At 34.8% G+C, this 144,179-nt stretch overlaps 1 protein-coding gene and 1 long non-coding RNA gene across 2 annotated transcripts; both read right to left on the bottom strand.

The window, feature by feature from the left end:
• Positions 1-17,944: 17,944 nt before the first annotated feature.
• Positions 17,945-31,784, bottom strand: LOC106661593. The gene is made up of 5 exons (XR_002910398.1): positions 31,740-31,784; positions 23,580-23,639; positions 23,011-23,132; positions 21,638-21,762; positions 17,945-18,290 (listed from the first exon to the last, which is right to left on the bottom strand). It is a non-coding gene; the product is annotated as an uncharacterized LOC106661593 (long non-coding RNA).
• Positions 31,785-65,905: 34,121 nt separating this feature from the next.
• LOC106661605 (homeotic protein Sex combs reduced-like) lies at positions 65,906-133,248 on the bottom strand. Its single transcript, XM_014385119.2, has 2 exons — positions 132,457-133,248; positions 65,906-67,583 (listed from the first exon to the last, which is right to left on the bottom strand). The coding sequence occupies exons 1-2, from the start codon at positions 133,133-133,135 to the stop codon at positions 67,291-67,293; spliced, it is 972 nt and encodes a 323-aa protein (XP_014240605.1). The 5' UTR covers positions 133,136-133,248; the 3' UTR covers positions 65,906-67,290.
• Between the last annotated feature and the right edge of the window lie 10,931 nt (positions 133,249-144,179).

Genomic DNA, 144,179 nt, shown 5'->3' with positions numbered 1-144,179 from the left:
ATACGCGTTTAATATGTTTTAGTCCAGTTTCAAATTTTTACCTCTTCAAAAAAATTTAAATGGTGTACAGTTCCTCAATTATTTTGAGGGAGGTATTCCCAACATTATTAGAAGATGTTCCTCTCCAACAACGTCACAGAATGATTCTGCAGCTTAATGGATGGCCCGCACACAACTCTTTGCAGGTGGAACGCTATTTGAATCGTCACTTACAGGATAGGTGTATAGGACCTCATGTCCCGATCTGGTATGCTCCTCGGTCACCCGATTTAACTTTATTGACTATTTTCTGTGAGCAGTATTTAAAACACGGTGTCTACGCTATTGTAATTATCGTAACGGTTGTACGAAGAGCGATGAACCACTGCCATATAAAATAACGACGTTGTTAACAGCTTTAGAGGACATGGCGACACCTCCCATGAACGACTCCTAATTCTGCCCTTATCGTAGATTTTCTAGAACGCAGGAGGCTATATTTCTGTTGAGGAGTGAAATGTGTGATGCGTTAACGAATTAAAGGATCGACAGAAAAATATATACACTATATACAGGGTGTGTACAATATATACAGGGTGTCCGTTTTATATGGCTCGGCTGAATTTATCTTTAACCAATGACGCTTTAAAAAATACACGTTTGATATGTTTTAGACTAGTTTCAAATTTTTACCTCTTTAAAAAAATTTAAATGGTCAGTCTCAATTTTTTGAGGGAGGTTTTACCAACACTATTAGATGATGTCCCTCTGCAACAACGACAAATATTGATTCTCCAGCTTGATGGATGGCCCGCACACAATTCTTTGCAGGTGGGACGTTATTCGAATCGTCACTTCCGGAATAGGTGGATAGGACCTTACGTCCCGATCTGGTGTCCTCCTCGGTCACCCGATTTAACTTTAGTTGACTATTTTCTGAGAGGGGTATTTAAAAAACGGTGCCTACGCCAATCATAACCAGCAATCTCAGTTGAAGAACTGCGGCAAAGGATAGAAAATGGTTGCTAATCCATCTCCCGTGACTCTACTGCTCTGTGCACCGGTGAAGACTGTTAAAAAGAGATCTTTACGCAACCAGTTCGTCTAAATGTCTTATTTTAACCTTTTGTCATAACTTTTTCATTTTTGACCAATTTAAAATCCATTGTTTCCGCCTTCAAAATCCTTTAAAATGATATGTCGTTTTTGAAATTTTGAAGTTGAACTGGGCCTGAGGTATATCTCTCTCTCTCTCTCTCTCTCTCTTTCTCTTTTTTCTCTTTCTCGCTCTCTCTCTTTCTCTCTCTCTCTCTTTCTCTTTTTTTCTCTCTCTCTCTCTCTCTCTTTCTCTCTCTCTCTCTCTCTCTCTCTCTTTCTCTCTCTTCAAAAAAGTAACGACTTGAAACTAGACTAAAAAATATTAAAGGCGTGTTTTTTGATAGCGCCATTGGTTCAAGAGAACTTCAGCCGGATCTAAAAATGAAACCCTGTACAAAATAAATAAAAACGTTACATCCCACTTTTTACTTGCGCTAAAGAGTTAATAGATGATGTTTTAATTGAGAAGGTAGTTTTGACTTCTTCGAAAACCAATTTCAAGTACACCAACGCATACTTCATTCATAACTTTCAAAAAATTATTTGGCGCCATCTAAAAAGCCACCCTGTATATTAACTGCTGGTTATGAGATAAGCCAATGTAAACGAATAGAAATTAAGTGGCCTGCAAGAGTTCCTAGACACTACCATCTTATTCCTAACCAACAATTTGACTTTTACCATTCCCTTCTTACTCTAACAAACCTCTTTTCTGACTTCCAGCGATTCTCTCTGCAAAATCTATTATTTCGATCGTACAAGATCTCCTTATGTACCATGGTTTCCTAATGGAAAATAAAAATAAACAAAAACGAATCTTAATATATGCTCATTTTCCTGAAACGCAAAATCTGTTTATCTGAACCAAATTCCTCTTCCTGCTACGCAAGACAATTATAAACTGGAAGAAATACGTTCAAGACTTATTATTCTAAAAAAAATTTTAAATAAATTTAAAAAATAAATAAAAATCCATATATGTTTTGTGGTCATAATTGACCATAATAATTATATCAATTAATTATTATTTTTATCTAAGGTCTTGGTCGACAAGGAAACGTTAGTGTCATGAGCGGGATTCGAACCGTACGAAGGTCACGGGTTCGAATCCAGCTCGTGACACTAACTTTTTCATCTCGACCAAGCCCTTAGATAAAAAGAACAATTAATTGAAATAAATAAGAAGTTAAAACTCACCTTTGTAGCTCTTATAGACTTACGGGCTGGAAATGTTTAATAAAATGATTAAAAAAATCAAACCTTACCAGGATCCAATTGCTATAATCAAAAATCCGTAGGATCACCGATGGATCTTCTTTTTTAGTATCCAAACTACTCCCACTCAGACCTACGAATTCCTTATGTTACTACCTAACCAAATCCAGATGCCTGAAACCCACTCAAAATTTCTTTCCATTCCTCCATTTCCATTCCAACTCCCTCATCCGTGACCTTTAAATCTCTCTGTTCCTACCATCCTCCTAGGAGGTTGAGGCCTCGCTTCCAACTGCGCAAAAAAAACCATCTAATGGGTGTCATGCAGTCGAATAGGTATCTAATTGCTACCTTTTGTCAATCGCGTCTTTTTTATAAGTTAATTAGTTGGTATTATGTCATAAATTACAGAAGACGGCGAAATAAAAACGCCTGTCGACGTGTGACAGGCAACTCAGCATGGATGGGCAGACAAAACTGATCGGTACCAACTTACAGGTTCATCACTCCGAATACAGCAGGAGGAAATCTCACAACATAATAAAGACAACTACATAACACAAATACCCCTGTTTTCTCCCAAAATCTGAACTGGATTCTCAAATCGGGTGTCAGTCCTACTCGCCCTCTATGTGGAGAAGGACATCTTTCAGTTACTCGGGACACAAGCAGCGTTTCCCTTCATGTTGAACACATACGACTTTGGCTGAAAAGGGTATGTCTGTGTGCCAACCTAGAATGACCTTTTCTTAGTCGGGTGAGTATCCCTTTTTCGATTCTGATCCTCCAAAAGCCACCTACCAACCGTGTCCTTGATACGTGAGAACGTTTCTGCCAATCCGGCCCACCACGTTAACCATTCCTTCTAGCCATGTTTTTTTATTACATTTGAAACATCATTTCAGGTGGTTGTAATAGGCGTTTGACAAACGGCAAGAATGGGCGGACTGAAATGATTCAAGACAATCATAAATGAGAAAATAGTATTCCTCGCAGTGAACCACACATGCTTCGTAATTAACTAAATTAATTTTTTTAAATTACTTTATTGTTCTAAAAAAACATTACAGTTATGTAAAAAGCTATATGTGCAGATAAAACAGCCAGATTTACATGAGTTTTCACATTAGCTCTCCTCTAAAATTAGACCAAAATACCTTCTAATGATTAGATATTTTTTATCTACCTACATCAAACTGTATATTAAGTGTTGTTAAAATTTTAGCCAAAACGTTTCAGGTAATTAATGATTCCGTAATCCTAAACACAGGCCGACGACGTCTTGAATGAGACAAAATGTCACTTAAAATGGAATTCAATTGCACCACCCAGGCACCCTTGAGGAATTTGTGATAAATTGGTTTCCCTTCGACGATTAAGGGCCAATTATTATCCTCCTTCCGAGCCCGAAATCCGGATAAACCTACGCCCGATTAACGAACGTTCTCTATAATTTAACTTAGTTTAACCATTGGTAAAATAGATTCAAGGTTTTTTATTCCCTAAAAATTATTTTTTATCCCGATGGCTGTATTATTGCACTAAGTGAAATTTATTGGACTGAGTGATCGGCGAGATGATTAATTATCATAACTTCGACGATAGTTGTAAGGAAGAGAGGCTAATGACATATCTAATGACTAACATCAAGGGCATCAATATAGCATATTAATAGCTTTAGTGCTACATAAATTTTTTACAAAGTAGGTAAAGTTTAAAGCTTTATTGTGAGGGGAAGAAATTGAATATACTTACTTTTTCTCTTCTTAGACGTGCTGACTAAAGTCTATTTATTACGGATTCCTTTTTTTTCATTAAATGAAAATGCTTTAATCACGATGTTGTTAAAAATTGTTCTATTTGGGTTTTATTGTTTTAATTGAAAAGCAAAAAAAAAATTGTACTCACTTCTTCAAAAAATCTGCGGAGAGTAAGGAAGATGAAATTCTGCAAAATTTTCCCAGAAAGATCCAGGATTTTCTGATTTTCCAGTCCAACCTGTAAATCCCATGTATTAAATTGTAACTTAAATATGCATGTTTTTTAGAACTGTTTATGAAGTTTTTGTTTGCAAGGATTAATTTTTGTGTGATAAATTGGGGAAAATGTAATTTTACTTTAAATGTTTGCGGCTAAAAATTGGTCTGTTGAAACAAAACGATTTTTTAAAGAATGGCAATTAACCTTGTAGTCTGAGGGGTTATTAATCTCGGCCAGGTTGACAGAGGTTGCAAATGATGTCGGTACGCTGTGAATGGGGGTTGATTACACCCTCTACGCAGTAATCGGCGCTCGGACAGGGACGTCCCCCGAGGGTGAGGCGGGCAAGGGAGGTGAAAATCAACAGGGGCTCTTCGCAGAAATACTTCCCAGGAATGCGTTTCAGCTCGGGAAAACAAAACAAAAGAACAAATGCAGATAAATGAAGTGGCTTACTTGCGGAGGTGGGCGCTGTAGTTTGGGTTCGGTGTCAAATCAGACCCGGCTGGGAGGGCCAGGGAGGAGCTCGTCTCCATGGAAACCCCCTCCTCCGAACGGGGGCAGTAAAAGGGAGAGAAAGAGATAGAGATAGAGATAGAGAGCCAGTGAGGGAATGAGACGAAAAGAGACGGGACAACCGGGAATGAAGAGGGGATGATGCCGCGGGGGCCGGGAGGTATATACGAATTAGGATTATTGATTACATTTCTGTGGAAACTGGCTGGGAACTCTTGTTGAACCCAGTTCTCCTTTGTTATTCCATTTTGTTCTGTATAAACCTGTGAAAAATCATTTTACGATGAGAAAAAAAACATTTAACGCGTCCACCCTCTTAGCTCCGCCCTACCCTGTTGATCACAGCGCCGACGTGATGTGTGGTATCAAGAGGCTATAAAAAATTATAACTCATCAGTTTCTGATCCACAGAAATCTATACAAAAAGATTTTACGTAGTTGTGTCGTTCACGACCAATTCGCTCTGCCGAATATAGTTATCCGTCAGACGCGTTTAGGCTTCTCACCATCAACACCAACAGACCCATCAAAAGTCTTTTTGCAAGGTCATTTACATTGTTCATCTTACGTTGGTTGTATAGCGTAAAAAATAAGTTACTTTTACTACTGTAATCTAGTTTGGTTTTTTCTGATCATTCTGTTCTTTCTGACCTCGCTGCTTTGATCTGTCAGAAGCTTCCCGGCTTGTCGCCATCCTTACAACACACCCATCACTGAAGATTAATGTTTTCATTTCTCCTTGGTTGCTCAGTTTAAATGATAAGTAGCTTTTTCTACCGTAAATTAAAATCTGTAGTTCGGTCGTTTGGGGTCATTTGGTTCAATAGAACCTTAATGTTTTGATCTGTTGCGTATCGTATTCTCATTATCCTCAACAACATACCCATCACTGATGTTTACAGTTTGATCGTTTACCGTAATTTATTCTGCCTATTTTAGTTTTTCCGGTGAATTCCGGCTTCTCGACACCTTCAGTAGTGTGTTTCAGTGAATTATAACAAACAACGATAACAGTAGGATAATACCTACTGCAAAAAATTCTCTTGAGATCTGTGGAAGACCTCTAGTTTGGCATCCCTATTCTCACAGTTTAAGTCTTTTTCGGCTTCTTCCCATTTTTACTGGTGGGTTTTTGTGCATTTATATTATCAAAAAGAGAAAATATTATATTACAAACAAAATCCTCGTTGGATCTGTGGAGTGATTAACTTGTTATTTTGGACGTTTCTAGTCATATCGGTCCGGTTATCCGACCTGTTTTGATCTGTAGGTATATTTTCGCTTCTTGCCATCTTAGGTGGTAAGTTTACTTGCATTTATACAATTAAAAAGAAGAAGAGTTTTATCACTCCAAAAAATCCTTTTTGGTTATGTGCAAGGAAGAGCCTGCAGATAGGTCGGTTTTGGTCAATTCGTCTCGTTATTCTGGCTGTTTTGGTCTGTCTGGTATGTTTTGGCTTTTCACCATCTTCAGAGCTGGACTTTTTTGTATTTACACTATATTGAAAAGAGGTACGAGTAAATTACAAAAAAATATCCTCTGTGTGTTTGTACAGTAATGAACGTGAAGTTTGGTGTTTCTGGTCGACTAAAAAGGTAATGGATTTTTTTAATTAATTTTTTTTTTTACGAGAGTTCACAACAGCAGAGACCATATAAACCCTCAGGGTGCTGGTGTTTTGGAAAAGCCCATTTGGAAGTATGTCAGGTTCGAATGCAGGGCATGCAGGGGGGATTCGAACCCGGGACCTTTACTTTACAGTGATGAGCGCCGTGTCAACGCCTAAACCGTTGCGGCCACCGACGCCCCTGAAAGGATGTTATTTCGGTCGTTTCCAGTCATTTTGGTCTGCCTATCCTCGTTGTTTTGGTCTGTATGGTTTGTTTCGCCTTCTCGCCGTATTCATTGTTGAATTTGTCTGGTTTTACACAATTAGAAAGGGGAATAAAGATATTATACGAAATAATTCTCTTTGGATCTGTGGAGTGATGAACCTGTTACTTTGGACGTTTCTAGTCATTTTAGTTCGGATATCCTCGCAGGTTTGATCTCTGGGGATATTTCGGTTTATCGCCATTTTTAATTCTCGTTTGCGTGAATTTACACATAATTGAAAAGATAGGATGATATTAGGAACAAATCCTTTTGGCGTTTGTAGAAAGATGAGCCTATAGTTAGGTCGGTTTTGACCAATTTGGTCCTATTATCTCGTTATCTTTGGTCTCGATATCTTGCAGTTTTTGTTCGGTCTGGTGTGTTTCGGCTTCTTTCCGTCAACAATGACAGGTCTGTTGATAGGAAAGCCCTCTCTGGAAACGGAAAAAAGCCAAAGGACGAAAATCCAAAACGTGTTGGGCAGACGAAAATGATGCCCCAAAACCATCGTCTTAATCAGTCATAATTACAAGTGTTTGTCTTAATTATCGAGCTGTTGCTTATCCTGAAGTCGTTAAACATTGCGTACAAAGTTACGCGCATATGCATGAACAACATACCAGCTCCCGAATACAAGTATGATTGAAATTTTGCTGTTTAAATTAAAGACTTTCCTGGTATAATTTGATTCAAAAGATATGAACAAAATACTAGTAACGACCGGCTAAAATATGTTATTAACCTCTTTCCCCCCCACGCGAGTTTAGGAGAAATTTCTGAAGTAAAAAAAACCTTATCTAAAATTTAAGTTGGTTTCTGTTGGGACATAATATATAGATACAATATATTTTTTATCATACGGCCTAATAATATAATTTAAACAATATCATTTCTTACAGTCTAAGACGTGGGGAAAATTTAGAATGCGAATGAGACTGCCAAAAGATCTTTCTGAACAATCGTTAAAGATTCTTTTCTTCTCTCACGATTATCAGTACAATAGACTCGTTTGTTCACACATAAAACAACTTTTATCGGACTGCCAACACGAAGGAAATATCATACGGCAACTTTACATCCTTAGAAAATTATGACTTTCATAAATTGTATGTAATGCCTGATGAGTAATCGCGCCTTTCCCAGGGATTTAAATTTAAACAATTTAAATTTATTATATTAATAATTAAGTCCTGTATAACGTGCAATCCTGCAGTGTTAAGCAAACAATGAAATCTGGATTAAGAGATTAGCACACGGGAGGTCTTAAGTTGTTATCATTCGCGCTTGGGGCTAATACGAGAATATTATTTATGGGGCTGGTGTAATGTAAGAGAAAATATCTGTAGCTCTGTCTTATATAAAAATGTATTAAAAAGTTGATATAGAACGATGCTTATCTTATAAAATATGAAGGTGAAAACAAAGATATGGTAAAATAAATTAATAATTAATAGTAGACATTTAACTTGTAAGAAAGGAGAAAAACTTTACCAAGCGAATTATGTCACTCGTTCTTGTAATTTTCTGGATGGACCATAAATAAGGTAGAAAAAAGATGCTTTGTTATCAGAAGATGGAGTTTTAAATTAACACGACTTTTTCATACAGTTCGTGCAATTTCTCACAGGAAGGTAGAAAAATCTCAAAAACCGAGTAACCACTCCGGTCGTACCATAGTTTTGAATATTTTATATTTTAATCCCTAGACGCCGCGGCGGGACAGCTCAACACAGGAAGCGGAGGTGCATAATTGAACTGGTAATTTTAAAAAAATGAAAAAGAAAACGAAAGGGGAAAAACTTAGAAAGTTGGCTCGTTTGCAGGACTTGGCCTGTCTCCGGCGGTACTTCATTACAGAGCCGGGCCGAGGATAAGACTTTCCCACTGGAAATTCATTTGGCCTCACCCTTTATAAGACGGGAACGAAAATTTAATGTTGGGAGGGGTTTCAATTTTATGGCTCAGCCCGTTAAACATTGATTTCTACTTCATGGGGGTCTCAAAGCTCAAAGTTTTCCCTCGGGTTAAATAACCAAGTACTTGATCTTCCGTGCTTTCCAACAATCTCTATTGTGTGTTAAAATTATACTACAATTCTTCTTGATTGCTTACGAACAAAATGAAATAATATAATTTTAAAACCATCCACAATAAATGTGAGAATATATTTTGTACTTAGTTCGGGACTTCGGGTGTAACCACGTTACAAAATTTTCATACTATTCTTAATTAAAATTTCATGAGCTATGTATAATAAATGTAATAAAAATCAAGGAATAAACCCCCGTATCGGTTATACACTACAAGAGTCATTCCTCTGGTCACATATGGAGCAATAGTATGATGATCAAAAACACTGATAAGGTGGCATAAAACAAATTTCAAAGATTACAAGCGTGTCTTCCAATAACAGGGACGTTGCATACCTTTCCACCAACATCGATGGAAACCACACTCGATCACTCACCGTTACACATTCATGTATAAAGGATGACTTCGACAGTGAGGCAAAAAGATATAAAAACAGATCTAAGGAGAAGCTATCACAAAATTCAGGAAAGAAATAAAATAAATGAGATGGCTACAACAGTACCTGTCAAAACGAAAGGAACACTATACTTTGACCTTCGATCCAAGTGACGATAGATATCAGTTAGGAAGTTTCAATGCGGGGCCCTGATGGATCAACGATGGGTCAGGGAGTAGGTGCAGGGGTAAAGAGGACGAATTACACATTAGCAAAACATCTCGGACTTGATCCAACTATATTCCACAATGAGGCGAAATCCAGCTGTGTATAAAGAACAAAATTAAAGATGTACATACATAGATTTGCATACTTTCGGACAGTCATGCAGCTATTAAAAGCACGAAATGTCTGTACCTTTTAGATCTAAACAAATCTAGAAATGCATAAATTGCCTAATGGCTCGAGAAGAACGCAAAAAAGTTATCTTAATGTGCGTTTGGGGATCTCGCTTCCTCTAGCTCATGGGACCACTAGTCACACCGGAAAGATGGAAGTGGAAAAACACCTTGTGAAAAAAATCTCAAGCACTGGACGACAGCACCATGAGACAAGCTAGAAGATGTACAAATCGATCAAAAAGTAAGGCGAAGGATCTCTCCTTCTCGGTAGGCAAGATTTGTAGGAAATTGTAGGTCTCTTAGGTGGCTTTCACCAAAGTGACAGGCGGCAGGGAGATTGGTGACATGAGACAAGAAAACCTATCACATTGAACAGAAACCAGTCGCGTTTACTGTAACCTTATTTTCTATACAATCTGTTCATTTTTTACAACCAATATATTTATTTCATATATAAGTTACGTTTTCTGCAACGACCAAATGAAATGCCTTCGACACAGCAAATGCAGAGTAAGATCATCTCCCGTACGGCCCCAGACCGATTGTGCTTCAGTTCCGTCTCTCCTGTCGAACACATTGTAGTTAAGTTTTATTAGGGATGGTTAGGGTTTTTGGTTGAATTTTCGTTTATAAATTAATTAATTTTTATGTAAGGTATTGGCTGAGATAAAAAAAAGTCAGCGTCACGAGCGGGATTCGAACCCACGACCTCCGGCTAAATACGCCGCTGCTCTACCACTTGAGGGAACGTGACTTCGATCCACTCGGACACCAACTTCCCATCTCAACCCACCTTTCGAATTTTCCCTTCTTTTTGCCATTTTTCAAATGTTGTGTAATCAGGATTCGATTCTCGGCGACAAATGAAATTGCCGCGGAGGTGGGTAGTTGGTGTCCGAGTGGATCGAAGTCACGATAGCTCAAGTGGTAGATCAGCGGCGTATTTAGCCGAAGGTCGTGGGGTTCGAATCCCGCTTCTGGCACTGATTTTTTTTAATTTCAACCAATACCGTACATAAAGGTTAATTAATTTTATTGAAAGAAGTTATTTAGTCAACCGGACCACGAAATCTAATGGATTGTTGTTAAGTCTACGTCCATAAGTTCTTATTGCAATTATTTAAACTTTTTGTCAAATTTGGACAATTTTTTCTTTACATGACAGAAATGTAAACAACTGGTACGGTGAAGTCCAGTCATATCGCTTGTCTACTGGATGTGAAAGCCACCTTAATAACCACCTAAGTAAATAAGATGGGCATAGCCGTCTGACAAGAGAAATCAGTGACTTCGGCACTTTCGTAGTTCTTTAATAAGACAATTCTTACACCAAGAGAGAGAAGTGCTTAGTTTTGATTGGAAAAACTGCACTTTCCACAATATGGTCCTAATCACGGGACATATACACACGTTGGACCAATATGAGTCGCAGAGGAGTAAAAGTTGGAGTTCTTGTTTGCCCCCATACAAAAAAAAAGCCATACCGAGATTGAAACCCATTACCATAATGGTGTCTTTTTCAACCACCTGTATTAATCTAAAAGACAATTCCAGCTCAATTTATTTAAGTAGTAAAAATGATTTATTTTGTTTGTAATGTATTTTAACTTTTTAAGCTATGAAAAGAAACCGATCATTTCTCGCAGGTTTGTTACAAAAAAACACTATTTACTTTTTGCACTACTCGCTTGAATTTATTGTTCGACATATCTCTTTTATATAAAAGACTTTACGGACAATCGTATAGAACCGATCGACATAAAATTAATCTACCATAGAAAATTTAAACACATATAACTCAAGAGGGGAAAACCAATTCGGAACATTCCTCTTTTGTGAATATGTTTTTCAGACCTTTAATTGGGGGAGAAGGATGTCCATAAATTCCGCTCGCCTCAGAATTGGGCCATTCTATCGATAACGGCTTTCTTTAATCACCCCCAACAGGAAATAATCCAAGGATTAAAATGGGTACACTAGTCTTTAAAATTAGCCGACGGGGTTCGTTTCAAAAACGCAAGTGGTTACGAGTAAATTTTCACCGGAGATTCGGGACGTTTTACCACCATCCAAACATTTGATTAAACGGCATGTGAAAAACAGTATAAACCTTATCGACTGCCTTCCTCCAAGGGGGTGGACATGGAAAAGCCGCCATGTTCAAATGGAATGTCCCGGTTGGTATTCGAATAAAAGGGGAAACGAAAACTGATTTGGGCTCAGTTCCAACGTTTAAGCGTTTAATTTAGGGACGGTGAATTCGTTCGAAAAATACAACAACAAAAAATAGCACTTTACGAAAGGAATTTAAATGGAGCGAAACGAAATTTAATATATATATAATCCATATATGTTTCGCGGTCAGGCTTGAGCATATTAATTATTCTTTTTATCTAAGGTCTTGGTTGAAATGAAAAATTTATGTCACGAGGGGGATTCGAACCCACGACCTTCGGCTCAATACCCCCCTGCTCCAATTACTTAGACACGATAGCTCAAGTGGTTAGAGCAGCGGCTATTGAGCCGAAGGGCGTTGGCTCGAATCCTACTCGTGATACTAACTCTATCACCCTTATTCCTACCTTCACACTCTCTATCCCGTCTCCCCTCACTTAACTCTATCTCTCTTTCTCTATCTATCTATCTATCTATCTCTAACTCTATCTATCTATCTATCTATCTATCTATCTATTTATCTCTCCATCTATTTATCTATCTGTCTATCTATCTATTTATCTATCTATCTGTCTATCTATCTATTTATCTGTCAGTTTATCTATCTATCTCTCGTTTTCTCTCTCCTCTCTTTTTCTTTTTTCACTCTTCCCTCTTTCCTCTCACTTAATCTGTGTCCTTTTTTTAAGCATCTCTTTCCTTCACACACACACTCTCTCTCTCTCTCTCTCTCTCTCTCTCTCTCTCTCTCTCTCTCTATCTATCTATCTATCTATATCTATCTATCTATCTATCTATCTATCTATCTATCTGTCTATCTATCTATTGGGTTGTCCGGAAAATAATGCAGGATTTTGGTATTAAACAAAAAAAAAGAAACTAGTTACTTTAAAGCAATGTTCTTTAATCAAAATAATTTCCCATACTCTCAATACATTTCTCCCAACGTGTTGGTAACTTATTAATTCCGTCTGAGTAGAATTCAGAATTTTTAGAATTGATAAAGTCAATAAATGCATTTTCCAGTTCCGTTTGATTTTTGAATATTATGTGTTGTAAGTAGTGGTCCAGGTGTCTAAAAAAATGGTAGTCAGTAGGCGAGAGGTCCGGAGAGTAGGGTGGGTGAGGCAAAGTTTCATAGCCAAGCTCCAATAATTTTTGTGACGTTACACGTGACACATGTGGTCGAGCGTTGTCATGCAACAAAATGGGCCCTTTCCGATTGACCAAAGAGGGCTTCATTACTGCCAATTTCTGATGCATGGTATTAATTTGGTTACAGTATGATTCAGCATTGATGGTTTCGCCAGGATTTAAGAAGCTGTAGTGTATTAAACCAAATGAAGCCCACCATACCGTAACCATTACCTTTTTTTGATGAGTTGGGGGCTTTGGAGCTTCTCCTTTGTCGAGCCACTGTCCAGAACGTCTAGTGTTATCGTAGAGAAACCACTTTTCGTCACATGTAACAATTCTGGCCAGAAATGGGTCATTTTTGTTTCGACAAAGAAGTGATGCACAAACATCAAAGCGCTGATTTTTTGGCGATCGTTTAATGAGTGTGGAACCCAATTTTCGAGTTTTCTCACTTTTCCAATCGCCTTGAGGTGGTCAGCGACGGTCGTTTTACTGACTTTGAGTTGCTCTGCAAGTTCTCGAACAGTTGTTTTGGGGTTTTCTTCCACCACTGATCGCAGAACATCATCATTAAGAGAGGAAGGCCTTCCACGACCTTCTTCATCTTCAAGGCTGAAATCTCCCTCCCGAAATTTTTTAAACCACCTTTGCACAGTGCACTCATTAACACAACCCTCGCCCCAGACTTGGTTAATGTTTCTAGCCGTTTGGGCTCCGCTTCGGCCGAGTTTAAACTCGTAAAAGAAAATCGTACGAAATTCTCGCTTTGACATTATAAGGATGACTGAATTATTTCCAAGTAGCGGAATGCTACAGAGGTAAACAAACAATATCATTTGGAAGAGGATTAATAAGTGTTGACATTCATACAAATGAGTAATCCTGTAAACGTAAACAGAATATTTTATATAGATTTTTTTTAATGAAAACTTAAAATCCTGCATTATTTTCCGGACAACCCGATATTTATCTGTCAGTTTATCTATCTATCTCTCGTTTTCTCTCTCCTCTCTTTTTCTTTTTTCACTCTCCCCTCTTTCCTCTCACTTATTCTGTGTCCTTTTTTTAAGCATCTCTTTCCTTCACTCTCTCTCTCTCTCTCTCTTTTTTCTTATCTTTTAAAATCTAGCATATGATCAATATTGTTATCTATTCAACTATCTAACTGTCCCTATCTCTTCGATCTATAATGATACAAAGTTTCCATTAGAATTGGGTTTGATTTAAAATTTTTATTTAATAGTAATTTAAATACAAACAAAACAATTTTGTCGTCTGGTCGATAAAGTATACGCAACATTCGTGTGGCAACATCATTTGCCAAAGAAAGAAAAGATTTTAATCAGTCAGTTATCCCCTAGCATATATGACATCAATGAAGAAGTTGTCAGAACTCTTTATTGAGAAACCTCGGTAAACCATTTGCAAAACTAAGAACAACTTCGAATTTGCAAGTTTTATTTAAGAGGATTTAGCTTACAGGAAATAGCGAAAATTGGGATTGACGAAGAAATGTTTAACTAGCAGGGAATCTATTTACTAGCTATTCTAAGAAATTTAACAAAATGTGTGATAATTCCTTTTTAGGTTGTTGTGATGATGATGCTAGAATTGGGTGGTTTCCAGTCATTTGACCTACCTACCCTCGCTTTTTGGCCTTTCAGTTACGAGATATCGCCATCTTCAGTGTATGTCTGCATGTTGTCTCTCGTAACCATCCCTATTCTGGAACTTGATGAAGTTTAGGGGTTTCGTCTTCTACAGATGCTTCGGACAAACCAAACTTGGTCTGTGTTGCCGAGACTTGGCTGACGAACAACGACCATCCAAGGAATGGAAATGCATTTCTGAAGTGTGAACAAAATCTTTGGGAAATCATAGTTACAATTTTACTTAAAAAAGCAATGCCTACAATGGAAATATAATCAAGGAAGAAGAAAATCGTATGGTTATGGTAAACCATTCAATTAAAAAAAAATGCATATTGCTATCAGGAGGAAAACAAGATAGATCATTTAAATTACTCGTTTTCAGATAAATTTAACAATGAACATATGCATTATACACAAAAAAATACATACAATCTAACATCGAGTTATAAACTTCTATCTTGACAATAACGAAATCGACTGGAAACATTCTAAGAGAATTGAGGACAATAAATCTCGTAACTATTTGTAATGAAATTAAGAGATCAGATAGAACTGCTGTTGATTAGATTGGAAATCCTGCTCCGTTTTCCCGGATAATTTATGGCATGCAAGCATTGTGCTAAGCGTAGTAGCAGAGGTTACTGATGTCGGAGACGAACAATAATTAATGACTCAGAATCTGTATTTACTCTTGTGTTTTAAAAGGCCACTTTGATATATAAGCGGCTTTTTTAGAGAGGTGAGAAAAGAAATATTGCCTTAAAACTGTGATGGAACAAAAGATAAAACAAAAATCACCAAACTGTTTTATTTAATCCATGATGTAGTATGTATTCTTGCTTAAAATTACATACTAAAAATAGGTCCTTAATCTAGTATGGATTAAGCAGAAAGAGGTTTATTTATTCATTTTATACACACTGATGGACAAAATAAATGCACCACCCTTAAATTTTAATGTATTTAGGTGTATTCATATTTTGTATACCAAAAATAGGTTTGGTAATAAAAAAAGACATTTTAAAAGAAAATGTTTATTATCTAATTCTAAAAATAATTATTATTTGGGTAATTATTGTTGGGTAAAGAACAATAAAATAGAAAATATAAAAACAAATTTGTAATGTAAAAACTTGTTTGTCCCCTTTAATATCGAGCATTTCCACCACTGGCGCGAATCATGTCCATTAAACGCCCTTGCACTCATTGGAAACGATTTCTGATAAAATCCTCAAGAATTCTTTCATATTCCTCAAGAACAGTCGTTTCCAACTCTTCTAGGGTGTTAGTACCTGGATATCGCCGTCGTACTTTTCTCTTAAGTTGGTCCCAAATGTGTTCGATTGTGTTCAAATCTAGATTTCAAGTTGGTCACACCAAGCATTCAATTCCAACCTCATTCAGATATTCATCCACAATACGTCCTCTATGGCGCCTGGCATTATCCTGGCATTAGCAATGGGGCAAATGGCACTACATGTTCTTCGATTATGTCTTGTAAGTATATATAGGTATAATTATATATATGTATACTAGGTCGACCCTTTCCTGACCTTCTAGTGTGGTGCCTTGTTTCTCTGAAGCGCCCAAATACCCTTCCTGTTGTAGAATGATATACTCAGTTTCCTGGCGACTTCGCGCTGGCTGTATCCTCTAACCATGTATATTCATAGTCCCCCATTACCCGAACACTGTCATACTCATTCAAATGCCTGACTAGAGCCATTAAATATAAATATAAAAAAAGGTATAAGAATAAAAATAATTTTCTTTTAGGTTTTTAGTTGAGATAAAAAGTCAGTGTCACTAGTGGGATTCGAACCCACGATCTTCGGCTAAATACGCCTCTGCTCTCCAACTTGACCTATCGTGACCTCGATCCACTCGGACGCTAACTTCCCAAGGTTGAGGTGGGAAGTTAGTGTTCAAGTGGATCGAGGTCACGATAGCTCAAGTGGTAGAGCAGCGGCGTATCTAGCCAAAGATCGTGGGTTCGAATCCCGATCGTGAAACTGACTTTTTTATCTCAACTAAAAACCTTAATTAATTGAAAGATTTTAATTGGTCAAGCGGACCACGAAATCTAGTGAATTTAATAAAAATAATTGTTCTATGCGATCGACCAACCTTTACTCTATAATAGTCTCTAGATTAAGGTTGTGGTCAAAGATGATATAAGAATATCAACTGAAATCAATGAAGGAAAAAGATTAACATGTAGAAGAATGGAAGGGCTAATGCTACTAATTTTTCTTAAAGTGTTACAAAGGTAAATAAAGGACGTAAACAAAGCATTATTTACAGTTTATTTTGACTCTTAATTACCTGTAACTAATGTAGAAAAATAATGAATTTAATTTTAAACTAAATAAATTGAGATTCGTTCAATTTGTCCATTAGTGTATTTTGTTATTAAAAAAGAAAGATTAATCGTTATTAGTCCAATAATTTATTTCCTCCAAGTATATGAGTAATTTTAAAGGAATGTTAAAGAAACATTGATACCTAAGCCGGCTTTTGTCCTTCAGATTCAGCAGCTTTCATAGCATTATAACAGCTTTTATAAAGTAAAAATGCCGCGTTTTTGTTTATATTAGTTTCTACAACGCTAAGATAACGATTTATTTCCTAAAAAAATTTATGACAGGAGGTAAAAAGCTGATTATTTTCAAAGGGTTTAGTTAAAACGAACAGCCTATGATTTAACGACACATTTAAAAAATTTATTACTGTTATTGTAACAAGAAAACAAGTCTAAACGTTAGCGTAGTTAATTTGCATTCCTGTTGGCAAGTAGTTGACGAAATTGTGCCATTTCAATAAAATTTAGAAAAGTGATTACGAATATCTGCCAGCAATTAGTAGTTCGTGATTAAACTGGGCAGTATATTTTTGCTGGTTTAGCCAGAAGTGAGTCATTAACAGTGGAAATAAAAATCACACTAATTAAGGGTTATAAAGGTTTGTAAGTTATGTATGGTTTTAATGAATAACAAATACTTATAGATGGTCTGTCCCTCCTCTATGTACATGTTTGCTAAAAATAGCATGGATAACCGAAACATCAAGTAAACAGCTGGATTATCAAGGTTATTGTATAAACACAAATCATAACCCTCACATTTTGGTGGAAATAGAGGGATCAGTATATATAAATTTTACAAGGCGGTATTTTTGTTGAATTACAACAAAGAACCCATCTATGTTGGTGGGATAACAAACTGGTTGTTTTTGTTAATTTAGTGGCAGCAGTGAGATCATAAAATGTAAGTAGTACGATTTATTGACAGAAATGGGCTAAAAGAATAACTTGTATAATTGGGTAGCTGCTATAATGTCAAATGATTGCTACAATCTATAACAAATCATAAGCAATATTAACAATTGTTATTGTTAATTTAATGATAGTAATGAAATCATAAAAGGTAACATTTACAATTTAGTGGCAACCATTATCTAAAAGAGCAATGCTAACAATTTAGTGACACCAGCTAGATAAAAGAATATATATATTTTTTTTTACACACTTTTAAATCCCACTTAATATCTCTACGTAACAATAGCCAACCGTACAACTACATTTGATGGCAACAGTGGGATCAGTAAATATAAATTTTACAATTTGGTTGATGCTGTGGGATCAAACGACAGAAACCTTGTCTTTGAAGGCAGCAGATTAGCACAAAAGACACAAAAGAATATCTACATTTTCGTCGTCCAACTCTTTGATAATGAGACAGAAACAGGCAGAAACAGTTTGGTGGCAGCAGTGCAATCACAAGGTAGCAATCTCTCTATGAACAAAAGGATCACCATAAAGAACCCATCCTTATTAGTAAGAATAGTGGAATGGCAAACAAATATTTTGTTAATTTAGTGGTACCAACAAGATTACAAAATGTAACCTTGATATTTAAGATCAGGAGGATAAGGAATTCTCTTACAATTCATGACAGTGATGCGATCATAAATCACAAGTACAACAACGATGAGATCACAAACTGCAACTGACAATTTTTTGCTTGCAAGGCAATAGTCATATGTAATCCCATACAGTTCATTTTCAGCAGAAAGATAAAAAAAAATTATTTTTCAATAATGTCAACTAAGGGAATAAAACGTAACCCATACAATTTGTGCACTCTGATCATTATATAAAGGGGGATCACTTTTTAGAGGAACAGAGGAACCACTAACAATTTTTTGATTATTTTAATAACAACACTGAAATCACAGAATGTTGTGTTTACAACTTAGAAGGAGTGTTGGAACAAATGATTAATTACAACTATTTGGTGGCCTCGGGAAGTCATAAAAAGTAAGATTGACAATAGATGACAGTGGATGGATAACAAACCATAACTCATGTATTTGGGTTAGAACCGTACAATTTTTTTCTAGCAGTGCAATCATCAAATGTAACCTCATATAACTAGTAGCATCAGTGAGATAAAAAAAATATCTCTACAGTGTGTCGCAGTGATGTGAATAGAAATGAATAATAAAACACAAACCATAATTCTTCAAAGTTTAATTCTTTAGTAGCAGTACGATCATAAAAATAATCTCTACAATTAGTGTCTGTGGTAGGATCTGAACCATAATCCCTGCAATTTTTTGCTAGCAGTCAGATCATCAAATGTAACCCCATAAATTGAGATAAGAACATTTTGTAAGAACAGAGGTATCACAAACTTTTTTTTTGTTAACTTATTGGCAGCTGCAATATAAAAAATGTAACCTTTCCTAAGTGGCAGCGATAGAATAAGAGTCAATTCTTAAAGATTGTTACACCTCTTCCTTTTTTGTTAGTGGATTGTTTTTCGTTCAGTTGATTGATTTAGAAAACAAACAAACTGCTTCTATTGATAAAATGGTTCAAGTAGTTTGTTAATTCTTTGTCCGAATCAATTAATTCTAACAATTTGATTACTGCGGTGAGGTCATAAAAAGTAATCTTTACAATTTGAGGCTACTCAAAATTAAAAGACTTACTTAAAAGACTTAAGCATAAGCCTTCAAGTTTAATGGGAGCAAAGAAATCACAAGACAGAACCCATACATTGTAGTAAGAATAGAGGGATGACAGATTTGTTGTTAATTTTTTGGCAACTGTGAGATCACAATATTCCTTTACAATTTAGTGGCACGATGGGATAAAAGAATAATTATTACAATTTGTTGGTTGCATTCAAAAAGTAATGTTTGCTGTTTGTACTACCCAGGAACTTACTGAACATAACCTATGAGGTTTGGTGCAAGTGGTGCAATCTAAAGGCAGGACTCCTGCAACTTGGTAGGAACAATGGGATCACAAACAAAATTTTAGTTAATTAGAGGCTACAATGAGGGATCACAAAATGCAACCATCACAATTTAGAGCCAGTGGTAGGAGAAATGATTAATTCTTACAATTTGGTGTCTGCAATGAAGTCATAAAATGTAACCTTTACCATTTACAATAGTCATGTGAATTTGGTGGAAATAGTGGGACCAGTAAACATGAATTTTACAATTCAATGGATGTTGCGGTTCAATGGAAACAATGGTATCACAATATATTTTTCATTTTTGGTTAAGCAGCAGCAGTTAGATGACAAAATGTAACTTTTATGATTGAATTATGCCAAATACATTTTTTCTCTCAATAAAACGAAAACATTTTGTACCTGATGTGAAAAATTGATCAGTTATAAAAAATATGAAACACTATTTGAGATAATGATGGGATAGCTCTTTCATCAGAACATTTGTTTGTTTTTGTTTTTCATATAGCATAAGTATTATTAATAAACAATTAAATTTTATAAAATTTCATTTTATAATAGTAATCAAACTGGCTTCTAGTGTTTATCATCCCTAAAATGAAAACTTCTCGAGTAGGCAAATCTTGATTAAATTGTCAAAATTGAACTAATTTCTTCATAAATTCCATTTAGTTAGATATGGATTTGATGCGCATGCATTATTTGAATAAAAAATAATATAGTTAGGAAAACATGTTTTGAGAACTCTAAATCTAGGCTAAACTAAAACTACAGTTGATTAATACTGGGGTGGCATAATGTGGTTCGCTACAGACAAGCTTCATAACAGTAGTTTCTCAAACATACCAGCCAGTATGAATTCATACTCTTTAGTTGGCTGATAAAACTGAATACCGATATTCAGAATGAAGATCTTTATCAACCATGAACTCAGTGTCACATGTTTTATTATTCATTTGTCACCACAAAATTGTAGAGGTTACATTTGATGAGCGAACTGCTGTGAATAAAGGTTTGCATCAGCTTTCGAATCATCATACAGGATAAAGGAACTAGTGCCTGAGGTTTAATTTTTTTTTTAGAAATATGAGAATATAAATTCTAAACCATTACCTCAACTGATGAAAAGTAATAGTTAATTAATAAAAATACAAATCTGTTCATTCAACAAATTTTTGATAAGATTGAAAAAATATAGTAAAGTTTGAATTCTTGATGAGTATTTTAACATTGTGGTGTATGCACTCAAACCATCAAATAGATACTACCTATGAGTGAGATCTTCATCAAATCTAACCTCATACAATTTAGTTAGTGAGTTATACCATACACAGCAATGAGATAAAACAAACTCTTTTGAAATTTGGAGGCAGCAGTGTTATCACCAAAAGTAATCTCTACAATTTGTGACAGTGATGTCAGTAATGGTAAACTCAACAACTTAGTGTCAATTACATGATCACAAAACACCCCTACAATTTTTTGGTAGCAGTGCGATCATTATACATAACCTCAAAAACCATAGTGGTAGTTGCCGTAAACACAAAAGGAATCTCTACAACTTTTGGCAGCGATGTGAACAGAAATCATAAACCCACCATACACCACAGCTTATATTTTCTTTATTCACAGCAGTTCGCTAATCAAATGTAACCTCTACAATTTTATGGAGACAATTGAATAATAAAGCATAATGCTTACAATTAAATGGCAGCATAAACGTCACAAAACATGTTCAAAGGATTTTTTAAGTTGGTTGCTTCAGTAGAAAAAAATGCATCATTTTGATGTTACCATAACTTCTTTTTTTAATTTAATTTTAATTAATTCTATCAATAAAAATTATTAATTTCATGATAAATGGATTTGCTTACCTGATTTTAGAAACTGTTGTTCCTTTATGTACTAACGTTGTCAAATTTTTTTATTAATCCAGTTTTCTTGCGAATAAACTCATTGTAAAATTACTTCATTACATTCATTGGGTTGTTGTTATTAACTGGAAAAGAATGTCAGTTTTAACCAATAAAATTATATCATAAAAGAATCTTATTCTTAATCAACAAATGTTAGAAAATATAGTAACATAATATTAGTTGTAAATAAATGTATTTTACAGAATTAATCCAATTTACACAAAAATGTTTAAATATAGAAATATAACGATATAAAAGCAAAAATAAGAAAACAAAGGAAAAATTACTTAAATATCAAACAATATGTAAGGTAAGAAAATAGCTTAAAAGAATGTTCCATATAAATATACTTTATCATTGTCATTTTCAATTTTTAAATTGTCATTGTAATATAATATAACATATTTTCAAATATTAAATAAATAATATTAGAAAAGAAACATAGCAATTCAATATTTAACATGTTTGCACACTTGACTGTAGAATGAAGAAAAAGAAGAATTAAAAATTGTAAGAATTAGAAAGTTACTGGCTGAACGCATCATCCTTTCAATAGGAGTATTTTTACTATAGTTAGTAGATTGGTAGGAAATATGAAAAAGTCTATTATGCCTGGTCAAGTAGCTCAGTACAGAAAATTTAATTATTGGGTTGTCCGGAAAATAATGCAGGATTTTAAGTTTTCATTAAAAAAAATCTATATAAAATATTCTGTTTACGTTTACAGGNTTGACATTCATACAAATGAGTAATCCTGTAAACGTAAACAGAATATTTTATATAGATTTTTTTTAATGAAAACTTAAAATCCTGCATTATTTTCCGGACAACCCGATAATTGAAATTCTTGCTAAAATTCAAAGGGAAGGATGTAATACAACATATACCAATGGTACCAACAGAAGTGCCTTTCCAATTCAAACTATTACAATTTCCAATTAAAATGGCTTTTGTAGTAATGATAAACAAATCACAAAGTGATTTAATGATTTAACCCTGAGTACAACAGTAATTACAATTTACTACAATGTAATTCAAAACAAAAATACTATTCATATGTAAATATCTAATATCATGACTATAAATACAATCGTTGATATCTACCATTCAATTGTGTTCATTTTGTAAAAATATGTATATTCAAAATAATGTGTTAAATAATATTTTTTATTATCCCATCGGGAAACGTTGAGTTATAAAGTTAGTTTCAATGTATTGTATAATTTAGAAAAACTCTATGGTTGATAAAGAACACTTGATTTTGATATTGATCAATGGTTGTTTAAGTAACATATTTATCAACATTACATTAGTTAATGGTAATAATTTACCTGAGCATAGTGTGCAATAATGATGATGGTCCAGAAAATACTCATTGTAAAAGTTGATATTTATTATTTACTCATCGCTTCTATTATAAAATTAACCTTTTCAATCCAAACCAAAATTTGACCTAAAAAAGCAATAAAATGTTAATATTGCCTTAAAGAAATAAATGTTCATTGTATGACATGACACAGGCTAGGTCTGAGCAGAATAAAGTAGATAATTTAATTACAATATTTTTACTTACAATTAATTAAGGTTTTTGGTTGAGATAAAAAAGTCAATGGCGCGAGCGGGATTCGAACCCACGATCTTCGGCTATCGTGACCTCGATCCACTCGGACATCAACTTCCTTTCTCAACCCCACCTTTTGAATTTTCCCTCCTTTTTGCCATTTTTCAATAGCTTTCGATAGCTCAAGTGGTATAGAAGCGGCGTATCTAGCCGAAGATCGTGGGTTCGAATCCCGCTCGTGCCATTGACTTTTTTATCTCAACTAAAAACCTTAATTAATTGTAAGATATTAATTGGTCAAGCGGACCACGAAACTAGTGAATTTAATATTTTACTTACCTACTTTCACGGAAGCATTACTACGGCTCTTGCTCTCTAATGTTGCGACAGTCAGCAATCCTGAAAAAATTAAAACAGATGTCATTATTCAAGTTTAAAGTGTAAATAATGATGTAATATTTGATCAAAGTTCTATCCTAGTAGGGGGCTGAGAGAATGCAATTTCAGAACAGCTGTAAAGCAAAAGACTCCCTCTTTCTCTCTCACCTTCACTATCACTCTCACACAAGTTTGAAAAAAAACAGTCATTTGGTTAGCTATTTATTAATCACATTTCATGTTCGAACTGCCTGCTTTGCGTAAAGATGGAAAGATTTCCTTTTTTAACCCCACTTCACCGGTGCTCAGAGCGATAGAGTCAGGAGAGATGGATTGACAAGCATTTTCTTTCTTTTGACGCAGTTCTTCGACTGAGGCTGCTGGGTTATGATTGGCGTAGGCTCTTTTTTTTTAAATGGCTCCAAGGAAAATATCAAGTGGAGTTAAATCGGGTGGCCAAGGAGGCCAATAGATCGGGCCATGAGGTTCTATCGGCCTATCCCGAGAGTGATGATTCAAATTATGTGCCGGGCATCCATCAAGCTGGAGAATCATTCTTTGTCGTTGTTGTAGAGGAACATCATCTAATGGTTAACGGTTATATGGCTTTAATTTTTTTTTTTATTTCGTTGAAATAAGGCCCAATTGATTAATTTCCACAATCAACGTCGTTACTATGAACCACGCGATGATGTCAACAGTACGAAATTCTCGGATTTTCCTCTGCCCACGTTCGAAAATTACGACGGTTTAGTATGCCATTAGAGGTGAACTTGGATTCATCAGCGCTTAGGATGCATGGAATAACGTTTTCTTCTCCCCCCCCCCCGAAGTCACTGGACAAGATGTGCTGTTCGGCTTAAAATTGTAAGTCCAGAGTACATCTCGAATTTTATTTTTTGAAAAACCTAAAACCCTCTCAACATTTCGGAGAGAGGAATTCGGATTTTCGCGAACCTACAGTAAAATATGCAGCTTAGCAAATTATAGATTTAACAACGTAACACACGAAACGTTTTTTTACACATTTTTTTAAAAACATTTTTTGGCCAATTTAAAATCCGATTGCACCATTGTTTTCATCGTTAAATCCTTTAAAATACATGAAGTTTCAGGATGTATAGGGTCGTATTTGAAATGTTGAAGTTGAACTGGCCCGAGGTACCCTGTTATTAATTAATTAAATAATTTTTTTTACAAAAAAGGTAAAAATTTGAAACTACATTAAAAACATTAAACAGCTATTTTTTATAGCGTCATTGGTATATACCCAGTATATAAAAACAAGGTTCAGTATATCAATTTTAAAGCTCGTAAAATGTTTTTCAATCTTTTTGAAAACCGACAAGGAGTTAACTAAAGGGTCCGCGACATCTCCGTAGTTAATATCCGTCCCAAGAAAATAATTAAATTTTAGGTATCCTTTTTGTCCATAAAATCATATTTGGTGGGAAGATTACGTTATTCTATTAAATTAATTAAATCTGCATAACTAACGCCTCAGAACAGAATTTATTGGCTATTTCAGGAAAACATCCTTTGTTCAACTTAATCATCTTGAAAATATGTCTATTGGACTAGATTTATTAATATCAAGGCTATTCTATAAATTTTTCATTTTTGAATTTTAACTTCTGTAAGAACTCCATATTTTCATCCTTGGAGCCCTTTTGGATGGTAAAATCCTCCCTGACAGTTTTATAGTTTTTTCCTGGCCAAAGAATACAATTTGTTTGTCAAACGGCTCAGAAAGAGAAAACATTCTTAACTCTAACAAAGACATGATTAAGCGGGGAATCTAGTTTTTCCTATCACCACTACTTCCCATCACTTCTTGCAGATAGTAAACCACTCACCAGTCCAATAGGTATGTGCATTTTTTAAGCGTGAGATAGATAGATAGATAGATAGATAGATAGATAGATAGAGAGAGAGAGAGAGAGAGAGAGAGAGAGAAAGAGAGAGTGAGTGAGTGAGAGTGAGAGAGAGAATTGAATTGAAATTCTTCATTTATAATACACGCAGATTTAAGTCATATTGACCTTCCTTACAATCAACGAGTTCGTACAGTAAATAAATACAAAATAAACAAACGAAATAATTAGAGAACATAAATATTTTTAGCTTTGTAATCCACAATCTTCCTAAAATAGTCCTCATGTTTTTAACCTACCTATTCAATTCAGTCCTTAGAACGACCCATTATCCTATGCTCTGGAAATATTCAATAATGATCCCAAAACCCAATAAACATTCCCGCCTAACGAATTTATACAGACCTATTCCTTACTCTCATTTATATGTAAAGTCTTAGAGAAAATTCATTAAACGTATCTACTCCTCCTAAACTCCCAGAATTTCATACCAGACCATCAATTTGGCTTCTGTTCACATATTATCACCATTCAACAGGGACATCGAGTCGTATACTTCCAGCCTTGAAGATGGGGAGTTTCGTCCTGGTGTATTTCTTGACGTGGCGTTACCTTATCCTGAAATCTAATAAATAAAATCCTACCAGTCCGATAGATATTACCAAGCCAGCAAGGTGCAGATTTTTTCCTCTTTCTTCCTTGTCGGGGATGGAGAACTGCAAGGAAACATCCTAGATCATCCCATATATACAATATACGCTGCCGATATCCCTTTAAACCCGAGACATTCCTTCCTACATTTGCAGACGACAAACTTATCCTTTGGTGGTATCAAACCCCAGACATAGCTGCCTCCAACATCCAATCACATCTATCCGATATCCATCAACGGAACAAAAGATGGAGAATAAAAATTAATTAAAATAAATGCATCCACACACCTTTACCTTCCGCCGTGCGACATTTTCAACACTCTACTTTAACAACATACCTATACCGAATGCTGACATAGTTAAAGAGCATGTTTCTCGACAAAAGATTGACATGGAAAACTAAACTAAACTGAAATGAAAAGAACTTACTATATACTGTACGTATACTAGATAAACGAACAACTATCGGCCCATCTGGACCTGTGGAATAGAACTGTGGGGCTCAACCAAACGCGCCAATTTCAAAATAATTCAGTCACGGCAGTCAAAAATTTTCCTTAAAACCACGTATGGTCCTTATTAAGTCTCAAACCGACACTGCACACCGACCTTCAAATTCTTTTTGTCAAAGAACTCATAATTTCCTGTTACACGAAACTATAACTCGATACGTATACCTGGTAACCCACATGTCAACGAACATGCTCTCTACACAATCCCACCGGATCAACCGCCGTCTAAATCGTAAAGTAAAGGAACCTAACCTACTTAATAACAACTAGGTTAGGTCGTCATTGGGCGACTTACCTTTTCCAGCCTTCACGCCATTTTATTTTTTTAATATTATACACGTGTAATGTATGATTATATGTATATGATTTTTGTACTAATGTTAATCAACATAATATATATCTTATTATGTAAGGTTTTGGTTGAAATGAAAACCTTACATAAAAAGATTAATTAATTGAAAGAAGTAATTTGGCCAATCAGACCACTAAATATAATGGATTTAATAATATATATAATTTGTTTGTGGCATGCAGGTACAAATTTCGTACAAAAAATATTTAAAAAAATTAAATAAATAAAAACCAACTATAAATGAAATAGATTACCCGACATTTGAAAAATGCCAAAAAGGAGGGAAAATTCGAAAGGTTGGGTTGAAGTGGGAAGTTGGTGTCCGAGTGGATCAATGTCACGATAGCTCAAGTGGTAGAGCAGCGGCGTATTAGCAGACGGTCGTGGGTTCGAATCCCGCTCGTGACGCTGACTTTTTTATCTCAACCAATACCTTACATAAAGATTAATTAATTTATAAATGAAAATTTGACACAACAAATGGATTCGAGTTTTTGCCAGAACAGCGACGGTTATCATAAGCAAATTTACAAATAAATAAATTCTATACATACTATGTAAATACAGTATGTATATGGGACAAAGAGTGGGAGTGAGTCTGAGACTGGAAGAGGGGAAGTTAAGCGTTTTTTTAAATCGTGATTTTAAGACGTTATTTTCTAAAGGGAAATTCTTTATCAAAGCACTTTTGTCAAGTGTAGAGTGGCACGTAGTGTTCTAAAACCAGAAGAGCCCCCGGGCATGATCAATAGTTCACACCCTTTACTCAAGCATTCGCCGAGACAAACCCCCCGTCAACAGTCTCACTAACCCAAATCTTAAAAACGGTTCATCCTTTTGTCGCCATACGAAGGCACAATTCGGTTTATTTTGCTCATGGTAATTTTTTTAAAATTTAATTGCATTTTTATTATCTCTTCTGGCAGACGTGAGTCAACATCCTCTGATTAAAGTATTAGACGTATCGACCTACTCACGAATAATCTAATTTTCGGTATGGACTTGATGAAAAAACAATTCAATTGTTACTGCCAAGCTTTCGACCGATTTTCATCATCAGGGCAAAACAATTTTTAATATGCCTACAAATTGGCATAATTAAGTTTTTAATAGATGGTTTCAAACGCCTTTGAAGACCGACTCAGTCCTAATAGTGTAGTACGATTGTTTTACGGCTGATGATCTTAAAATAAGTTGAAAGCTTGGCAGTAACAATTGAATCGTTTTGTCATTAAGACCATATCGAGATCCAGATTATTCGTGAACATTCCCTTGTGAGGTTTCCCTCTTGAATTACTTTAAGGATCAGGCTTTTATCCTTTATGAAAGAATAATTAATCCAAGTGTAAACAAGTCAGGATTTCTATTGGAAAAATAAACAATAATGGCCCCCAAAAAATAAATTCATGTTTATTTTAAACTTATTTGTCAATTAAAATTATACATTTTTAGTTAGGATATTTTAGTTGGCTTAACGATCCACTCATTTCACCGTATTATTTGGGAGGAATAGTGAAAAATTGATCCATTTTGTGGCGTGCTGTGGGGCAACGTAATTACCTGCATGTAATAATTCAATTAAAGAATAATCTAAGTTTACGCTAAAAAGTTTAAAACGAGTTTTCTTTTGGGAATATGCCAATACTTTTTTATAATTCTCGTTTCTAAGTGAAAGTTGATCTACATTTATGTGAGCTATAAGAAATTAAAGTTATTAAATATTATTAATTATTAAAGAAATGAAATAACAATATTAAAACACAATAATTGTCAATTAGTTCTTGCATTTTATTTGTTAAACATTAATAAATATTTTTCAATTAATTAATATTTATGAAAGGTATTGGTCGAGATAAAAAAGTCAATGTCACGAGCGGGATTATGTAGTGCAGCCGAAGGTCGTGGGTTCGAATCCCGCTCGTGACACTGGCTTTTTTATCTCAACCAATACCTATCATAAATATTGATTAATTGAAAAATGTTAATTGCTTAATCGGGCCACGGACTGTAATGGATTAATAAATATGTAACCGTTTCTCTCTTCTCTTTGTATTTGTATTTGTTTTTGTTTCTCTCTCTCTCTCTCTCTCTCTCTCTCTCTCTCTCTCTCTCTCTCTCTCTCTCTCTCTCTCACTCTCTCTCTCTCTCTCTCTCTCTTTAATTCAAGAGGTTTTACCGAAATATATGAGAACTTTTGTTTTTTTCGCTTATATCTCTGTTCTGTCAGATTGCTAGTTCTAGCTGATTAGTTTAAATCACTACGTCTTAAACACAATTACTATAACAAAACGAATTATTACAATTTTATTATTACACAAAAGTTTTTTACACTACTACACAATGATTTGTTTACTTTTTGGTATTTAACATCACAAAAATGAAACAGGTTAAAATTATACACAAATTTCTTCAAATCTTTAATTTAATGTAAGTAAGTATTATAAAAAATTAAACATGTTTTCTCTAACATTTGTTCAAGAATGTAACTTTTTAATTATTTATTAGCGTAGATAGTGATTATTAAATTATTTTTGAAACACGATATCGTTTAGAAATTATGGTTAGTTTACTTTTGCAAATAAATGCGTTGTACTAAGTCGATCTTCTACAGTTTGGCATTTGTTCAGGTAATCATTCCTTGTCTGATATGTTTTACTGTTAATATGCTTCAATGTTCTGTATTTTCCAAATAAATTCATTGGTCTTATATTTTGTATTATTTTAAGCAACGTTGCGACATTATTAATATTTTCTACCGCTTTTATTTTGAATATTTTTAATTTTATTAATTTTTTTCTAATGTAATAATCTTTTTTAAACACAGAATGTATCTTATCTTCTCTTTCTTATCTTGTATCAGATTCTTTGAAGTTTCATGGTAGAGAGAGAGAGAGAGAGAGAGAGAGAGAGAGAGAGAGAGAGAGAGAGAGAGAGATGAATGTGATAACCAAAGTTTTGCAATTTCAATATTCTGACCGAGATGAAAAAATCGTTTGTAGGAAAATGCCAAAATAAAATTTATTTGATTGTATATAAAATATGCTAACAGGAAATACACCAATCTCCTCAATTATTTTTCTGTATGAGTAAACTATAGTTGTATAGTTTACTACACTATAGTCAATAACTTTATATTTTAAAAATGAGGAAACATGATAGGCACTCACATTTGTCGAGGTTTAACAAAAATATAATCAAGATTTTTAAAAAATTATGTAGATAATTGAAATTGACTACGGTAATTCTATTGGTTCTGAAATACCTTTGTAACATGCAATGCAGAAGAGGATTTACCCATTATTGAAATAATAAAATAGTAACAGTAAAACACGGAAGACCCTAGAAATGGAAAAACCATGTAAATAGTGAGAAAATAGTCTATAACAGAGTGCCCTAAAATATATTTATTTTACAAATCATCCCCCTAATTTGGTGAGTTTCAATAAAAATTATATTAGTAATTTACTATCACCTTTACATTAATTTTTGTCTCTTGATTCTGCCACTAAGTTCTAGTTCATGAATTGGTCTCCATTTGTTATTTTTGTTAGTTACGTTTTAACGGAAATCCGATAATTTGTTGTAGATAAGTTTTTATTAAGTAAAACTTGTGAAATTGGACCGATCAAGATGGAGTTGTATAAATGAAAAAAATAAAAACACACTAGAACTATCATTTCTGGCATATGGTTTATTTCGGCTTATAATTTAATTAGACCAAGTTGAAATGCAAGTTTTAACGTTTCATTTATGAAATTTCAGTAGAAAGTTCAAAATAAGCAAATAATGTGATAATATTATGACAGTTTGCTTTTGCGAAGGGATACCATCTAGCGTGACGTGCGTGAATGGCGGGGTTGCATCTCAAGGCCTCGCGGGGCGCAACCTTCGCCGGCGATCAATCCACGAAACCTGAATTAAGGTTACAGAATTCAAATTTGCCACTCAGGTGCTCCGGTGGCAATTAACGGCGGTGGACGTGACTCCCCAGGTGTAAACAAACCAGAATAGCATCCCGTACCGCGCGGATTTTGAGATTTTCCCGGCAAGGGGCTCGTCCAGTAGGAAATTACTGGAGTGGAACCGCGTACTGGCTGCCTGGGAAAATCAAGTCATCCTTATGAAATCTGCTAATAAAAACAACAAGGTTCACCAACACACATTATTATTATAGATAACCATTTCTGCCGTTTCCCAATAACATATTTACGACTGAAATTCAAATTTATTTATTTATTATACAGAATCACTATTAAATCAATCTTTTCCAGAAGATATTTTGTAAATTATTCTGATTGACTGAGAAGTTTTAAAATAGAATGAACGATTTAAAAACGCATTTGGCGGGTTTTTTAAGTAGTGGGAGACAGAAGGCAAATCGTTACGGCTGGGATGCACCCCTCGTCTTCCAAATATGCAAATCAGTTTCACCAATGTTATGTCGGGAGATGACGCAATTTTATCCACGTCTGAAAAGCTTTTCAACACTTTTTCACCCCTTTACTCTACCTTCTACACGTGGAGTGAATTAAAAGCGTGTTTTGAACACAGAAATCCTGACAGTAAAATTTACAAAACTCCCGGGCCGAATTTTTCAAATTTTCGACAAGCTCGAGGTTCGGTTTTAGAACGACCCAGCTGTTCTTGTTAAAATGGAATTTCCACTTCACATCCCCTGGACTCAGGAACACCACAAATTAAAAACGTTGTGCAGAGTTGAATTTACATACCTTGATCGTCTGGTCGCCAGCAGCGAATCCCTGGAGTGTTTTGTGAGCAAGTATCGAACGAGTGGGCAAAGCGAGACGAGTGCGCTCTTCTCGCCCCCAGCGAAAGCTTGCCGCCCCCACGGAGACGGCGTAAGATTTAACCGCCAGTTTCGAATGACTAGTTTATACACAAATATTTTAATAGGTTTTATATTTTATTATATTCAATTAGAAGACCCCCTTTCCGATTTAAGCCATGTATTTTACTAATCTACAACTATCTACTACAAAATGGTTTTGATATTTTCTCTTGAGTTTTGCGTAGTTATCAAAACGTAGTGTTTCCAATTAAATTGGCCGGCCAAACCAAGCTGGTTTTGTCTGTCGGACGCTTTTCGCAGTTCTGTTGTGAATTTTTTCTTGTCTCACCCTGTTTACATCCCTGTGGATCACTGAAAATGTGGAGAGTCCTGCCACTGATAGTTCTTACTCAAATGAGCATCCTAAAATATGTCAACGGTTTTGATAGATTAAAAGTAATATAATTGTTATTCTGTGAGTTTTGAAATAAATAGGGCACAGATAGAATCTCCCGCTTGGGTTTAAATTGGATTTTGTACAAACGACTTTAAATAGCAAATCTATTCTTTGTTTATTTTGGTACTCAAATCCGTTCTTACACTCCAGGAATTGTCTTTGATGATGGTTTTGAGACACAAATGTTTTTATTGATGGTATTCTGCCGCAGATTCGGCTATAATTGCTGAAGTGAAATAAGATGGAAGGAGTCAAGCATATATGGCCAAACAACCGAAGGTTTATCCAGTATTATCAACAGATATCTCGGTTGTTATTGTCCTTAATACACTCCGTAATCGAATTATAAAGGCGTTGATTCAAGAAAAAACTTTGTCGGTATAAGGTGAAGGCTTATTGAAGCTGCCTAACGCACGAGAATTCCTGCCGATGGCCTAGAACTGTAGACAAGCAAAACAGTTCGGTTAAATTTCGCACAAAATCACATTAGTTGTCTGAGCAAGACTAGACTAATATCTCGTTTCCCTACGTGTCTCCGCTTTGTCTGAGACCATCTGATGAGAAATATAGTGTTTTCAGAAATACAGGGTGGTTATGGTGTAGTGGGTATTAGTCAGAAAACTCTATAGACAGTCACCCTGACGCACAGTGCGGCCAAAAACTGGAAAAATTAAAAAAATTCTCTAAAATACCTCAGCAATACCAGTTACTAATTTTAGTTCCAATTCTGATGTAAGTTTGTCTTCTGACGGGAATGAAACGATTTTTGAGCCACATGGACCAACTAGGTGCAGACAGTTTATTCTACTTTATTGCCATAAAACGTTAGGTTTATCACTAATTTTTAAATTAATGAGGTTTTTAATGTATTTTTGCTTCTTAATCGAACTATTTTTGTATCACTAACAATAAATATAGTTAGCAGTTGCTTTTTACTTTCATCTTGCTACCTCATTGTAAAACAGATTGAGTTAATGTGTTGACTTACGTTCAAAGGTGAATCCTGTTTAAAATAAATAAGTCGTCGGTTGCGAAATCTAGCTTAAAAAGTCTTCCCCTTACACTTAGATCAAGTTAATGCTATCAAATAGATAATAATACTAAGTTTTGCTGAAAAGCTGAAGTTAACTTCAAATCCTTTGCTGCCAAAAAGGAAATTCCAAATGATGTTTTTACAAATCCTTGACAACCTGAAGCTTTTATTAAATTTTATTTTTCACGTTATTTGAAAAAGGAATGAACTGATGTTATACTATAAACTAATCTAGAAGTCCTTAAAATAAATAATGATGTAATATTGCGCTGTTTTTGATTTTTATCATTTGTTATATTTTTTTAATTTCAAATATGGATGTTTAACATAAAACCCTAACGAGGAGTGCAATGACAAGTATTGATCGTCTGGTTTTAAAATTTAGAAACTTAAATCAAGAAACTAGATCAAAACATATTACATAAAAGATAAGTTAAAATATTTTAATAATTATTTAACTTACTTAGGGTCTGTAGGGTTTTAGGGTCGTGTGACTTTTTGAGACAAGTTCAGGTTGACCGTTCATATTATTGGCGGGAAACCAAAGGGGGCCGAAGCAATGCACGTCCGCACGGAGAGATCGCAGCACTCAATAACATTTCGTTTCTGTTGTTCTGTTTTATGTTAAATCAATCATAACAAAGCCTAATTGTTAACCAAAGTTGCACCATCACCACCACCACAAATGTTTAACTAATCCCATAGGTAGACTCTACACAGATTCAATTAAATTTCAGTCGTTTGACCCACCTGAAACGAATATATGCTGGAGCGAGGTCTTTTGTTTATTTGACGGGACAACTTCTTTAAAAATAACTATAAAAACAATACCTTATCATTTGATTGACGTTTATGAAAATGTAAAATCGACGTAATAAGTAATACTCGCAAAAATATTATATCCCACATCCACAAGAAAAGTGTCACAACACAACAAAAGAAAATTTCACAGGAGAAACAAGTGGATGTTTACTATTTTAGACTTAAGTATTAACTACACGCCATTACGGTTGTTGCCAATAAAAACTGTCGTGATCCATCAATACTGTCTTTCGTTTCTCTAAGTCTTAGCGAAAACCCAAAACTTTACAAATCCAGCTGTACTACCCCTAAAAAGCAACCCCTTTTTGAGTTTTTGAGCACTTTTCTTTCATATATTGTCTCTCAGTAATTTAAGTTAGTTTGTTTGCTTTATCGATAATGGTGGTCAATGAATGACTGTAAGTGTATGAATTTTTTATGACAGTAACAGACAAATAAAAGCCTAACAAACAAGCATAAATATCCATGTAGTATATTTTACTAAGATTAGTTGTGATTCAAATGGGCTTTCCTCCTGGAGTCAGACCTAATTACAATTCAAAAGTAATTATTGAAATAAAGGTTTTATTGATGATTAAAAATAATGCAATTAAAACATTTAAAAAATGTTGAAACTATAAAATAATGTAAAAGTTAAAAGACAACATTGTTAAAAATTATGAAAAACAATATTATGTTATGAATATTATAAAAGTAAAACAAATGAATCTAAAATAATACACGAACACTAGATCAAGGTATGTTCTTGAACAATAATAATTGTTACTGCCAAGCTTTCGGCCTATTTTAAGGTCATCATCAGAGCCTATATTAATTTCACATTACGAAAAGCATCTTTGTATTAGTGATTTAACACTTGTTTTTCATGGGAAAGTGAGACTCCGGTGCAGCATAAAATCCTTCATTAATCAAGAAAAAACTGACGTAACTCGAAGTTTTTCTGATTTCTAACTTTTTCTGATAAATACACCGATGCTTTAAAGAACTAAGAAAGGGGCGTCGGTGGCCGCAACGGTTTAGGCGTTGACACGGCGCTCATCATTGTAAGGTAAAGGTCCCGGATTCGAATCCAGCGGCCCTGCATTCGATCGAACCTGACATACACATGGGCATTTTTTCAAAAACACCGGCACCCTGAGGGTTTATATGACCTCTGCTGTTGTAACTCCTCGTAAAAAAATTTAATAAATAAAGAACTAAGATATGCCATGAATGGTGTAGTACGTTCCCGCTATTTCAGCCGTTCATAGCCAAAACCTAGCAGCTATGAGTCCACCTACAGCTGTCATTTTACCTGTAGCATCACACACCCGACTACTTGAACAAAATTAAATAATCCGGTTTTTGTAATTTTTAGACTTGTGTCACTTTTCTTGTGGGTGTGTGATATCTCCACATTTAAAACTTGCAAATCTATAATTATAAGTCACTGAAGATGCTAATAGCCGAATTTCTCTATTTAAATATTTGTTTGTTGGGGTAAAAATTAGTTAAATATTACAACAGATTGGAGAGTTGAGCTTTCTTTTTAACTGTTGTTAATCATTTTATCTCAGTCTTTGCAACAGCATATAATATTTGAACACAAAAAAGTATTTTTTAAATTATTTGTCACAACGTTTCGAATCGTGTAAGATTCCTTTTTAAGTTAAACTCTGTTTAAACGTTGAAAATGAAAATGCTGATATACATCAGACAGAAAACCAACCCAACACCTCCAGTGTGAACTGTGACAATGATCAACCAACAAATACAAAAAATATATAACTGATTTTCAAATATGAAGGTTGTTGGTGAAATAGGTTTTTAATAAAATAATTTATATTGGTAATTTTAAAGTAAAGGCAGTGATACTATTTACATGATGTATAAATGGACTGAGAAGTACAGATGGTGTTATAGATGTAATGTTAACAGACATATAAGGATGGTGATAAGCTCATAGATTGGGGTATATTAAAATAAACTCCATCACGTTTTACTGAAAAAGATTTAGAGGTACGCTTTATAACGTGCTTAGTATTCTTTTTTAAAATCTAAAATTATAAAGTAATAAAAGGACATATTACAGGTAGAATTAGTAGTTTATGTATATCCATTAATTATTTATTTTACATCTGTAATTTATTATTAATTAATTTAATATGCTTACCGTGTAAACAGTATAAATATATCTGAAAAACCAGGTATATTCTAGTTGTCTAGGAAGTCTTAGTGTTAATTTTAAGTTTTATAACTAGTACGTGTTCGGTTCTAATTCTTACTGTTAATAAAGTGTAATGTATCGTGTGTAATTTACAGGAAAGAGTGAGAGATATTGATAGATAGACAGAGATAAACAGTACGTCAGATTCGAATGCATGTGCGCTGGATTCGAACCCATGACCCTACCTTGCGATGAGCGCCGTGTCAACGCCTAAACGATTGTGGCCACCGATACCCCATAGAAAAAAATTAGACAGATGAAAAACAGAAAGTCAGACAGATGGATAGACGTACACACAGAAAGTCCGACAGATAGGTAAGTAGATAGAGAGAGAGAAAGAGAGAGAGAGAGAGAGAGAGAGAGGAGAGAGAGAGAGTAAGAGAAAGAGAGAGAGAGAGAGTGAGAGGGAGTGAGAGAGGGAGAGAGGGAGAGGGAGAGAGAGACTGGCAGTCAGACAAAGACGAACAGACAGGGAGAAATAGAAGGAGGGAGTATTCTTAAAATAATTGTGGAAAATAATTATATATATATATATATATATATACCGACATATATATGATTGGTTGTTTTTTTCCTATACATATATCTTACTAACCTTCTAAACACTAAACACTCGATATTTTAAGAAGTTCGATAAGTTTGGTAGTAAAATATTTATTTATTCATTATTCTACTTATAAATAGCTTAATAAACATTACCAGTGTGCAATATGCACGTAAATTGTTATTTTAGTCAGTTTGAAATATTGCATATACATATTTATTGAAATGTGTTACCCCTGGCAAGTTTAGCTCTTGTGTGTTGAGGGGATGAGGACTTTTCCATGACGCAATAAATGCTATTTAAATGGTTTTTATCCACATCCCACAAAAACGCCCGTAATCATAAGAGAAGACAAATCCTCAAAAATACTGACAGGCCCTTACTTTCCTCCTCTACGCTCAGCCATTCGACAGCAACTCCAACTTTTAACTGAATATCAAGAAATCGCTCCAAATGACCCACAGTGGTTGAAGGATGTAATAAAAAAAACATTACATTGTATTTCAGGGCACCAGGGGGGGGGGGGGTAATAAGCACAAACATGAAAAAGTAAAATGAAAATATAGAGGTTAAGTTAGAGAAAGGGAAAGAATGAGGATTGAGGAAGAGGGATAGTTTTAATGTTGTAGCTGGTATTCTTTTGTTCGCCTAACTTCGTTAAAAAAAAAATAAAATAAAGAGTGCTTAATATCTAAAATCAAGTAAATATCTAAAGGTATTTTCAATTTTCAATCAACCGTCCCTTGCATTTTTTTGTTATTGGTCATCAAATTTGCCTTTGATATCTTGGCGGTATGAAAGTTCGCAAGTTTGTTCAAAGGTTCCGCCACTACTTAGTTCGGCCGTGCACCGTGAGATAACGGCGTAACCCTGCTACTTGTCAATTGTGTAGGCAAGTTCATCAGGATTTGGATTTAACTGTCTTCCTATTTTTCTGTTTGTTTATCCAACCGGCTCCCCCGTTCACCAACACTCCAAACGCTGTTTAGGAAACATGACATAACAACATTCGGTAGTTTACTCAGCCGAACAACACTTGTCAGAGGCGCCTCTCATTTCGACCTCCCTCGGTCGAATAAACAATTTTAAAAAAGGTATAAATCAATTGTAAATGGGCCTTCACTTCGCATTTTCTGATCGAACTTCATTCTCGTATAAACTCAATGTATGTGAATTCTGATTTTAGTTATCTTTGTGTTAACTTTTTATTATGAAAACAATTGATCTTTCGGTTTTGAGGACTAAGAAACTTTTTCGTTTGTGTTTTATTTTTTAATCTTTTTCTTTAATGTATGTACGTATATATTTATAAAATTGCAAATCGTTTAGCATCTTATTTTCCAATAAATCATATACTTAATAAAATTATTTTTATTTATCCTTACTATATTTTTTTTAAATTCTACCCTTTGCCATTTATTATCCTTTATTTATAATTATACATTTCCTTTTAAATCCATCTATATATTTGCAATTAATATTTTTAAAAACACAGACTTTCTCAATTAGCCAAAAACGACTTATAACTATGAGACAAATTACATATTTGTTTAAAGCGCTCATCGCAGACGTACTGAGAACAGGGTTAAAACCGAACTCAAAAGAAAAGAAAAGGAAAAAAACAATAGAAAGAAGAAGTTAAAGACAAAAGAAGGAAAAATGGGTAATTGTGAAAGGGCAAACGAATTGAAAAATCCTTTTACCTCTTTCACAATCGAACGATCTATCTTCTCAATCCCCTTATTTATCTAGTTTTTGCAAATGCAAAATACAATTTTAAAAAAAGTTCTCTGTTAAAACGATCTATCAATTTATTTTTATCACACCAGATTACAACAGAAATCTTCTAGTTAATTTTGTTCTCTAATCTAATATTAATTACATCTTCCAATTAATTAACCTTTTTATATAAGGTTTTTGTTGAAATGAAAAAGATAGTGTCACGGCCGGGATTCGAACCCACGACCTTCGGCCAGAGGTATAATTTACCAGCCGATGGTCGTGGGCTCGAATCCCGCTCGTGACACTAGCTGTTTCATTTTAACAAACCTTACATATGTGGTAAAATTTGATCTTCGATGTCGAACATCGTGGTGTTGCAAACACACAATTTCAACCGTTTGCATTTAATAAAAGTTAAGGATCCTTATGATATATCTGGATATTAGATAAAATATGTACGCAATTGTAAAACGAAATTCTTTAGAAATTTTTAAAATATTACTAGGCTCTCATCTTTTTCATTTCAACAAAAACCTTATATAAAAAGATTAATTAATTGAAAAATGTAATTAATATTAGATTACAAAACAATTTGAAAGTGATTAATACGTGAAAGAAGTAATTAGTAGAAGTATTTGGATCAATCAGACCACTGGAATAATGGAATTAATTGAGATTGGTGAACTTTAGTGGAGATAGTGTGACAGATAGCGATAGATAGACATTTGGATTGATGGATAGATAAATATATAGAAAAGTTGAGAGATAGACAAATAAATATACATATGGATTACGGATAGATAGAATGAAAATTTGAGAGAAATAAAGATAAATTGGTAGATTTGTACAATGTATATATTTCAATTGTGATTTCAACGACACTGTTATGTCTTCTTTTTCTTAATCAATCTATCACTATTATAACATCAATCTTTATAACAATTTATCCAATTATCGAAATCAACACTTTCTTTTTTCCTCAATAGTCATTCCCAATATAAGGTATCAATCAATGAATAACGTATTTGTCAAACAATCGCTATTTTCTCATTTTTTTCTTAACCGACCAATGATGATATGATCTTTGTAATCATAGATCTATGCAAAATACACATATATTTTCAATCAATCAATGTGCAAATCAAAATCTATTTCCCTGTTAGTAAATCCTCAATCTATCTTTCTATACTCCATATAGTTCTATACACAATCAATCACTATGCATTAATTTTTTTCATCAAATAATCATTCGTAAATATTACTCCTACTCCTCTCTCACTCCCTCCCCCTCTTACTCTCTCACTATCTCTCTCTCTATCTATCTATCTATCTATCTTTTTTTCTCTCTCTCTCTTCTTCTTCTCTCCTCTTCAATTTATGTCTTCCTTCCTCTCTTTCTAACTCTCTTTCTTAAAGTGTAATTTAAAAATTCAGATTATATCAAATGTGTGGTGATTATTGACCGTTAGTTATTTATTATTCTCTCGGAGATCGTGAGATGAGGTCTGGTGTGATGTAGGTTTCAGAAAAACATTTTCTTTATCGTGCCAACGTTTCGATCTCTATTGAGATCATCTTCAGTGCCTGGGATTTACAAACATTTGTTTAAATTTAACAAATACATGTAGGATGTGGAAAAAGTCAATTTATACAATGCAAAAAAATATTTTTATATATTTATTTTATAGTGTTTCCGCAGAAAACAGTTTGAATGAGTAGAAATACTTTGATCTAATATAAAAAATATTTTTATTGACCGTTAATCGATAATTATTCAGAAATACTTTGACTGAATGTAAAAAATATATTTTGCCCTGTATAAATTCACTTTTATCCACATCCTACATGTATGTGTTAAATTTAACCAATGTTTGTAAATCTTAGGCCCTGAAGATGACCCCAATAAAGATCGAAACGTTGGCACGATAAAGAAAATGTTTTTATGAAACCTACATCACACCAGACCGCATCTCACGATTTCCGAATAATCATTATATTGTTCAAAAAATATAGTAGTGATAACTGGAATGGTATCTGTGGTGTACCTGGACGTCTTTGATATATTTGGCCGAATTTAGCTTCCACAAATTGGCTTAATAAGGGTGTTTTTCATTACTTTATCAAACTACATTCTCGACAGCTCAACTTTGGAACTGAGCATATGCCAGTGTTGTCAACCTATAAAAGCTCAAATAGTGTATTCTTCACACAACCACAATCTTGATAACTATAACTCTTTTCTTTTCCCCACCCTAATTCAGGTTTCTTTTATTTTCTTATTAACCCATCTGAGAACTTAAGGTTCTACCAGTTTGAACTTGCAAATAATGCTTGTTTTCTTTTACATATTTTAACGCACCTTATGTTTTTACAATATGATATAGTGTTTGTAATTTTAATATAATAAAAAAAATGTAATTAATGTTTGAAATATTTTCTGTCGCTGTGCACTATACAAAGTTGAGAAGGGTAGCAGTCATAATCGCCTGTTGTCTCTTCGTTGTAAAACAATTGTCGAGCCAGCGACCACCAGAGGTTACCTTTTGTCCAGTTCAACACTGATCGATGTCCTGTTCAGATGGAAAAAATGTCCCCAGGGTTTAATAGGCGTCGATAATTGTAGGCGGAGCGAAATGTCCACCGGAGCAGAATTGGGAAGCGGTCAACGAGCCTGGGTCAAAGCTGTATGACCGGGCCGGACCCAGTTGTGGGGCAATCTTCTTGAAAAAGCTTCCGTTCACAATGAGAAATTTAATTTCTGCACATTGGTCTTATTCCAGCTGGCGCGGCTTTAGTTGTCTCGAAAATACTCAAAATGATCAATACTACTTACCAATAATGTAACAAACGGGGGCCACTTATTCACCTCCGATTTCAGACAGGAATGATTTCATTTTTATTTTTATTAATTACTGCTATTGTTAATAAAGCACAGATTTCTACATTCAAAGATTACAACAGACAACATTAATAAAAAATGACGAATATTTTCAGTTGCTCTCATTGATATAAAAAAACAATATTTTAGTTTAAAACTCTCAAATTGCCCCACTGCTGCCATTTTTGGAAAGAATCTACTGATAAAATCAATAATTTATGCAAAAACACGCACGCAGAAAGTAATGGCTTGTGAATTTATAACTGACATATTTTGAACTGTTGTAGAGAAATAGAAAGCGTTATCACTTTAATGCCTTGGTAACAAACCGAACGATTGAAAGTTGTAGTTTCTAATAAGAATTTAAAAAGGTGAAATATGAGTCACGAAATTATGGCGAGTTTGAAAGTTTCCTTCTGACGGTAAGGTTATGAGCGCTGAAAGTACAATTAGATCCAGACTTAAACGCTCTCTTGATGGCGATGTTTTGAAGTGATTGTGGATGGTGAATTTCGAATTGTCCACACTTCTGTAACCATCTAAATCCAATCCAGTCAGGCTTCAGGAGACATTTTAACACTCAAAAATGCCTAAGCACAGTGATTACATCTAAAGGGGGTGTGATAGTATTGTCAGTCCTGAGTCTAGAGCAAGCTTCAAAGAAGAAAATGAAAACTACAGTCTCGAAGAAATTTCGATGAAGAAGTATGTTGCAGAGGATGAAAGAAGCTTCAACAAATATGTTACAGAGTCTGGAGGAACGTCCACGAAGAAACTTGGTGCAGAGGCAGAAGGAAGCTTCGAAGATGAACTGTATTCTACAGAGTCTGGAGGAAGCTTCAAAGAAGAAACCATGCTACAGAGCCTAGAGCAGGGCTTCCCAATTTTTTTAGACAGCGGACCCCTTTCTGAAAAAAAAATTCAGAATTGACCGTTTTCATTCAATTATTTAAAATTAGATGCTTATAGAATCTATTAAGTTACAGTTTTATCAATTAGGCAGCTCACTCCTAATTATATGATGGAGGGGTTATCTATGAAAACAAACATTTGATTGACATACTTAACTTTATATACAAAATCCGAAACACAAAAATCAAATTGGACAGAACGGAATCAATAGATATGTAAGACTCGAGCTAATTTCAAAAGTACTAATTTGAAAATGAATGATTAATGAATTAATTGAAAGAGTGAGGTTGTTTTAGCCTGCACAATTTTGATGTGTTGGGTTTCATTTTTTATAGCTGGAGACAGATGTTCGGTTCAGAATTTGGACAACTTCGGTATTTAGTTATGGTGGGTGTATACATAGAAAATCTGGATTCGCATACGTAAGTTGTGGAAAATGGAACAGGAACAAGTTTTGCTTTTTCAATGAGAGATTGAAATTTTTTGTTTTCCAGTCGGAGTCAAAAATGGGAAGTATCGGACTCGAAGGAAGATTTCCAGATAGAGTCTGAAGTAATGACTCTTAAAATTCGCGTTCACTTGAATAGAATGGTTAGCTTTGCCGAAACAGAAAACAGTTTGACCACTCATTCATGGTCTTGCAGCAATGTATGTCAAGCTGTTGGGAGGTTGTACACAAAGGACATCTCCCAACTTCGAACGTGTTCATATATTTAATCGATTAATCGTTCGAAAGGTCCAGTTTTTCTTTAAAAAAATATTTAACACAGGAAAACCCTCCATCTCGAGTTTCCCTTATATTAAAGGAAGGAATTCTCAACTGTATTTTTATTTTAAAAACTAGCATAGTAATTAGCATCGAAAGTTGTGATACTCTTCCCTTGAAAAGAATACGCATATCATTCATTTTAATGGAAATATCTGATAAATCCCACAGGATACATTGCCTTTTTTATCAATGAAAACGTTGGCCAATTTGACATTGAGATCCAGCAACAAGATAAGTCTTCAGATTCCTGTAATCGAGAGATGTCACTTCATTTCCGTAGGTTGAAGAAGGGAATGACAAAGGCTTCCCATATCGTCACAGTATTGTGAAAAGTCTTGACTTCAATGGCCGCGATAGATGTAATTAGTAATTTGAACCGACTCAACCAAAACTTTCTTAAAATAGGCTGGCTTGTTTAATAGCTAAAGCTTGTTTGTGGAAAACAACGACTAACTGCTGCGACAAAATATAAAAAAACTTTAGTTTCCAGTACTCATTGTTATTAGTGTTTTAATTTTATTCATTCACACGACGTTTATTTTTGTAAATATTAATTTTTGTCAAAGTTCACTTCGGACGTATTTGTATGCTACAAAGTCTGAAGGAAGCTTGAAAGAAGAAAATGTATGCGATATAATCTTCTTTTCGATTTAAGAAAGGCCGACGTGTGACCATGGTCTTCTTCAAAAGATAAAATTTCTTGGTTTCGCCTGCTTAGTGCTGATTTGGTTTGTGTCTAAAGTGATTTTGTGAAAGCAATATCTTCTAATGCATACCGGTAAAACGGAGTGTACCTCAGGGCGCTGTCTTTGGCGCTGTTTTTTTCTGGCTCTAACTTTACGATCTGCCACAAAAAATCAGTTCCTCCTTCTCGAAGACCTTCAACTCTACTTGAAAGTCTAAATTTCGAAAAATGTATTAAATTGAGTAATAAGGGTATTGAGAAGTTAGTTCATTAGGCTAGTTGTAATAAACTAAACCTTAATGCCAATAAGACCAAATTCATCATACTAAATAGAAAAATCATAAAACAAATAGAAACGAGCTCTACTATGTACATCGGCCATTTTCCAAATTGCATAGCTGATATTAACTTGTAGGTAATTGTTAACAACATTCGGCATACAAGTAAAATCATTAAAAAAATAATCAAATTAATAATCATTTAATTATTATTAAAATAGTAAATGATTTACTTTTTAAAATACTCCTATAGTTTCTTCTGTTGTTTCTAAGAAAAGAAAATATTGTTTGTTGACCAGATTTTGAAGTAAACAAGAAGCGCACCAAAGTTGGAGAAATTCACCTTTTCATATTAATCATCTGCACCAGAGCTACAGTGAAACTTCCTCAACAAGTCTCGAACATCAACAAGTCTTCTTATCACACGGGCTCAACCAATGTCAAACTCGCTAATTAAAGTTTCGTGCCAAAGAGTGGAAGGCGAAAATTAATTTCTCATACCCGAAGGTCGTAAATCAGTCGTGGACCCTTTCAGACCCGCCCTAGTTGCAAACAAATTCAACCCTTTGGCCCGAAGCTCGGCCCCAAGGACACTCTCCCTTTTTTTGGCATTTGTCGAACGGAATACTTGTTTATTGACAAAAGGGATAATTTACTGAGTGTGGACGTTACAATAGGGCGGATTCGCAACACTTTCGCCGGCCAAGGTGGAAAAGGCTGAAACTGATTTCTAACCCCTTCGCTCGATTTACATTGAACTTGAAAATGAACTTACCCTTTATTCATTCCACAATAAATCCACTATTTTGCTCACGCTTTTATATATATTTTTCATTAAGCGAATTGATTCATTGTACTTTGTGATAATTTTGCCAATTAAAGAAAAAATAATAAAAAGGCGTAAAAGAGTAAAAAAAAAAAACTGCATTGAATACTTAATGAATATAAAATCTAGTGTTCTACTAATTATCTAATCGTGAAACATCACATAAAGATATTCCTCTTAAAATGCATTAAACTGTAAGGCCTTAAACATATTGCTACCGAACTAAGGGAAGCCTTGTATTTTTGCGGGAAGTCGAAAAAATTTCGGAAAAAACTAAATTTTCATTTGCATTTTGCGTTAAAAACTTTTCTAAACAAATTGGTCCGATGTGTATCTGCGGCCAATTTCTTGAAGGGGCACAAGTCCGAAACGATGAGACCAATTTTTATTGGTCCAAACGTTCAATCCCGTACACATCTGTAACTCCAAAACCATTACACGAATTTGATAAAATTTGCAGGGATTTTTAGGGTAAGTTTCCCTATGACTAGTCCCCTATGAATTTCATCGCAATCGTGCCAACAGTATCGCGTTTGCATGCACAAAATGTAAGGACGTTATACTGCCCACTCACTTTGTTATTTGGATAATTAAGATAAAAAATTATCTTTTATTTTACTATTCAACAAAAATATTTTGTCAAGATTTTATAGATGAAAATTTAAAAAACAATACACATTTTTGGTTTATTTGTAAGTTAATTGCAATATGAAGTTCCTCAAAGTTAATCATTTTATTTATAAATTTTTCAGACAGGAACGATTTCATTTTTAACCTATTCAACCTACCTGTAAAAGCATCTTAAAAAAAGATATAGATTTATACAATTAAAGATAACAACACAACGTCAACCAAAAAGTCGAATATTTTCAGTTGCTCTTATAAGTATAATACCCATAATAATATTACGTTCACAGTTCAAGCTTAATCAACACTATCTCACATGGAAAATTAAATTGAACAGAACCAAATTTTATAAGTTAATAGGCTATATAACTTTATAAGATATAATCTTATAACCTCGAAAATCACTGTTTTTGATCTATTTATTCACAGTGTACTTATGTGCCATTAACTTTATTAATTTTCAGACAGTGCTATTTTATAGTTTAAGAGAGTCTGGAATTCGAATACAGACCCAATTATCAATTCATTTGGACAAGCTACTTTCATATTACGTTATTTACAGGCAAACCATTAAAATGTAGACAATTTGTATGATTAAAGATCGGAAATCTGTTGAATGAACAAATTATTCCTGGTTCTCGTGTCTAGTAATATTTTAAAAATTTCTAAAGAATTTCATTTTTCAATTGCGTACATACTTTCATCTAATATTCAGATATATCTTAAGGATTCTTAACTTTTATTAAATGCAAACTTTGTTTGTTTGCAACACCACGATGTTCGACATCGAAGCTCAAATTTTCCACATATGTAAGGTATTGGTTGAAATGAAAAAGCTAGTGTCACGAGCGGAATTCGAACCCACGACCTTCGGCTAAATACGCCGCTACTCTAACCACTTGAGCTATCGTGACTTCATCCCGCTTGTGACACTAGCTTTTTCATTTCAACCAATACCTTGCATAAAAAGATTAATTAATTAGAAGTTATTTGGTCAATCGGACCACGAAATATAATGGATTTCACCACATAGTTAAACGTCCGATCTTTAATGCATGCATCGTTATGATGAATTCTTTACGGGTGGTATCTATACAGCTCAAAATTTAAAAGTGCATGCCGTTTCGATATCGAGACGTGGAATCCTTGAATAATAAGAAATGAGCGGCCGCTAAATAAAAGAGATGACAGATCGATATTAATGCTTGTTTACTCGCATTTATTTACCTAATGTCCTACCTAAAAGGATAGTCAACACAACCTTGATGACATTTGTGGCAAAATAATAAATTTTGTAAAATTGTGTGTCAGTAATGTCGTATATTGTTTCCAAATAACAAAAATGAGAACTTTTCGTAAAAAATAAACAAGTCGAATGAAAATAGAGGAGAATAAATGGATCAAAAAAGGAAAATGAAGAAACGTCACAAAAGTAACATCTTTTAAGAAAAAGACCCAATTTTAAACCTAGCAAAACCTCTAGGCCCACACCAATTTTCTTTGTTAAATTCTAAGCAATAGAACTCGATGCACAGGAATTACCCAAAAAGGATTAAAAACTGCGCAGATATATATTTTTTGCCAGCCAATCCATCACTAAGGATTTATTCCTCCCCCTTCATTTAAAAGCTACTCTGGCAATTCCTAATATTCAGAAATTTGGAAAACGAAGAAACTCACACGAGGGGTTGAAGGCAACAGGCAGATTAACAAGTAAAAACAGAAGCCCTTTGGACAAGAACCGAAAATTGACAAGCAAAAACCAGAACTTACCAAATCGATGGAGAACAAAATGCCCACACACTGGATGAAATCACCAGGTGCAAAAGAACCAAAGAGGTTCGTCATCGTCTCAACCAGGTGTAATGGAGGTATGTGGTATCTTTTATTCGGACACTGCCGAATGGGACAATAATAAAAAATAATATTCAGCAGAACCTTCCTGCATAGTGGAAATAATACAAATAAAACAATACCCGAATTACAAAAAAAATTCAACAAACAAATTCAATTTTGCGAAATAAAATATAAAAAATTTCAATCTAAATAATCATACAAAAAAGAATTAAAATATTTCTTTTGCCAACCTGTTAACGTTTGATTATACGAAGTAGACGCTACGACTACCTTCAAGCTCCTACCCGTTATGGCGAAAGCAGCGCTAGTTTTTGTAACTATTTGTTTGGCAAGTGAACTATTTACATTTTTATATATTACAAATCGAAATAACACAATTTTAACACAACAAAATTTTCTTGACTGGACAATTTAAAAAATACAAAATAAGATTTTTTCTAAATAAATTATTTTTTGTTTGAAAATAAAATAACATTTACTTCATTATTAATAATAATTCACTAATTTTTTGGTTCGCTTGACCAATTAATATATTACAATTAATTAAGGTTTTTAGTTGTGATAAAAAAGTCAATGACACGAGCGGGATTCGAACCCACGACCTTCGGCTAGATACGCCGCTGCTCTACCACTTGAGCTATCGTGACCTCGATCCACTCGGACACTAANTTTTTTTTTTTTTGGCGTTATGAACTATGCATATTAGCCATGTGACAAATTCGTATATGTGTGTTCAAATTTGGGGGGTTATTGGGAAAAAAGGGCCAGGGGCAACGGTGGGAATCGAACCCACGACCGCGGCGTGAGAGTCTCTCATGCTAACCACTCGGCTACCGTTTGTGTTGTTTAATTATTTTCTTAAAAAACTAGATAGTTTTCCTAATATTTACTTATTTTATATACCAATTTATTTCGCGGAATTTTAATTATGTATTTTATATATTTCAAATTTTAAACGTTAATATGTTAATTAATGAATTAAAACTATTCAATATGAATTTCTACAATCTAACAGTAAATAAATAAAAGATGAAATTTATTAATAAGTCCATTATATTTGGTGGTCCGATTGACCAAATAACTTCTTTCAATTAAGTAATTTCATTTCATCCAATACTTTAATAAAAGTTTATTAAAAAGTTAATAAGGTTGTTCTGCAAAGTAAAGTGATGTGTCTCTCTCTCTCTCTCTCTCTCTCTCTCTCTTTCTTTCTCCCTCCCTCTCCATCTCTCTCGATCTTTATCCCTCTTCTCCTATATATTCCATAACGTCGTTGTCAAAGATTTTTGCACTCTCAGGTACAGAAGTTGACAGTCTGTGTCGCAACAGCACAGCGGGGGTATCTTCAGAAAGCAGCGGCCCCTTTGCGGGCTCCCTGGCAAGAGGACGAGTGAAAGTTTTGGAAGATTTTTCCCCACATAGTCGGCTCCTTTTAAGGATTTTTTTTCGCAACGAAGACAATTTTCAGCTTGCAATGTTTCAAAAGGTTTGAATTAATGGCGACGCTTTTTTCCCTAAGGAATCCAGTAAAAACAATTCATTATGCGCAGGAAGAAAACGAAAGAAACAGGGATAGTACGAGATGTTTTACTTTGCATAAAGTTATTTGTTTAAAGTTTACATGCATCGACCTATCTTTTGCTCACGAATAAATCTGGATCTCCTTTTGGTCTTGATGAAAAATGGTTACTGACAAGTTTTCGACCTATTCGGTCATCATCAAGGCCTATATTAAATAGGTAATAAAAACATATTTGTACAGTTAATTCAACTATCAATATAAATCAGATCATACAAACAATTTTACTTATGTGTACAAATTGACACAATAAGTTTTTAATAGATGGTTTCAAATTTCTTTGAATACAGATTCAGTCCAACATTGAGAAACCGTTGCCTTATCCACGAGCTCTCGTTATCAAAAACCACCTTTTTTTAAATTAATAAAATTCATAAATGAAACAAGCCCATAGTATCTGTCAGATACTAAAATGTTACTTGTTGTTTTCCATTTTTAGTAAAACCTCTTTTATTTTTCTTCTTCCATTATTTCAACATTCGAAAAGTCAAATGATGCCCACTTGTTAGTGGATGTTTCTATAGTCCAGTACCATTTCTGGATGTGTTACCACAATCACAAACAGGACCTTAACCATTTTTATGCTCAGTTTTATTTGACCAATGTATTTTATTTTATTTTTTATATTAACACAATATACTACAATATAAAGTTCCATTAATTCAACTTTTTCTTCCTTATCCTTGAGTTTAGTTTGCAAGAACTCATTGTATTCTTATACCTGTAATAACAAATATGTATTTATTTATCAAATATTTTAACTTGGGCAAAATCATAGGGACTTATTTTATTGAACGTGAAATATATATATTTGNGTGAGTGAGAGAGAGAGCATTTTATTTACTCCCGCAGAATTCGGGTCTCTTGGACCTCTTTCACCCCATCCAACGTGGGAGAGTGACAGTGAGATAGAGTGAAGGAAGGAGTGACAGGGCAAAAAGGAAAAAGAAAGGGAGAAAGAGATATAACATACATATTCATAAAATTGAGATGCTTGGACAGATGGATAGACAAATCGGTGCAAATATAGAAAACGGGAGTAAACGAGTAAAAAAAAGATTTGGAGGGGAGAGAGAGGCAGACAGACAATAGAAAGAAATAATAACAAATGTTTTTATGTTGTACTTTGCTGGCAATGGAAGGTTTGTAGCCTGTTCACTTCACAAAATAATTCCAAAAAATTTAAAAAAATTAAAATTAAATATAAATTATACACAAATTAACGCCCTAATATCGTCAGCCCTCGATTTCTTAAAATTTGAGTCGCTTATCTCAAGTTTATTTATATTTTTTTTAGATATAGTTTTCTTCCTGTTCGCTTTCTCTAGACTTCTTAGTTTATCTCGGTTGATTTAGCATTGCTAAGCCTGGTGTCCGTTGTCCACAATTGTTCTGAAAAACGTGGCTTCTAGATAACAGTAAAGTTTCGTAATGTTTGTGTTTGACGAGTTTTTGTTTTCAAACTAACAAATTGGTCGGTAGTAAAGTCAAAAAAACACTTTGCTTGCTCAAAAAAGTATAATTTGGCCCACTAGTTCTTATGTAATCACACCTATTAACTATGGGTTTAAATGTTGATGGTCCACATTATTGATGTTTCTCCGAGCAGTAAAAGTTTAAGGAGTAGCAGAATTGCTGATTCCACCTAATTTATTATCAGCCTATACGTGTTTTAAAGAGGGGAAGTCGAACTTCCGGTCGGTTAGATTATATCTAGAGAGCGGTGTAAAGGGGATTGAAAGCCACCCTCGCCCCCCTGGCTAGGGCATATCCAGACAAAACAACTTTTCCAATTAAAGCCAATTAAGTGAAAAGTTGGAGTTCGCACCCGCCCTGTCCTAGACGTCAAACTCTACTTTTCAACTTCGACGGGGTTCGCCCTTTTCCGGGGGACAATGGCGACGCGAGATCAGAAAAAGCAACTCGGAGTGCGACAGGGAGGGTAGAATGGAAGAAAAACACATCACGAAGGGCAACTCGGAAGCGGAGGTTTATTGAAATCACAACTCATTGATAACCGCTGAGGGAGATTAATGGATAAGGGCGACAAAAGGGTTGAACCGCCTTCCGACGAGAGGAAGCCGATTGTTCAAAACCTCCTTCCTTTTTCGCCGGCCGATTCGCTAAAACCCTGATTGATGATTGAAATGTGGTCAATTCCCGTAGTGTCCTGTTAAAAATGATTTTCTTTAGGACGATCCGCGGAAACCGGATGTCACTGACAGATAGTCCTTGCCCCTGTTTCAAACTGCTACGTGCGTACAGAAGCGACTAACCGCTGTCGTCCGGTGGCAGGCGAGGCGACAAAAACAGACACGAGACGGGTCGTCCGCGACCAATCTCTAAGTGGACCACCAACTGGGTTCTGCCTTAAAGTTTACACGCTGTCATCTACTTAAACTAACCGTTTTCTTACCGACTACTATATACTTAAAACGACACAATAAATCCAATTAATCGAAAATTACCAAGGAATGAAAAAAACAATTTTTACTTAATCTCGTAGGTCCAAAAAATACACGCAATGAGCAAAATAGAGAACTAAAATACTTATTATTTACGTATAAATATTACGGATCAATAATATTTATTTATACCACATTATTATTTTTTTTTAATAAAAGGCTGGCCTATTAAGTTTATGCTGTATATTTTATTGTAAAACTATATGCTATTAAAATTTTCATAAGTAGGCGCGTTATATTTTTTTATTACATATTTATTATATACGTTTTATTCAATTGTAATGCTTTTTTTATATAAAATTTGAAACTTCTTTCTATTCTAAAAAAAATATCCGGAACCGAAAAATTCGTCGATTTGTTCTGGAGCTATAGAAAATTTATTTCAGAAATTGCCTATTTCAATTTATGCTGTATCTGGTTAAAAAATGGGAAACTGAAAATTGACTGAATAAAAGAAGAAAATCTAATCTGGGTTGATTTTTTAACAATCGATTAGACATTAAAATGTAAGTTTCAGAATCGGTCTGCAGGAAAACATCAATATATCGAGAAGGAATTGGAAAAAATTTTCGGTTTTTGGTAACATTATTTTTAGAATGGAAATGCCTTTTAAAATGTGCGTGAAACAATTAGTCGATTCATTCTGGAGTTTTCACTCAGAACTCGATAATAGAGGGTTAATTAGTACCTAATGCTGCTTAAAATTAGGTTTTAAAAAATCAAAACAAATTAAATATTCATATTTTATTCAATTAAATTTTCAACTGGGCGTCGGAGACTGAACGGATTGGGCGTTGATACGGCGCTCATTACTGTTGGGTAAAGGCCCCGGGTTTGAATACAGCGGCCCTGCGAGCCTGACATACTTACAAATGTGCGTTTCTTCAAAAACACCGGCACCCCGAGGGTTCACATAACCTCGTAGTGAAAAAAATAATCTCGTAAAATAATTTACAAGAACTCACAAATCTGGATCGCGAACAACTTCTCATACAATTAACGAGGAAAGAGAGAGAAAGAGAGAGAGAGAGACATGTAGACATACATCGTGTGAGAGACCTCGTGTCTAGAGATTTGGTTTGTGAACCAAGTGTTCTGTGCATCGTGAAATCTCTTGATGAAAATCCTAGTTTCATTGAATCCTTCTCAACAAATTAATTAAGGTTTTTAGTTGAGATAAAAAAGTCAGGGTCACAAGCGGGATTCGAACCCACGACCTTCAGCTAGATACGCCGCTGCTCTATCACTTGAACTGTCGTGACTTCAATCCACTCGGACACTAACTTCCCATCTCAACCCCACCTTTGAATTTTCCCTACTTTCTGCCATTTTTCAAATGTCGTGTAATCTATTTGATTCTCGGCGACAAATGACACTGAGGCCACGGAGAGCTTTAGTGACCATCATAGAAAAATGGCAAAAAGGAGGGAAAATTCAAAAGGTGAGGTTGAGATGGGAAGTTAGTGTCCGAGTGGATTGAAGTCACTACTCTTCAAGTGGTATCTAGCCGAAGGTCGTGGGTTCGAATCCTGCTTGTAACACTGACTTTTTTATCTCAACTAAAAACCTTAATTAATTGAAAGATATTAATAGGTCAAGCGGACCACAAAAACTAGTGAACTTCTCAATAAATATTATTTTACATAATATTATCGATTTCACCGCAGGTGAGGTTGTCGATGGACATATGGCATGTTATCGACTGTCTCCCAGGTGCCTAGGCCGTTTCCTGCCATCCTCTCTCTTCCTCCGCCACGGCTCAATGCTCGATCGCTCCTGGTTATCCTGTAATCTCTCTCCCACAATTGTCTACCCGACGGCGTCAATTCGTCGGAACTAAACTTGTTTACCGACCACAATTTCGACCTCAACGATCCGACACCCCTCGTTGACCCCGTGGGTAACGACGTTAGCCACAAATTCCATCAGTGCACCGGCATTGAGTCCTCCCAATTTTGTACACTAAGTAAAATGACTGGTGCACAAAAAAAAAGATGACAGAGTGCAATTATTCATTGGAAATTTAGTTCTTAACCCTATTTAGAAAGAGAAAAATTGAAAGAGGTAGATATATTGATAGATAGATAGATAGAAAGAGAGAGAGAGAGAAAGAAAGAGAGAGAGAGTGAGAGAGAGTGAGAGAGTGAGAGAGAGTGAGAGNAGAGAGAGAGAGAGAGAGAGAGAGAGAGAGAGAGAGAGAGAGAGAGAGAGAGAGAGAGAGAGAGAGAGATATTAGCAATTTATTAATTATTAAAATTCACGCAAAAGTTAGGTTTCCAGGACCTGTCTTTCACTTAACGTGTAATTGTAAAATCAACAATGAAGTAAATGAATAAAGGGAGAGAAAACTGAACTTATTACTGTTACTTATTTTTACTTATTACTTATTTTTGTACAGAGGGTATTTTTATTGAGTTACAAAATTATATGAAGAATTTTCGTAAGATTCTTACAAACAAGATTAGAAAATTCTAGAATTGGAACATCATTTTATGATTTAAAAATGAATAAAATGCTAATAAATTGATTAATGACTTTTTATTAGTTAATGTAAAAGTATATAATAAAAAAGAGAATAATAAATGTAATCAATAAAATTATATAAGTATATGATGTGATGTTAACTACATAAATATTAAATAAGGTAAATGCAAATTTGTAGTATTATAGTAAACTGATTTTTCGGAGATCGTGAGAAACGGTCTGGTGTGACGTAGGTTTTGAAAAACATTTTCTTTATCTTGCCAACGTTTCGATCTTCTCAAGAAAGTGCTTGGCACTATCAACACGACAGACAAGAATGACATCTACACTCAAAACAAACACTTTAAGCCCTGAAGATGATCTCAATAAAGACCGAAACGTTGGCACGATAACGAAAATGTTTTTCTAAAACCTGCGTCACCCAAGACTGCGTCTCACGATCTCCGAACAATCATTATCTAACGGTCACCAAACACCACATATTATAATCAACTATTTATTTAATAAGTATTCCTGAACTTTTACTTTGAATGATTTTATGCTTTTTATTTGAACTATTTGTTTCTGTATTGAGTTAAAGATTTTTGAAGCATTTATTTTAAGCGAATTGCTAAGTGTTTTTTGTTCTGTGTTTTGGTACATGAATTAAGTAATTAGATGTTCTGGTATTAATGTTATGGATATTGCACTGAAATTTAAAATTATGAAACATGTAGAAAGGGTTTTTAGTTTATAGTATTTTGTATAAAATGTTGCGATGGCATAGATTTGAAGGTGTTTAATTTTTAACATTTTTAATATCACAAATTTATCATATATTCTAGAATCATATTTTAGGTTAAGGATGTAACGGATGCACGTATTTTGTCCTTTTTGAAGTTTATTTTGTGAAGTATAGTTGAGATCACTCATGACGAATACGTTGTAGTGAATATATGTATGTCATTTCTAAAGTATTAATTAGTTTTAGATGATGTCATGTTTTTTGTAGGGTAATAATTTTTTTATAGCGTGCATATTTGTGAATATTTATTTAAGTATTTTATCAATTTGTTGTTCCCATGATGGAGTATTAGTTATAGTGAAACCAAGATAATCAACACTGTTTTCAAAAGTTTATACTATCAATAGTAACAGTTGAGATTGTAAACTTTATTCTGTTAATGAGCTGAGAGTGACTAATCGTAATACCCTTAACATTTTGACGGGTTAATTTTTAGACCATGTGAACTTCTCCAGTTGGCAAAATGTTTTCAGTCATCTTTAATTTGAGCAATATTAGTATATCTGTAATATCAGTTTTGATATAGATACCTATAGTGAGTAATAACAGGGCTTTATCCATTTCGACATCATGTCTACATATGTTGAAAATAATAATGCAGACAATGTAGAACCTTGAGGAATTCTTATTTTTATTACACTACAATCAGATGAATTTTCATTTATGGTTTTTATGGATTGGGATCTGTTTTTTAAATACTACTCAAACCATTCTATTACCACTTCGGGGAACTTCATATTTTGCATGACAGAGAGTGAGAGTGAGAGAGAGAGAGAGAGAGAGAGAGAGAGAGAGAGAGAGAGTGAGAGGGAGACTTTGTTTTCTTACACACTGAAAAAGATTGTAAGTAAAACAGTGTAGTTGACATCTTTAATTTATAATATATTCTCTCAATTTCAATTCTTTTGTTATTACGTAAAGCATTTGAACCACTTATAACTTGGCAAAACTGTAATCATACACAGAAAAGCCATCTATTATGCTCTCCTTCTTTATCTACATGCGTAACATAAAGAAAGATTGAAATTTTATACCGATCTCTACACCCTTTTCAGAATATTTTCTCAATCAATTTGGTTTTTATTATGTTCGGTGCATTTTTCCACCTGCAACCTTTATCATCTTTAGTGATTGTGTGTGTCAAAGAGTATCGCTTGTTAAAAGTAGCTATAATCTTTTATCAAATCTTTACAGTTAAGCCTGTAGAAATCATCTTTACGATTACCGCCTTTAGTTAATGGGAGCTTTATTATCTAAAAATATTGTTGGTAAAACGTTAATGAAGCTGATAATTTTATTTGTAATCCACATAGTTATATAAATGTGACTACAATCATAATTAGTCTTTTTATTTATTCCTTAGAGTTCGTGGTCCGATTGACCGAATAACGTTTTTCAATTAATTAATAATCATTATATAAGGTATTGGTTGAGATAAAAAAGTCAGTGTCATGAGCGGGATTCGAACCTACGACCCTCGGCTAAATACACCGCTGCTCTACCACTTGAGCTATCCGAGTGCATCGAAGTCACGATAGCTCAAGTGGTAGAGCAGCGGCGTATTTAGCCGAGGGTCGTGGGTTCGATCCCGCTCGTGACACCGACTTTTTTTATCTCAACCAATACCGTATATAAAGATTAATTAATTGAAAAACTTTTTATTTATGTTTATTCAGCTAGGGTTTTGCGAGAAAGTAATGTTCATTTATTTAAACAAAATATATGGAAGTAGACGATTTGGTCAGCAAATAATACAGAAGAGGCACGAACATAATTGAATGGTGAATCATGCATTCTTTTAACCAATTCATCATTATTTCCCAATATGTACGGTAAGACGGATTTTAAAGTTAATTCGCAATCAAGTACAACCTTACTAATAAAGGCTACCTTTTAACCTACCAGATGCTGCTCCTTATTTGGTTGCAGTTCCGCTTTTGGATTTGTTAACAGTGGTGCTTTTTCTGATTTTCCATCTCAGAACGGAGGATTAATTTTTCAATTGCACTTACCTTTGAGAAGACAGTTTACTTACACATTAAAATGCTGATAAGGTTGGTCTAACCATATTTAAACCGGCTGGAAATTCTAAATAAACAGACATCTCTGAGAATCTTTAGTAAGATTTTTCAATACCATTGCAACATTCAACGCTTTTTATTAAAGAAAGTCAATTTTGATGTCGCAAATGACTCGAGAAAGTCAAATGACTTGTATGAAGTAATCAACAAAAATTTAAAATTTTAAATTCTACATTTATTTATGAGTGCACACATAAACATATAACGAATTCCAAATGGTAAAAAAAAATTTCCGGCCGGAATCGAAAAAGAAAGATGATACAATTATTGATTAAGAGGCCAAGCAGCGGGGGACTGACAACAATAACAACCCGTGAAGTTTCAATCGCTCATCTCCGGTTTCGGCCTATTTCGGGACGTGAAGCCGCCTGTGTAGACCATCGGTTCATCGGCCAGGTCCGAAACGCCCGAAACTGTCCCACATCCCGGAGATACATACATACACAAAACAGACGTCGGCCCCGTGGGGCTTTAGCAATTCAAATAATCGTTTAACTCGGTAATACTCCCAACTAGGAACGGTCTACTCCTAGCACGGGTTCCCATTCAAACTCTAACGGGATAGGTCATCCTTAAACAGCGACATTTACATAAGCGTGTACGCTTTCGACTTTACACAATTTATTATGACGAAATTTGACACATGTTTTCCAAGGTGGGAACTACAAAGGATTTAATATTTCAAACTTGAACAAACTACGGGAAACTAACTTATGCAACGAGATCTTCATAGGGTACGAATGCTCGTGTTCGCTGAACGTCATGCCTCTGCTTGCTTATAACCTGACTAACCTGTCCAGGTACAATTATCATCACCTAGTCGGTCCTCGTAGACACACGTACCCTGTACACTTCTGCTTTTCTTCTGGTTACTTCAGCCTCCCTACTCTCTCACTCACTCTCTCTCTCTCTCTCTCGATTTCTCTCTCTCTTCATGATCTTCAAGTCGGATGCTAGTTAAATGTTAACTACGTAACCATTATCTTGAAGCATTATTACCAATCGACACTTGGTAATATTTGATCCTATGTACATAATATAATTGTTAATTGTTTGACAATGATGAATTGTGATCCATTTCCTTCACTTTTACTTTTTTCATTCTTTTTCTTCTCATCTTGTTAAACAAATTTTGCCTTATCTTGTTACAAGTTACGTGTTTACATTCAAAGATAGACAGATAGATGAAAGAATTAGAGAACAATATCTTTCATTTCTTTTCAAAACATTTGCGTGATTTTCCATGTCTATATGGCTATGTAGAGTCTGTAACACATTGGTTAGTTGGATTTTATCTAGGACAGCCTATTTCTTTTTCGTCGAATTTCTTGTCAAGTCTAGAAAATACAATTGGAAAGGTGGGTGGCTATTCAACACGGTTAGGAAAATAAAACAAATGGCTAAAGCTATTTTCTTGTTATTTCATCTCAATCGTCAGGTAGCAAATAGACAACTATTCACACGGATGATTACACGAGTAGTTGAATCGGATTGAATTTGAATCACGTGTGTCGAGACGGTTTTAGCTCGTGCCATGAGATTCTGCCTACGATGGATTCGACCGTTATCGGCCCCACTCATTCTCTCTGTAATTTGTCCGTCGGCCTCTTTAAGATTCGGTCGGATTAGGATTTCACGCGACTCCACGGACGCCCCACCCGCCTTGCGTTGAACGGGGGCGAAACACCCTCCGGAGGATAATGGGCTTGTAAATTGCCCCGGGAATTGGTTTTTCTCCGGGAAGACGTGCCTCTAGCCTCAATTCGTTCATTTCGTGCTATCGGTACGAGGGGCTCGCTGGGATATTGACTGATTACCGAAGATACCAAGGTCGACTCCTTCTACTCATTTGTGTCAATGTTCGGAATTGTTTTACATAGAACAACAACCTTTTTTCACACAAACATCATTCCTGATAAGCTATATTAAAATGCGATAGAAAGCGATGGACGGAGAAAAGTATTAATGATAAAAAAGGTTAATTTGAAAGACAGGTAGATAAAAGTAGTAAAGTGAAACGTTTTAGAAAAAAGAGGAATATTGAAAGATAGGGAGATAGAGATGAGGTGAGAAACGAGAGAGAGAGAGAGAGAGAGAGAGAGAGCGAAAGAGAGAGAGAGAGAGAGAGAGAGTGTGAGAATAAGAGAAGGCAGGAGGGAGAGAGAGAGAAGACAGATAGAGAGATTACCTGAACTCGTGTAATACTTGACCTAATTTGACCTAATTTAATTGTGTTATAAGCAATGGAAGATTTCAACTTACAATATGTACAATTAAAACTCAAACGTGAATAAACATAAAATAATGAATTATATAGATAAAAGAACAAATTTAAAGAGTGAAAAATATAAATATATCAGTTGTTATTCAGATATCTTGAGATGCGGTCGGGTGTGATATAGGTTTCAGAAAAACATTTTCTTTATCGTGCCAACGTTTCGATCTTTTATTGAGATCATCTTCAGGGCCTGGGATTTACAAACAATGTTTACATTTANATAAAAGATCGAAACGTTGGCACGATAAAGAAAATGTTTTTCTGAAACCTACATCACACCCGACCGCATCTCACGATATCTGAATAACTATCGATTAACGGTCACTAATCTCTACACATAAATATATCAGTTATGACGAACTTGGTCGTATTACTGAGAAACCCAACCAAATTAAGACCTAATTCTTGTGGATCTTTCCCCGTCCGAAGAATAGTGGCAAAGGAATTTAAAAAAATAAAAGATTTGATCACAACTGTTATAAAAAAAGGACTTTAATTTAAATATAAAAAAAAGAAGAACAACAAAAGAATAGTGACTATAAAAATTAGATGCTATAGGGTCTGTTTCTCTTTCTGCTAATGTAAGTAAAAATTGTTTAAATTTGTACTTATTTCTTTGAGCTATAAGAGCAAATTGTATCAAAAAGGATATTATTGTGTTCGGGTCATATAATTTGAAATTTGGCAATTTTAGTAATTTCTCCTTTAATATTGGGAATATAAAAATTTTTGAATGTTTCTTACGCAGTAATATTGGAGTAGATATACAGCCTCACATATTTGTTCACATCAGTAAACAATTTTCTATTATCTCAAGTTTGCAAATCTCGTATTTTTTAATCCAGACAGCAGCATTAGGATTGAGTTCTTTGAACTGTTGGTAAACAAACATTCACCCTAATAATTTTATTTATTATACCTATGAATTGAGCCAGTTTATTACGAGCTTCATGTGAACAGTTTTGTGACTCGGGTTACTTCATTGCAAATTTCGCAAAAACCATTCAATAATTCGTCTCAAATTTGTTATCAGGAATCATCAATTTAGTTATTTTGATTACAAATTGAAAATATTTCCTTTCCTTAATGGTTATGATCTATTCTGTTTAATTACAGTATGAAGCCGTTTTCAACATTTTTGAAAGATCCAATAATAAAATCTCTACAAGAAGGACTTCCTTATCGTGAAATTTCAAAAAAACTATAAATTGTTATTATTGGGGTAATAACAAAACCTGAAAGATCTTCCGGAATTTACGACAGTGGTTTTAAAAAGAAGAGGAGTAGTCATAAAACAAAATTTTCCGAGGCCAAAAGGCGTTGTATCTACGCGCTCCGTTCGATCAGGACAGGTTGACAATGCTGTCCAAATTCAGCGTAGGCCGCGTGATAATGATAATATGAATGTCAGTGCTGAAACAAACGGAGATGTTTGCTGAGGCCGGATTAAGAGCGACGGGAAGTGAAGAAACCATTGCTAACCAAAGAGTGGCTTGCTCATCGTGGTTTTAATGTCATGGAATGGCCCCCCCACAGTCACCTAACCTTAATTCAATTGAGCACTTGTGGGGAAAACTAAAAAATCTTTAGCCGATGCTGCAGGAGACGCTTCAAACTTAGATCAACTTTGGGAAAAAACACGAAAAAACACAAGTTGAATGGGACCTAATTGATCCAGAACAGTACAGAAATCTCGTGAGAGGTATGCCCAGAAGGATTGATGCAGTTTTGAAAGCCAAAGGAGGACATACAAAATATTAAACGACTTTCTATGACACAATCATATTATCGTTCGCATACGGTAATTTCTTTCCTATTATTTCAATAATCATGATAAAGGAACAATTTAATTTTTTGGGTGTTGTTTGTGATAAGATAAATAAAATTATTAAAAAAACTACGTTTATTTCATGTTCTACAATTGTTTTGTAAAGTAAATAATGATATAACCCAATTTGCATCTGTGAGTCACTGTATATGAGTGTGATTCAGCCATATTTGAGCCTTCTTCTGATTTGTCTATTATCAATTGTTGAGATTGTTCAAAAAAACTTTTTTTGAGTTCTGGCTGAGCAGTAAAATCTGCATTAGTTATGTTTTTCGGATAATTTTTTTAGTTCTACATATTTTCTTGCAACTTTATTGAGTTGTTTGGATTCTAATTCCAATGAACTAAGAGCAATTTTCAAATTTGCTAAATCAATATCTTCCGTTAAAGTTTTTGTTACATCGACGGCAACAAGTCATTTCTCATGGGAGTGATTATGTCCTGTGTCTCGGTTCACTTTTTCACTGTTTGATCAAAGATTGGTTTTAATTTGTTTAATGTGTCTAATTCTATAGCAACTTCTGGATCTGATATATTAGAAAAAAGTTTGTCTTTGATAGTGGTCAACATGTTTTCCCGTATTGCAGACGTGCTCGTTGTCTACGAATTTTGCTTTTTCTGGTCATCCTTTTTTCTTTATTTAATTGATATTGTTATTAAAATATTATATTAATTTAATATGTAATTCTCTTTATTTTACAGCTTTTTTTAAAAAACTTGGTAATATGGAAATATTTATTATTCGATTTGCCTTTTTACTTAATTTAACCGATTTTTAATTTATGGAGTAATTATTTGCCACTAACGGGTTAATGATCTGCTACCATATATATGACGAACTATGTCGTATTACTGAGAAACCCATCAAAATTAAGACCTAATTTTTATGGATCTTTCCCCGCCCGAACAATAGTGGCAAAGGAATTTAAAAAAATAAAAGATTTGATTACAATTGTATATAAAAAAAAGGACTTTCATTAAAATATAAAAAAATAGCGGCTCTCCCGTGGTTCAGCACATATTTTAAATAAGAAATAAATAACCAAACGCATTTATTGATAAAAAACAACAAAAAAGGCTCACTGGCGTTGAAAAATAGGTATGATGCGAAGTCGATAATAACTGCAGGTTGAGAAAGCGTTGAATCATGTCAATGGCTCAAGTCCGCAAAATTTCTTCCAATCAAGAATAACTTCCGACCTCAGGAAACATCTAAGAGAAACTGCCGTGGTTCTCTCAATTCCTGTCGTGTTCGGCGCTTCAACCAATCAGATTAATATGATCATTGTTGATGCTCTGGCATTATACATTGATTTAGTGAAATTATATATAAAGGAGTATTTGGGAGAGAAATAAGAATTGTTCAATTTAAATTAAAAAACAAAAACCAAAATAACACATAAAAACCAAGATTTTTGTAAATATACTCTACAATTTAAATTAAACATAAAAATATAAAACTTATATGTAGATTGTTTGGCCGTGGAGATTATACATATTTTGAAATTAGTCTTTCTTTTAATTTATTTGTGAATAATTTTTCGTTTTAGAGAGAGAGAGAGAGAGAGAGAGAGAGAGAGAGAGAGAGAGAGAGAGAGAGAGAGAGAGAGAGAGAGAGAGAGAGAGAGAGAGAAAAAGAGACAGAGAGAGAGAGAGACAGACAGACAGACAGACAGACAGGGAGACAGGAAGACAGGGAGACAGGGAGATAGATAGAGAGATAGAGAAAGAGAGAGAGAGAGAGAGGGAGGGAGAGAGAGAGTGAGAGAGATAGAGATAGAGATAGATAGATAGAGAGAGAGAAAATCTACAGTCATGCATTTCGATCGTCAAATGTCTACTTTTTAAAGATTTTCATTCAGCATCCCTTAGCATCACGCATTTTGCCGATTCCAGGATCGGCGAAAACATAACATTTTTCAAAGATTCATGTATGCAATCGTAATTCGTCGGGCCGTCTCGCTGATCGAGTCGCAGACGTTTGTCCATGGCATATCTCTCGACAAGGCCATCATCACCAAGTCTCATACCGGCTCATGACTATTCTGATCGTAGCCGGAAACAGGCTGACAAAGAGATATTTTTCAACGGACGGGTTTAAATAGGTGAAGTTCTAGAAATGACACATGCTAGTTGACCGTCATCAGACAAAGAGATCAGCACCATTATCTGTTGTTTATTTATAAATCCCGTACCTCTCTCTTTTACTCATACATCCACTTAATGCAGGTCGTATCGGTATTAATAATGTAAACCAACAAAGATATCTATTGGATAATTTATGTCATGCATCCAAATAAATATAATTATTCGAACTGTAGATTAGTTGAATAATTTATTTATCTTAAAGCTTCAGTTTGAACTTGGACGCCAACCACTATGCATGATTTACATCGATTCTGGCATTAAAATATTGTTCAAAATAATTTGACCTAATTTAAAAAAAAAAGACACATGTCATGTCTTTCTATAAGCATCAGCTGTTTCCTCCATAACTCCTTCCTTGGTCAATTTAACCTTCAAACGTCGTTTATTCCCCATGTTGTATCGAAATGATCACATTTGGATTTAGGCCAGGGTTAGAGGACCCACTCCCGGTGAACGTTTGAGGAAGGCGTTTTGAATTATTCAAAATTTCAACGGATCTTTCTGAAGAATATCAAACGACTGCAAAACTACGCGAATTATACCGAACGAAATGCACGGAAAGGCCAAAATCGGGAAATTCCGGCCGGAAATTATTCTGTAATCCGCAAGGTACAACTCTGTATATCATTTTGTTCTGTTCGGTGTATTAATAATAAAGCGAACAAAATAGCGAATAAAAAAATAATAATACAAAAAAACTAACGTCAATGCCCCTTACGACAGTCATTGACCCCATAATCATTAATGAAGAGCAATTTTTAATAATTAGACGCAAAATAGGACACGCCTAGGAAAAAAATTCTTTGCACAAGTCTAGATTTTTTGATATTTTACAATCCCTATAATAAAAGGGGTACGTGGGAGTTCGTTTATAAATTTTCGAGTAACATACAGTCAGAGGAAATAAAAGATAATGATAAACAAATCGATAGATAAAAATAGATCGAGAGAGAGAGAGAGATAGAGAGAGAAAGTAAGAATTAAAAAACAAAAGACAGAGAGAGAGAGAGAGAGAGAGAAAGAGAGAGAGAGAGAGAGAGAGAGAGAGAGAGAGTGAGAGAGAGAGGGGGAGAGAGAGAGGGAGAGAGAGAGGGTGAGAGAGGAGAGAGAGGGAGAGAGAGTTAACGACTAACCGAGAGAGGGAGGGTGAGTTTTTTAACATTGTTTGTTTTATGGTATAATTATATAATTACAAATATGGATTAACATGACGCTAAACTGAGTTTTTCATTAATTGTTTTGTTATTAATTTCATCAATTTTTAATCCTCCAAAAAAACCAAATACTGCGTCCACAAAATCAGAAATATTTCCGAATATAGGCGATGCGATACAGACATTTCCCGTGCCCTGTGGGTAACAGTGTAATCTTGTAGTCCACCTTTTCAGAGTCGTGTGGAAATTTGCAATAGCTGCTGGGAATTGAACTTTCTATGGAGGCATTTTTCGCTAATATGCCGGCATACTATTTCCCGAAAAAGCCAAGTGTATCTTTACCCATGCAAAAGAAACATTGCAATGCTACTATAATTAGGGTAAGTCTGATGTCCTCGACCAGAGGATGGTGGATCGTTACATTATTTATTGCGTTCAGCGTAATTCCACTATTTGCGGTAATATTTACCCTTTCATTACCTGTTGAATTGACGTTTAGCCATTCTAGAGCTTTGACGATTGTCATCTGTTCCGCCTGGCTGTATGAACAATGCCCGTCAAACTTAAATTTTTTCAGCGATCAATATTTGGTAAACGCGAAGGCGCATCCTACATACTCTTCGTTGCTGCCTTAGTGTAGATCTCCATGTCGAAGTTGGATCCATATTTATCACCAGAAACTTCGCTGGGTGCGATAAATTTTTTTTAATTTACCGAATTTTGCTTCATTGAAGTTCTTGCAATCCTGAACATTTTGAGAGATAGGAATAGTTAGATAGTTGAATAGGTAACGATATTGATCATATTATGCTAGATTTTAAAAGATGAGGAAAAAAGATTATATATATATATANATATATATATAGAGAGAGAGAGAGAGAGAGAGAGAGAATTATACAGGATACCTCAGGCCCAGTTTAACTTCAAAATTTCAAATACGACAATACGACCCTATACAACCTAACATTTTAAAGGATTTTTTAGGCGGAAACAATGGAATTCAAATTGGTCAAAAGAAAGAGATCAAATTGGTCAAAAAAGAGATATTTAGACTGAGATAGGGGGAGAGAAGAGAGATGGCGAGGAGAGAAAGAGAGAGAGAGAGAGAGAGAGAGAGAGAGAGAGAGAAAATGTGTGAGAGATAGAGAGGGGGTGAGAAAGAGAAAAAGAGATAGATCAATAGATAGATAGAGGTAGAGGGAGTGAAGACAGAGATAGAGAGGAGAGAGAGAATGATAGAGGTAGATTGATAGAGAGAGAGAGAGAGAGAGAGAGAGAGAGAGAGAGAGAGAGAGAGAGAGAGAAAGAGAGAGAGAGAAACAGAGAAACGGAGAGAGAAATAGAAATTGATCCGTCCATGCGTTTATTTATATTCACAGAATTATGGCTCCTGGCCCCTCTTACAGTGAGTATGTGAGAATAAAGAATTAATAACAAGTGTATAGACATAAAAAAATAAAGAAGTGTGAATTTGTGAATGTGAGAAAGAAGAAAATTGAAAAGTTGATATTTATAAAAAGTGGAAACATAGGATAAAAACCGTATTGGTATTGACAATCAGATAATTGGACAGAGACAGACAGGCATAAAACAGAAAGAGAAATTGATGTTTCGTACACACTCTTCTATTTCAGATTGTAACCAATTTCGTTTGAATGATTAGGATACTAGGTAAATAAATGAAAATAAATTGTGTATATTATCTGTTTATTTAACCCTTCATACAGTAAATATTGGAGCGGTTTTCAGTTTGAGTAAAAGACAATAGATCCGTACAGTAACTTGTGTCGGGAACACACGCCGTCGCCTAAGCCTCGACTGTGTTTAAACAAAGCCGATTTCCTGATTCGATCATAAATTTTTATTTTTAGCCTCTCGCACACGGCGGTGCACCCTGAGAACGTCTTGGTTCCAAAAAGTGAGAATGCCACAAATTCCTGTTAAAACAGTTTTATCGTATAATTTATTCGACAAACTAGGAAACAACGAGATGCTCTTTTTTTAATGAAAAAAACTGATCCATTTTTCTTTTTTTAATTGTAATTTAAATAAAATGAACAATAATAATACACATATACATATACTACACGGTGTTTCTAAACTAAACCATAATCCCTGTGTGACTCCGAATTTGTTCGATTCACAAATTGGAAACATATACATTCTTCAAAGAAAAGATGATTGTTTCAAAAACTCTTGATAACTTGGAATTCAGTACGTGTAAATAATTCGTACAAATAATAACAAATAACAATGACTACGTCAAAACCGGAACAACGAACAAAAATAAAATGAGATAAAGAAAAATATCGCATATATAATATATAATACAGGTATATAAATTTTACACAAAAGGAAATCAATTTACACACTCACTGGCATTACGGTTATGTTCCTCAGTCACAATTAGGCTATATAATTATTATATTATATATTTATATACTCACAAATAGTGAAACACAAAAAAAATGGAACAACAAGATCAACATCTATATTACACTTTTATTTGTTTTGAAAGATTATTTACAATTAGGAAAGTAGAGAACTCAAAGGTGTCTTCCTTATCAGAAGGCTATCAAATATATTGCACTTGTCAAAATAAAATCGCTTCTACTCTCTACCTTAGACACTATTAGTGTTATTTTATTAATCTCATTGTGTTTTCCCTTTTTTTATTATTAAAATACAATAAGGTAGTTCGTAAAATATTTTTCAAAAAACTCTGTACACGATGCATGTCTAATCAGAAGTTATTGCTAAATAATATCAATACTGAGAAGTACATCGATATAATAATTAAAACAGTTTGCATTTGAAACGCAAGTCTTCTTGGTTTTGAGAAAAACCTTTCATTTGTTGAAGAAAGTCCGTTTTTTTTAATATTGTTCAATTTTTTTATTTGTTTCATCAATAGAGGTAGCGTCACACACATGTCACTGCGCACTTTTCGATGACGATCACAGTCTGTTGTCAGTTTATTTTGACGGGTGCTCGGTCGCCGTGAGATCTACCGACATCAAATCACTCGTAGCGTTCTTGCCAGATCTCATGACTGCCCGGCACCACAGAAGCTAGTTAGGTGGTCAGATGGGTGAATTGGTACGGGTTCCCGTAGGGCTGGGACATGTGGTAGTGGTATGGGATGACGTTCATGCTCGCCATCTTGTGCTCCTTCTTCCACTTCATCCTTCGGTTTTGGAACCAGATTTTTATTTGCCTCTCTGTCAGGCAAAGGGCGTGGGCGATTTCTATCCTCCTCCGCCTGGTCAGGTACCTGTTGAAGTGAAACTCCTTCTCCAGCTCCAGCGTCTGGTAACGTGTGTACGACGTCCTTTGTCGTTTCGTCTCCCCGTTCGCGTTCACTGTGCCTGAAACATAAACAAGGTTTCATTAATGGATTTTCAAATAAAATTTAAAGAACCTAATACAATAACATAAATGTAGGCCAATGAAATAATATTTAATTATGTAAGGGTAAGTTTATTAAATAGTATTTATGAACTATGAAAAAATAAAATTGAGGAAAACTTTGTAAAGACCTAGTCACAGGATTCTGACTGACAAAGAAAGGTTACGAACGTGGGATCTCAAATTTTTTGAACCCTTTTTTTGGTGAAATTGATTGTAAGTCCAAAGATAGTAGACACTCGCCGCGAGTTTTCTTGCATTTTATTTAATTTTTTGACTTGGTTTTCTGCCTTTGTTGTTCATGTATTTAAAGAAAAACGGTTCAGATTAATTTTAGACACCTTTTAAGAACCTTAAATACCACATTTTGTTACAAATTAAATTTGATCTTTATGGGCTGGATTGATCTGAGCTATTTTTTTTCCATGTCCGATCCATTTAAAAATTCATAATTATTTTGCATTTTATGCAATGTCCACGTTAATATTACAGTTAGAAAGTAGAGCCTTTTTATTTTCAGCCTTGGTCAACAAGGTTTAAAATTTATGTCATTAAAAATGAGCAAAAATAAATCAACAAAAATCCCTCAACTGATTTATTTTATATATTCAATTTTTATTTATTTAGTTTTTTACAGAATCCAGGTTTGTGTCATTACTTGTAGATAATAACGTTTTAAATCCTTGTAAAGTAAGGGGTTGACCAAGTGTCTTGTAGAGCAGTAGGGGGAATCGTTTCATTGCTATCACCATTTTCATTATTTAAAAATCCGAAGCATTGGGTAATAAAAATAAATTGATTTCATTAAATGCACTAATTTCGTGAATTGACGCACAATTGACCGTTTGACCAATTAATATATTACAATTAATTAAGGTTTTTATCTCAACTAAACACCTTAATTAATTGTAATAAATTGATTTTTTGATTTTCTCAAAAATTTGTACATATTAAGTTTTTGTGGTTTAGAAAATCAATATCTTTATACGTCCATCTTCTCTTCAATTCAGTCAAACACCAAGAGATTTTTTTAGCACTTTCCTCAAAAGTTTCAGGAATATTTTTACCGCATAGAAATGCTTAAGGCTGGTGTTATTTTTCCTGAAACCAATATGACACGGAGGAAGGATAAAATAGGAGGTAACTTTGGTAAAAGCGGCCTTTCAAAAATCTACCCAAGGAGAGCAGGTCTTCAAAAGTTAAACATTCGGACAAATCCTTGGGTGGCCTCCGGTATAGAAACTTAGAAATTGTAATCTAATTATATTTGATAAAATCATCATTACACAAATGTTTGCGTTAACAAATAAGGAGATAAGGCGGACGCATAAGAACCAATGTCCCATTGAAACCTTAAATTTGACTAGGATTGTCAAACAAAAAAAAAACCTTGACATACTTAAGTATTTTTAACAAAGGGGATCCTGGTCCGCCAATTCTCCCATATATTCTCGATCTAGACTTGATTTTATACAACTCAGGGGAATTTTATTTTAGTTTTTCCTAGGACTGTAAAATTAATGCACTTCATAGATACATTAACAATTAACCTTCCTGTTCTTACTTTCGTAGTGTTCTTAAACAATAATAAATCTCTATTTAAAAGAAGAAGAAAAAAGCGGATTAAACAAATTAAATACCGCGGTGAGAAATCCCTCTCCACACCGGAACACGAAAAGTTAATCCTGAGCTAAGTAGGCAGTCGGTTTATTTATAAGATCGTGTCTCAGAAGGCCATTAATAAAGCAATTAACTTGCTGGAATACATTTTGGACTAGAATAAAACAGGGGATATTGCTCAGGAAAGTTAATGATCTAAACTTTGCACTGATGTTATTTTTTTCTGGGAACGCTGATTCATTTAGTTGTTTTTTTCGTTTTATATTTTATGGTTCGTATATTTTTCTGGCCTTATTACTGGAATGTATTGAAATTTAATATATTGTCGCTGTGAATTACGGTTGGGATGTCTAATTGTAAGTTCAGGTCTAATTATAGGTCTCTTTGTCGTTGGTCTCTTTTGATTTAGAAAATAATCTGAAATAAATAAATAATAATAACCAGAAGTGAGGTAAATCGTAGGTCAATTTGGAAAGAGCGTGATCAGAGCGGATGAATGAGAAATAAAAAGCGAGTGTGAAAGAATTGGGCGGCGGAGTTGGCTGGGAAGGGCGAAGGGCGTCAATCGGCTCTACTCACACCCTCGGCCCTTTGGGGTCCATTAAAAATAGTGGAAAGAGTAAGTGGTGCATTGTCTGGGGGCGGAGAGCGACAGATATAAATGGTGAAGGAAAAGAGGAGACCTCAAAACTCTGTTTATTGAATAGCTCTCCTTCCCGGCAGACACTTCAACCCTCCGGCCGCCCCCTTTCTTTATTATCGATTCCCAATTTTGCCCCAAACGGACCAAACTGGACTAAGGATATTTCGTTTTTTGGCCGGAGGTGGTTCTGTTGATACGATTGGATAGAGATCGATTTCCATAAAGGTCGTGATGTGAGCACTCCTCTTCGAGCAGTTTTACAAACAAGACGTTAACAAGCTTTACACAAATAAAAATTGCCTCATTCCTAAAACAATCACCCGGTAATACATTTAGCATTGAACCTGAACATGAACATCTGTGGACAGTGTCTTTTTACCATATATTTCTTCAAGATTAGCACATTTTGAAGATGAACAAATGTGCTTGTTCGATTTCTTCTTGAGTTGGAGTGATGAGACTAGCTTAGTTTCTTCCTCGAATATCAATTTTATTCTTACACGTAATAGTATTTAATTTATATTATTTTGATACAATAAAAAATAAGGTGGCGGTGATGACCTTGGGAATGGATGAAAACATGTTGAACTTTACTGGGTTCTTCTTTACTAGTTAGTTTGCGTGCTATGGCTCAAATCAACTTAAGTGAGAAGGTGTGTAAGCTCACTTTTTTTTTCCCAGATTAAGGAAGAGAGATGAGATTGAGAGAGAGAGAGAGAGAGAGAGAGAGAGAGAGAGAGAGAGAGANGACTACAATACTAGGAATCCTGCATCTAAGCGTTGTAAACAAATAATTTCACATAACATATATATATATATATATATATATACACACACACACATATACATATATATATACATATAGGTATGTGGATTTTTTAAGCGTGTGAGCGAGAGAGAGACGGATTTCTGAACAAGGATCAACGATAACAAGTCCAAAAACGCATTAAAAAATGCATAAAAATGATTTTATCAGAAAAAATCCAAGGGAAATTAAACGTACCAGAATTATCAGAAACGGCCAAACTTCAAAAACTAATTATGTAGTGCTGGAGTACGTCTCTGAAGGTTAAACGCAATGCAAACAAGCGATAATAGACGGACCCAGAAAAATCATCAGTGCCGATTTGATCATTCAACAAGTAATTTTTTTTAACCAAAATCACCACTTTCCCAATTAATCGTGTAAATAATATACAAACTGTAACGATGAACTAGATTATCGACCTGCTGGAAACATGAAGTCTTTTCGGAGGATCTACGGAAGAGGTCAAACACAGAGAAAACTTCCTTTCGGTTTTCGCCGAGCTTTCGACAGTTTTATACTGTCATCTTCAGGGCCTGTTTTATTATCATATAAAAAAACAATTAAAAAGACAATGAAAAAAAATTACACAAAAATTGAGTATCTTACTTGTTGTTTTTTTCATGTTTTAATTGTTTTTTATACGATAATAAAACAGGCCCTGAAGATGACAGTATAAAACTGTCGAAAGCTCGGCGAAAACCGAAAGGAAGTTTTCGCTGTGTTTGACCTCTTCCGTAGATCCTCCGAAAAGACTTAATATACAAACAGATTGAAGAGGCGAAATGCTGAAACAAGTCTAGCATACAAAAAAGAGAGGGAGGCAGACCAGAAACAGTGATGAATAGAAAATTGGATAAACTAACAAATAATTCGGACTTAAAGATCCTTTCCTTTTTAATTGTTTAAATAAGCACAGAACCCGACCACCGAACAAAGCGAAATTCCTATACACGTCTGTCTAAGCAAAACAGCGAGAACAGACGCACCAGGATACTCGAAAACGACCTATGTGTATGTTATCCAACAGTTTATTTTCTTCGTCATTATTAGCCAATCATGAAATTAATTTGAAATATTTGTTTTGACGTTGGTGTAGATAAAATTCTTTCAATGACAACCTGTAAATTAACTGCAAACGCGACAAATTTCCTAATAATTAATCAGTAAGGCCAATTTGTGAAATATTTTCATTCGTTTTTTTTAATAAGTGTACTATTTTCCAGCTTTGAGATTAATATTGTAAGTTGTTTGTGATAAATAACCCCCTAAACAGGTTCTTTCATTTAAATTTTACATTTTTCATACATGCGATAAATTCAAAAGAAAATTTTCGCCTCGATGAAGTCGCTGCATTTAGTCGAAACGGTTAAATGTGAAATCCTGTTATAAATAAATCTGTGATGAAGTCATTGGTAATTTTAAAATCTTCAATGGCTGAACTTCTGACCTTTAACAATTCATCCATTAACACCCACAATTGTCTTAAATGATAATATATTTTTGAATACGAAGTTTGTTTTGTATTGAAATGCTATGGCGCAATATTGTGAACCTAAAGGTCAGACCTGGACCAAGGGGGTAAAGTGTACGGCTTTATAAACTTAATAGGCGACCTTAGCAGACAATTAATTGAAATACTAGCTATAAATCAATTCCGGTGGTCAAATCCCGTTTTTATATTTGTAAACAAATGAGTCCACAGTATAAAGTTATGTTCTATGTGGATATAGGCGATAATGGGGGGAAATGACCGTTTATTTTGACACGAGTGACTATAAATAACAGACAGACATTCCAAAACCAATAAGTGGGACTCAACGGAGACAAGGAGACGACAAGGTATATTTAGCCGGGTGGTCGTCGGTTAGCGTGTTGACGTGATGCGTTCTGTTTGTGCACAAGCAGCCCGTTTCAATAATACAAATACAAGGATGAGGTAGAAACGGAAATAAAAAACGAAACTAGATGTCGACAACATCCGTTTGAAAGTCAGCGGCGTTAAGCGGCCGTGCCAATCCAGCGACAACCGGACAACGGCCAAAAAAATAATGAAAGGAACCTAAAAAGAAAGTTGAAATTCATGTAAGAAAGAAGAAAAAACACTACAAAGAGGTCATCCTAATAGTTCAGTAAAAGAATAGTAACATTCAAATAAAGCAAAAACCAAAAATCCCTGAGTGATCATGAAAGGTCTCGGGTTCAAATCTCAGCGGCCCTGAATACAAATCTAACCTGCTCCCAAAAAGATTTTTTCAATGAAAAAACACGACAAACAGCAAGATTCCTCATGGCCTCTGCCGTTCGGCAGGGCCAATCCAACACCACCACAAACTGAAGTTTTCAAGTGAAATTAAAAGTTGAAATCCATGTAAGAGTAAATTCTGCATGGAAAAATAATAGTACAAATAGGTCATCCTAATATTTTCGTACCAGAATAATAGTCGTTTCAAATGAAAAGTAAAAAACTTACAAATCCCAGACTGATCACCCGAAAGGTCTCGGGTTCGAATTTCAGCTTCCCTGAATACAGACCGAAAGTACATCTAAATGGATTTTTTAGTGAAAAAAAAAAAAAAAAAAAAAAACAGGGAACCACAGTTGTTAACTCACGTCAAAACATTATAAATTAAAAAATTCAGAAGTTATGATATATTTACTCATATACATATAACAAAGGGAGGCTATAATGGTGGTATCATCGATTTTAACGAAACTTTTTGTGATACTAGAACGTAAAATACGTGTCCCTGCCAGTTCATGCCAATGAGCACTAGGAGCCGTGAAAAAATTAGCCAATTTAAATATTGTTTAAAAATGTGGGTTTCTGCAATAGTTATGCATGAATTTTAAGGTTTGTTTATGTATAAATGCCAAAGTTTTACTTTATGTCTTTGGTTCTAATTTATTTTCAGTGTTAGAAATATCGACCACTTTTTTCACTTACAAACACACTGGATGGTTAAGATACGGTCTTGAAGAGAAAAGCAAATTCAGTTGTTACTGCCAACCTTTCGACCTATTTTAAGGTCGTCATCACGGCAAAACAACCTAAATGTACGGATAAATGTATTTAAGTTTTTACAGGCGATCTCAAATTTTCTTGAAGACGGAATCAGTCCTTACATTGCCAGGGAATCTAATTCACCATGCACATTCTAACTTATTAACGGAGGCTAGTTTGGGCTATTACTTTGTAACCTATAACGTTCTAAACCCCAGTAATGGTTCTTGCAAATCAGTGGAGCTGTTCAAATATTTTTGATTTTTGTGAGAAAACAAATTGGCACAACAAATATTTTAAAAACATAAACGTTCCTTATCTTACCCTGGAATCTTATTTAACTGACTACTGTTTCAGAGCGAAGTGCGGCAACACTCAGATATCAATGCAGTACAATCCGGACGTTCCACAAGGGAGCATTCTTGGTCTTATCCTGTGTACCATTTACACTGATAACTTTTCTACAAATCCCACTAACCTCATTTCCACCGCGAACGACACCACAATTCGACCTTTTAACCAAAATTCTATCCCGGCAACCTTTAACAACCAAGAGCACCTTGTATTTATCAAAGCCTGGTGCAAACAGTGTGTCACAAGCCTGAGGGAAATGTAAATTGATGTTTTAACATTGAAAAAGCATTGTTGTCCTTCACTGTATATCAACAACAAAAACCTTCCGTCTTAATACTTAAGACCGATATTTAGGACCTACCTAGACAGCAGACCGACGTGGAATCCTCACACAAGACTTAAAAGACAACAACATAACAGAAGTGATGAAAAGCTATGAATACTTTGAGAACTTAAATCCGTATTGTCAGGTAAAACTCAACTAACTCTACAAGAAATAGGTAAGATCGCTTTGGTCATACGGAGTGGAACTGTGAGGTTCCGCCAAGCCACCCTATGTCCAGGGTATTTCATTTTTCCAATTAAAAGTTCTCAGACAAAGTGTCAAAGCTTCTTTCAACGTCACTATCTTGATCCGATCCCGCTTCTAAACGTTCGACAGCAAGCTTAATTTCCATCCTAACCCTAACCCTTCGCGACAACCCGCCATGTCCCCTTAAACAACGATAGTCTCGAGATCTCCTGTCCCCATAATGAGTGCAAGGGTTTGCCTGGTTCCTCATAACCTGTGTCTTCTGGTGAAGTGCTGGTCAAAGTGTCACTGCTATAACCAGGAAGAAAGATTCCATTTACGCAAAATATTTAAGTCGGAAGGAGTCCATATAACGTAATACTCACTTTAATTAATAAAAATCTAGAAATTATGAAAATAAACTAGGAATGTGGCGTTTAGAAGATTAGGTTTTTGGAAAAGACACGAAGCCAAAATAATTTAGCGGTTTTTAAGTAATAAAAAATGTAAATAAGTCCATTATTTTTAGTGGTCTGATTGACAAAATTACTCCTTTAAATTAATTATTCGTTTTATGTAAGTTCTTGGTTGAAATGAACTTCCAATCGCGCTCGTGGCACTAATGTTCTCATTTCAATCAAGATCTCACATAAAAAGAATAATTAATTGAAAGAATGTAAATAAGGTTTTCACCACGTCGATATATTGCCGAATGTAAAAAACTATAAAGTTTCTTCAGATGAAAAATGTTATTTCATCATCTCACCAATCATCTTGCTGATATCCCATATCCGAGATCGCCGGCAAATGTCACCCTATCCGGATTTATTTCCAGACTTTCCTCTCAGTTGATGCAAAGTGCGATTTACAAAATATGGCCAGAAAACTAGACAGATGCGTTACATCAAAGGGCCGGTGGATTCAAAGGGGGAGACCGGTTTGTTCCCATCGAAATGGACAAGAGATAATTTTTATCTGAACATTAAAAAAACGAGTGACACCATTGCTTATGTAATGAACAATTGGACCGCAGCCTTAAGCATTAAATCTTGACAGATATGGCCTGCTAATTGCCACAAATTAAAAACGATGATGACGATAATGGGATATTTATGGCTTTTACCAGGAAGTTATAGTCCGTGATGTTAATCGTCCGTTTTGGCTTTTTATTTTGACCGATTCACAGATTTTGTAACTTAATTAGAAATGGGGCCATTATAATTTTAACTGTATTTCTTCCTTATATTAAAAATTCAATAAATTTAGAAAAAGTATATAGTTTAAAAAAAATCAGAATTGTAAATCAGTGCATAAAGGAAATCGGTTAACTAATGGAAAAAGAATGTAGTAAAAAGCTCCATTAAGTATTCAGCATTGCAATTAATTAACCTGCGTTTTTAATTGAAAAGTTTAGTTAATGATCATTAATGATCACATTCTTTAAAAAATGCACTTTACATTGAATATTAATTGAGTATACCATAAACATGGCATGAGATGGGCATAGCCATCAGGAAAAGCGAAATAGAAAACCTTTCCGTTTAGATTATTTCATAAACAAATTTGATTATGATCCAATATATTTTGGTATGATCCAATATAATTTTGGTTGTTTCAGTTTCCTATAACTTCTAATTTGAAGTTAGGATACCTTAAGTTTTACCATCCAAATAATGACAGAAAACAACACTGGCTGTTCTACAAGTGGGTGGAATTTTCTGGGACGTCTATATTCGCTGGTTCGCACATTTTGTATTTATTTTGTAAACCAAAATAAACTGTATTTATTTTGTTTATAAATCCACAGAACGTAAATATTTGTATAGAAATAAGAGGCCATATAAATTTGAAGATTTTTTTTTTTTTTTGACTTTGCCCTACAGACATTCAGTCAAAAATTTGAAGATTCAATGCTGCTATAATCTGGATTTAATTCATAAAATTTTATGGTACATTTAACACTAATACGAGTCTCTGATTCATATAATCTCCAGTGTGAAAGAAAAAAGACTGATTCAAGTGTCGATTAGTTCAACATGAACGTTCTGTCTCATGAACGACCACTGATTTCCAATTGTCAATCCATATTTTCTTTAATACACCCTAAGGTGAAATGTAATGTGGACGTGCTACTCTCTTCTAATCCCTTTCAATGGATTAATAGGAATTGTATAGCTGAATCGATTTCTTCATCGATTAATCTAACAAACTCAAGCGGGCTTTGAATGGTAATCGATCCTGGTACAAATTAAAACACTATTTGTCATTTCTTCTCCATTCCGGCTCTCATCTAACTAGATCGTTAGCTCGGTGATTCCATTCAATGGTCCGAACGGTAGCTGGCTTAACGTCATAAATTATGGCATAATGAACTTATAAAGATCTGTGATTGGGCAAGTTTCTTTTTTCTCCTTAACACCCTGGAAATAAATCATCTTTGAAGATATGTAAAACGAGATTTGCATAACTACCTTATCAATTGGAGAATTAATAAGGATAGTTTATCAATGTCGACTTTTCTCATCGAACAAGAAACATGACAATATTGAAAATGTACGATGAAAATGCTCGTATTTTTAAGTAAATAAAACGTGACAGAAGTTTAATGAGAATTACGCTTTATAATCAAACAAATAGATCTTTGTGCCCATTTATACAAGGAAATAAGGCGAGTGTAAATGAAGACAAAATCCTCTGGTCTTATACGTTAAGGTCAAAAATCATCTCCTCATAAATGAGAACATCCACTTTTCTAAGACTGAGGAAATATTAGCACTAAACATCACGCAAAGAAATTGCTGAACCAACTCCACCATTTAAAAAAATTCTGAAAATAGTCAACAAGGGAGTTTAATATAGCTCAGGATACTATTGCCATAAATTACTATCACTATTAGTAATTTATATATAAACATGAAATCGATATGGTTCCAAATAATTGCAGCAAAGTGTAAAATAGCACGAGAAACAAAATTTTAATTTACGTGCAGTAATATAATTAATATTTGCGGAGTTAGAAAGGTTTTTGGGACCAAAAAAACAATATGTTTTATCAAGGCTCAAAATGTTTGTTTTCTACGTAGATGTGTCATTCTTGAATGTGAGAAGACGTATGTGACAAGAATGACACATCTACTCAGAAAACAAACACTTTGAGCCCTGAGGATGATCTCAATAAAGATCGAAACGTTGGCACGATAAAGAAAATGTTTTTCTAAAACCTACGTCACAACACACCGCACCTCACGACCTCCAAATAATCAATATGTTTTATATTAAACTAATAGCTTTTATTCACAGAACGAACTAGAGGCCGATTCCTCATATAAAAATGTCTTTCTATCCCGACTTCCTTCCCCACCCCTTCAAAATCCAACGTGTATAAACATAAAACATCAATATCTCACTAGTACTCTCAACACAACAAACAAGAATGACACATCTACACAGAAAACAAACACTTTGATTGAGTACAATACTTTGATTAAATCTAAAATATCTGGCATTTTTAAATTCATTTGTTCCACATCCTACATGTATTTGTAAAATTTAGGTTTTAGAAAAACGTTTTCTTTATCGTGCCAATGTTTCGATCTTTATTGAGATCATCTTCAGGTCCTGGGATTTACAAACAGTGTTTAAATTTAACATATACATGTAGGATGTGGAGTATAAAATGAATATAAAAAAATATATTTTTGCGTGGTATAAATTCACTTTTTTCCACATCCTACACGTATTTATAACAATATTTATAAATCCCAGGCCCTGAAGATGATCTCAATAAAGATCGAAACGTTGGCACGAGAAAGAAAAAGTTTTTCTGAAACCTACGTCACACGAGATCGCATCTCACGATTTCGATACGACTTTAGGCTGTTGCAAAATATTAAGGATTCACTATTTTTGTTATTTTTATTCACTATAGAGTTATAGTATAATATAATAAAAAAATAAGATTGGTTGTATAGACCAAATAGATTTTAAGAAAATTGTATGCAACTTTTCAACCTTTATTTGAACAAATTAATGTCTTTTAAAAATTGTTAAAATAAGGTAAGATTTTAATGTTTGGTGCTTAAACCAAAAGCACAAATTTCTGGGGGAAAAGAAATTAAAATCAAAATCTATTGAGTAGCAGTGGGATTAAATAAGTAAGTAAGAAAAAACCTAATGTTTTTTCCGGAAAACGACCTTACATTAATAAAAATATACAGATAAAACTTAACCTATTATTTATCAATTAAGGTTTATTATCTTATTTCTAATGATTTTATATTTCTTTCAAAATTAAGGCCGTTTTATAGAGCAAAAAGAACATGTGGTTGATGTAAAATTGGCTTTTGATGTTTGAATTCTGAACGCCTCAGTATGTTATCCAGTGAATAAAAAAATGTGTACAACTTGGCTTACAGACGAAGCCGTTTGACCGAAGCAATAAATTACAATGGGTTAACTTTTTTTTAAATCTTTCAACCAGTGGTTCGCAAGCTGTTTGCACATATCAAGAGATGAATGTACATGTAGGAAGGGAGCGAGAAAGGATGCTTGATACGCTATAAACTATATCAGCCGGCTCGGGGCATAAATTATAAAACAATTAACCCGAGTGACACCGCTTTGATTTAATTCCCGCTCAAGTCGGAGATCCAGGGGCATAAATCTGTAGAGCGGCTCGTGGAGATTCAAGAGGCCTCAGCGGCTCCGTTAAGAGTTACGGCGACGGTGGTGTTATTAGTGGCTATATTTGTTGACCGGGGAGATCCGTCCGTGCAGATAACCCTCCGGGGGACTTGTTGAACAATACCAAACGGCTATTAGCCGGGGGGAAAGGACGAGCTTTCGGGGGAGACACAAATCCTCCGGATCGCTTGGAATCCACGTCTAATCTGAATGGCCAAAAAGAAGAGCCCAAACAATTTGTAATCCATCTGAAATATTACCTGCTAACTTTATCGATAGTAGCCCCTTTTTTACGACTTTTTAATTCTTCCTTTATCGTCCTATCTATCTCTCGGAGAAAAAAATAAATAATGAGCCTCATCAACTCGACCCGCCTATTCTTTCTTAATTTTTCGGCCTTACGTTTCCATATTTCACTATCTGTGACTATTCGCCTGTTTCCTCTCCCGTTCACCTCCCAATTTTATTTTAACTTAAATAAATAAAACCTAAACCAAATACCTGAAAAGGCGTCAACTGGAAGGACTAGCAAAATTACGGAAAAATCTCATTAGGTTTCGTCTATCTCACTTTTTTATTACTTCTAAGTTTGGTGTTCAACTAGTATACTATTAAAACGATTACCTAATTTAAGTTTAGCGGGTTTCAAAAATTCACGGTTTACTTCTGAGACCCCCCCGTACAACTACCCTAAAACGATGTAGAACCTAAACCTACAGTGGGGAGGCCGGCATTCACGCCAGCAAATACATTCACATAAAGAAAAATCACGCATTCGTTATCATAAGTCAATAGGTTCGACATGTCAGTGGGCATATTACTTCAACATTCCACACTTAACGACTCACACAAATAAATACATTCACTCAATCAGGTAGTCACCAGAGACTTTAGTATTACGCCGGTGGCTACCCCGATATAATTATGTTTAAAAAATGTAATAATGATCTCGACTTATTTTGAAACAGTGGCTTAAGACTATAAATATAAACGCTTTTAATCATCAAATAATTTTACTCCTGAAAATATAAGTAATTTAGATGTGAATTAAATTTTAACCTTGATTTTTTATGTTATATCTTTTAACTTTAAAATGTAATAATTTTTAATTATTTGGTGTTGCCCGAAAAATCAATTTGTTCGGCTCGATAACGTCAGGGTCGAAGTTAAAGTTTCCTCCAACACTTGGATGGCTATCCCTTATAAGAACGATGTGCAAGACTGTTGGATTTTCGAAAAGTTCTTCTAAGTTTTGACAATCATACGAAGCATTCTATCGCAAAAACTTTCAGTTCAAAAAGTTTCAAAGTCAATATTCTGTCCTATGGGACAGTTTTATGGAGAATACCTATTTGGTTCCCTTAAAAGCCTTTTTTTTCAAACCTGAAGAAATCCTCCAAAGATTTCTCTGTTTATCACATCCAACGAACTCGCTGGAATATCATACGTTTTTTGGATTTTAGAGCAGATTATTTTTGACTGACAGTTCGAAGACATATTCCTATGAGTGTTACTAACTAAGGACTCCTCAAAGATTTCACTTTTGGTGTACGTTCAATGATCTTTCTCAAAAATCATATATTTTTTGGACTTTAGAACAGATTATTTGTGCTTGTCAAGGGTTTGTGATTATTTGTACGGTCTACTATTAGTCTGATAGCTATATATTATATAGTTTTCTATGAGGGTTATTAACTAAAGAGTCCTAAACAATTTAATCATCTGTAATCTTTCCCGATTATCGTGTAATTTCTGAGTTTTAGAGAAAATTATTTGTGCCTTGCGTCTGTGACTATTCGTGTGAATCTTGTCCTGTCTTGCTCAAATACCAAGTTTCCTAAGTGAGTTACTAACCAAGCAATCCTCAACGATTTCACTGTAGATCTACATCCAAACGTTGTTAAAATCATATATTTTTTATGTTTCTTTTATAATAAATTATTTTTATTTAGCTTGGGTCTATGACCATGCATGAGAATGTAGTGTTCGTCGACAGTTGGATAAATCAAACACAAAAACAGCTTCCTAAGATATTTCTCAAATGGTTTTCTATTGATCACATCCGATGATTTTTCTCGAAAAACAAATTTTTTATTGAATTATCTTTCTAAAAAAATAATTTAAAAAAACAGATTTTTAAATATTTTAGAGCATAATTTAGCGTAATTACATATTTTAGCATAATTTTGGGTTTTAGATGATTTCCTATGTCTACCCTGGACAGATAACGATTTTCGAAAACTACTAATTTGCGTGCATTTTGTAGACTTCAAGAAAAATGTTCACGAATATCTCGAAAACTTTCTTTAATCTGGAAGATTCACCATTTTTTTAATTTTTATTACTTTACTCGTAGCAATGAGCCCAAAATTATCGTAAACAATCAAGCAATCTCAAGAAGAATGTTTATTTATTCTTTTTATTTACTTAATTTGGAAAGATAAAAATTTAGAAAGTAACGTTTAAGCACTTTTTGTTAGTAAAATTTTATCTTTTTTACTTACAGGACATACTGACTGCAGTCATCGTACTGTTTACACAAATTTGAACATCTTTTAGGCTCGATTTATATCAACGTCTATTTAGCATTATATATGAAAACTATCCGATCGATTGCTACTCACAAACGAAGCGTAATGGCTATTAATCAATCGTGTTCATTGAGGCCCTCGGGGTAATTTGATGGCTGCACCACTGGATCGAAATCGGAGCAAATAGCACTTGGTTATTACAAGTTGAACTACTGATATTGATGTTTTATACATCGTTATTCTCCCACGAAGTTGAAGGTTAATTTTGAATTTTTGTTAGTAAAAAACCGATATCGCAACCCAGTGTGTGTAACCTTGCAAATAAACTATAAAATATTTTTATTACAAAACTGTCTGTACGTGGAAACTAACAAAAAAGGAGAATAAAACATTTGTTTGTGATTTGGTCATTTCCGATCGTTTCATTCTGCATAGTAAACGACCAACCTGTAGGTTGATCACCCTGCAGACCCAAATAGGAAATATCCCGATTGATTTCTAATAGATTAACACATTTTTTACCGACACCGGATGACATTCGTTTCGTTTAGAACGCATTAGTACCTTCCATGGATAAATATAAGTCAAAATGAAGCCTCTTGGAATTCTCAGGGCGTCCAGAGACGTTTTAACGTGTCCGAGGCGCGTTCCGTAAGGTATAAAAGAATAATTTACCACTTGTTTACCCGAAAGCGCTATCTTCACGTTGAAAGGTTGCCGCTTGTTCTACCGGGAGGCGGATGGAAAAAATGAAAAAAAGAAGCGAGCCGAGGTAGGAGGAATAGAGCGATTCGTCTTGTCTCAGATTCCTGGCCAGAGGTACGAACAGCCCCTATAAAGAGACATTAATCTGATTCCTTTCCCAGAGGCGGTCGCTCCTGTTTGACCGTCGGCCTATTCGGAATCCAAGCCGGGACCAGTTTACCCTTGCCCCCGGCGTACTATTGGTCGGTGATGTTAATGTTTATGTTAATGCTGAGGTCATGGCAATCGTCGTTCCGATTCGGTTTATTTACTGCCACTCTGCTAAGTAGACTTATATCGGCTCATTAACACTTAGCAATCATTTTTTTCTTCGTGTCCACCCAATGGAATTATTACGGAGATCTTGACAGTTGCGAGGGGAGGACGGAAAAACGAGGTGTCGGCGAGCCTGAGGGTGGGCCTCCTCAGTATAAAGGGCCCCATAGACAAACAGGGGCGATACGCTTCCATCAATCAAAGCTTTTGTAGGGCCCTTCGCTCGATACTTGCATTTCTAGTGAACACTTCCAAGAGGCCATGGTCCTCGGGAGCAAGGTCGATAAAACGACCGCGAGTTCCAAATCAGGCCAAATATCAAAATGGTTCTAAAAAAAACTCTTTGCATCATACTGCTTAAAACAAGAGAAACCATTCAATTAGAAATGTTTGGCTAATTATTCTTTTCTGAGTTGAATTTCAGACATAAATGGAATAACGAACACACTTAAAAAGAAACTTCAAAAGCAATATTGAGAAAAACATATCAATGTAATAATTAACAGCATTATGGTAGAATGATGGAACTCCAAAATTGACTCTGTAGTGCGAAGGTAAGCATTCTGGTCGAAATTTAAATAGACCTTTTCAATAGATTTAAAAAATGTAATATTTAAATAATTAATTATTAACATTATTAAGTATAATTGAAATAAATAATCCAAATTAAATTTTTGAGTATTATACGCATAAATCAAGCGTTTTTGGAAGTGCATAGTTGGTTTCGAAAATAATTCTATCCCAAATTATAAGAAAATGAAAGAAATTCATTCTTTATTACTTACAATTAGGTAACGTTACAGCGAATTATTTGAATACAAAAAATTTTTTTTAGGATATCCACTCTTTGTCAAAAATTTCCCAACACATAAATCTCAATAGTTTTTGTTTTTGCGCTTACCCACGTTTTGTTCATATACAGTACAATAGATAGTGCAAAATTTATTCCACGAGAGATGTTCAGGGTTAACCAATCATTATTAACGACCATTGGCATCATACCATCATTATTTACCAACAAACGAAAAATCAAAGTTTTTCTTTCTCTTATTTTTCTTTTCAGTCAGTTTTTATCTTTTATTGGCTCCGAGTTTCTATTTCTTTCTTTTATTTTCTTTACTCTGTTAATTTTCTTTTCGTGATATTCAGTAATTTAAGCCGCGAAGAATGAGTCAGACTCATCACTTTCAAAGGAGAAGATAAATCATTGTAGTAGATGATGGGGTTTGGTCTGTGAGTTGGCGAACTCACGTTCAACATAAAACATTGTGCTACATTGCTGATCGCCTTGGAATTCATTAGTCAGTTTCACCAGGTGCAGTAAAAGGTAAAGGGTAACTGGAAGTCACTCCAGGAGACCTACGTGGTTCAGCATCACCTATCCTCTAGGTGGCCGTTTTATTAAAATGCGAGTAACCTGAAAAAGCAATTCAACAACATCTGGTATCCAGTCCAGAAGACCTGAAAGAGTCCTGAGAAGCCCTGGAGAATATTATAGTCAGTGCTGCACGGAGAAACAATGACATATCTTGGGTTAACGTCAATCGGGAAAAATCTTGTACCATTCGTTAAGATATGTTAAAATGAATTATTTATCATACAAGCAAACAAGTACAAGGTGATAGACAGGCCGATGCTCCAGTATGCCCCTCCTGGAGCTTCACATGCAGAACTAATGTCCCCAGGCTGCAGGTTATGCAGAACAAGTTTCTGATGATTGTGACACACTCACCCCGATAAAACGAGATAAACGTTTGATGATGCTGGAATATACATACCAAAGATATAACCATTTATTTTTTAAGCAATGCGAGGCTAGCATGACAATCTGCTGCCAAATAGATAACTAAAGTTTCGACGACAGATACGTGCACAGTATAGCAAATAACGCCATCATATAGTTTGGTCAAATTAGCTTGGATTTTTGAACTAATCGTTTCTCCCAAAAAGATAAATAATCAACTTAACCAGGTAAGTTTCGGTCGAGAGAAACTAAACTGATGTATTCAATGTATATATGTGTAAATAAAATTTCTGTTCTGTGCAAGCAGTCCGGGACCTAATCGAAACACATTTAGGATAATCTTAAAACAAAGATCCCATTTTGGTATCAACTGCCTACTATCCTTGAAATGCTCATTGCGTTGTATTGGAGGAGTGGACAACATAGCTCAGGAATTTCTACAATATCGTTTTATGAGTATGCCGAAAAGGACATAAGCTGTCTTCAATTTATATTATAACAGAACTTTATATTAACCAACGTGGACATAAGGCTTGTCTTGTGTACTGCCAAAAGCTCCAACACCTCTCATTCAGACTGCTCAATCAAACATTTCTCAATTCTGAATTTGACCATGAAGTAACTCGATTTAGTGAAAATTAAATGAAAAACTCTCAACCCTCCATATTCCATCCACTCTGCCAGCAGGATAAAGATGCCATGGCCTAGAAATCTCCTGAACAATAAAAAATTAAACAATTAAAAACTATTAGAGTTTGACTACATATGGAGGGCTATGAGAAAGTAGTTTGGACTCCATGCATTTAATTTTTTTTAAGGGCATATTCTACATGTTAAGTTCATTGATTTAAACAGAAATTCGAAAGTTTCTTCATGAGTCGAGTTGATTTTTTAATAATTAACTTGCCATTGCTGATTGCAATTTCGAGGGTTTTTTTATACTGCTCTTTGCCAATTAGTATTGTTTTTATACAGTTTTTAATGTTACGGACGTTTTAACGATTGTCGGTTATTTCGGAAAATTTCCGAATGGAATTTCTGTCATAAATCCTGTCTTTTGCATGTTCAATTCCACCGTATTTGGTACAAGGAGACGGCCCAATATTTCTCAGTGAAGGCAGTCTTATCCCGGTGATTAACATACGTCCTTGGGCAATTTGCTATGTAGAAACAAGTAGTCCCATAATGAGCTACTGAAAGTTTAAAACACGTCGTCGGAATGACAAGTAGGTGGAGAGGAGAGAAGTTACGAGTTGGGGTAAGAATGAAACGCGCTCACTCGTCTCTGGTCCCTTGATATCACCGTAAAATAATTCAGGCAAGCTCGCTAAAACAATTTAAAAACTTTCAGCCTTTTTTGTATATTTACATGATCAATCAAAAGCAGTTGGTTTAAAAGCGTTTAAGGTCTTAAAAATGAGTCGGTAATAAACGACCTTTTCTGAAAAACATGAAAGGAGCAATTTAAAGAAGATCACTTTCTAAATTTACAGCTCGATCTTGCAAGAAAGATAGTAGGCGATATGTCTCGGACGATTCAACGCCGACAATTAGCTTCCGGCGGTGGACAAACGTTTCAATTAAACCGGGTGAAAAATTTTTTCTAAAAGGCCTGGCTAGAAAGCGAGCCGGTTTATTTTCGGACTCGGAATCCTTTGGGACAGCTGTTTGATTCCTCCGCGATAGCGTCGGGGTGTGCCTCGCGCGACAATGCAAGATCTACTGGCTTAAAAATAAAATGGAAGAGGTGGATTAGTGTCAGTCCTGTGGGAATGACGACTTCCAACAGCAGAGCGAGTCAACCGGGACAAATTTAACTAACAGAAACCTGGGTTTCGAAAGGAGAACTTCCCTAAGCTCCGGGTCGAGGTTCTTCTAAGGTCGTCTATCAATATAAATCTTCAAGGTTTTGAATCAAAATACAGTTACCTCATCAAGAGTAGATGGGACGAATTAAGAACAAACACTTACCTGAAAAAAAAGAAACATAAATTAATTTTCACAATTTGATAAAACGTAACACAAAATTTGCTTATAACACTAGTATGAATACGGGTAGCAACTGTTGTCAAATATTATTACAAAAATGAACTTTTCTCTACAGAATGAAACAGGTTCTATGAGATTCCGAGCTTTCGAATTGCTTCAAATAATTTTTTGGAACGTTGTTCTGCGGTTACCTGGCTTTGATGACTTGGAACTCAACATCCCTTAAATGAATGATGAGTCTCTTATTTCCATTCTATATCAAAACCCATCGTAAAAATAAAACATTGCCTACCAACATCCTACTGCAAGAGGATTCTGCAAGGGGAAAGATTCAGCTCGATCAGAAAATGCTGCTCCTGAAGTTGCAGTTATACACGTTCGGTACACATTTCTCCAAGACCCTTCTCCATATTGAAACGATTTTTTTACATTTTTTTCAACAATAATAGTCACACTATTTTAAGGAGAAAGATTGTTCAATTAACACGCGAGCACGAAGAAATATATTTAAAAAAAATAAAGTAAAGGTTTAATCCTAAATCTTTTTATAGCTTTAAACTTCCGGCAGGAATTAAGGACTCATTTTTGAAAAACCTCTAGCTGTCAATGTAGTATACTAAGTAAAATAAAACAAAGAAAATATTATTTGCAAAAGACCGCATAGATTATGAGAAAATGTTGCCAAAAAATGTCAAATTTTTGGCCTTCATTAGAACAACTAAATAAAGGTTTCATTGAGGTTCACTTACATTTTTATCTTTGTGGTGATTAGTGACCGTTAGTCAGAAATCGTGAGATGCGGTCTGGTGTGATGTGGGTTTCAGAAAAACATTTTCTCTATCGTGCCAACGTTTCGATCTTTATTGAGATCATCTTCAGGGCATGGGATTTACAAACATTGTTTAAATTTAACAAATACATGAGGGATGTGGAATATAAAATGAATATAAAAAATATTATTTTGCATTGTATAAATTCACTTTTTTCCACATCCTACATGTATTTGTTAAATTTATACAATGTTTGTAAATCCCAGGCCCAGAAGATGATCTCAATAAAGATCGAAACGTTGGCACGATAAAGAAAATGTTTTTCTGAAACCTCCATCACACCACGCATCTCACGATTTCTGAATAATTATATTTTTATCTAATAATCTCCTGCATTTTTGATATATTTGTATTTTTCATTTCGTAAAACTGTAATAGTTGCATAATCTTAACGAGCTAGTTTAAATCCCAAAAAACAAGTCTTACAAAAAGGAAAAGGGCATTTAAGGTTCATTTTTGACAAATTGCAAAAATGAGGTATTCAACGTTTATGCTGGAAACAGGCTGTTTCAGTGTGACCCTCTCAAGGGATTATCCAAAAAGAATTAATCCAAGACGATCTCCAAGTTCTCATATACCATTCACAAGAACGCAGAATACAGGAAAAATGCGGGAAAAAACAGATGTCCAACTGGGAACAGGATGTAAAGCGAAACATAGTAGACCATGGTAATAAGGTGGGATCAAACTACTTGAGTGATTTCTATATTACAATTCGACCCTTAAAAACTAGGCCATTTTAAGATTTATATTTTTAACAGAACGTTTTTGAAATGTTTGTTGTACCAATTTTCGTCAACTCAATGATAATTAATGCAACTAGAAAAAATTTGGATAATTTCGTCCTTTATTATTTATAGTGTATTCCGGACTAAAAACAGAATAATTCGCGGATTTTGAAGAACAACAATAGGCAAAAAATCGTAGCGATCAATAATCGATTTGTTTTAAAAAACCAAGGAGCGGAGGAATAATTTTAAAAAAAGTGCAAGTTTTTCACAATTTTACTTAGTTGCCAAAAATTAACAATTCACAATTTACAAAAAAAAACTTGCTACAAATTCGTACTCTAGTAACACAAATACAACAAAAGAGGCTGAAATAGATCGAATAGATTTTGAGAAAATGGTACCGACGAAATCTCCTATTTTGTACAACTAAATGACTGAGAATTGGCATAAATACGATATTTTCCTTTATTATATTATACATATCGATCGTTCAAATCTAGGAAAATTCAACATTTTAGTTTATCGTTTTTGAAGTATGCATTTGTCAAACTGCTTATGTGATTTTCCTGTATTATCACATTTCGGCCCTTTAAGACCCAGAAAATTCAACAATTTGAACACAGCTTTCGAAATATCTTATATGAAATATATTTTGATATAATGCAATTATATCAATATATTAGCAGGTTTTCCCCTATTATTTATATAGTATTCATCCCGAAACCAGAACAATAATTTTAAATGCGGCTTAGGGACAGCTGAGAATGCCGGCTGCTCCGGTCCGGCAATTTGCAAAATCCACGGATCGGTACTCTTAATGGCTGAGTGTTTTTTTTAAACCCTACTACCATTACTTTGAACTCTTCATGTTGTAATTATTAATATATAACGTTTTTATATTTCCTTGGAATTTTCTTTTCGTTCATTTTAACTTTTATTCTTGAACGGCGTGTAAATTTAAAAAAAAATTATGCTAAGTCTTATTGATATATGTTTGAAACTTTTTTCAATGAACTTGAAATTTCCTTAAATTTGACAGAATTTACGACTAATCCCGTTAAAAATTACATGATCGGATTAGACTTTTAGGATTACGATCGGAATACATGAGGATTGAACCACACCCCCTTCATGTCGCATACGTCATCCGTTAACCTAATGCCGTAGACAAACCACTGACCTGAAATCGCAAAAAACAACTTTATATACACATATATATAAAGTATGTGCATATGTGTATAGTTGTGTGACTGTGTATATAAGTATGCAAAATAGACATTGGCGGAATATGCAATACCCCATCGGCGCTCAGTTCATGGGGTTGTCGGTAGCCGCCATAAAAAATAAAAAACAAATATAATATATTCAAACCAAATGATTGAATATGATCCAATAGCAAGAGAAAATTGAATTTTTTGACATTTCGGCATTAGGCCATTTCCAACGTGGAGTTGTGTTATCTAAATCTTTTTTTTTTAATTCGCGCGTTCCTGTTGTTGCTGGTAAGCAAGAAAATGGTGCTTTGTTAGTTTATTGTGTTGTTTCCCAGTTTTGACCTTACAATAAAGTTAGCAAAATGTTGAAACACGTCTGACGACAGTTAACAACAATCAAGGTTGGCTGAAGTATAAATAGGTAATTTTTACAAGATAAATCTCGTTTGCGCAACTATATAGAGACAATTTCGATGGAATGTTGATCCATGACATGCTTTAACGAAACACAAACCTTTATATTCTGGCTGTAGATCAAAATTCCAAATTACTAATTTCACCGTTTCGCGTATTCCGTGGTTGAAATCGATTGACGGGGAAAATTGTGGGGAAGGGGTGGCGTCGGCCCCAATCAAGTGTCAGTCCAGTGCCACTCCCAGTGCTGGAACTGGGAAGACAAGCTCGGTTATGAGGAAGGACAGGCCGCCTTGGGACCGGCACCGTCTCTCGGCATCAATTAAATAGAAACTTTTTCTAAAGGAGATCCCCTGGGGTGAGGTCATCGTTCCTTCTCCCTCCGATATGGGGCAATTTCGCAAGTTCTGAACCGTCTGTGTGAAATGGGCGTATCAGTAGTTAGGCTGATTATCGCCAATATGTTGATTACAAGAAAAAAAAACATAATTGAAACATTGACAAAAAGGTTGATCTTACGAAATTATTGTAAGTTGACCAGAAAATGTACATATATTATGGCCAAGAATTGTCTGATTCTGATTTTATTTTATTCCAAAATCCATATTAACGAGAGCAAGATGTTACTTTGTTTAGTAATATCAAAACTATATGTTGTATTTCGTCTAGTTCACATAACATCGTAAGTTTACAACCAACTTCTTATAGAAATGTAAGGTTTTTGTTAACAACACAATCATAATTTTAAATTGAGCTTGATGGACGAATTGACTTTACGAATATCTTTAACAATACTGGAAAAAGTTTAAGCTCAAAACTTCAGTTGGAAAGGAATAATTTCACATAAAGAGTCATAAATGAAGATCGCATCATCTATATGCGCCCTTGGGTGTTCTTTTAATCTGAATTTGCAAAACGATCATCCAGTCAATTTTCACAAGACTAATCCTATTAATTCAAATTTGAGATTTCTTCCTGTGGTCTGCGAGGTGTTGAACCTGTAATTTTGGTTTGCATGTCCTCATTGGTTTGGTCTCTTGATGATAACGTGTTGGGTGAGTAGACTTACAGATTTTTGATTTTTTTTTTTAACTAACACTTCAATATCGTGACTATGCTTATTATTTCGTATGGAGTATTTTATCCTCCCCTCAACTTGAATGTCATTCGCCTCTCCGAACCATTGGCATCCAAGATCGCCTACAAACAGTATCGAACCCGGACGACGCTAATTTATCAGAGAACGCTCGCCAATTTCCAACTGGTCGTAAATCATTATTTAAATATCACCTTAATAACACGCTGTGATATTTAATACGATTATCACACAATAATACTTATCAGATTTAAAATACGATCTCGCCTACACGAAACGGGACATTGGCTCATATGTCACAATGGTCTCTTTGAAAACGCCGCCCTGCTCGTTCTCCATAATAAAAAGATACAACGGTAGATAAATATAGCCAATGTGCGAGTTGCAGTAGTTAAATCAAATATTTAATCTGAAAATTACTAATATATAAAATAGGCTGACCTGCCAGGAATGCTACTGTTAGCCTCAATTTTAAAACCGCACAAAATGTGTTGTATCAGTTTTAAATGTTAAATACGCATAAATTTTTTGACATCTTAAATTCATGTCAAATAAATTAATTGTTGATTACGCAACGGTAAGAATAATAAAAATCCATAAAAAAACTTAGAAAAAAAACATGAAATTATCAACAACATTATTATTATCATTATTTCCTTTAGATTCACTAATTTCGTGGTCCGCTTGGCCAATTAAATCATTACAATTAATGTATAGAGATTAATTACAATTAATTAAGGTTTTTAGTTGAGATGAAAAAAAGCTAATGGCACGAGCGGGATTCGAACCCTCGATCTTCGGCTAGATATCCACTCGGACATCAATTGAAAAATGGCAAAAAGGAGGGAAAACTCATAAGGTGGGTTTGAGATAGGAAGTTGATGTCCGAGTGGATCGAGGTCACGATAGCTCAAGTGGCAGAGCAGCGGCGTATCTAGCCGAAGATCGTGGGTTCGAATCCCGCTTGTGCCATTAGCTTTTTTTCATCTCAACTAAAAACCTTAATTAATTGTAATTTCCTTTAGAGTTGAAATCACTCTTCAATTATTTTGTAGGTATTTCGTGTTTCTAATGGCGGTTACTGATAAATTTGAACTTCAAAATTTTTATTTTGAAAAGTATTTATAAATTATAAAATACTATTCTTACCTATTTACTTTTAATAGACTTTCATTCCTTTTTTTACGTTTTAGCTTGAATGGTAGTTAGTTTCAATTTATTTCTGATGTTCTTAAAATAAAAAAATACAAGTAAAGATAAGTAAAATAATAATTTATATAGGATAGCTTGACGTCAAACTTACACCCACTTTACAATACGTCTTATAAAATTAATTTCAAATAAAATTCCAATCCAATAGGCCAAGGTTCGAACCCAGGATTGCTAGCGTGGCAAATACGAATCGGATGCCCAAACGGGGTCCGAAATACATAAATGTAGGAATAATTATAAAAATTATATACTTTTTTATATTTCATGCTATTTTAGAAAGAGGAAAAGTATAACGTTGTTGGATTAACATGGGTTAAAAATGAAGGAGGCTAGGAAGTAGGTATTAGCACTGCTGTCTTTTGGTCTATTGCGCTTTCCTAGTTCCTTAGTTATTCCTAGTCTGTCGATTCGATCCTTCTTTTAAGGAGTACTAAGTCACTGACTGTCCTTGTTCTAATCCCTTTATCTGGGTTTTCTTTGTGTTGCTGGTTATGTATCCATCCAGCGGTTGCTTTACATTCGATGTTATGGGTGGCTGGTTCTTCCTTCTCATTGCATAATTTACAAAAGGTATCAACATTGAATATGCTCATGTTGTGTAGAACTTTCCTCAGATGCCGGTGACCGTTAAATAATCCTATCACACCTTTGAGTTCAGCCATCTTTAACTGTAACAGTGAGTGTGCCAGTCTTGGTGAAAGTTGTTTAAGCATAAGTATATTGGCAAGTGTGTATGCTTTTTCGTTACTCAAAATTCCCCTGTGTTCTGATGTATAAGACTTCATCAGCTGTGTTTCCCAGGTTTTGAATATTTTTGGATGCATTCAATAAAAACTATTAAACAAGCTATGAATAAAAACAGACAAATTACAATAGATTAATTTATAACCAATGTTCAATCAATAACACCTTTTAAGAAAAAAATCGAGACGCTCAAATTAAAACAAAATACGCGTGAAAGATCAGAAAAAGTAGGAAAACATGCAGAGGGCCGACGATTGCCTCGGCTGATTGTCGGCCCATAATCCTCCCTCTAATCATAATCCTCTTTTTTATATTTAAGGAAAATCACGACAAATCAAATTGAGTATACAGAGATTATATATATGCAAAGACAAATTTTTAAATTTATCACGTTTTATTTAGCTATGTGTATTTTTCATTTTGAGTGATTAGTGCTATAAAAAATTATAAATATGCTTTCTTTGTGTATTTATTAAATAATCAAAAAATTGTTTTTAAATCCTTCCTTTACACATTTTTTTTAATGTCTTGTGTTTCAGAAACGCCATATCTGAAATTCTCCGTGCGTATTTTGGGCGTGTGCTCAGGGCAAATTGCTTTCCGTTGTAAAGCGCCCATGTTTCCCTGCTTTCATCCTTAAAATCCCGGAAAAAGATCCCCCGACTCCTGGCACGAGCCCTGGCCTCTGAGAAGTCCATTATAAATAGATTTATTAAAACGGCCAACCGCTCTAATTTGCACGGTACGCCACCCGCGAGATTAATCAAACGGACACAGCGGCGGGCCTGGGGAGAACGGTTAAAATTGACCGGTCTCAAAACGTAAATCAGCTGTTCCTCCATTAATGGATCGTCTCTGGGTCCGCAACAGCTCGCTATTTTCTTTTTATCTGGCCCAGAGCCGGAAGTTCATCAGGATTCTACTGGCATAGAAACGTATTAGCCATTTATTAGAAACAGTTTACATTTTTTGAGCAAATGCCGTTTCTATGATCATATACGTAGTAATTCATAAGAAAAAAGTACATACATGAACAAGGTAATAATGTCACAAAATATAAAACAGAAAAACTTTCGTGAGGAAATCTTTGGATATACTTATCTATATGACAACCGAACAGTGGAGAAAAAATAAATCCAAGTCGTTATTTTTTCGTTTCTACAGCAATTAATGTATAAACAAATTTTTGTTTATTTTTTTAACCCCAATGTTAAAGGGACAAAACGCCACTGTTATCAAGGCTTAAAGAATTGAAATTTGAAATTTACTAGTAACCCCAAAAAAGTAGTTATTAATTAAGTCCCTCTTCTTTTCGAAGTACAGATTAATCGTTATTTGTTGCAGTATTTAATTTATATTTTTTTGACTTATTAAAGTTGGTGGTGCTCGTTGATGTTCGAATGGATGAAAGCATGTTGAACATTACCGGGTCCGTCTATTCTGGATGGTTTGGTATTAATAATTAGTTAATCTTTCTGTAAGGTATTGGTTGAGATAAAAAGTCATTGTCACGAGCGGGATTCGAACCCACGACCTTCGGCTAAATACGCCGCTGCTCTACCACTTGAGTGATTTCGATCCACTCGGACACTAACCTCCCATCTCAACCCCACCTTTCGAATTTTCCCTCCTTTTTGCCATTTTTCAAATGTCGTGTAAACTATTTAATTCTCGGCGACAAAAAGTGGATCGAAGTCATGATAGCTCAAGTGAAAGAGCAGAGGCGTATTTAGCGAAGGTCGTGGGTTCGAATCCCGCTCGTGACACTGACTTTTTTATTTCAACCATTACCTTCCATAAAGATTAATTAATTGAAAGATGTTATTCGGTCAATCGAACCACGAAATCTACTGCATTTAATAATTGTAAATTTGGTCAAAATAAGTAATGCTTACTATCGTCAATTTAAGTTGTAAAGTTTCTTGTTGAACTGTGCTAGGAGTGTTGGGACTTTTGGATTATCTTAGTCCGACTTCCGTCGCTGGTTTTGTTGTTGTGCCGTTTTCACCAACGTTAGTCTAAAAATACAGGACATGCATGTGACAAACCTTAGTTAGCTACGATAGGCGGATCAGTCGAATCATCGACAGGCATGTCAAAAAACCAAACTCCAAATTAATTAGGTATTGGTTAGTCTTAGGGTGGACTAACCACTAAAACTCACGTTGAGTTTTCAAAATTAAGATTAGGTGTCGATTTGTGCAGACCTTTTTATGTCTTATTTCTTTCAATCTTGTGGCATTAATAATTGTAAATTTAGTTGAAATAGATAGTGCACCAGCGTCCAATAAGTAGCTTACCACACAACTCACCCATTAACCCTCTCTAATACTATCAAATTTACATTTAAAAGTTCACTCTGTGTTGTTATATTATTGGATTATAAAATGTTTCATATACATAAAAATTGTGGAACTATGATCCTCTTTATTTTTCATATCTGTTGTGTTTGTGAGAATCTGGTTGGAACTGGTCTTTTTGGCCAATGTGGTTGAAAAGTATGGCTATTTATGATTTTAATATGTTCTTTTACAGCATAATTATTCGATAATTTTGAGAATATATTGTAGTTTTGTTTTGGCCAGTATTACTTGAGATTCATTTTCCTTGGTAGTTTGGATTCCCCTAACAGACAAAACGGCAGATTGTCTGGTTTTCTTTTTTTTTATCTTTAGGGTGTATTTTATTATGAAAAGGGAGTATACAGAATGTCGGAAGGGATGGAGAAAAAATCCAAACCTTGTCGAAGATAGGGAAAGGAGGACTGTTGCTCCACTTAAAGGGTTCTCCCCTAATCCCCGCTGTTTGCACGCCGTAAAGAACCCCCACGTCTCTATTAAACCGCAATAAAGGAGGCGGACGCCCCGGAGAGATTTATGTGACGGGGTCAGGACCAGGAGTCAGAAAGAGGAAGGAAATCTTCTTTACGAACTGTTAATATCAACTGCGATCCGGTACTGAAAAGGTTTTGAGAATCAAATCGGATAAAAAAAGAGAACAAAGTAGAAAAGCCTTTAAAAAAAAGGATGAACAAGAATTATACCTCCGCTCCTCAGATAAAGGTGGGGTGGAAGTTAGGGAGATTTATGGCTCTATTTTTGTTTTTTAGTTTTTTATTAGTGTCTTGTGGCCGGTGGTTGGAGACCCGCTGTGAGAGGATTCGATACGGTAAATAGCTCCTTCCGCGCATGCTTTTATTAACACTAACAAACGTCTTTTAACGTATTTTACGGCGTGGTGAACATATGAGCAGGTAAAAACAAATAAACAATTAAACGGGTCTAATTATACTTGATTTATTTGGTTAAAACTACTGTTTTTAATAACACGTCAAACTTTCCTTTCCAGTGAATAGGTCGGTTCCCATAGTTCTCAACATCCGTGATATACGCTTTTAGGCCAATCTTCACCTAAATAGACATTGGTACACAGGATCCGTACATAGGACCCAACCTTCATATAATAAGTACGACCGTGAGAGACGTCAGGAAGACTTCTCTGAGGAACGCCGAAACGCTTTTGATAAACCAAAACGTCACAGTCTAGCCAGAATGATTGGACAGTAATAAACTGAAGGTTCATCCTTCCACAATCCTCACGAAAGACTTTTTTTGAGACCCATTTGACAGAAATTTAACTTAATTAACAAAATCCTTACTCCAATACTTGTTGTTTTATTACACAAAAATTAATGCTGAAAATGGTGTGAAAATCGTTCGGACAGAAATTGCCTTGGCATCCTTTCGTAAATTTGGGCCTTTATAAAAATTGTCAAATTACCTTTCATTTTCTCGATGAAATCGACTCTAAATGTCAGAACTTTCGAAAATACGAAAACGCAACACCCTCCAAATCCGAAGAACAGCTAACATCCATTGAAATAGACTTTTTTGTTGTTAAGTATGTTAAATATAAGCACTTCCTACTGTGTCACATGAATTTAATAAATAATAACAAAATTAATAATAACCATGTGATGACTGATGACAGACCTAAAGATCGAAGTATTCGGAATTAAATATTTTAAAAGATGAAAAAATGATGATAGACGAATTAAAATTCTTAAGCACAAGGAACAAAATAATTTACATTAATTTGGTGGTTTTATGTAAATGATGCCAAAAAATTATTTTACTATAAATGTCAACCGTATTTAAGTGGTGCAATGAATTAAAAAAAGGTTTGTCGGAAAATCCGTTATGTTTAATTTAATCGTGCTTATTTCCTTCTACAATGTATATGTATATTGTCTTGCAAAATAATTGTCCTTCAATAATTCGAAATTATCCAAACTGTGTTTTGAAGCAATATTTACGTTGCTAATTTAAAATGTTTGAAAAATATTGCATTTTCTGATTTTTAATTGCTCCTAAGGGTAAACAGCAGCTTATAATTCAAGGAAAATTAAGGAGAAACCATCTTCCGCAGTGGTTTGCTCGATTCAAAAGACAAAATTTTGATTTGGAAGATGCAAGGGCGCTCTGGTCGTCCTTCGTCTGTTGATAATGAACAAATCTAAGCTTTTGTTACAGTAACCAACACAAAATGACACGAGAAATTGTAGAGACAACATATCTCTTACAAGCGTTTCAACCCATCTGAGAGAAGCTAGCAATGTTTCCATCCGAAAACGTACGACCCACCGGTTGTGCATTTCTTGGGATTGGAAGAGGATGCTTTATTTTTCTTCGGCGCCAACCAAACGGTCAATTCAAATGCACACATTGGAGCGATTAAAACCAACAATTGACTAAAAATTAGCCAGCATTGGCTAATCGCAAGAAGGTTGTCTTTCACCAGGATAACATTCGCCCCCGCGGATCTTTGCAGAAGCTCTTGAATCTTGACTGGGATGTGCTACCTCACCCACCTTATTCGCCTGATATTGCGTTTTAAGATTTACAAAATTCTATTATTTAGAAAAACTTTAATTCACTTGAGAACTGCAGAAGAAATCACCTAGGTATTCATCACTCAAAAACCTGAGAAATTTAAAATGAAGGGAATACAAAATTACATGGAAAATCGCAACAGGTAGTAGACCACAATTGTTCTTATCTTGTTGATTAAACTGCTCAAAAATATATGAAATTTCTATTGAGTTAACATGAAAATAAGCTTTGTTTTGAAAGAAATTCCAAATCATTTTAGCCTTTTTTTTTCAAATTGACATCCTGTGTTAAATGTAGCAATTATTATTCGTTTCTTCACTGTTGTTAAAGAGAGAATAGACAGAAAGGATGACTGGAACTTGCTAAACTACACGATCATCAATCCGCGCATCACAAAGAGAAATTTCACAATTTGCTATTAATTCAAGTTTTTTTGTCTTTAATTCATATAAGCACAATTTGAAAATTTTATGTAACATATTTTCTTGACTATCATATTTCAAAATATAAACCAACAAATGTCTATTAATATTTGCAAATTTAAAATAATAACTAAAAATAAAAAAATTAATTTACGCGATGTCTTTAGGAAAAAATGAGTGCAGGTTATATCTAATTTTCTTTATGTTAGTCCACGTATAAAAGCTATTTACAAAATAAATTACTTTCTAATAAATTAATTTCGGTTCCTTTAGAGCTAACTAATTAGTTAGTGCAATTTAATTTTTCAGGTCGTTTCCAAATCTGTCCGGAGCTCGAACAGGCCATAAAATATAACATGCTCAAATAAATCATTAAACAAAAGAGCAATGCTTAGGCTTTTTGATATTTTCTCCCGTTATTTGCGCGACAGAAGAGGATTTCAGCTAATGTGACTGACGATGTCATTTGTTAATTTATTTTTCTTGTTCCAGTGGTTACTTTCTTTTTTCCAAATACTTTCAAAACCCGTTCAGAGGTTAGTATTTAGAAATATTTGTATTTTTTATATAGTGGTTCTATCTGATAGTTCTTTGAAATTTAGAAAAGGAATGGTTCACATAAAAGTGCATGTTGGAATCAGTGGGAATGCACAGATAAATACGCTAAAAAGGCGGCGTTGGATGAGGACGTGGCTATCGCTTTCAGACGGGTACCGGTAGCACCTCAAAAACACGGTCGGGGAAAGGACTGTGGCGAAATGGTAGCAGGTGTGGGCTTCTTCCAACGTGGGACTTGCAACCAAAAGTTCTTCCCAACTGTGGCTTCAAGGATGTAGAAAAACGATGTCATTTGCAGAACACGGTGAATGCTGCATATCAAAAAAGACCTATTGACCATGACCTCGGAGTTGAGCCCCAAACCTTTAACCACCTGATCTACCGATGCAAAACTCAGGAGCACCGTAAAGCGACCCCCATCGGAAAGTCCTCCTCGGCTGCGATGAATGGCCAAAGGAAAGTACCGTTTTACAGAAATATAGAGATGACCTGGATTTACCTTTTAAATTCCAAAGACTTAGATTTAAATTAGTAACAATATGTGATAAAATTGTGTTGCCAACAAAAGTGCTGTTCTTACCGATAGTGGTAATTTTCTATGAATATTAGATTTAACAAAACTTCTTCCATTTATAAAACTTTAGACTAAATTAAAATTAAATTAATATCGTAAAAAATTAATAAAATAAATTACAAATGTTAAACTCCCGTAATCTTAGGGAAAGGGAATGTACATGGCAAAAAATCGATAGTAGTTCGCTTTTGATCATACTATACTTGCAGTATGTCATCAGATCTCAACAGTACTAAAATTCATTAGATTTCGTGCCCGATCGACAAAATAACATCTTTCAATTAATTTATGTAATGTATTGGTTGAGATAAAAAAGTCAGTGTCACGAGCGGGATTCGAACCCAGGACCTTTGGTTAAATAAGCCGCTGCTCTACCACTTGAAGAGTAGTGAATTCAATCCACTCGGACACTAACTTCCCATCTCAACCCAACCTTTCGAATTTTCCTTCTTTTCCGCCATTTTTCAAATGTCGTGTAAACTATTTGATTCTCGGCGACAAATGAAATGGCCAAGGAGAGCTTTAGTGAAGATATAGTTAATTTAACTTATTACATTCATTAGATTTCGTGGTCCGATCGGCCAAATAACATATTTTAATTAATTAATCTTTATGTACGGTATTGGTTGAGATAAAAAATAAAGCAAAAAATAATCCCTAAAGGCTGTTTTTTAGCTGATATAATTCATTAACCCTTGAACTTGGACGATTTATGTTGTTGTGATGGTTCGGCAATCTTCCAATTTTTTTCTACCGATTAAACGTTATTTAATGAAGGTAGTGTTTAGTTGGATACTGTAGTTCTTTCAAAATACAAATCAAATCTAATATGATTTTCTTAACATAGTATCGGATAGAAAGCACGAAATTACAATACAAAGCAGAACACAAACTGGATGCTAAAGGCAAAAGCGTCTTATTTTCACAGATAAATAAATGGTGTTGCAATAGGAACCGATCCGAATGCACCCTTTTTAACCAAGGGTATCAATTTCCCGTGTTGAAGGTGGCCATTTATTCCATCGGAAACAGAAACGTCTGCTGGTCTCAGGCCATGATCTTGCAGGTATAAATCTCCATCTCGTGCTGCGGAGGGCAGAAGTGGAAACCCGTGGGAGCCGGCCGATCTGTTGATCATCCCCCGGGCTAAGAAGCCGCTTATTCATGATTTGAGAGTCCGCGAGCCAGCCGGCATGAATAAAGCTCTATGTTTTCCCCGGGTAAGAAGCCCATCCGGGGATTTAAGTAGGCATGTGCCGGCCCCTATATTATGTAACAGGAGTTACTGAATCTTTCACGTCCTCACACATCCTCCCTCTCTCGGAGAAAACCATTAGCAGATAGTTGGGGAGGACCCAGTTTCGATTTACCGACCCCCTTCCTTCCACGGCCAACCACAATAAATTACATACGCACACACAAAAAAATTGGAAAAAAGAGAGAAATTGCTTGATCCTCCTGTTGATCCTAAGAAATAGGGTTTACTAAGGGTTGTTCTCAGAAAAAAAAGAAAACACAGCAAAACATGACATTAATATCACACTCATGCCTGCCTATCTTTTAATAATATACAAACTAAAATCAATGTACGTCTTTTAATAATGTGTTTTACTGTACATATGTCTTTTCATTTCTCCAGTTCTTTAAACAACATAAAAATTGCAGTTTTAACAAAAATCAACATTCAAAAATTTCGAGTTTACAGTTTTTATGAAAATTTATGTGAAGGAGATTGAACACAAAAAATAATTTTCAATTAATTATAATCTTTAATTAAGTTTTGATTACATAACAAAGCCAGTGTTACGAGCGGGATTCGAACTCACGACCTTCGGCTAAATACGCCGCTGCTCTACCACTTGAGCTATCGTGACTTCAATCCACTCGGACACCAACTTCCCATCTCAACGCCATCTTTTGAATTTTCCCTCCTTTTTACCATTTGCCATTTATCTCCACCAAAACCTTAATTAAAGATTAATTAATTGAAAAGAATTTATTTGGTCAATCGGATCACGAAACCTAATATACGTAATAAAAAATAAAACATTGAAACCTCCAAATTCTCTTTTGATGCACTGGGTATGGAAGCTACATTTTCTATGTATTTAATAACTTAAGGGCTCTCGAAAAAAAGAACAAAGTCATTATAGTATCATCAAAAATCAATTGTAAGACAGTGTAACAGTACAGAAAACTTCTGAGTATGAGTCAGGGCAGATTATATTTCTCTTATGTAGCATTAACCATCTCTCAGTGTTAACAAAATATGTATTTGAGATTCTAATTCATTGAGATCACCCCCACAATCTTATTTTCTTTCTGATATATTTTCACATTTCATGATTCCTATTTATGTCAAATTTTTAAAAATCAAAATGCCTCCGACATTTTTTCTATCTTTTGGTAAAACTTTAGAAATTTCGATGTTGTTGTGGTGCTTTAAAGCATCTGAAAGCCAACCAAAATGATCAGAATCGAACGAAAAACAGGTACATAACCCCGTAGGCCTCACAAGGAAAACTCTCAATAAATTATGAATTATTTTTGGAACTGTTAGATTTTGAACTGCTTTCATCAAATGAGTAAAATTAAAATTTTCATCTCGAATAAGCTTTATCGATGAGAAATGTAAAAAAATTGGCATACTTATGCCCAGCTACAATATAAAGTTTTAAAGAAAAGTGAATATAATTTTCTTATTCTCTTCTAATCAAGTTTAGAAGGAGAATTTTGCTCGGTGTTTGGTAAACGAGTGTCTTTATGTTTCTGGGTCGTGCGGATTTTATCTTAGGGTTGGTCTAGAAAGGAAAGACAAGCTTGGGACAGAGAAATAGCGGTTCCACCGCCAGACTAATCAGAAACAACGGGAATAAGCGGAAAATTATCAGTAATGGTCTCAACATCGTCAACAACTGTTTGTATAAGCCTAAACGTTACCCGAACCATCGGAAGCCTCTATTTTCGAAAAATAATCGATCCGGTTGAGCAAATAACATTCCAGCCTGTAAACGATCTCCTAATCACAGCTGGTCGTGAAACGGACCAGTCCTGAGATTAAGCCATTATCTTCCTCCAAGTAGAGACACGCGGAGGAGGAGAGGACCGGCTTTAGTATTAGGAGTGTAATGAAGTCGGTCCCAATCACAACCGAAGGTAACCTATACTTAACTCTTGAGCTGAGTAAGATCTCATGTGAAGTGGGCGGTGACTCCAGGCACCACACCTCTCTATCCCGAGGCCTGGAAGGACCAACTGGGGAAAAAATCAATTATAATTTCCTATTCTATACTCAAAAAAATAAAAATAAATTAACCGAGTTAAAACAGGCCACCACGAATGAAAACAATTTCGGTCATTCCGATTGTATACACTTATGAACACACAATGGGGAAAAAATCAATGATGCTTCTCTAATAAAGTCCCAATTGTTGAATAAAATAATTGATCAAAATTCGTTTTGACCACAACCATTTCGAGCTCAAATTTATTCTTTCTGAATTTTTAATCCTTTAAGTTTTTGTCTATTTTATTTACACTTTGTACTTGCAGTAAAGTCCAATAATTAACAAAATAGGAAGAGTGTGTAGTACATTAATATATCAAAAGAGCAGACCTCAACCAGAAGCTACAATAGTCAAAGAATAACTAAAGATCCATTGTAAAATTCAAAAGAGAATGTTTTCTAAATATAAAAAATTTATAAATTTATTCAAATCAACCGGTGTTTTATAAAATAAATTTAAGAACTGTAATAGATCTTGTAGGCAACCCTAAAATCTAATTTATCAAACCTTCCCATTTTCACCAAATCCTTTTCTTGCAATGTAGCAGTAACAAGTGTAAAGTCAAATAATAAAAATACTACGACCAAAAAAGGAACTAAGTAGTTTTTAAGGAAATAAGTTGAAATTTTCCTGATGTTATTATTTTAATATATGTTATGATACTATCTAAAATAAATGATAAACATGATTTGGTAAATTACAGCAAATTAAAGTTAAAAACTAGGATCTGATAAACCTAGAAAGTTTGCTTTCAGGTCATCGCGGTAAAAACTTGTATTTATAATTATTCAGAAATCGTGAGATGCGGTCTGGTGTGATGTAGGTTTCAGAAAAACATTTTCTTTATCGTGCCACCGTTTCGATCTTTATTCAGATCATCTTCAGGGCCTGGGATTTACAAACATTGTTTACATTTAACAAATACATTTAGGATGTGGAAAAGTGAATTTATACAATGCAAAATATATTTTTTATATTCAATCAAAGTATTTCTACTCACTCAAACTGTACTTGTATTCATAAAAAAAAGACAAAATTAAATGTTTATTCATAACGAGTAAAGGTTAACGGTAGATTATCAGCTCTAAAAAACTAAACATCAGAAAAATGCGATAGGTCCATTCTCTCTCTCTCTCTCTCTCTCTCTCTCTCTCTCTCTCTCTCTCTCTCTCTCTGCCTCTCTCTCTCTCTCTCTCTCTCTCTCTCTCTCACTATGTGTGTGTGTGCGTGCGTGTGAGTCCCGTCGCCATCCGAATTAGAAAGTGTACAACTCTTGCCCGTATACGAGCCGGCTCGATCGGACATTTAAGGCTTAACTTCATCGAAAATCTCGCAGAATATTAAACACCTTCTGAACAATAACAGGAAATTTGAGTAAGCCGGAGCCGGCAATTAAAAACCACTTAAACCCCGGCGGTCCCACACGAATGAACTTGCCAACACGAAAGTTGTAAAATAAGACAAAATAAATTGATACATGAATTACACAGATGAATTTGAAGTGTCGAATTTGTCTATAAAGTATTTTATGTGTAATAAATACAGACCGGATTCCTGTGCAATTGCATTTTTTTATTGCTACCTCCTATTGCAATTAAACCAAGACAGAAATTCAAATCATGGAAAGGACGTCCAAAACTCATTGTTCTTATTTTGCACGAAATTGAACGTTCTTACTCACAAAAATTGAATTTTTTCCTATTTTGTTATTTATTTTTTTGTGCATAAAAACAACGTGAATGTTTAGGAAATCAACATAGAGTAAAATATATTTTTTTAACAATTAAAAATTAACAATTAAAATTAAGGTAAATGTGGAGAACAAAATATATTTTAAATTTCACAACATTAATTTTTTAGGTCTAATTGTATATTTTTAATTTAATTAAAAATTTAATTATATATTTATACATATTTGTGTTTTAAAATGAATATAATCGATTTACTATAAAATAAAGAATGAAACATAAACTTTGTTTAAGACAGTAATTAATTTTATTGGGTAAATAAAAATTTTCTATGTTAATTTATTGCACGTTTTGAAGGATTTTGCTGCACGAAATTCAAGTCTATAGTAATAAATAATTGTATTATATATTTAATTGGCATCCATTATAAACTTAAACGCGTCCTATTTAACGCTGCATTAGAAATACGTCAACAAAATCAGATAAATCGGGCAATACAACTCGGCGTCCCACAAGGGAGCATTCTTGGACCCATCCTGCATACTATTATTCTTCAACATCATTACCTTGACTCCACAATTTTCTCGTCTAATCCTAAATTCTGTCCAAGGAACCTCAAACGTCCAAGAACACCTTGAGTTCATCAATGTCTGGGCAAAAAGTCTGAGGAAAAATGTACCCATGTTAGCATTGCAAGTCTTGCCCTCTAGTGCACACCAAGAACAATGAGATGAGTCATCACTTAAGTCAGATACTTTGGACTATTCCCAGACAGCAAACTGTCGTGGAATCCTCGAACAAGACTTTAAAGAAACAAGATGTTATATACCGGATACTATCCTTCATATAGTGAATTCCTTTGTCATCAGTCACATCAGTCAAAGCTTTATTATCTCACTGACCACACTGTTCACAAGGAACCTCAACGTTTCATTTGTCACCAAACTTCCAAAAGTTCCACATCAATCTTTCGATCCCCCTAACTCTACTACTCAAGCCCTCTTCACTCTATCACATCCAGGGAACCAGCCACCTAATGACGACGGCCTCCTGGCCACTTAAGCACCTCGGCCACCTTTATATTTTTCATCGTTGGTTTCTCTTAAACTATGTCCTCCAGATGAGGTGCTGCCATTAATTGTCGGAACTTCATAGCCTAATTCTTGAAGGAGCCAGATTGAGATTTATATTCTATTGTTGCCGACTGAAAGGATTTTATCGTCGTTAAATCCTTAGACAAACCAAAACAAGATTATCCTCAGATTTATTTTATAAATTTTAACGGAGAAAAATTTAATAAAACCTTACAATAACAACAACCAATTCGTGTTTTATAAAGTACTGTAAGAACTTCAAACCAACTTGCTGGGCAACATGGTTGAACATGTAAAACTTAATTTATCAGAACTTTCTCTTTCTCCCCTTAGGAATTAAAACGATGAAAGTCTAATAAATATGTACTCGTTTGGCGTTTTTGAAATTAGATTTGTCCGAGGGACGGGGTTGAACTTGAAGTAAGGTCATGTACGCCGATAGTACCGTTTCCTTGGGCGGATCGGGTTTCCGGTCATGCCTGCAGAACGCCCAGATCACGAATTTATAATAAATCGTTAAAACATAACCAATCATAAATCAAAAACTGGACTAAAAATTAATCCTTCGGGACATCAACTCGATTATTTACCTAGGAAATTATTTATAACCGTGTACGACGGTTTTACAATTGCTCCATTTTTTCTTTTCAGTCCAGGAGAAAAACAAATAATAAATATTGCTGTGAAGAGAGAATCAATTCGCCGAACAATGTTAATACACGTGTCCGAATAACATATAGGTACATGATAGGGTTTGTAGGGAATTTTTCATCTGTCTATACTTTATCCACCCGTTAAGCACTACTGGACATACATCTGAGAATTTTTAAAGCGTTCTAACATAAATATACATTATTTATTCAAAATTCCAGAGAACCTCTTTCACATTCTTTTTTCGTACTTAGGTTTGTTCGAAAATTTTGCTTGAACTTAAACGTCCGTTGGAGTCATGAGAAGTGGGTATTCCTTCATTAAGTGGACTTAAGTTCAGTATCGATTTTCTTAGACTTACGCGATTTGTGAACCAAGTGGCCCTTAAAATCATTACGATGATAAAACCTCCGAACAATATTAATATGTGTATTCGAATATCATAAAGGTAATGCATAGTTTGGCTATTTCTGATCGTTTTTGTCTGTAAGATGGGAATTGGCTTCCAGCGGCAGACCAACATGATTGGAAATTGCCAAATTATGGGATCATACACAGGATTTATCACCCCGCAGACGTCAAGAGGAAATATCATAATTGACTGTTATTCTCCATGTTGTAGATGTTTGCCGAGTCTCTCCAACGGAAGAAAAAACAATCGTGGTCATCAGCAGGTTCTGAATAACCAATCCATCTGGTTATACGAACCAGCCGTTTCCATTGTGTACAAACACGTACTCGGGGAAGGCGGAGGTGGATAGAAAAAAGTAATACCCGCCCCCTAACCTTCCGATGTCTTGATACACGGATTGCCCAATACAATATCAATGACCGCAGCAGGAATGATTTATGCACTGACAACGTTGCCACCGCTCTGTTATTAAAATATATAAGTTAATAATCCCTCGGAGTTAATTCCACAGGGCCGGCGCACGCAAACCGAAGAAACTTGTCGGGGCCAACGACGTGGGGAAAACATTGATTGAAAACTTCAAGAAATCGATAGAGTTAGGTCTAAAAATAATCCACCTGCAGTTATTTTTACCCCATTTTAAAATAAAACCACAACTTTGATAATCTACCCTATGTTAACCTCTTTTTTGATTATTATTCAATAATATTTTAAAAAAATGAAATATCTTACTTAGATAATCAAGAGTCTATATTTTTCATTAAAAACGTTTAGATTGACGTGTATAGGTTTTGTATGCCCGCTCCTTCACAAAGTCCTTTATTGCATACTATATGAAAATTTGTGTGGTGATTAGTGACCGTTAATCGATAATTATTTGGAAATCGTGAGATGCGGTCTGGTGTGATGTAGGTTTCAGAAAAACATTTTCTTTATCGTGCCAACGTTTCGATCTTTATTGAGATCATCTTCAGGGCTCAAAGTGTTTGTCTTATGTGTAATTGTGCCATTCTTGCGTGTCGTGTCGAGAGTGCCATGATTTCCAAATAAATATATGAAAATTGTTAAAGATTTTACCAATTGTTAGCTAGCAGGAAAAGGGATAGCCCTCTCACCCATAGGACCAGAAACAATACTAGGTCCACCGAAATGTGTACTTTAGTTGGAATTAGAAAAATGGCTTCAGAAAGAAAAACTCAAACATTGGACAAAAGCCCCGGTATGAGGCAAGCTAAGAGATTTATAAATCTCTCAAAAAGGAAGGCGGAGGAACTCCTCTGTCTCAGGAGGCACGATTTGAGAAAAATTATAGGCCTCTATTCCGGCCACTGCCCTCCAATCACCTAAAAAGGATCCAAGGCAAAGCAGAAACAGAAACATGCCGAGTCTGTCAGAAGGAACCGAAGGCAAAGGCACATATCCTTGTATCCTTTGTAAATATGAATCAACCCGGTCACTATACAGCCTCGTCGGTACGGCTATTCTCACACAAAAGGAGATGCGTGAAGAAGGTTAATCTTACAGGAAAAAAGGGCACTGTACAAGGCATAACTATAATGGTATAATGCCACACCTATAAAGGTCGAAGTGAAGGAAAGAATTTTTAAAATCATCAACCACACAAACCTAAAAAAAATTAAAGACAAAATTAAAGGAAAGGAAACGCAGGGTGACAAAACTTTTGTTTACCTTTCCATAAATATAGGTTAACTACGTGATTTATAATCAGTGAAAGTTACACAACGGCATAGTCAAAGCTTAGTTGATCCACTAAGACATTCTTATTTGATTTACATTATCATCAGAAAGCTAAAATTTGACGCTGAAATATTACTGATAAATTAAACAAAGGAGAAGAAATTAATATTTTATCAGTCCTAGGCTTGGAGTTACATATATTGATCATTATTGCCTCTAATTGTCGACATTTATTAGCCCAATTGCCAGTTCACTATATTTGCCATAAATCTATTATAAATAAATATTACAAATCAGATATACAACAAATTTGAAAAAAGTCAGTTCCTTCTTCAAGCCTTCATGGAATATATCGTCTTCATCAGGACTTATTATAAACCTTTATTCAGAATTTGCAAGATTAACAAAAATCTATTTGCAATATTGAACTTATGATTTCATATTTGTTTACCTTTTAAATTAGTAATAATAGTTTCAAAATTACTGATGAAGATGTGTGTATACTTCGAAACCGTGACGAATTAAACTGAGAGTTTCCTTTTATTTCAAATATAGCGTACACACAAGATGGATCATTATGGAGGAAAACGAAATATGTAACAAAAGAATCCTCCAATATACCTCCTCTTAAAACTCAAGCTGGCTGGGCGACCAGTCCTGAGGAAAAAGTTGAAATTTTCGGGCATCTTTTCAGAGAGCAGTTTCAGCCAAATGTTGTTTTGTGTATTACGGTTAATAACAAACGCGCCCTGGTTCGTAAGGAATGAACAGCTCCATCATGAAATATCGTTGACATCGGTAGAAGACGAACTAAAGAAGAGGTACCCGATGCTGCTTGCCAAAGCTGACTCCCACCCGAATCCGGCAATTGCACAAATTCCAAGGAATATGCCTCCACCCCGCCAACAAAGACGGCTAAAAAGAAAGCATCATACGGACTACAGATTGTAAATATGTGTTAATGTAAATAAGTGCTAGTGTAAACGTGCGCCTGACGTTATGATTATAGATAAAAACAAAAAAGTAGGTTAATTTATTTATTAATGAGATATTTATTTATCTCAAATTATTATACTCCAGTTAATTATTGTGTGGACTGCCATAAGGCAGGACCCACCCTCAAATCCCATGTTAATCACACTTTTTGAGTGTGCTGTATATCAGTATTTACAATATTAGCAAAACATAATGTGTATGTACACAAGAGTTAAATAAAATAATTAATTTAAAAAAACGTAAATTTTAAAAACATGTGTAATCATACGAAAAATTTTAAGCCTGTTGGTTATTTAATATTTGATTTTTTAATGTAGATGTAGTATAAAGACAGTATGCTTTTATTGTTTAACTTAAAAAACTTGAATTACTGAGTTCATTAAGCTGCTTTTCTCTTAAGTCAACGTATGAAGAAGGTGGTATTTACATATTTAACGTGTTTTTAATCAGTAAATAATCAGCAAATATAAATCATTAATTGGAATTATAATAAATCAATTAGAAGGTAAACAAAATTGATATAAAAGTCTGGTGTTTTGGTTTCTGACAAATTTCCACCCTAGGAAAAGAATAATAAAAGTAATTTCTCTCTTTTGGATTGTTGGTGTCACGTCAGTGATAACTTGAAAAAGAGCAAAGATTATAAATCACCAAAAGGGAAAATTGAAGATAAGCCAGGTCGCAGTAAATCTCCCTGTTGTGAGTTTAAAATATCTATGTTTGACAAGTTAACCTAGAAATATGGTTTATCCTGGCTCATGGAGTCTTTTCGGCCTGGGAGTTAATAGCCCGAAGCGGTCTTCCCCCTTTTTTTTATTATTTTTAATATTGAATGAGTCTGGCTCCCTGGAACAATTACCTTGAGGACAATCGGAAGTCCAGATATAGGTTCGGGTCCGGGGGGAAGGCAGGTGGGATCGGTATAAATCCTGTAGGGTGCCCATATGGAATCCCAACTACCGGCTTCGGGTGAGGAATGGCGTGCACGAGCCGGTGCCGTTTATCTCGTCCGAGGGCAGAAAACCATCACATCAAAGAAAACAGACTACTAGAAAAAAATATACGAGATAAAAAAATCGGGGGTGTTACTTACCGGTTATTTTTATATCAAATTGGACGTACACCGCCTACTCGTGCAGAGTAATCATGATTCCTTATGAAACTTTCTTCTAAGATATTGGGAAGAAAACATTGATTATCTTACTTCTTTCAGAAATATCAAATGTTTTAATTGACATTATCTACTGGAAATTTATATTTACTTATTTTACAAAGCTATTCAAGAACACTTGAACAGACGGAGCGTTAAAGTTAATTTTATTCCAATGGAGGAAATGCAGATGCAAAGGCGGACATTAATAATACATGTTCATCTTTAATGAAATGCTGGTCTTAATTTTGTTTTTTCTGAAAGTACATTTGATGGACATCAGTGATAATTTACAATAAATAACGACCAGAACTGAAATTCTTTTCTATACATATTTTTTTGTATATGCACTTTCATTGAAATCTGACTACATAAAATAATAAGATAAAACAGTAGGTGAAGTATTTAGCTTTTGAGAAGTCCAAGTACCATAGGCTAACAAGAAGACTCGTGGACAATGTCTGCAAAGTGGATGGGCAGTATAGCTTCCTCAAACATTTTGCGCATGATCATGTGCATATGTTAATTCTAACATACATTAATACATAAAAATGGCAGGTGATCGTTTAAAAAGTAACACGCATAGTCCGTTCAAATTGAATAAGAATCCGACAAATGGTTTCAGAGAAGCTGTGTACGCGATTTTACGTTTGCGCATGTGCAGGCGATACTGTTGATATGATTCAGATGAAATCATAGAAGACCATCTAGAACCCAACCTCACAATCTGTGAAAATTTCATAAAAATTTGTCTCGTGGTTTCCGAGTTAAAGTTGTGTTCGGGATTTTAGTATGCGCAGGCGATACCGTTGATCCGATTTGGATGGAATTAATAAAAAACCTTCTAGAAACCACCCGCACAATCTCTTAAAATTTCATAAAAATTGGCCTCAAGGTTTCGGAGTTTTGCCGGTTACAAGTAACTGACCACAGGCAGACAGGCACGGAACCAAATTTGTCAGAAAGGTCTAAAATTGAAATTTTTATTTTAGAATTCAAAGAGCAATTAGGACATATTAAGCTATTATTGTTAGTTCTCCCTACTCGCTTTTTATCAGCCTCAATATGTGAAACCTATCTATGCGCGCATCTATCTATCACTGAATTCGTTATCTATTTATCTTCTAACAGAATGTAAATCCTCATAGGTGACCACTTCTTTTATTCTTCATTCTTTTTTATTCGACATATTTATAATTACTAATAATAAAACCTACTTTATCACCCTATCTCTCCCGCTTTCCCCCTCCCTCCCTATCACTCTCTCTCTCACTCTTTCTGACAAAGAGGTTGAGAGCTCTCTCTCACACTCTCTCTCTCTCTCTCTCTCTCTCTCTCTCTCTCTCTGTATCTTTCTCTCTCTCTCTCTCTATCTATCTATCTATCTTTCTCTATCTCTCTGCCTCTCTCTCCTCTCTCTTAATTTTTGACTCTCTACTCGTCCCTTCCTTATCAAATTCTCTCACCCTCTCTCTCTCTCTCTCTCTCACTTTCTCTCTCTCTCTCTCTCTCTCTCTCTCTCTCTCTCTCTCTCTCTCGTTTTCGCAATGTATCTTTTTATCCATCTATCAATCAACCTTTATAGCTCTCTCCTTCTCTCTATCTATCTGTTTGTCCATCTATTATCGATCTCTCACAATTTTTCAACAGCTCTCTTTTCCCAATCTATCTTTCACTTCGTTTTGCATATAATAATAATGTTTATTGTTTCAATAGAACAAAACAAAAACAATACAAATGAACGTAAGATTTACTTATCGATGATAGACCGCTTGAGGATAATTCTTCCTATTTATATTTTTGTTAACCGACCGTAATTTTATTGCACTAATTTATTCTATATATTTTCTATATAGTCTATTCATTATATTTTTTGTACTATAAAACAGATTCAATATGTAGATTTAAACTCATTAGACTAGGTTAATACTATTTAATATTCATAATAATACTCGTAGACGGACTACTGAATAATCAAAAAATTCATAAAAGCCTATTAACAGGTGTGAATAGTTTTGAATTCACCTTCGATGAAATTCTAGGCGAAATGCTTATGAAACAAATCCAGATTGGAAACGTCTTTTGAAGCGATTACCAAATAAACCGGGTCAATCGATCTCTCAAAGCATTAATTTATTATGGATGCGCGCCTTTCCGTCCGCTCCACTTGCTCCTTTGGGATGTTATTCCATCTGGCGTTATTCGACAACGTGGTCAAATTCAATTTGGGAAAATAAATTTTTTTCTGACTTCTAAATTGATTAAGTTAAAATTAATGATGTTTTTTTTCTGGGTATTCAGGGCACGTAAACGTAACATAAATGGGGTAAAATGAGTTTTGTTTATCACGAATATTAAGAGAGATATACCTACATAGTAATTAGTATTTTTATCAGGTGTAAAGGTAATTAATATATAAATAATTTGAAATAACGTGTTTTGTCAAAATTAAAAGTTTTTTTTTTGATGGATTATTTCCTTATTTGCTCTTGCAGAATATTTAATTAAATTATCCTTAACCTTGTTAAGAAAACTAGCTTTCTGGGGGGGGCTGGTTTTCTGCGCTAATTTTTATTTTATTTTCGAGTTAGGCCGATAAAATAATTGGAAATTAACACACCGGCATTTTCATCCCAGGAAGGAAAATTAAATAAAAAAAGAAAGACAATTACAAGCTCCACCCCTCCTTCGGGGGCGGAGTGGTCCGGAGGCATGCGCAACCCGTCTTGCTGGTTCAACAGGTTGCAAATATATTAGCAACCAGGGCACTTAGTCGTCCGATTTATAGGTGCCCCTTCTCATGGACAACCTTTTAAATACCTTAATATACACCAACAGCCTCCCCTTGTTGAACAACCACCGGATATTTACGACCTCCCTTTATTCACCCTCAAGGAATGTCAGTTGATCGAAAGCAATCATTTTCGCCGTGTTATCAGTTGAAATATTACGAAAAGTGAATTTTATAACGAAAAGAAATTTTCCGAAGTGTTTTTGTATAAGAAATCTCAGTACAAAACTTTGGATCGATAGGTAAGCAGTAAAGCGTTCAGGTTCAGGCCGTCACGGTTGAATAACACAGCGATTTAATGCGGGCCAGAACTTTTACTACTGATGAAGGCATATCGGCTTGTTTTGAATCATATTTTAAAATATTATTTGGCTATGATTAAGTAATCTTGGGAAATTTGGGATCCCAGGATTAACCTGCCTCTTGGATCATTTTGGCTGCCAATCCTCGACTTTTCGGCCACTCTTCTTCAGTTCCGGGTATTTCTCAGACCAAAAACACGCCAATAATAGGTAGACTAAAATGAATGGAATCGGCTATTGATTTTTGTATCCAAACTGTATATATTTTGGCAATACTCAAATCTCCCATCATGGGTGGTAAAAGATTTCTAGGCAGGAAAATGATAACAGCATAAAATCTAATCTTTCCTGTCCAACTTAAATAAATACAATTATAAACATATTTTTAATTACTATTTTTATTTAATTTTTTAAGTTGTTTTCCTTCCGAAATTGTGTGAAATTTCGACCATTTTTGAAAATATTTTGATCGTTTCAGTTGCATGGTCACAAGCCGTAACCAATACAATTAGGTGAAAATACTGGAGCTTTAGAATTTACGTCTTACAGTTTATTGTTTGGTCGTTTTAGATCAAGTTGATCCGCCAACCTTCCTCTTTAAGACCACCAGACGCATTTTGGGATCACTGCGATGGTGGGCTTGAGAACACGACTTACAAAACAGCACACAGGCAAAATTGTTCAGAGGGTTTCATCACTCAGCAAACTTCAAGAGAGATGCGGTAATCTTTGGTTAAAAACATTAAAATATTGCCATAAAAGAAAAATTGTTTTTTCTCCTTCAGTGATGGGCATTGTTTGATCCACTCACGCTATGTTCATTTCCATATCGGTTTGTAAAGCGATATAACTAAATTCTTTGTACTATGATTTAACAAGGTGTATAACGTTAAATATCAATTATCTAATTTGTATTTTAATTGATGTTAATTTTGTAAGAAAAGTGAAATTACGACTTCCACTCAATATTTTTGACAAGGAATTTATTATGTAATTATATAATGCAAAGTTGAAAAAGGAAACAAAAGATTTAAAAATGAATTTAATGATGCTAATAAGTGACTGGGAATTATTTCACGTTTGTATATATTATATTAAAAGGTTTGCAGGTAGACCAGAAGACAAAATTCTCGCTACAAGATGGTCGGCTCACAATAGATATTCGGCTACTGGAAAAGGCGTATGAATATTTATGAAACGCACGTGCATAATGCCAGTGTGCTGCTGTATATGTTGTAGCCGAGTTTTATTATTTTAGCACCGCTGAGACCGGACGAGTTTCTGAGGGGGCGGGTCACGCATACACAACAGGTTCTCTTCTAGATGGAAGTTTTTTTTTTAATCTGATAATGATCATGATCAGCTCATAGATGGCGCTGAGGGGTACGAGCTTTATTAAGTAAGTCAGACTGGTTATTTTTTAAATACATTTATCTAAAAATCTTATTATTTAATTTAAGGTGAAACAAGTCGCGTTGGGAATCATCATGTTTTAACAGCAATAATACATTTTGCTTACTGATTATTTTGAATAAGCGTAGGTTAAACATTTTTTGTTACAGAAACACTAAAAAGTTAGTTCTGAAAAATTAAACACAAACTTAGCAACCAACCTCAAAATGTTTTAACGTCAAATTTACATTTTGTAAAGCACATCATAATCAATATTTTTATTAAACAATGATTATGTGCGAAGTGGTATAAGAATATCTTGAAAACTTGAATATTCTGCATCCTTTTTTTTTAAATTTGGGTAACTGACACGAACTATTTTTGTTTTTTAGCCTTAACGGCTGAACTATTTATTATTGCTTAAGGGTCGGTTGTATTCTTATAATTGGCCACATTTTTTATTTGTGTGGACTGATAATTGAGTCGTGATTACATAAGAAAATAAAATAAAATGGTTTAAATGGCTCAACACAGCCAGGAAATAATTACTTTGCATTTGCAATAAATTTTTCATTACTTTACTTGGTTTTATTTTAAACAAAAGTTTTCATTTCTGAAAATTGTTCCACTTTATGGTAATATCCAATCGGAGACAAGAGAAACGATGAGATGATCACGGAGTGTCGTGAAGGTGACAAGACGTCGGCTCGATGGTTTCACTGCCAAAAACTTTTTAACTTACGCATATTTTACGCGACAGATGATGATCCACAAGAGGACAAATGGAACTGTCGGATAATGGCACAGTGTCAACAAGTTGTCAAGAGATGGGTTCAATTTGCAGACCACCCAGGTCTTCTGTCAGACGTATCTAATGAAATTTCTTCACTCTAATAAAACTTTGTTTTCTTGATTGTCTTTTCTGAATATTAAAAGTGTTCGTGTTGTAAATAAAGCATGTGTGTTTGTGTGAAGTTCAAGTTGATGACATTGGCATAATCAGTGGACGACCATGACTGTTAACACATGATTCCTGGTTTACCCACGTGCATCGCATCAACATACGACCGTTGAGATGCCCGCTTTGTGGAATAATGAATACTTGACACCTTCTATAAGACTGCGAACGATGTTGCCTCAAAATTATAGGACAGTATGACCCACCCAGAGATCAGAAATAAGCTACTAGTGGATATAGTGACCATCCAGACAAGCTGATGAGGTACCCAAACTTATAAAAGTGACCCTTATATATATTATACCCTTATCTGAAAAAGTGGACTGTATTTATTGGTATGAATGAGTACTTATGTGGGGATAGATATGGGGCGGAAAGTTTAGTACTTCATAGTTCTGTCGAACTAGTTAGGTTAGGACACGCGAGACGTATGTGTAATACCATTACCACTGTGACCCAAATTCTACCCCTGTGAAAATATGAGGTTCTGTTCTATGTGAATGTATTTATTGGCGTAAATCTAGGTCATCTCGCTTACAAGCAACTCGTCGGTTAATTATTGATCACAGTTCGTAAATTAGCTTTTAGGGGGTGGGTTTTCAGTAAGGTATCGTGTACCCTGAGTCCTACCGTATAAAAGTAAATACAAAATATAAGAAAAGATAAGCATGTGTGTATTTTATTACGGCCCATTGGCATCCGCATTTTCCCCTTTCATTTTACAAAGTGAACTAAAAAGGCCGAGACAGATCACAAATGGGAAACGCGTCTAATTTCCACTCGTAAAAAAAATCCTCCGACGGGTAATTAACGACTGCAGGTGGATGAGACCTGGCAAAGCCAGTGTTGTTACAAATTTAAAATTCCTGAGGCCTTCGTTTCAACGAGCAGGCGCGATGCGTCGTACACCACGCAAATCGGACAATTAACACGCAATTATTTGAATCGAAGGGTAAGGGCGTTTGTCGTGTAATTAACATATGGCCGTCGTGATTCGCTTTTCGCCCTAGGGCTATAAATTTCATTCGTGCCCCTTCTTGTTAACCCTTTATTTCCTGGGCTGTACATCTTGCCAGCGTCTGGCAACAGTCGAAGCCCAATTATTTAAAAATAAATTAAATATAAGATAGGAGCAAGTCGCCGGCCCATTATGAATGCAATTTGGAATCGATGTGTCGGAGTGATTCTACACCGATTGAATAATACCGCCGACACACAGATGGAAATAGACGGGGGCAGGCTTCATTTATAAACCACGGCCGTTCTTTACATTCGCCCAGATGGATTCCCTTCTCCAAACATATCGGTCGATCGAGTCTCGGCGGGACCTATCCCCGGTGAAACAATTCTGCTAAAAATAGCTTACAATTAATAATCAATGTATTTGAAAAGCACATGACCAACCGGGGAGTAGAAGTTCAAAAGCGTAATGCACAAAGTCAGTAATTAATTTTTATTCATAACTGTCAAAGGAATTGATTTAAACTATGTGGTTTACCTTGCATTCCATCCATTCTGGTGTTATTTTTCTAATGTTTTTTATAAGTAAAATTTCCTGTCCGGCACTTATAACAATTTCTTTCGATCATGAGACGTACTTTCTCAGTGAAACAATAAGGAAACAACTGGTTTTATGTATTACAACGTTTGTTAAAATTTTATATCAATTGATCCCAAGTGTGAATAGATTTATGAGTGTTGGCAAGTTGACTCCTTGGCCAGTTCTAAATGTTTTCTTGATCTTATTTCTTTATTCTAATTTAATGATTCATTTTACATCTTTTTGCTGCTTGTGTAATGATAAACCGTTTTTACTTATCAATTAATTCTGAGTCATAGAGCCAATTCACTCTCGTATTCTTTGCATCAATGATGGAAAAGTCTATCCCGACAAATCTCTGAAACCTGTACTGTAAAAACACAGTAAGACGTAAGGTTCGAACACCTTCACTTCAACCCAACCAAATGATTCTTTTGAGTACACCAAAAGTCGGTGTACTCTGACCACTGCCCTGTGGGAGTGCTTCACGTTTACTTTCCTGTTCACTTCAGATATTCGACTTCTCCCTTCACCCTTTCCACGTCTCACCCAGAATTGAGCTTCAGACACATGCCTGGTGAATAGATGAATGACAAACACTTGCGAACAAAGATTAAATAAAATAAACCCATCACGTCACTTTTACCCTCTGAAACAAAACCCCTCATTATTCCTCAATAATGATTCTTTCCGTAAAACCGACGTAAGCTACTTTAGGACGCCCTATCCCGGAACCGACAAGAAAAAAGACAGGATTATAAACTTTAAACTATTATGTTATGATACGTGATATATATTGTTCTTTTTTTGTTCTGGAACCTAAAAGGTTAAAAAACAAAATTTAAACTTAGTTCATTGTTTCTAAACATGAAATAACTGCACAAAAAAATATGGATTTATGTTATCTTGATATATTCCATCATCTTGAGTCTTAAAGACAATTTTTATGCAAGATATGCATTTGGCTCAAAAGCTTTACGTGTTGAAATCTCTCTAAACATAATTTTTCAATGATATACCTTGTTAGTTTTCTTTAAAGTTTTTTTAAGAAGATTATTGATCAATTTAAATTTTAAAAGCACTTTTTTTAAGTGGAGCCTACTATTGTCTAATAATACCTTTCATTAGAATTTTTTAAGATTTTCGCTTGGAGGGTTGTAAGTTTCACTTTATTTTTAATTTTTTTGAAATAAATAAATAAAAGTTAAAGTAATTCACAATTCAGTCGTAGTGAGTCACACAGGAGGGGTCAACGTCCAACTTAACGTAATGTACCGCAGACAAGGGATCAAACTTTAAAATGCACATTATTTTCACATTATTTCCAATTAAAACTCGATGAACTAGGCCGGGACTCGAACCCAGAACCGCTAGCGTGGCAAGCACAAGTTGTTTACGCTAAAACCACGGGACCATTTGACCAATTTGGTGACTTGATTATTCATATGTAGTTTTTATGCCGAATTATTAATTTTATGGAAGTTGCAGGTCTAAGCATCCGTTAAATCCGAATACGTTTCGTTCGGCAGGAAAAAAATTTCTTAGTTTGGAAAATAAAATGATAGGATTTTCCTCTTAAATTTAAATGGTATTAATGCTATGTTATTGTGAGTTTGCAGGATGCGTTGATTTTTTACTGCACGTTTATCCTAAAATTGTGAGACGATGGACCTGTAATTTGGTTATTTCTGAACATTTTAGTTTGCCTACAATATTTGTTTCGCTCTGTTAGACGGATTTCGGCATCTCTTCATCTTCAGGCGGGATTAAACCGAAGTCATTATTAGTAATTGGAAATGGGGAGAAACGGAATCGGATCAAAGTCAAAATAGTAAGATGACAGACCAAAATAATCCAAAAAGAATTAAACTATTTCCTTGTCCTGCTTTTATAAAAATATACAAAAACCTCTGGGTCGTAAATATATTCCGTAGAATACCATTTGTCGGAGAATTAGTTTTTATAAATTTAATATTTTATAAAAACATCCACGCCATCTTATGTTCAAATAAATTTATTTGTTCTGTTATTCAAATGTATTTTTTTCCTGCCATTCATTCCTACTCATTGATATTTCGTTCGTACCGTCTTTCAAGGCTGATTTGAATTTGAATAAATAATTTTCCTCGGTTTTCCACCGTTTCAAAGCTTAAGAAAAAAATCATTAGAACAGTTTAACACGTTAAATAAACCAATAAATCTATAGATTCTATGGATTTTTTAAAATTGTATTAAATGATTTGTAATAATGTATAGATTTGTGTATTAAGGTGTTTTTTAATATTTTATTTTTATTTTTAACCTTGGAAAAGTGAGAAAGTTGACACATTATTGCAACGAATTGTCACATGTACAGTGTTATAATTAAGGTATATTGCTGGCGGTAGATTAAAATTAAGGGTAGGTCGTCTTCTTGATGGGATGTTAAAAATCTAAAACCAAATTAATAATTGTTTTATGAGTTCAGAATGGCACATGGTGTGTTCGTATATTGGTCAATAAACTTTCTAAAATTTTTTCCCCCTTCAAAAATTACTTCAGGTCAGTATTTTGGTTTTCTTTTCGAACTAAAGATCTGCGAATTGTCATCGATGACGTTAAAATTTTAATGAAATCAATTCAAGGCGGGCTATCGCGATCCTACACAAGGTTCATTCAGCACCATGCCTGATGCCTTTTCCCACGACGACTCCCGAAGATAGCACGTCACACATAAAAATACATGCCCTTTTTCCCCCTTACGACACGAATCCCGGACAGTTAACCGGCGGGGACATGTGCTGGCCACATTCCTTCCCACATGAAATGACAAGACAAAAACTACGCTTCCAGTTGTCGTAATTTCAGCCCAGGGACGGCCAGGGCGACAGGTCCCCGCCCAGGCATTATTCTCATTGGAAGGCTCAGCACCCTGCTCCGAATTCTACTCGACATCACGCAATTTATTCACTAAATTTCAATAGTAGATATTCATTAATACAGACTAAAATACTAGTGATTCCTAGAAAGGAGAAATATTCAAATTTTCTGAAAATATATGTAGACAACAGCGATTTTTTTTGTCATATTTTATCAGTACTCTTGCCCTATTCTTAAAGTATACACAGAATCGTTTGTAATCAAACAACAAATTTAAAAGCATTACGGAAATATGCAAAAATTGGTGAAAAATTTCCGGTTCACCCATCATCACACTTCATTATGAAAGGTATAGCCTACTTCCAAATGATACGCTTTCATTTTTATTCTTTTGCGCCTGCCTATAGATAAGATTATCTTATTCTTATTGATAACATTTTACATTCATAATCTTTTAGTCATAGTGCACAAATGATTCAAAATTAAAATATATTCCGAAAGATCAAAGGTTATTCACCTCTTTGATCCGCCTATTCTCGCTGGGTATAATTATAAAAAGAGTGCTTTTACATCCAAAATCAATGAATAGATAATAATCATGAATGAGCACAGTATTATAAGTATATCCATTACATTTCGTGAACCGATTGACTAAATAACTTCTTTCAATTAATTAATCTTTATGTAAGATATTGGTTGAGATAAAAAAGCCAATGTCAAGACCGGAATTCGAACCCACGACCTTCGGCTAAATACGCCGCTGCTCAACCACTTGATCTATCGTGGTTTCGAAAAGTAAGGAAAATTCGAAAGGTAGGTTGAGATGGGAAGTTGGTGTCCGAGTGGATCGAAGTCACGATAGCTCAAATTGTAGAGCAGAGGCGTATCTAGCCGAAGGTCGTGGGTTCGAATCCCGCTTGTGACACTGACTTTTTCATTTCAGCCAATACCTTACATAAAGATTAATTAATCTAAATATTTATCTTCCACAGAACCCAAGAGGATTTTTTGTTATATGGTCATTCCTCGTTTTAAGTGCTAAATGCACACTGAAGATGGCGAGAAGCCGAACAAAGAGGATATGAACGGCAAAAGATTCGCGTTGCAATATGAGAAGTTCATATAATGAGAAGTCTAAAGAACAAGTGCTTCTCGAAGAAACTTCCCCGTCTTTACTAGTCTACTTGTATCTTGGCCACAAAAGATAAAGAAAAGCTCATAGAAAGAAAATTTATATGATTTTTATATTTTTAGTGGGCGAAACTGCCGTGTCCGATGACCAAATAACTTCTTTCAATTAATTCATCTTTATGTAAGCTATTGGTTGAGATAAAAAAAGCAGTGTCAAGAGAGGGATTCGAACCCACGACCTTCGGCTAAATACGCCGCTACTCTACCACTTGAGTTATCGTGACTTCGATTCACTCGGACACCAACTTCCCACCTCAACCCCACCTTTCGAATTTTCCCTCATTTTTGCCATTTTTCAAATGTCATGTAATCTATTCGATTCTCGACGACAAATGTAATGGCCACGGAGAGCTTTCGTTAAGATAAACTTCATTTTACTTATTCAATCCATTAGATTTCGTGGTCCGATTGACAAAATAACTTCTTTCAATTAATTAATCTTTATGTAAGGTATTCGTTGTGATAAAAATATACTACAAGTACTATGGTTCTTAATTATTTATGGCACTTTCTTATGAAATTTTATGGACGAGTAAAAATAATTAAGTACCAAAATACATGTAGTATAGTTATAATACTGTGCTTATTCATGACTAGAACTAAATGAGAAAATTATTCCGTTGATTGTTCAGTATCATTTTTGCCCGTAATAAAATAGAAATAAATAAATTCGTTCTTGGTTGAAGAAGATATATACTCAAAGAACAGAAAGGATCCACCTATTTAATAATTAATGAAAGTTTTAATAAAAACAATTCAATTATTAATTTAATAGAAGTTTTATTAAAAATTAATTTGGATGGATGGAAAAAAATTGTTATTTAAATTTTAATTGATCACTAAATCATTATCCGGTGTTTGATGAATTTTCTTTCAAAGCACCTTAATTAAATATTGTTTATTAAAACTCATGAAATACTGATTTCGTGTAATTTGGTTTATATTAAAATAAGTCTGTTGGAATTCATATAACAATAAAAATACATATAGTTTGAATTAAACAACAAAATACGTCCGGTTCCGGTTTTTTTCTTTGGATGTATTTATCGTTATGGTCCGCCTGTGCTCGCCGTTGTTCATTATCAAATGAGTGTGCAAAACATATTCAGTGGGAGACTTATTTGATTACTAAGTACTATATTTGAAACGCCTACACTTTTTTTTAATTCAAAATAACTTAAAAACATAGCCCAAAGTTGGAATAATCCGTGTAATTTTATAATTTAATTCGCAGGATAATATCATACACTAAATCAATGCGCCTTCGAATTTAAAGGAAAAGAAAAACAATGGAACGTATTAGTGCAAGACAAGAAGCATGAAACGAGCTTAACGAGCAGCAAACATGAAAATATTAGGTTTCATCCAAGCGCCTGTTCTGCAATTACAGACGCCTATCTAAGACCAGAATCGTTCCATTGATATACATCCGCAGGCGTGCCGTAGGAATTTTTTTCCCCTCCTCGGTAATTCCTCTTAATTATAGTTCGAATATATAATCCCTGCTCTAGGGAAAAGGGAAAGTTTAACCGGCGATCTTTGGGCCGATGCGACCTCTTACGAAACAGATTCACACGTAGGGACAAATCTGGGAGATTAGAAAATTTTTAGTTCTAACCGTATCATCTATAATAGCTGAAATATTGGCGCCTTATAATTTTCTTTTTAATCAAACTTCTTTCGCAGAAATTTGGAATTTTCCTCGTTGTATTCCAGGCCACCAGACCCATGAGATTAGTTAACTTATTGGTTTTATATAACAACTCTTGATATTTGTGTTATAAGTAATGATCTCCTAATTAAATATCTGGGTAGTTCAATTAATCCGCATAGTTTGGATTGAGTCTGTATTCCGGACCTTTACGACATGAATTTTCCTAACAATTTACCTACCTATTTTGATAGTTTACCGTCTGCTATACACTTTTTATTTTCCGGTCAAATTTAAATGGTAATTATGATTAGTTATTGAAGCCTGATGAAAACTGTACTGCCGATTTTTCCCTGCACGTTTATCGTAAAATTGTGAGGTTTGTATAGTAATGGACCCAAAGATTGTTTTTTCCCAAAAGGGCTCCCAACACCAGAGTGTATATCAACTCTCGGGGAGCCGGTGGTTTTGAAAAAAGCCTATTTGTAAGATAAGATAACCAGCGGGTTACGCTGGATTCGAACCCGGGACCTTTACCTTGATGAGCGCCGTGTCGACGCCTAAATAGTTGCGACCACCGTTTTCCGCATCTTCAGGTGGGTTTAAACCTAAATTATTATTAAAAGTAGAAAATGGGGAGAAACCAAAAAGTATGAGACAACCCAAAAGTGTGAAGATAGGGAGACCAAACGAGCCAACTATAAACAGGTTTTGTGAGATTTCTTCTAGGGAGATTTCCTCTTATGAGCTTTATGTCAAGAGGGAAAGCTCTTACAATTGAAAGAGCCGGGTTGTTAGTTCCCCTTAGAAACTTGGGAAACTTTCCCAAATATAACCATAAGTAGAAAAACAAAAATAAAAAAACTGAAGAGAATTCTTTCAAATAAAACCCTACTTGAGATTAAGAAAATAGAAAGTAAATGAACCTAAATATTCCTAAAATTTCAATAAAATTGTAAAATTGAATTAGAACTAGCTACGTAGAGAATAAAATTACAAAAAAATTAAACCCATCAAAATAAGGAGAGCAAATAAAATAATTTCTCGAAATTGATACTATATAAAATTAAATTAATCCAGCATCCAATATCAATCACTTAAAGCCAAAACTGAATTAAGCAAACCACATTCGAGCCCCAAAATTATTTAAAACAAGTACTTCGTTATATCCGTTTCGGCCTGTTTTTTCGAATCGAGGTCTTATTCGCCCCTATCAGGAGGATGCATTACCAGTTCCCCCATCCACGAGGATCACCCAGGTCCACGGGAACACCTGACACTCTTGAGGTGTGCCGCGTGATGAACCTGTAGTTTTGCGCATTCCGGTCATCTTGTTATGCCTATTCTTGCTGTTTTAGTCTGTCAGATCTTGCCATTTTTAATTCGGATCTGTGATAGGTGCCAAAACGTGTCTGACTGACAAAACAGCCAACCAAACAAAATATAGACTGGATTTTTAAGATTGTCTTTTGAAGTCTGCAGATGAACCTGATGTTTGATCCTTTTCCAGGTTTAGTCTACCCAGCCCTCGCCTTTAAAAGCTTTTAATTAAAAACTGCGACCACAGGCAGTATAAATGAAAAAGCGAGGTAACAGTCAAGTAGACAGGTTTTGTGTGATTTCCTCTTCAGGTCTTCCGGGCGATGAACCTTAAGTTTCGTATTTTTTAATCTTTTTGTTCTGTCTATATTCTCTACATTCTATCAGACCTGCGCGAGAATAGGCGGAGAAAAATGACCGAAAAACGACCAAACTCAATTTCATCACCTCCAGACCTCAAGTGGAAATCATACTCCATCTGTCTATATTTTGCTCCTTGGTCCGGCTATCCTCAACTGGTTTAGTCTCTCATAAGTCGTTTTTTCACATAAGCCCGGCAGTCCAAACTAACAAATTATAACCAGGTTTTGAACTATTTCTTCTTGAGGTCTGCAGGATGAATCTTTAAGTTCTCAGTCAATTCATACCACCTATCCTCGCTGATTTAGTCTACCAGACCTCGCCTTGTTTTGTTAAATTTCGGGGATAGGCAGATCAAAATGATCCGAAAAGGCTTAACTACACCTTTGTTCTGTTTGTTGAAATTATTTTTCCCAGACCCAGATTATTTTTCAAAGCCCAAATCACCTGTTCCAATCATTTACTGAATTCAGTTAATTAATTTTATAAACCATAATATTTCTCGAATTCGTGTTTGTGGTACAGTTTTTATGTTAATAAAAGCGTAAACTAAAGATTAACGAATGATATGAAGATCGTGTAATATTGTTGCAGATGTTTGTGGTAAATTTTATTTTTAACGTGTCTTGCGTTAGTCATTAAATATATTGACTCAATTGAGAGACTTGATGAAACAAAGCTTGTTGGCGGTATATTTTACATTTTCCTAAGTAGTCTGAGTAAATTGTAAATGCTTATTTTTATGTGTGTGTTGCTTCTCGTTTGATTTTCATTTCCCAACGTCTATAATTTACCGCCTCCGAAAAATTGTTGATCCATAACGACATGTCTGTTCAACAGACCATAAACTAACTAGGGCCGAGCATATATTAAAAAAATTGTAATTAATTTCGCAAATTAGGTCTATCAAAGACGGTAACGTACAGACAAAACATCATGTTGCTTCTTTTGAAATCTCGTCATGAACGAATTTCCCAGTTGAATGAATGAAAAATGATGACATTTCTTTTTAATTTTTATATCATTCACTTTTTCTTATTTTTTTTATCGCTGTTCAAAACATCAATTAACCTTCTGGCAACATGCACGTCTCAATGGCCTTTCTAATGTGCGACGTGACGTTCTGCTGAGTTTATTGCCGTACCGTAGTATAACTGTATTTCGTTCCATAAAATTGCAAGAAAAAAGTTCCTCGTTTTCTTGTAGATGTGTCATATTGTGACAATAGACATTTTTTTACAGTTGGATGAGGATCGTTAATACCGTAGTCATATGAAATTTCTTTCGTGTAACAATGAACTATTTTTGTATGCTAATTTGATCATTTATCAGTTCCTTTTATTAAAATTATAATCTATCATTAAGGGTTGGGCATGAAAGGGAAATTAAAACATTTTAACATGGGGTCAATCACACGCTCGGGGGCAAAGGCGGCCAATAATTTGTGTTCTCTTGTTTCAGTAATGCATATTTATAAAGATGTTAGTGTTTAATTGGAGCTGCGAGAGCAATAAATTAATAAGCGTTATCCGGCCTCCGTGGAGTGGAATCCGGGTTTGTAATTTTCCGGAGTCATAGCGCTTCCTCAGTGTTAAAGTCAATTTGTAAGAGCCCTTCCGCTGTGTAATTGGGGGCCCTTTTTCTAATCCCTTGGCCTGCGGATCTGGGCCGACCCTCTCGTCACACGAGGGGTGAGACAACAGCTTTTAAATGGGGAAGGATCATTAGAAGCCCCCAGGTGAGTCCGGCCCAATGAGAGGGCAATGAAAAGAGATCTATAGATTTGCTAAACGGGTTTAGACATTGGGGGCATCATTAGTTTTGTGTTCTGTCGCTACCGGTGGTTCCTCCCTTACCTCGGAACGTTTTGAACCCCTTGTTTCATCAATTAACAAAGACGATTCTTTTAAAGCGTCACTTCATCCTTTTGCGAACTGACATGAAAAATAAAGAAGCGAGAAAATAATCCGTGACTAGAGGATTTCGTGAACATCGTGAGACGTGACCCTGATAGTCTTGAGATGATCAACTCGTATAATGACAAAAAATCAACACAGCCTGCAAAATACATATCTGCCTATAATTCAAATTAAACAATTCGGAAAAAAAGTTAAAATCCTTTTCCAAACAAAAATGCTGTATGTATTGTTAACAATAATTCTGCTTCTTCCATCTCTTATCTACCCCAACTGTAAAAAACTTAATATTTAAGTGAGTGGTGTTTAGTGACCGTTAGTTAATGATTATTTGGAGATCGTGAAATGCAGTCTAGTGTGACGTAGTTTTAGAAAAAACATTTTCTTTATCGTGCCAACGTTTCGATCTATATTGAGATCATCTTCAGGGCCTGGGATTAATAAACATTTTTTAAATTTTACAAATATATCTAGGATGTGAAAAAAAAAATACAATGCTAGAAATTTTAGATTCAATCAAAGTATTTGTACTCGCTCAATGTGTTGAGTGAAATTAAGCAGAAAACAAAAACTTTGAATGAGTACAAATACTTTGATTGAATCTAAAATTTCTAGCATTGTATAAATTCATTTTTTTCTACACATCCTACATAAATTTGTGAAATCTAAACATATACAATGCTTGAAATTTTAGATTCAATCAAAGTATTTGTACTCAGTCAAAGTGTTGAGTGAAATTACACAGAAAACAAACACTTTGAGTGAGCACAAATACTTTGATTGAATCAAAAATTTCCAGCATTCTATAAATTCATTTTTTTCTACACATCCTACATAAATTTGTGAAATTTAAACGTATACAATGCTTGAAATTCTAGATTCAATCAAAGTATTTGTACCCAGTCAAAGTGTTGAGAGAAATTACACAGAAAACAAACGTTTTGACTGAGTACAAATACTTTGATTGAATTAAAAATTTCTAGCATTGTGTAAATTCATTTTTTCTACACATCCTACATAAATTTGTGAAATTTAAACATATACAATGCTTGAAATTTTAAATTCAATCAAAGTATTTGTACTTAGTCAAAGTGTTGAGTGAAATTACACAGAAAACAAACACTTTGAGTGAGTACAAATACTTTGATTGAATCTAAAATTTCAAGCATTGTATAAATTCATTTTTTTCTTCACATTCTACCTGTATTTGTAAATGTTTATTAATCCCAGGCCCTGAATATGATCCCAATAAAGATCGAAACGTGGGCAAGATAAAGAAAATGTTTTTCTAAAACCTATGCCACACCAGACCACATCTCACGAACTCCAAATAATAATTAATAATTATGTATAAACGGTTTTTTCACTCGGAAATCTTTGGCTTTTTCAATGGAATCGTTTGCTCCCCAATATCTCACAAATGGGGGTCGTACCCTGGGCAAATCGATTGGTGCTTTTATCTCATGATTATATCAAGCTCAAATTGATAGCGGTGAATGCTGTTTAAAGGATATCGATCACAATTAAAATCTTTGATCTTTTGACCTACCATCACGGGGCGATTTATTAACTGGTGACTTTGGTTAATTCCACAGACTAAAGACCCACATCCGAAGAATGGCGCAAATATTGTTGCGAGTGAAATGTACCAAATATTTGAACCCTTAACATCTTTTAACTGTTTCAAAATAATGTTTATAAAGGATGGATTTCACGATTGGGTAGAAGCAACGCTCTCATTTTTGGACAGTAGAAAAATAAAAATAAGCGAGTGTACCTTCATAATTTAAACTGTTGTTATCCAAATACTATCAGAGTACTAGGTTTCGGGGGCGAGGGTATCCTATACTTATACATCTGGCTAATTTAATAGCTCAGGTAAAAACATTAGCCTCAATCAGCTGTGTATTACGATGATGAGGAATTTCTAAGCGGTTCGACTCAGCTAAATATTGGCATGACGATACGTAGCGGCCCACATTCCGTTCTTCCCTCTGTACAAATTACGCCCAATAAACATCAATGTACTCGAGAGGGGACGAGTAGGGTGAGATTATTACAATCCCTTCTGCTCGGATGGTCTAAATAAAAGATGAAAAATCACATCTGCTGTTTTTCTTTCAGATTGTCAGAACAACCCCCTTTTTTAAATTCAAATAATTGCCGTTTTAATTGTCTAAAAAATACTCTCATTCGTCTAGCTCAAAACGAGAACAAGCGTCTCGGACTGTTTGTCTGAGCCGAGTTATAAATACGTTTGGTGACATGAAGAAGAACAGTTTCGGACAGGGGGAGCCTTCCAGAAGCAATTTCCACGTTATCCGGTCCCAGTTTGACAACTCTGACAACCTCCTCGTCAACGTTGGGAAATTAAAGAAGGAAGACAAACGACGAATCGAGACGGCAGATTATAAACAAATCCTAACTATTTGAGAATTTGCGCTCGCCGTTTTAACGGATAAACGGCTGATGCCCAGGACGAGACGATATGGTTTTACGGTTATTTTTTTAAAGATAAAATGAAATAAAATACTATATCGACCTTTAAATTATATATCTATCTACAGGAGGAAGATAGGAAACAGCCACCTCCTGAGATGATGGCTTGGAGCCCAATCGAGCGACAAGCAAACATTGAGACGGCGGACCCCGATAAGATGAGTCGTTTAGAATAAATTGAATAATTTGAATAATTAGAATCGGCAGAATATAGTTTGGTCGTTTTCCATACATTCTTTAAAAAGTCGAGGTCTGACTAAACCAGCGCGTAAACACCGTTATAGGATAAAACGACCAAGCTCCAGGTTCTTCACACCGCAGACCGAAAGAAGAACTTTCGCAATATTCATTAGGTCGTCTCATTTGGCCTGCCTATTCTCGCTGTTTTGGTTTGTCAGACGCACCTTGAACCACTGAATACGGCGTGAAACCAGAGACAGGCCCAAACAACGAAGATAGTCGGACCGAAAAAATCTGAAACGACCAAACTACAGGTGCAACGCTGATCCCAAGAGGAGATGAAAGACAACTCTTAGCTGTTTTGGCCAATGAGGCCTAATTTAAAATTCTTCGACACGTTAATCCCAAGAAGAAATCTCACAATAATCATATGTTTAATTAATATCAGAACTGTGATAAACGGGACAATATTAAATTTTGGATCTCTCAAGCACAGCTGGAGCATATTCTGTTAAAAGATAAATAACACATGCATGGGTGGGGAGTAGAAAATCACAGGAAAGAGAACTGTTGTATAAACTTGCCATAGGTATAATAAAATAATCGTTGTTAATAATATATGCAGCCAATTGTTACGCAGTTGAAACTTAATTGCAAATTATTCGAAATGATAAATTATAAATAAATATTTATAATGAATAAATACAAAATTTAAATGCAAGTTTGCTTAAGGCGACGCAGTTTCTTCAATTTTGTTTATTCGGTCTTGGAAAATATTTTCGGAGTTGGCTGTTTACTGGCCCGTCCTGGCCAGCTGCGTGGACACGCGCGGCCGATAAAATTATTTTAAATTTACAATGAGTTTGAAAATATTTTTCCCTGTAAAACGACATTACGAGGAGGTAAAACCGCAAAAAAATGCTCATAAACTAACACAATTGTGGCAAATAGGAAAAGTTGTGAAGTACCTCCTCAAATATAACAGATTGTAAAGGTAGGTTTTCGTAAAAGAAACCATAAGTGGCGAAATAATTACACAAAGGTATGTTTTTATAGCCCAATCACCCTCTTTACAAAAGGGCCTGTTTATCTCGGTAAGGGTTAGTATGCTGAGACTCCCCGGAATGATTTATAAAGGCGGCGCCTTTCAATAGAGCCATAACCCTAGAGTTGCATGAATCAATAATGTTGCACTTTCTTCAAAATCGTCCACGGCAATAAGGAACCGGGTATATTAACATAAATGGCCACGGACATTGTTACAGAAACCTGCTTGACAAAGGGGCCAGGACAAAAAACACGAAAGAAAAAAGAACACGAGACCTCTACGTGGTATTTATCGGTTGATATATAGCCCGTTCAATCGGGCCGGTATAAATCAATGCGTCAAAACAAATTAATTGTCAGTGTCTTTTTGATTCTCCTATGGTTGTTCTCAAGTTTTTGACACATCGGGGCTTCCGTGGGCGTGTGTTAATTACAAAGGCTAATAACCGACGAGATTTGACTTTGTTGGTCATATTTGGTTCCGTTCGGCCTACTGTTCGACCTTTTAGCGTTAAGCCTTATGGACTATTTAAGACGAGAAAAACTACCGATACTGGGATAACGATCAGAAATCCAAAAGCTACAAGAGCTTCGAAATTTTTTTCAAGTAGTTTTTTTTTTTATTAAAAAAGCAACGACCATTAAAAATTCCTATTGGCTTGCGAAACTACCGTGTCGTGATTATGATCAATAGCCCAATCTTAATTTATTCATATAAACGGAGATTAATCGAGCAATATTATAAAATTTCAAAAAAGCAAACACCCTTCCATTAGCGAAATATAAAACTATGTCGTTTCTTTTAAAAACATGGTAAATTTAAAGAAGCAATGAGCGGGAAAATCCACTTACAATGAATAAAATCTTAATTTATTTGACACGTTCTCTCGTCTTTTGAATCATTTTTCACTGCTAGCCTTTTCAGATTTTTATTTTGTGAATTAGCACAAGGAAGGTCGATTTATTACAGGCAATAATAAATTTAAGCGTATTCGCGTCAGAAGCTCGAAGAAAATTTTTCAAAATTTTCTTTAAACCATACATACAAAAGGTATTTAACGCACGTACATTTTCTCATTAAAAATTTAGTTGTCATTTAAAAAACTGACCTGTACGCAATATCAATGTCATATATTTTCCATGAATGAACATATTTCAGTAAGTAAAAATCCTTTAATTTCATGACTATGTTATACTTATTTTATTGGGCTGTTAATATTTTTCAATAAATCTACCGTGTAGATAACAGTAATATTTTTTGATCTTATAAGCTCTTTTTGTCTAAAAAAAAACAATCTTGAGCTAAAGGGATGCCGGCCAATAAATAATGTCTCTGGAAAAATTTTACATGAGAAATTAACAGGTACCATGTAAATCATATGCACTACTCAAATATATAATATATTTGCAAAACTTTTAAATTTCAATTTAGTGGAACTTAAATATCGATATTTTAGTTTAAATCCCCTTTCAAATCAAGCATCTTATCAGTTTAAGATTTATATTAATAAAATTTTAATTGCTACTTTATTTAGTTTTAAACAGGCGAGTAAATAAGATAAACGTCAATGTTTTCACTAACAATGTCAAATGGGTAACTACTTACGATCATTATTTATTTTTGTAATAAATCGCTTAACATAACTGAGCCAATATTACCATAAATACATGACAGATTTTTTTGGTGTTAATATTGCGCCAATAGTTTAGTTGTCTAGTCTAGCAAATTTTGCTTATTTTGTAGGAGACTTTTTATTTTGAGGCACTTAGCCGGTCGAATTTAATTAATTTAAATAAATGTTCATTATCAATTTACGTCCCCTTGAGCTAATATCGGCCGGAATACGAAGACAAAATGTGTTTCTTTAATAAAATAATTATTTAACGAAGTGTCAATTTTAAAATTATTATTGTCTTGTTGAAACCGAATTTGTAAATTTATTTGGTGAACCATATTTTAGATGCACTATTGGATTGATGCTATTTGATACAAATTGAACGAAGTTGACTGGCTCTTAAAATGAACTCTATAATATTATGATTTATATCTCAAATAATTAATTGCCGTCAAGAAGGTAAAAATTATATTTTAAAATGTACGGTTTTTGTCAAAGGAAAACCATAGTCGCTACGTTTAAATTGTTGAGAGTGTAGTGATTATTAAAGCGCGGTAATAAATATTTTTGGTGGAACATAATGAATTTTCGTACTTTGAGTGATGATGGTTGGGACTTAACAATTAGAATTTGTTTTGACTTACTTTGTCCGAGGTGAACTCGTTTCATCCAAGGGTAAATCTGTGGTGGATTTCCAGGTGTGGGTTTCCCTCCGGCGGATCCCGAAGTGCCGTTGCCACCCCCGGCGCCCGGAGCTCCAGGTGTCGACGAAGAAGAGGAGGTCGAAGAGGCGGGCGAGGACGAGCTCTGAGAAGTCGGCAGAGGAGCCGTAGGCGTCCTGGAGGTCGGGTTGGACGGGGAATGCAACGAAGTCTTACCCAGCGGCGGGCTGGTCCTGCCCCCGGGGGCGGAGGAAGTCGTCAGATCCTGTGGCGAGGAGATCCCGTTCGCCCCTGAGGTCGTCGAGTCCGCGAACTTGCACGACGTCGAACCGCTCAGATTCGTCACCGAGGGATTGTTGTTGTTTAGGATCGGCGAGACCGCCCCCGGCGACGGGACGCCGTGCAGCGGTTGCAGGTGAGACGCCAGCCGCTGGTGCTGTGCGCTGTGCAGCTGTGTGTAGTCCATCATGCCGCCTGGGCTCTGCTGCATGTACTGCGCTGGGTACTGCTGCGGCGAGTAACATCCCGCCGGATAGTTGACGTTCGGGTAGTAATCTCCGGCAGGGCTCTGAGGGTGGTCGACAGGCGATGCTCCGGACCGCTGACCGCCCTGCTGTTGGTAGCAAGACGCCAACGAATTGACGAACTGATAGGAACTCATCGTCCTCTCAAAACGTTGGTGATTCACGGTTTCGACAAAACGATTCTCACTCGCGACACATTTGTGGACCTCACGGCAAGAACGCTCCCGTTGTACTCGTCCGTCAAAACGTGATTGGGTCGGGTGCGTGAGTAGTTTTTTCGGAGAGGGTAGGGGCTTCTGGAGGGGATCCAGAGTGGGGAATGGGCGTGGACAACCACCCGTGGAGGGAGAGCCACGCGATTGCTCAGTCACTCCCATCTTCCCATCCCTATTTACATACATTTTAATACTTTTATTATTTTAACTAACACCCGATTTTACGGTCTGGCCATCGGGGAGAAGGACAGCTGTCTCCCTTCAAAAAAACTAATAAACAAATTGAATGTGATAAGTGAACCTATCCCTTACTTAGGGACCAAAACACACCCCTATCCACATTTTGGATGCTGGTAAATAAACAGCAAATAAATATACCATTCATACATATCACTTCCGATCGAATTTCTCTTAAGACTTTCATAAACACTTTCACAGAAAAAAAATTCCCCCATAATCATTTTTTATTACAGGTTGTCCTTTTTCGATGGCCCGACTGAATTTCTCTTGAACCAATGATGTTATTAAAACATAAGTGTTTAATATTTTTTTTTGTCTCTACTCTATTTTTTTTTTTTTTAATTTATAGTGTACCTCAAGCCAAGTTCAACTTCAAAATTTCAAATATGACCTTATACATCTGGGAAAATCATTTTAAAGAATTTTTTACGCTCAAAACAACGGTGCAATCGGATTTTCCATTGGCAAAAAATTGACAAAGTTGTGACAAAAAGTTTGAAAAAAAAACGCTAAATGACATTTTTTTCAAACTTTTTCACCATAACTTTGTCATTTTTTGACCAATGGAACATGCGATTGCACCATTGTTTTCAGCGTAAAAAATCTTTAAAATGATATGTCAGGATATATTTGAAAGTTGGAAGTTGAACCGGGCCTGAAGTACCGTGTATAATTTTTCTCCAAAAAGATCAAATTAGATTTTTTTTCATAGCGTCATTGGTTCAAGAGAAATTCAGCCGGGCCATCTAAATAGGACAGTATACAAACCATAATGTTTCTACAATACAAAAAAAAATTTAAAATTCCAGATTTCAATTCGACTATTATGATCTGCATACCCAAAGACAAATGTCATTTTCTTGTTCTATTATTTTCTGTCATTTATTTAATTTTTATATAAACAAATATCCATCATATATTACATCAAACTTAATCAATCAAATCAATATTTTTCACAAATTTTTTTCAGGATTTTTTTCAAAGATTTTTTTTCTGATAATCACCGTTGTTAAATATTATAACATAACATTATACACGTTTCAATCTCTCATAGAAATTCAAATAAAATAAATTTAATCAAATTAATTTGATTAAGAACAAACCCACTGGACAGACGATGAAGTTTCTGGTTCGTTAAATTTCAGTTATTTATGACATTTATTAATTACATAAATATTTATCATATTTCATATGAAATATCTTTAATGTAATCTAATATAATCTATCATCTATCTAATATAATATATATATATGTACAATATATCTATATAATATATCTAATATGTCTCATATAAATTCAAATAAAATTGTATTTAATCTAATTAATATGATTTACAAAAAAAACCTACTGGACAGATGATAAAGTTTCTGATTCGTTAAATTCCAGTTACTTATTTAAATGATTATTTATCAAACTTAGTATGAAATATCTTCAATATAATCTAATATAATCTAACTAATATAATACGTCTACAATATATCTATATGTATAATATATCTGTATAAAGTCTAATAGTCAAACTCTCATATAATTTAATATAAAATTGTATTTAATCTAATTAATAAGAATTACAAAAAAACCTACTGGACAGATGATGAAGTTTCTGGTTCGTTAAATTCCAATTACTTATTAATTTATTATTTCTCCACATATTTATCATATCTAGCATGAAATATGTTCAATATCATCTAATATACTGCACACTTATCATCATATCCAAAACACAAATCTTTTATATACGGTTGGTTATACGACCCACAGCTTAAAATGCAAATTACTTAATGTATTTTAAAATTCCATTTAGTTTTCACAATAAAAAACTACCAAAACTAAATGAAAATAATAACGATTAACATATCACTAATTGATTAATTTTATAATACCAATTTTTAGGAATTTTTGAAGAAGAAAAAACACATATACTTCCGACAAGATGTTTTTCCAGTCTGTAATGAAAGTTTGTACTCACGTTAAGTTTATTTGCAAATTAATATGTAGTTGTTTATAGTTTTACCCATGAATATGTAAAAAATAATAGTATCAAATCCTTCTCTTACTACTATGGTTAGACGACATTGTTTTCTATTACCACCAAGAAGGCATACTATGCAAAATACCTTTATGACTCTAGTAATCAACAGCCTTGTATACATACATAATTTACATACCCATAACTTTGCTCTAAAAGTCAAACTGAACTATCACGCACTGTAAGTGCTAAAGTCCATTCTGGTCATGTTTAATGAAATGTAAATAAATATATAACATTTGGAATTGCCTTATTTCAAAGCGAAAAATAATTTAAAAAAAAAATAGCTTTAGTAGTTTAAACTGGGTGGTCGTATAACAGCAAAGACAAACGACAGATATTTTAAATTCGTGTAATAAATAAAATATTAAAAAGCCAGTAATGACCAACGTACTTTACAGCTTAACATTGGATATTGAAATATTGATTGATCTATATAAGCTCATTTTATTGAAACTTCTTTTTGGTGATACTAAGTCTACAAATATTAGACACGTGTCCGGCGCCAATGGGCCGAGGAAGAAATATCCTACTTACTTTATTAATTTTTATTAAATATGATTGTATGCCTCTGTTGTTCGATTAGGATTTTAGATTGGAGCATCGTATAAATGAGATTAAATATATAAAAAGTTACTAAAACCTAAAGTAATGTGCAAAACAAATTTTGGAAAAACAATGCGAATTCTTTTTAAGCACCCTTTAAATAAGAATTTTTAGAGCAAACAAATAATAATAAAACAATACATAGTTTGAGTCCAAATATCATTTAGTTTACCATAAGTTCCCTTTAACAATCCATAACTCTTCCAGATTTTAATCAAATTCAAAATTACTACCACCGTAGGAAACTTGAACATTTATTCTTTCCGGTTAATTCAACAATGTTTAGATTTTATAAGGATATAACTGTCAAAAAAAGGACAAAACCACAACAACTTTGGGCTATTTTCTTTTATATCCTAGATTCCGATGTTTTTTGTTTTTGTTTTTTTTACTGAGCACACGTTTGTACAATAAACAAATGAGTTTGTACAATTAGGTTATACGGCCATATTAATTTACTTGCTCTCAGTGGAGTCGATATTTACAAAATTTGAATCATTGTTGAAAATAATCGGAAGTATTAGGAACGAGAACTATCTGAAAAAAATGTATGGTTTTATTTTGGGAAAACTGTGTATTTACGGGTTTTTGGGAGTGCGAAAAACGACTATCAACTTTGTTTTTTATTTCAGAAATATTTCAGCCTAATTTTATTTCGTCGCTATCTATCGGTCAAATATCATTTTGACTACTTAATAAATAACTGTGTACAAGAATGGCAGAATAGTTTTTACTTTTTGCAATATTTTTTATGACCTAATATCACCATAAAAAGCCAATAAAAACATTGACCACTTCGTTGGCTCCCCTTGTACGTAAACAGAAACTGCCAATTTGATCAAATAGATTCACAATTATTGATTCAATTTTTATTGCAATTAGGTAAGAATAAAAAAATTAACTTGTCTCTTGTAATTTATACAATAAGGACAGTAAACTAAACAATACTATTACAGTAATTTATCGCAACATCAAAATTTTCAAATTGCAAGAGGAAATTAATATTGTTGACTTGGATGAAAAGGTTGAATGAGAAATAGTTCTTATTTGTATCAACGTATTGAGGGAATGTAATTTATTAGTGTGAAAGTACAGACATCGAAGAATATCGGAAAGTATGGGGTGGTGTGAAAAAAGTCTCGTCTGTGAAAGTTTATATATAATTTTATTAGCGTTAATGGAGAAACCTCTTCGTGAGTACTCAGGGGTAATGTGAATGAAATCTGGTGTGTGTAAATGTAATTTATTAGCGTGAATTGGGAGAACTCTTTCCTAATTGTCACGACGAATATTGAGTACTCTGGGGCAGACTGAATGATGTCTGGGGGTGCGAATGTAATTTATTGGTGTGAATGGTAGGGTTCCTTCCCTAATTACCACGACGAATATTGGGTGAATGAGTGTGAATATAATTTATTAGAGTGAATGGTGAGGCTCCTTCCCGTACGAATATTGAGTTCTCTGTTGAGTACTCAGGGGGAATGTGAATGAAGTTTGGTGTGTGAATGTAATAAGTTATCAGTACTTGAGGGACCTCTTCACTAATTACCGCGAAGGATATCAAGTACTCTGGGAAAGAATGTGAATGAAGTCTGGGGTGAATGTAATTTATTAATCTGAATAGTGGGCTCCTTCCCCAATTATCCCGAGGAATACAGTACTTTGGGGCGTTACGAATGCTACCCAGACTAATTTATTTTATCTACATGTTTGTATTATATGTGTAAAGTTTGAGTGTTATATACGTATATTTTTATCCTTGGCAGACGAGATAGAAAAAGTCGATTATTCAAACAAACAAAATCTAACGAACGTGAATATAACTTGGCTGCAACGTGAGCAAAATAAATTAAAAGAAATAAATGGAAAAAGGCAAAAAGTAATAATTTCTGCCTGTTGTTTTAGACGTGTCGGTATTATGACTAACAAGAAATTAATCATTTTATTTTAAATCATTTTAATTTTATAAGTGTCTAACATTTCCGGGGTTATATTTGAACGAAAGGACTTCACGCAACGGTGGTCAGCTAGGTGGTACACGCACCACCTGTCATATTCGAGATGAACTGACGTACGACTAGGGAGAAATTGTACTTTCAAATTGTTGCTTTAAAACACTCTATTTGAATGGTTGATGGATTTTTCACCTTTCCGTAAGAGCACTGAAAAAGAGGTGGAACGTTCTCTGTATATGTATTTTTTAATTCACGTCAAACTTTTTTTAAAATGGAAAATATAAATTTAAATCGAGTCACTTGAAAAGTTGTTTGTGCATTTGTGTAATGAACAGTCATTAATGCTTTCTGGGGCATTAAGTGTGGAAGGAGGACACAGGAATCCGTGTGACCATTACAGGCAGTAAGATTATTGGGTGCGAACCGACTGTTTTCAGATAATTTTTTATTGTGTAAATTTGTGATTTTACAAGCACCGGTTTGTAGAACGAACTTCCGTTTAATTTTTTTTTTACTTTGGTTGACTTTGGAACGAAACGAGGCATGCAAGCCATCCACTGTCTCCATCGTAAAGTCGAGTCGGTCACACGAACTACTCTACAGATACAGACTAGTTATATAGTTATAGATATAGATACAAAGATAATGTGATGAGAATAGCAAAAAAAGAGGGATAAATAGATAGAAAATGTAAAAATAAGAAGACAGGTAAAAAATAGATGGTTTCATAGAAAGATAGAGAGGGAAAGATGAGAGAGAGAAAATTACAATGTTGCAAGTATGGAGTGAGAGAAATTCAAGTTTATCGATTGGATTTCGGAGTTCTAAATTAATATAGCTCTACCAAAAATATTAAAAATATATAAAATCATATAGCTATGAATGTTTGTATTGACCAATTTAGATTTTAGTTGAATTTTAACTAACCATTCGCAAATATAAACTGCTTAAAAATGAATAGGAATATCGATTTTTGAAAAATAAGAAAATTAAAGGTTTTAATTTCATAATTTTGTTTATTGCACATAATAATTTTTATTAATTAATACCGTGTATAATGTCCTCTGCTAAAACCTCTGTGCACTTGTCAGGTGCAGTAAGGATGTCACTAATTTCTTAAGGAATTTCACTCCATAGATGTTGCAACGCTACCCTCAGTTGTTGCAGGTCAACTGGCTGCGGATGGTGATCGAAAAACCTTCTCTCCACCACGGGTGCTCAATGGGATGCTCTGTTCTTGGTAGGTTCTTCTTATGTAAACATAACAACATTCAAATTGGTGTTCCCTTCTACTGTTGTTACACGATTCCTGAGTTGCAGGTGGCGAGCTATTGCTGCAGGTCGTCTCAAAGGGGCACACGATGGTTAGTAATCGTTTGTGTTTATAAAGGCCTTGACACAACATCTTGTACTTCATTTAGGATTTGGCGAGCACTATGGAAAGAGTTTCATATTGCAACAACGGCAAAATTTCTGTCCTCCCTTAGCGTCGTGAAACGCTGCGATCCACTACCACCATTCCGATTAGCACTTACAGTCTCTCGGCATCTAGCTACAGCCCGGGAGACCACTCTCTGACAAACTCCAACTGTCTCTGCGATATCCACTTGCCGGTGACCTCGATGACTCATTCTCCCAATAATATTGATAACATCTGGTTCAAGATGTCTGTTACTGCAGGTCGTCTCAAAGGGCTGTACGATGTGAGGCCCACTTACCACAAAGGGTCTTGATAAAGGCCTTGCCAAAACGTACTTCATATAGAATCTGGCGGGCACTATGGAAAGGGTTCCATCTCGCAGCAATGACAATATTTCCGTCCTCCCTTAGCGCTGAGATCCACCACCAGGCCTCCTATTGGTACTTCCAGTCCCTCCGAACCGGGCTAAAGCTCGGAAGACCACGCTCTGACAAACTGCCTCTGTGATATCCACTTGCTAGTGATCATGATGAGTCATTCTCACAATGATATTGCAAACTTTTGGTTTAAGTTGATGTCTTTCCATGGTTAAAGAGAACGCAAGTGGATTAAAACGGAGAAACGACGAGAAAAGGTGTCTATTTTCAAATTGAATAATGTTGCTGCAGGTCGTCTCAAAGGGGCACACGATGGTTAGTAATCGTTTGTGTTTATAAAGGCCTTGACACATCTTGTACTTCATTTAGGATTTGGCGAGCACTATGGAAAGAGTTCCATATTGCAACAATGACAATATTTCTGTCCTCCCTTAGCGTCGTGAAACGCTGCGATCCACTACCACCCCTCCTGTTTGCACTTCCAGTCTCTCGGCATCTAGCTATAGCCCGGGAGACCACGCTCGGACAAACTCCTTTGTCTAAATTCATAAGTCAATCCGTTATTAAAAACGTGAATTAACATCTGTTTGTTTTTGTTTTGTATTTTCTATTTTGTTTGATCCCACTGTCAAGAATTATCAGCTATTTTAATTAAAATTAATAGAGTAAGAATATATAACAAATGACCCTATTCATTTTTGAGCAGTTCAAGATACTTTTGATTTATGCTACTACAATTGCACTTCCTCTTAAGTTAGAATTTATTTTTAATTGGATGATTTTTTATTCTTTTGTTTACTACCATATTAAAGCTATCTCTCGCTGACATTTAGATTTTCCTTACGAAAAAGGTTCTCCTGTCCTAAATTTCCCGAACAGCCAGCAATAACTTATTTTTCCCCACCCCGGGGCGTTTTACCTATCGCCCTCGATTTAATTTTTCTCCGTGTCGGCCCGTTCGCTTCTGTCTGTTATTAAGAGAACGCACCCGGAGTTCAAAAAATATAAATGAATCTGGAAGCCTCTACCCTCCATTCTCTGTACAATTAATGAGCCCTTCGCTAGGAATATAGAGTCGCCAGCTAGAGCGCTGTCCCTATAAATCAGGAACGGGGTACAGGTCACCCACGAGCTCCTGATTAACACTGCGACCTCTTTGAGAAGACAATAAGGCCTAAATCAACTAATCCAGTAGGCATGTTTCAAATGCATTTAAATAAATAAAATCACTTATTTGTATTCCCCCCAAACAGTTGAAACATAAGCCAGAGGAATAAATCTTGGCCAATTTCCCTCAATGGTTCTATCAAAAAATCAGAGAAAAACAACAAAATTTAGCTTATACCCAATCTCAAGCAGTTAATTTTTTTAAAAGTTCTTATTATATAACATAGAATCAATTAAACGTAGGATACGAATATATCAGATATATAAAGTGATTTGATTATGTACGGATTTCATCTTTTGAATTATCATCTATAAAAGTGATACATTTATAACTTTGGAATTTTTCTCTACACCTGCGTATAAAATAAAAAAATTTGGTACCTTTTTATATTAGTATTATAAAGACAGAAGTCAACTTACTACTTGTAAAAACATGGCCGTTACTTTTAAATCAAAAATGAATTTTCTTATTGCTTTCTCTCTTGTTTGTTGTACTTACCCAAAATTTAGGCCAATAAAACATGAAATAGCATTGTGTGATCTGGATTTCAACTTGTCCTCAAACTATTCTTCAATCAAGGAGGGATGAGTTTATAGGTTATAGGAGTGCAAATGAAGATCAAAAGGGAACAGTTATTGTGGAGAAAGTTAATCAACTTTTTTTGTCAGTTGTCTAAATTTACCTTCATAAAACTAAATTATTTTAAAAATTATAAAATTATTTTTAAAAGTATAAAATTATTTTTAAAAGTATAAAATTATTTTTAAAATATCAAACAAATGTTTATGGCATACTGTTAAACCAAAAAGAAACGGTCAGTAAAAACTATAAATATTGCAGTTTGACAGTATAGCTTATACTAAAAAAATACTGTATACAATTTACTACTTTTCGTGGTCCGCTTGACCAATTAATATCTTTCAATTAATTAAAGTTTTTAGTTGAGATAAAAAAGCCAATGTCACGAGCGGGATTCGAACCCACGGCCTTCGGCTAGATACGCCGCTACTCGACCACCTGAGCTATCGTGACTTCGATCCACTCGGACACTAACTTCCCATCTCAGCCCCACCTTTTGAATTTCCCTCCTTTTTGCCATTTTTCAAATGTCGTGTAATCTATTTAATTCTTGGCGACAATTGAAATGACCACGGAGAGCTTTAGTGAAGATACACTTAATTTTAACTTATTAAATTCAATAGTTTTCGTGGTCCGCTTGACCAATTAATATCTTTCAATTAATTAAGGTTTTTAGTTGAGATAAAAAAAGCCAATGTCATGACGGGGATATACTGTATACATTTTTTCTTGGTTGAATAGTTTTTGAGAAACACTAGAAAGTGTTCACTCCCTATGTATTCTCTATTATTTAATAATTCTATTTAAAATATTTGTACTTTTAATTTAAATAACTTTAAATTCCTCTATGGAACGTTTGGTAAACTGTCTTTGGTAAGATGGTAACTCTGTAAACGTTGGTAAGATTCTGTCCAATCTTCTCCTTAAGATTCACAAATTTTAATTGATTGATTTATATAAACTCCACTCCGAATACAACACATTTGCACACACAGAATTGAGCGTATGACTTCTCTGACACGCTTTGGCAGAATTGAACCTTATTTATGATTTATGAATCACCCACTTCGTTGTTTTCGCAGTGCAATGTCCCAATCAAGGATGTCACCCTCAACACTACCATCTTCAAAATAATTGAAAAATAGAGTATAAAGCAGGGGACTAATTAGAGTTCCCTGTTTAACCCTGCTTTAATATTGAATTTTTCTGTAATACCTATAGTGTGTAGTGCCCTGTACGCTCAGTCGTCAAAGAACAGTTTTGGGAACCCTCAACACCTTCCACCAAAACATCCACTTAGTTTAATTAATAAAAATAAGAGCATTCAATCAATCGAATCAAAGGCCGCAAAAAAATCTATCGAGAAAGCGTAGACTTTCTGTCGATTTTTGAGCTAAACGCCATTTTACAGAATTGTTCCAGGCGAATTTCACGTTGTCAATTATACTATGCCGAAAGCCGCTTGATACTCTTTTAACACACTACCTTCAGCCCATTTCTTGCAATTTTTATATAGCTTGAGTAATAGAATAATATGATAAAACTAGTAAAGATTAATGTTGATTTTTTGAATTGATTTATTATCGCTTTAGTACCAAAAAGTTAAACTCCAGGCTCTGTCAGCAATTTCAGCTTACGACGCATTCAGTTTTAAAACCCCTACACACTCGGTATTCCTCCATCACCCATTACATTATATAATTAATCTTATTGGAAGATCGATGAGATAGTAGGTGGTAGGTATGCCAGCCATCTTACTCTAGACATTCAAATCCATTGACTCTCAATATACATAAAAGAGAACATAAAAGGTGATACATATCTACTAAATACTACATTCAATAAAGCAGTCCGGATTCCGCCAAACTCGGATAAGGGGACCCAAAGACGCGCTGTCCTGCCACAATTTTCATATCTGATGACATCCTTAATTATTCCCTATATGGAGCCAAGGAGGAGCCCTATTAATTAAGTGGGTCACATCGAGCTTCCATTACATTTTTTCCATTTGTTTTTATCAACTTCGCATGGTCTATCCTTAATCGGGTGAGAATGGTACCTAATTAGAACGTTCTGAGAGACACCAATCGACAGTGTTTTGGGTACGTAGGGGCTTTTCTTCCGATCCGCCTCACTGACGCCACTATTTCCTTTTGATCATATTTCTTATTCAATTTCTAGCTTTTGAAGGCCAGATCGCTGTGGTCTGGTATATAAATCGGGACTCCCGGCCATAGTCGCCTTTTCGTTTCTAAACCTATGTGTGCAGACAAGGTAGACCAACAGTCCAGGGTTTTTTGAAGGCGTCTGTATGGACTTCTTGCGGTTTCGTGCACAAATGGGTTTTGATGTTCTATGTATGGGGAGACTGTATACCAATAGGGCACTAGGGCTATAATTCGGATGGAAAGTTTTGGAAAGGATCATGGACTGTAGTAACCGGATTCACTGGAGGTTGGAACACTGCGTTGAACCCCACAGTTCAACCAAGACGTCCAATTGGATGTCCAATACGTGATGCGTATACGAGGCGTTTGTTCTGTAATGAGAGTTTCGATTCGTCGTCGTTTTATTGTTGTATCGTCTGTTCA

The sequence above is a fragment of the Cimex lectularius genome, unplaced genomic scaffold (genome assembly GCF_000648675.2).
Source record: "Cimex lectularius strain Harlan isolate CLEC.00 unplaced genomic scaffold, Clec_2.1 scaffold18, whole genome shotgun sequence".
NCBI classification, from domain to species: Eukaryota; Metazoa; Arthropoda; class Insecta; order Hemiptera; family Cimicidae; genus Cimex; species Cimex lectularius.
The sequence above is the reverse complement of the archived record's forward strand: the minus strand, read 5'-3'. Positions and strand labels throughout refer to the sequence as shown.

Coding starts and splice junctions, on each gene's coding strand:
- LOC106661605 (XM_014385119.2), bottom strand. CDS start 133,135: ATGAGTTCCTATCAGTTCGTCAATTCGTTGGCGTCTTGCTACCAACAG. Junction 67,584..132,456: donor ACGAGTTCACCTCGGACAAA/GTAAGTCAAAAC, acceptor TTTATGTTTCAG/GCACAGTGAACGCGAACGGG.